The 144,179-nt window shown below is 39.8% G+C and overlaps 4 protein-coding genes across 10 annotated transcripts; 2 read left to right on the top strand and 2 right to left on the bottom strand.

Moving 5' to 3' along the window:
• Nucleotides 1-40,806: 40,806 nt before the first annotated feature.
• Nucleotides 40,807-59,304, bottom strand: kif20bb (kinesin family member 20Bb). 5 transcript variants are annotated; one of them, XM_056253063.1, is made up of 31 exons: nt 59,213-59,304; nt 58,855-58,967; nt 58,665-58,754; nt 58,273-58,392; nt 58,031-58,169; nt 57,757-57,941; nt 57,601-57,658; nt 57,295-57,492; nt 56,948-57,059; nt 56,775-56,846; nt 56,548-56,697; nt 56,288-56,450; nt 55,907-56,164; nt 55,672-55,808; nt 55,313-55,442; nt 52,189-52,393; nt 52,051-52,112; nt 51,829-51,948; nt 50,516-51,570; nt 50,177-50,315; nt 49,967-50,050; nt 49,818-49,878; nt 49,591-49,713; nt 46,478-46,581; nt 46,258-46,392; nt 44,942-45,115; nt 44,609-44,803; nt 42,905-42,979; nt 42,667-42,805; nt 42,418-42,554; nt 40,807-40,935 (listed from the first exon to the last, which is right to left on the bottom strand). In XM_056253063.1, the coding sequence occupies exons 2-31, from the start codon at nt 58,954-58,956 to the stop codon at nt 40,852-40,854; spliced, it is 4,806 nt and encodes a 1,601-aa protein (XP_056109038.1). In that variant the 5' UTR covers nt 58,957-58,967; nt 59,213-59,304; the 3' UTR covers nt 40,807-40,851. The 5 variants fall into 5 exon arrangements, with proteins under 5 accessions (XP_056109038.1, XP_056109036.1, XP_056109037.1 ...); XM_056253061.1 differs by having other exon boundaries at nt 46,258-46,389; nt 49,967-50,089; XM_056253062.1 differs by having other exon boundaries at nt 44,609-44,764; nt 49,967-50,089.
• Nucleotides 59,305-59,466: 162 nt separating this feature from the next.
• rpp30 (ribonuclease P/MRP 30 subunit) lies at nt 59,467-63,441 on the top strand. 2 transcript variants are annotated; one of them, XM_056253083.1, is made up of 11 exons: nt 59,468-59,654; nt 59,807-59,862; nt 59,943-59,999; nt 60,104-60,169; nt 60,259-60,327; nt 60,461-60,550; nt 60,906-61,022; nt 61,098-61,127; nt 61,220-61,257; nt 61,349-61,428; nt 62,939-63,441. In XM_056253083.1, exons 1-11 carry the CDS (start codon nt 59,573-59,575, stop codon nt 63,049-63,051), a joined length of 798 nt encoding a protein of 265 aa, XP_056109058.1. In that variant the 5' UTR covers nt 59,468-59,572; the 3' UTR covers nt 63,052-63,441. The 2 variants fall into 2 exon arrangements, with proteins under 2 accessions (XP_056109056.1, XP_056109058.1); XM_056253081.1 differs by lacking the exon at nt 62,939-63,441 and having other exon boundaries at nt 59,467-59,654; nt 61,349-61,600.
• Nucleotides 63,442-63,475: 34 nt separating this feature from the next.
• Nucleotides 63,476-67,043, bottom strand: ankrd1b (ankyrin repeat domain 1b (cardiac muscle)). Of its 2 annotated transcripts, XM_056253084.1 has the most exons (8): nt 66,942-67,043; nt 66,168-66,305; nt 65,788-65,895; nt 65,610-65,708; nt 64,632-64,730; nt 64,433-64,531; nt 64,250-64,348; nt 63,476-63,647 (listed from the first exon to the last, which is right to left on the bottom strand). In XM_056253084.1, exons 1-8 carry the CDS (start codon nt 66,966-66,968, stop codon nt 63,561-63,563), a joined length of 756 nt encoding a protein of 251 aa, XP_056109059.1. In that variant the 5' UTR covers nt 66,969-67,043; the 3' UTR covers nt 63,476-63,560. The 2 variants fall into 2 exon arrangements, with proteins under 2 accessions (XP_056109059.1, XP_056109060.1); XM_056253085.1 differs by lacking the exon at nt 64,632-64,730.
• A 4,722-nt stretch (nt 67,044-71,765) lies between these two features.
• Nucleotides 71,766-105,651, top strand: pcgf5b (polycomb group ring finger 5b). The gene is made up of 9 exons (XM_056253089.1): nt 71,766-71,924; nt 74,891-75,159; nt 77,916-78,012; nt 78,400-78,455; nt 78,606-78,665; nt 81,067-81,212; nt 100,851-100,949; nt 102,086-102,175; nt 105,251-105,651. The coding sequence occupies exons 2-9, from the start codon at nt 75,048-75,050 to the stop codon at nt 105,296-105,298; spliced, it is 708 nt and encodes a 235-aa protein (XP_056109064.1). The 5' UTR covers nt 71,766-71,924; nt 74,891-75,047; the 3' UTR covers nt 105,299-105,651.
• The last annotated feature ends 38,528 nt before the right edge of the window (nt 105,652-144,179 follow it).

The raw sequence follows: 144,179 nt of genomic DNA on the forward strand, positions 1-144,179 counted from the left end.
TGATATTGCAGTTGCCTGAGTGAGAAGAAATACTACTAGACGTCCAATATTCGGTTGCATTTAAAAAGCAGTTTGCCACAGAAATAAGTTGTTTGTTTTGCTGAGGGATCTCGTGGTAATTGATAAGTGAAGTTGTTGAGCTGGTGCAGAGACCCATTAGATAAGAGAGTAATGAAGCTCAATATGGCACTCCTGATGTTCAGGAGGCGGCTGGGAACAGTATGGGATTTTCACTCTGAAACAAATGAAGTAGAAAACGAAAGCTGACATGCTAGCACAGATTTAAATTTTTAATGCCACTTTTCATAAGTCATTTCGTCTGCTGCTGTCTCTAAAATTGGCCATCCGGACAGTGTTTACATTAGGGTACCAAAGAGCCTTGCACATGAAAGCACTGTGAGCCCACTATACTATTAACTCCTGTCAGATTTACGGGTGCAGATGAGCTTTTATTCCCAATAGTCAAAACCATTTTTCTGAATTAATAACCATATGTTTCCCCCTAATATTTATCACCCACAAACAACCAATGTCTTAATAGTCACAGACATACCCATTGTTGACTTAAATTTTTGCAGAAGTCACCAGCAGTTACAAATTAAATTCATATAGATTTTATTTAATTAAAATGAAGTCAGACTAGATTGAAATGAGCCAGCGGCCACCAAATTTATCCCTCAACCTTCAAATCATCATATTAGCAAACGGCACCATGCAGCGTTGCCCTTTCTCTGTTCAGTTGCATGGACAGAGTGAGGTCAAAAACAAGCACTTTCTGTTAACGGACCACTTGCTGCCTAGAGAGTGAACAGATGAACAGCCACGACAGAGTGAAGATGTCAATCAATTCATCACACTGTGGCAGGGGCAGACACCAAAGCAAATCCCTCTTCAGGCTGGCCAACTATAATCCACTTATCATGTTTGATGGTGTTTAGTGTAATATGACACCAAAGAGCATTGCAATCACATTTAAACATTAAAACTCACATCGCACAGTAACTAAAGTCGGTGTGAATTGAAAATTCACCTTCTTTTCGCCATCTTATTGTGAATAATGCATCAGTGGATATGTTTTGACCTCGTAATAAGGCGACTAGATTTCTAAAATGGAAAACAGGGACATTTCCTAGTTCAGTGGTCAATATTTGAAATCTCACCATTATCTATAAAAAAAAACAAAGACAATGCATTTTTTTATGTTTTTATTTTTTTAATTGTTGTGGGTTCCTTGTATTATTATTATAATTAACAATATAGGCCTACTGTTTGCAGGTCAAACTGATCCTAACTGGTTTTAATACAATTCAAATAGTCTAATACAATTCAACAAAATGATGATTTTTCAAAAACACAAAAATAAAACAAATATTAATAAAATAAATATGAGAAAATATAAATTAACATTTTTCTAATCGCATTTATTTTTTAATTTTCACAAACTGTGAGTACTGCATACTATATGCAGAAATTAAAACTTTTTTGGATTGTTTACTAATCCTAATCAGGCTTATTTTACATTCTAGTCTCATTTTGAGCACAACGTATGTGAATTCTGCAAGTGTAATTGTTTCAAGTGTAATTGTTAAGTTATCATTTATTAATATCAATTTGTACTTTTTACCTTTAAGAAATCCCAGACAGCTGCTCTAGACTCGGCCGACTAAAAAAAAAGGAACCAAACACTGGATCCCATTCTCTATTGTCATGGCAACAACTGCTGTTTCAAAGCACCAGAAAGAATAGAATTTCTAACCATGTAGGCCTACCACTTACAAAAAACTGCCATGGTAACCATATTTGCCTAGAGCAACATTCGAGCAGTTTATATGACACGTCACAGTATATACTTCATCTAAAACTATTTAACCTAGAATTTGTCTCATGTTGGTATAATTAGGGGCCAAGCCCTGAAGTAGGAAAATTATTAAATTTGGCACACTTATAGTGATTGTAATGAATGGTAATCTGACCAATTTGGGGTCTCAACTCTATAGTGCCACCACCAGTTAAAACAATTCACATTTGAAACAATTATAACTGTTGAATTCTTTGGTCAAGAAAAGTGAAACTTAGTACACCTGATTCCTCTCTTCATGCTGACCATATTCAACATCTTACATTAAGACTCCACCCATTACAGTAGTGGCCATTTTGAAAAGTACAGTTTTCAGTTTTTAAGCTTCTCTTTCAAATGTCATCCAATTCTTACGGAAATTGGCTCAGATGATCGTTGGACTGAGCCAAACAGAAATGGCTGAAGAGATTTGTTTTTATTAAGTTATGATGTTGCGACCTTAACGAGGTTGACCCAAAATTGGTTCAGAGACTGTATCTGGCCAAACCTTGATCAATCGAAACGAAAATTGTTACGCTTCATCGGAACCATGATCTGAGGGTCCATGCCAAATTTGGGAACAGCGCCACCTACAGGTCATGAGACCTGAAAAACTTTTGAACGGTTTGTTAGAATCATGATTTTGGTGTCTATGGATTCCTAGCCTGACGTCGTCATACTCAGATTCTAGTCAGAATGTGAGTCTGATACTGCTCCATTGGGCTGTGATTATGGGGCGTGTTTTAACCGTACCAGGAAAAAAATGCATCTGCACTCAATTGGAGACCGAATCCCGTAGGAAGGACGGCAAATACATCTTTCCGATCGAGAAATGCCTTGATCGCGGTTCTCTGTTCCTCTTTTAAAATGAATGTGCTGTCTACATCTTCTATAACAGACGCGATGGCTGAATTTACACATCTAAATTCTCCAGCGGCAGCCACCTTTGTTGTAAACAAATTCAACCCAAGCGCTCTTTGGTGACGTGGATGATTACGTTACTGTTGATCATCTGTCCATCATCGTATAAAGCCCGCCCAGACAACTTGATTGGTCCGAACAGCTCTGGTTCGGGCATACTTGCTTCACAACGGATCAAGTCCAGACCGATCTTCCCATCCTCAAATGTTGTGGGCGGGGCTAAGTTCGGCTGGCATCCAGGCTAATGGATTCCTTGTGTCATGCCGAATCCAGGGATACCGATTTTTCCAGGATCGGACTGGCCGCTATTTTGAATTTTGTCATAAATTGCAATATCTTGTAAACGATTTGACATCATCACAACATTTGGTAGGTATCATCAAAAGCATGTCCTGAAGGTACCCGAGAAGTTTAAACACAGCTCCACCCAGTGTTCCAGACATTTAAGGATTTTTGCAAAAAACACTTAACTTTTGAAAACATTGTCCAAATTCTCTGTCGTTTCGGTCCCTGGCTAATGCAGATTTTGACAATGTGTCATTTGTCATTTTCCTTAAATGTGCCTATCCGACATATTGAAGTAAATGAAAAACAGTCATTTTGATATTCTCTACCGTTCCCGAGAATCTCCAAAGTTGACCCTGCATGTGTTTGTTGTCTTATAATAGTTAGCTTAGCATGCTAACCAGTTGCTATTATTTCTAATCTGGCTCTTCAGCTATTAGGTTAACCATAAGATACATTAGCATTACATTAGCTTAGCATGCTAAACTGGTTAAAATATTAAGTAATGCTCTTGTGTGCTCTTTCTCTGAAGGCTCTCCTCAGCAGCCTGGTGAACCAGCGTCAACTGATTGGCGCAATCAGTAATGCCACAAGCCCCAAACCTTTCAGGTCGTGGGTTAGAATCCTGTGTCGCACATGTCCAGACAGCAAGAGGTACTGTGGCCAGAAGTGATGCAAAATGTGATGCAATGACTTCTGACCTGTAATGCTGCCTGAATCATAATCATACACTGTCTGTTCATTGGCCAGAGGAGAACTGACCCCCGACTGAGCCTGGTTTCTCCCAAGGTTTTTTTTTCTTCTCCATTCTGTCACCTTGTGGGGTTTTGGTTCATTGGTCTTAATATTATCGATGTTTTATTAAAATTACCCTTAGGGTATAATTAACATGGGATCTCTTTCAAACATTGAAAGAGTCTGTGAAATTTAATTTCTAGTGATAACAGTGGCTAAATTACCTGTTTTATTATAGTAACAAGTATTTTGACAAACCAAATGTACTATGGTAATTAGTTTGTAAGAGAAACAACTCATTTGCATTTTCACAGCAAACAAATTAAGCATTCACAAGAACAAAATTGTCCAAAATTTGTCCTCTTAGCATCATAATCATGCTCACAACTGCACTTAGATTTTGCCAAAAGGAAAAATGTATTGTTCTCTCTTACAAGTTAAAGTACAATATGCATTTGATATTCCGATAAAACAGTTGTTCACCTGCAACACTGTAAACATGAGTTACAGACTATGTTCTGTATTCTTATAAAATAAAAACATTGACGTGATTGCATGAGATTACTCACCTTGCTGGCAAAGCGTAGACAATTCAGTGATTCATTGAAGCTTTCCTCAGGTGATATATTCACAAACATCAAACTGTACAGAGGTACAGAAATAAGACATGTTCCTATAAACAACAACAAAAAAAATTATATTCTGCAAAACTGCAAAGAAAATTACATCACAGTCTATAAAACATGTATTCTGCTGTTGCCTCCGATGCAGTTCTGGAGGAGGTGCGTGAGCTTTGAGTTACGGTAGGGAACAAAGCTTTCCTGAAAAGTTGAGTAAGAAATTGTGGGTGTAAAATCATTATTGTGTAGCAGGGGAGGTTAGATCCCGTCCTATTAATTGTGAGTAGTATTAACATAAACCATGTGTCACTTTTTGACTGATTTATGATAGGGGACAGGGGATGAGGGGATCCATGTGTCTCTGATTTATGATGGGTCGCTGACAGGTTCCGGTATGTCTAGGCTGCGCGACGCCATGTGACATCCTCCTGCAGTGACATCCTGGCCAGAGGTGTAAAAGAAAGGTGTCTGGCCCTTGGCCTTCCGGGTTTATTGGCCGTCTACCTGCGCGAGATAGGTGTTATGTCGTTGTGTATTCTGTCTGCTGGGGAGGCCCGTTTTCACACTTCGCCGTGGCTGTGTATAAATGTGTGTTGAACGCGAGCACAGTCACTGAAGCGTACTAGTGTCTCGTGTCTCGTGTCAAGCATCACCGCTGTTTATCCTCGTTCTCAAACTATTTTCCAAGCCATATTGTGTTGTTGGAATCGTGAGTGCAAGAAGATGGAAGCTTGTCTTAACAGTGAGTGTTTTTTATTATTTAGCAACATTGTTAAGAAACATTATTTTTGTTTACGAGCGTCGCTGTTCTATTGCTTACTTAAGGCTTTATCTGCACACTTCAGATGGTGACAGTTTGAGTCTCTTCGATCTAGTAGATGAGCTTAACTTCCTGAATCAAGCGAGTGGTACGTATAATTATGTTTAAATGTTGTGTGTGTGTGTGTGTGTGCGTGTGTGTGACGGATGATGTTTTGTTTTGTTTTCGCCAGGAGGCGTGGCTAGACCTAGCACAGCTGCTGCAACGCACAACGCTGTTGCCTCTTCACGAGCGATCACGGAAGCACTTGTGCCAGGTATTGTTAAATGTTGTTACACCCGTGTTTAAACAGTGTTGTGGCTGTGTGAAAATATCTTATCTTCTCTGGGTTTTTTGTTTTTACCAGGGCCGAAACGCGTAACTATCAAGGCCTTAGTACATGCACCACAGCGAGGCAGCGAGTCTGCTAACGTTGAAGTTATTCCCCTGGGTAAGTGCTTTGTAATTCGGCTTTATCAAACAATGTTATGCTGCTATGGTTTGTTGATTTTATTTTAAAACTTTAACACATATACTTCCAGATGGTTTATCAAACGTTGTGAGCAATGTCGGTGCGTCTGAATGTGCGAATGACCCGGATAAGGCTTGCTTGATGGGCATAGTGGCAAAACCGAAAAATAAGTTGAAACGTAAAGCTGCAGTGGTGTCCCATGCGGACGCAAAAGCTTCTGCAGATGGGTCATCGAGAGACGTACCACAGACATCTGTCCCGAAAAAGCCAAGACGATCAGCTGTTAAAAGTAAGTAATGAACAAAAGCTGATGGATTGTTTTCTGTTCACACTAAATCAGAAAGATAAATATTGTTTATTTGAATGTGATAGTGAGAGGTCGAATGTGTTTGTGGATGTATAATGTGCCAATACGCTAGTTTAGAACTGTTGTTATCATACATTTGCATTAATTGTTGGAAAAAAAAACGTAAAACACAAAACCTGCATATCTCTTAGAGTAGGTGATTATTTATAATTTTAGGTGACACCATTGGAGAACTGTGTGTAAAAAAAGTGTAGACATGATGATTTTAGGCTGCTGAGCCATTCCATATTAGCATGGTCTTGTTTGATTGTTTGTTTATATATATATATATATATATATAGAGAGAGAGAGAGAGAGAGAGAGAGAGAGAGAGAGAGAGAGAGAGAGAGAGAGAGAGAGAGAGAGAGAGAGAATTTGACACTACGTATTGTTTTTTAATGTTACATTAGTACCAGACTGATTTTTATTTTATTTTTAGTCTTAGAAAATATAGTTAATATTAATATTACTGTTATCATTATAATATTAACACACATTTGTACTAACTTTTTTGTTTTGCACCCTTTTCTACTTCTTAACAGAGGTGGTCGTAGTTCCCGATATAAATGATGTTCAGAGCTGGAGTGAGGGTCTGATACAATCGTGGGACGGCTGTGTATTTACAAACGACCCTAAAGAAACACCGCAGTCTGTTCCATCCAGCGAACGGGTCGTGGTCGTGGAAGAATCCGACCCTGAACAGCTGCCTTCAAATCAGGAGGCTTACAAACAGGAATCACAACCCGTTATAGACAATCAGCACATAGCCGGACTGATACAGGACTCTGTCAAGACCGCATTGAATGCCTTCGAGGTACGTTTTGACAAACGCCTTAATGCCATTGAGAGACGTTTAGATGCTTATGAGTCAACACAATAACAACAGGGAATTTGTCTTAAACAATGCATAGCAGCGCAACGGTTGCATAGTGGTACTGTTCAAAAAGTAGCCAGAGAACAAGGCCTGACTACAGAATTGTTAAAGCAACTGGTGCTCATGCTTAAAAAGAAACTTGGGTGAGTTGACAACGTTTTATATATATATATATTTTTGCATACTATGTTTTTTTTTTTTTTTTTTTTTTTTTTTTTACATTTGTCACACTGTGTGTAATTTAAGTCTGACTGTATAGTTGTTGGTTAGGTAGTTTTTCATTCTATCTTTTTTACTGTATGGACACAGGGTTTATTATCCATAGTTTTTAAGGTGTGGCTACATGTGATTTAAATAAATAAAATAAAAAGATCTGATTTAAAAATGCCTAAACGTTGTCGGGAGCCAGATGGTTTTGATCAGGGTCCGGTAGCTAGGTTTAGACGAAACGATGGTAGCGTGGTGCCCCTCGAACAGTGCAGTAACACAGAAACATTGCTCTATTTAACCCTTTAAGCGCCAAAGTCGCAAAATTGCGACAAGACGTCATACTTAATAAAACAGGCTGTAGATCCTAATATGGTGTAATATCTAATTTGTATTCCCTACCACTAGATGGCAGACATGTAATACTTCGATTCAAGATCAAAATGACGTCATGTTCCTATTCAAAGTGTTGGAGGAAACAGCAGAGCAAGTGAGCGATCGTGTCATTGATGCGGAAGCAGTTCAGTTCAGAGCGTCTGAGTAAATTGTGATATTTGTGAGAGAAAATCGTCAAATGGCTAATAAAAACTTGTACCGTGAGGATGTGTTGCAAATGTTATTCGCCGATTCTGACTCTGAAGGGGAATATTTGCCTTTTGTAAATGACGATCGGCCGTCTAATGATCGCGCTTCTCCCGGTAACGTTACATCTTTGCCGTGCAATGGTGCCGCCCGCGCCTCTCCCGGTACAACTTTGCCGCGCGCGCTACTCCTGGTACATCTTTGACGCGCAATGGTGCCGCGCGCTTCTCTCTGTACATCTTTGACGCGCAATGGTGCCGCGCGCTTCTCTCTGTACATCTTTGACGCGCAATGGTGCCGCGTGCTTCTCCCGGTAGATCTTTGAAGCGCAATGGTGCCGCGCGCGCTTCTCGCGGTACATCTTTGCCGTGCAAGGCGAGTGTTCACGAAGCACAAACAGATCATTTTGACCATTTGCCCAACGGGGATAGGGGTGGCAGGGGTGGACGTGATCTTTTTCTGAATATTACTGATGAACTGATCAAAAATTAGGCTACTGTTCACATGTGTTTTACTACTAATGTATTGTAATATAGTAATAATTTAGTACTTTCTCCTATTTTATTGTTGGTTTCCTCTTTTCCAAACATTTGGAATGAGGAAAAAAAAGAAAATAAAAAAAGCATGTAAATAAATTCCAACATCAATTCAATATCTACTATTTCCTGAATATTACTGATGAACTGATCAAAAAGTAGGCTACTGTTCATATGCGTTTTACTATAGTATAGTAATACTTTAGTACTTTCTCCTGTTATTGTTGGTTTCCTCTTTTCTCATCATTTGGAACGAGGATAAAAAAAAATAAAACATGCAAATAAGTTCAAACATCAGTTCAATATCTACTATTTCCTGAATATTATGAAATTCAAGTGGGCCGCCCCCTTATGGCGTCATAATATGCAAATTAGATGAGTATATTTACACCCCACATAAACTTTCAGTCATCCCCAACATTTTTCTAATTTACAGTAGATCTCTATCTTTAAACCCTTTCAAGCCACAAGCTTTTGAAATGTTGATGTCAAAATCCAGCATTTCTTCAAAAAAAACCTTGGCGCCTAAAGAGTTAATACAGACTGTGGAGGATATGAATAGGTCTGAGTCTTCAACTGGTACGTTGGTAGAATTATTAAACATCGTGAGATCAATGTCCGATGAGGATCCTGACCCAAATAATGATTTTGAACATGTTGTAAATACCCAACAAGCAGGAGTGGTGTTAGAACCTCCTCCAGAACCAAATTCTGCATTTGATCATCTTGTGTCTTTTCACCAGTCAGGCGAGGGCCCAGGTACACAGACACATCGCACACCCTGAAGCGCCCAATATGGGTCTCACAGATAGAGATATAGAATCACTTGTAACAGTAGGTGGTGATGTTAGTGGGTACACGGTACTGCCACGAGCATGGTTCAATGGTCTGGAAATTCACAGGCTCATAAATTTGCGAGAGATATCTTCGACAGATTTAGCAGCCTACACAGTGTTTTTACATGACACACTTTCTGAAATTGTGGAGTTTTCCAAACTGTTAGGCGGAGACGGGTGTTTAATCAGCATCACGTTGAGGGGGTCGAGTTTGACATCAGATGTTAGTACACTTTTGACGGGTAGTAATGGTTATAGTGTAGATCTATTTATAAACGATCTTGAAAAAATAATGCAGAGCAACTCTGACGTACAGTTTGATGAGCGATTGAATTTAAGACTGTCGATAGCGAGAAGTAAACACCGCGGTGTTTATCGAAAGATCCGTGATCTTGCCCACAATGAAGTGATTACCAAAAACAGACTTAATCTGTTCTGTCCCACGAACATTTCAAACAATCTTTGTTTTGCAATCTGTCTGGCACATTTCCTAAATCCACAGAAACCACACGTAGAGCTTGAGTCTGTAGCATCTTCAATACAGAAGTCAGCTGGCTATGGTGATCAATACAAGATAGCGTTTAATGACATCAGACGGTTTGAACAGATGCTGAGCGTTAAAATAGTTGTCTTCTATCGGTCTGATACGGGTGTTTTGGAGAAGTATACAAACACAGACGATCCGCATCCTAAAACAGTATTTTTGTACCTGCATGACAATCATTATTTTATGATTAAAAATCTACGTGCATTTATTGGCACCCCATACGTGTGTGAGTTCTGCCACCGAGGATTCACCTGTAGGAGAGATCACAGATGTCGGTACATCTGCGATGTCTGTAATGACCCAGAATGTCATAAACAACCCAAAAAGCCAAAACATTGCGGCGACTGCCTGCGCTACTGTAAGTCTGACTATTGTTTCGAGATGCATAAAAAACCACCTCGGGGTATGCAATACGCGCAGTGCGACGTGACTAAATATTGTGGTAAATGTAATAGATGTTACCGTGTCAGCGGTACTAAACCCAAACCCCATAAATGCCCTGCAGATCGTTGTGTGCACTGTGGTGAGAGTTTGGTCACCGATGGTATGCATCAGTGTTTTATCCAACCAGTTAAGCCGGAGATGCCGAACGATCGTTACATTTTCTACGATTTTGAGACCCGTTATGAAAATGGTAAACACGTTGCCAATTTTGTATGTGCTATCACGTTTAATGGCGAGGAATTCGTGGCTGAAGGGACTGATTGTGTGGATCGTCTCGTTAAAAAATTCAGACAACCACGTTACCTTAATTACACATGGCTTGCGCACAATGCATCTGGATTTGACAATTTCATAATTTTGGAATTCTTTACTAAGATGGGGATTGCTCCTAAAATCACAATGCAAGGTTGCAGGCTAATCTTAATGTATGACACAGCTTTCAAGCAACGTTTTATTGATTCGTACTCATTCATACCCATGCGTCTGGCCAAGACACCCGTTGCATTTAATCTGACTAATGCAGAGAAGGGGTATTTTCCGCACCACTTTAACCGCGTTGAAAATGACAACTACATGGGCCCGTACCCTGACAAGAAATTTTACGGGTATGCAACAATGTCGAACCAAGACAGGGCTGCGTTTGATGATTGGTACAATACCATATCTGACAAAGTGTTCGATTTTAAAAAAGAACTCGCGCTTTATGGTAAAAACTATGTCGTTTTGCTGAGGGAGGCATGCATGAAGTACCGCGACGAATTCATTTTGTGTACAGGCCTTGATCCATTTAATTACACCACTTTGGCAGCAACATGTATGGCCACATATAAAACACACTACATCCCAAAAGACACAATAGCTCTGACACGTAACAATGCGTACACCAACCAGAACAAAACATATTCGAACATTTCAATTGAATGGCTCGAATTCATCCGAAAATCACGGGGCATAGAAATTCAACATGCTTTAAACACTGGTGAGGCGTCATTTGGGAAATACTATGTGGATGGCTTCTACGACGATGGCTACGTGAAAAAAGCATTCGAATTTCTCGGATGTTTCTTTCATGGTTGTGAAGGATGTTATAACCCCAACGACCTAAACCCTTTATCAAAAGTGCCTTATGGCGTTTTGAGAAGACAATGCGACGACAAGATTGAAATTTTGGAGCGTGCGTACGGTCTTCAGGTCGAGGTGATTTGGGAATGTGCATGGATGCGCGCTAAACAGAGTGATGTTGCAGTTATGGATTTCATGTCCACAAACAAACACACTGAAAGATTGAAACCCCGTGAAGCTCTATTCGGCGGCCGAACTAACGCATTAAAACTGTATCACAAAGTTGCGGAGGGCGAGCGGATTAGGTATGTTGACTTTACATCACTATATCCCTACTGTCAGGCTCGAAAATGTTACCCAATTGGGCATCCGGAAATAATACACAAGGATTTCTAAAACCTTGAAGATTATTACGGACTCGTCAAGGCAACAGTCCTTCCGCCACGGAAGTTGCTTCACCCCGTACTGCCTTATAGGACCGGGGGTAAGTTAATGTTCCCGCTTTGCAGGACATGTGCTGAACAGCAGAACCAGACACACCCGTGTGTGCATACTAATGAGGAAAGATCAATTCATGGGTGCTGGGTTAGCATTGAACTGTTAAAAGCCGTTGAGAAGGGTTATGTAGTGACAAAAATCGATGAGGTCTGGCATTTTCCCCAACGCTCTGAAACATTGTTTTGTGATTATGTTAAAAAAAATTTACAGTTCAAACAGGAAAGTTTGGTTTTCCAAAAGACGTTGTGACCGACGCCGACAAAGAATCTTATGTTAGAGATTACTTTGAGAAAGAAGGGATTAAGCTGAATCTGGACAAGATTGAGTTTAATGCTGCACGCAGATCCATTATGAAGCTACTTCTTAACTCTTTATGGGGCCGGTTCTCTATGCGCGAGGAGTTACCGACAACCGAAATACTAACAGACCCTGAACAGTTTGCCCGATACATTTTTGGCACTGAGTATGACCTCAAGCATTTCTCATTTGTGTCAGACACTGTTGCAATCGTTCAGTGGGCTTACGCAAATGGGAAAGGGACCCAGACTCGTGACATTAACGTCTTTCTCGGGGCTTTTACAACAGCCCATGCACGGTTAGAGCTTTATGATCTCATGGACAGGTTGGGTGATAGACTGCTTTACTGCGATACAGAAAGTGTTGTGTTCACGTCTAAAGAGGGTGAATATGAACCCCCACTGGGGCCATATCTTGGTGACCTTACTGATGAAGTTGGGGATGGAGACCATATAGTGGAATTTTCGGCAAGTGGTCCGAAAAGTTACGGGTACAGAACTGCTAAGGGTAAGGTCTGTATGAAGGCCAAAGGCATCACACTGAATGCTGTAAACTCCGAGACCATTAGGTTAGACACATTAATTGGGCTTGTCGATCAATATGTGAGGGGGCGGGGTGACAGTAATCACATTCTCGCGTACACCAACAGTATAGTGAGGAACAAAAAGCAGTTCACATTGCACAACAAGTCAGTTGTGAAAAAATTTAAAGTCGTATACAACAAGCGTGTACTGCAACCCGACCTAACTACGCTACCATATGGCTACTGACAACGTTTTTGGGCACCGGGGTGTGGTAGACCCGGATGGTTTTGATTTCAGATTACAACATCCTTTTTCATGTGTGTTAAGCGGTCCTTCTAGCTCAGGAAAAACATTTTTTGTAAAAAAGTTGTTGGAAAATGCTAAAAGTGTAATTTCTAAAAAAATTGAAAACATTGTGTACATTTATGACTGCTGGCAACCTATGTATGATGAATTGTTGAAACTGTATGATATTAAATTTATTGAAGACTCTGAATGATGATCGCTTGTTTCCCACCAACAAGACCAATTTTGTGATATTGGATGATGTTATGAAAGATGCTAGCAGCAATTCAGAAGTTGAACGTTTGTTTACCAACTATGTGCACCATAGAAGCTTGAGTGCAATATATATCGTACAAAACTTATTTTTTCAAGGTAAATCCAGTAGGACTATCAGTTTGAACACTAATTATTTGGTATTGTTTAAAAACCCTAGAGACAATACCCAAATTAATGTCTTAGCGCGGCAGATGTACCCCAGGAACACAAAATACTTTATGGAGTGTTATGAAAATGCTACCAGCACCCCTTTCGGGTATCTATTGATTGTCTTTAAAGCGAAAACACCAGAACAGCACCGTCTCAGAACAGATATTCTGTCACAACATCCAGTTGTGTACATTCAGAAAAGAAAACATTGACAGAGAGATTTGAAAATGTCTGCAAGACTTTTAAGAAACCTACCTCTTTTAAAATTGTTATTAAAAGCCACGCCTAAACAAAGACGCGTTATTTTAGAGGCGGCTGCAGACGAACTCATTGTGACATTGTGTGAAGTAGCTCTTAACGTAGTCCACGGTAATATTCCGCTAACACCACAGCAATATCAGAAACTGAAGAGAAGAAGAAGTGAGATCAAAATTGTTGCAGATAAAAAGGTTGGAGTTAGACGTAAAAGACGGTTAATCAACCAACAAGGAGGATTTCTACTACCTTTGTTAAGTGTGGCAATCCCGTTTATAACCAGTTTGGTTTCATCTAAATAAGTTTGGTGATGGAGTATGCCGAGAAGATGTTTTAAGTACCGCAACACCAGTTGGATAAGCTGAAATCCTCTAACACCCGTGAGTCTATACAACAGGTTGTGGAGAATGACCTGGACATGACTATAAGAAATATTTTGCACAGGTCTGATCTGAATCACCATGAAAAAGCTAAGATGTACACAGGTGTTTTGCAGCGGTTTTTAACACTCACTAGACAAGGGGATAGAGAATCCGGTACATTAACATTAAGGCTACCACAGCCTAGTAATGTTGAAAAAGAAGACTCACCCGCACCAGACCATGTGCGTGCCCATGACGATTTAGGTGATTTTGCAGATGAGATTTTAAAGAATATTCCACAGAGGAGTGTGAAAAATGTTTGTTACATTTTAGATAAAATGTCTAAAACTAAAGATGTTACTTCATGGACTGAGTCGGGAGAGTTTGTGTTTAAAGGCAGAACAATCCCTGGTTCACACATGCTTGACTTAGTTAAAAGCGTCACGGCTCCACAAAAGATTGTTGACGAGCGGAGACCTGGCGGGTGGCGTGAATTTCTGGAGGCTTTTGCTAGTTTAAATTTGCCATACTCTGTGGTACCAAACCACAATGTCAGACATGCAATTAACTCTTTCAAAACCAAATCGACCACGTCTATAACAGGATCATCTAAGAGGAGTAAGAAACAGAAAGACCCGAGTCGGTGGTTAAGTTTTTAAACTAACAGTTTGTATGTATTGTGTTCTCAATTTCTCTCTTTTTTTTTGAGAACTTATGATGTGATGTATGTGTAATAAAAGTGGGGATAAAGAAACAAAATTCCGTTCTTTAGTTGTTTTTATTAAAATATTAAGCATGAGACATGAACATTTCACCCATTTGTACACACTGAACACATTTGAAAACATTTTCACTACATGGTGCTTGTTTTAGTTTTCTCACAAATGCTGACACCTTTTTGTCATTTTTAATAAAATCGTTGGTATACAATTTCATCACATAATCATAATCAAATCCCTTTGCCATGTGGTAGAGAAAGAACACACAATGTTGTCCACATGTATCTGATGAAAAATCTTGGACTTGCACAGTTGAATGTAGTACTTGACTAGAGTTGAGCTTTAAAAAGTTTTTGACAATCGGCGGAAAACCATGATAATCTGGTTTATTACCGAAGCTGTCGAAAAAACATCCTACACCATCCTCATTTATGTAGATAGCCAACCAGTGTTCCCCTGGGAGTCCTGAAGGATGTGTATTGATCAAAACCATTGCTGGTAGTTTTCTTAAAGGGGTTTTTGGTAGGTAGTCACATGGTAGAACTCCGAGAAAATAAGTATCGCATGAAACCTTATCCATGACAGCCGTAAGCTGTACAGTGTTCATTTGAATGTATTAGTAGTAATCAACCAGGACCTGTCGGCGATTTGACACTTCAATCAAACTATCAAACAATGCATAAACAATTAAGTTAATCGTACGTGGTAGCGGCTGTCTAAAACAGGCTTCTAGTCTAATATTGCCACTTTTGATAAGCGATACGTGCTGGCTACACTCCTCATCTGGTGTGAAATTGAACGCATAGAGTGTATAGCCGTGCAGAAAATCCTCTCTATCGATACATAGAGGCTGGTTTTTAAGATGCCTTCCAGAAGCCAGCGCTAGCTGGTAAAACTCCCGCACTGCAGAACCATTTTCATATTCAGGTTGCAGGGGCTTCGCTGGGTACTGTTGCCCATCCAGATAAATGGCCAGAAATTCTAAATCATAGTTTTTAAACGCAAATGGGTTTTTATTATAGGCACCCACAAATGCATCATTATCAACCATAGCTAGAACCAGAGATTTTGGCAGAGTTCCTAAGAACAAGTTTTCTTGATTGCAGACACGTGAGCCTGCAGGTATTGAGAAGTTTTTCAGACACACTCTGTCGATGGGGTATTTGGCTCTGGTTGAGAGTAGGGCTTGTGCATGCCCCAGTCTCACAGCTGGCGACACAGACACTTTTTTCACAAATAGCGATGCAGACAGGATGTTTAGTTTATACGCTGTAGCGTTGCTCCTCATCAGGCAGAATTCATCTTTACCTCTAGTCATTCTAATTTTAAGATCTAATCCATTAAGTAATAGTTTTTCCTGAAAGAATATGTCACTGTGAACAGGTGCGAGTAGTTCGACCACATTACTAGCGTTGGTGAAGGCTGCTCTCTTTGTCAGCCCGCGATTTCCCCCAGCCGGGTCAGCCACATCCATATGGCCCGCAGTGTCCAGGTAAAAGAGCCCTGCTGAGAAAAGCGTTTCAAGGGCGTCTTTACCATAATTGGTAAGACATTCTATCATACAGTGAAAAAAGTAATGTGTTGTTTAGATCTATGTAATCCTCCCCATTCCCCGCAATAAAAAATTCCAGCGGAGATGTGTCGGATATCGCTGATAGTGGTGGAACTTCTATATAAGTGTTTTTTTCAATTGCTGTTTGAGTTAGTGGTACAGTAAACAGATCCAGTTCAGTCTTTAAACACTCTTCTGACATGTTGTGTAGTAATGCCATGGTTTAAAATATTGTTTTAACAGAGCTCCTTGATCTTCTTGAAGCAGTACGCTTAGCTGTCTCCTTGCGCTTGCGTTTTACAACTGATGTTTTCTTGGGTGGTTGTTTTGTTTTCTTCTGCTTCTGGCCACTCCTCCGCACCCCTGGCGGCCTAGATGCTCTTTTGCGAGCCATTACCATTAGTCCGGATCCGTCTTGAGCATCATAGTTGTTGTTAAAAGATCTTGATAACGTATTACTAACAACGTCACTTAGTATGTTTTTTGCAGCTGATTTAAGATGCGGCTTGGCTATGCTAAATCCTCGTTTTAGTAGGGGTATAGCCATTCTAAAGAGCCCCCGAAAAATCCCCCCCAAACCGGCCCCATACATGACTCCACCTCCTGCATACCCGGGGACCCCGCTGCCTGCCTGATTCTGGTAATAGGCAACGTAACGCATAGGGTCAACATTGTGATTGTTGAAATATGCCATTTTAAACAAAGTGTTTTACAGGCCTGAAGTGAAGTTTGATGCACACTTTCCCGTAAGAAAATGGGACGTGCTGGTTCTGATCGTCCTTCACTTCTATAACAATATCTGCGATGACTGATTTGTTGATAGACGCATAGTGGGGTTTGTCGTATCGAACAATGACTGTGCAATTGTTGTCCCCTGTTATTTGTACACACTCCAGGAGCGGTACAAAAGCATCACCCACGGACTGGTAACGGATAATGTCCGTGTAGATATAAAGAGTATAGAAACCACCGTGTATGTCCGACTGATGCATTGCATATGTTACAATATCCTTTTCATAATTAGTTTTTTCAGGGTTTGTTTTTTGCAGAATAGAATCTCCTATAGGGACGCCTGGTTTCAATCCTAAAATAATGGCTAGTTTTCCATGGAAGGTCATTGAAATGTTAGGTTTTGCTTTCAGAAATACTTTGTTTTTTACGCGGTCATAACCGAATTCCCCCTGAGGCGCTACTAAATCATTTATTACACTAACTAGGGATGGGACATTGTCGTAATACCCTGTTTTTATTGGTATGCGTAGTTTCGATAAGCTGGTCTTCTTCACATCTACACCATGGCGTAAGCTGTTAGTGTACTTTTCACCATCGGTCGTGGTGGGTCCAATGTTTATCTCGAAAACGGCGTCGTTGCTGTTAAAGGTGTACCAGCTTCTAGGATATTCAATTTGAACAAGCCCCACCTCCCATTCTCCTTTTATATTTATAGTGGTAGCCAGTCTTGTTCTATAATTAGAGATTTTATTATTAGGGTATACAGACTGCGAAGCGTTGCAGGGTAGTGTGACATAAAATCCACCCTCAGCCATGTCTGGTTTTTACACAACTGTATGCATCCTGTGTGTGTGGTTTGTATTTATGGCTTCTGTACATCAACTAATTCTTTCTGGTCGATCCATGACGCAAACTTCGCTGGCCATCCGAGCCACTGTACCAGCACTAATGTTTTGCGACCCTTCGTCTTCTTATCTAAAATTTTTTCAACTTTAAATGTCTTGTTTTTACTGACAAATATTTTTTGCAATTCTTCAGCATAAAAAACGCCGTCGATAACATCCCCGTCGTAATCACTCAATCTGTAAACAGGGGGTTCTCGTGGGATACACGCTGATATAGTAAAATACTCTTGTGTGTAGTTTTCCTCATACCCTTTTGCAAACGGTCCTCTGACTTTAGAAATTTGAACCACGTCACCAATCTTGTATTTAAATACGGGGTTAACACTATGAGGTCTGGTATCACCATATAGGTTATGCAGCACCACAGACTCGTTTTCTTTCCCCACATCAATCGGCCTCATCTTGATGCTTCTGTGATGGCTCGCATTATATCCTTGTGTAATGTCTTGAAGTATGTCGACGTAACGTTTGGAGTTTGTAGCAGTTAAATATCTCCACATTCTACCTTTTAAGGTTCTATTAAACCGCTCGACAACACATGCCTTTAATTCTGTGGCTGTTGCGAAATGGGCTATATTGTACTTTTTTGTTACATTTTGAAAATGTTTGTTAAAAAACTCCTTTCCTTTATCTGTCTGTAATTTCTGTGGTACGCGTCCCTCTTTCAGTATGGATTCAAAAGCTTTAAAGACCTCTACACCACTCTTGTTTTTTAAAGCCCTTGTCCATGCATATTCACTAAAGAGATCGATGCATGTCAGCAAAAAAATGGTTGTTGTCATTTACCGGGGCATATGCAGACATATCGACTAGATCGGCCTGGAACTCCATGTCGATACCGTAGACAAAAACCCGATTCCTTTTGTATTTTAGTGGGGCCGTTCTGTGTAGTGTATATGCATCCTCGCCAGCGAGCCAGTCTGAAACCTCTTTATCGGTTAAACGAACACCCGTTTCTTTTAAAACAGCTTCTTTTAAGCGTTTTTTCCCCCCTAAAGAACCAGGGTTAGAAGGTGTGTAATAAGTCTTTTTCATTTCTTCTGACATGTTTCCACTTCACGCTCCACAAAAAGAATAACACAGATGGTTTAAGTAATTTGGGTTTTTATTTCTTAAACAGTAAAAGGAAACAAAGGTATCATACAGCATCAATGTAGTGTAAAAAATTTATACACATCACAATGTTTTTTTCAAGAATGTAATCAACCAGGGTTTCAATAATTTCACAAACATTAGCCTGATTGTTTCTTGTCAATATGTCTACACATAGATCAGTCACATATGTACACAAGCACAATATATCAGCTATTCTAATACAGCTGCCGCATTCAGTCATCAGGTCTAAGATCTTTCTGATAGTCACACAAATTGGTTCACCAGCATTAACGCATAAACGCATCATATCTGTCCATTCATTTGACACAGTTCTTACAACAGACATTTGTTTCATGAGGTTTGTAAAACGATTGGTATCTACAGCACATCTGTTTACAGTAACAGATACATTGGCACATTCATTAATAATCTTATACAACAAGCCGGTCATCTCACATCTAATACGTTGTTTAAGTAGACACTTTGCCAGACCTGTTGCAAAACACGTATTCCCCATGTCGGTGTTACAGTCACTCAACTTGGACAATACCTTTCCAGCTGTCCACAGCGTCATAGACAATTTGTTCGCTGCTGACGTCCACAACTTTCTCTCTGACTTCACGAAGCTTTTCCACAATGAAAACTTCGTCACGCAGTTTATGTAAAATAGCCTCCACTGAACCTTGAATCCTCTGGGGGTGAACCCTTAAACCACAACGGCTCAATGCTTGAGCAACAATGTGCTTAAGGTCCGGTTTCACCAGATTACGTGTCAGTTCCTTAAAGTAGGGACCCGGTTCAAACAGGCAGGAATGTCTAATCTGACTGGGGTGATCCACTTCACAACCCAAACAGATTTCTTTCAGCTTTTTGTTGATGACGTGTTCCAGAAGGACCACAACAGTCGCTTTTATGATTTTGAATCCGTCCGAGTGGATACAACTGTCTGTGTTGTCGATTCCAGCAAGGGCCGCAGCTCCAGCTATTGCACCAGTGTTGCCGTATGGTGTTGTAAGGAAGGTCATGTTGTGATATCCAAGATCCATGCAAAATTTATCCAACCAACTGTTGTCGCAAGTTTGTGGGTGGGGCTCCAGCGGCGTAGCATTGTCATCAGGCATCGCTGGGGGAGCCTCAGGGTTGTTGGTGTAGCAGTAGACTGTTGTAGATTCTTGAGACATGGTGAATGAATGTAGCAATTGTACCGATCTGCAGGCGTTTTTAATGGCTGTAATACGTGGGTGGGGTTAAGAGGCGGTCTTCAGCGTTGGTAACGCCCTGCTCAGGGTGAAACAATTTAATCTTTACAGAACTGTAACGGTCATACATGTCGCACCATCTAAACATCTTGTCAATGCATGTAAATACGTTGTCAAGCGTACGAACATCTTTCCACTGAAACAAAAATTTCATGTCGTAGCACAAGTGATGCTCAGATTCACGAACAGGCCACGCACGTTCGCAGAGCTTTGTCTTGTCGTTGCAGCAGAAAATATAAACACAATCGTCTGGTAACTTTTTACTATGGTCCCCGACCACACGAAATCTTGTGTCAGGAATTGAGCCATCTCACTCGGCTACGTACAACGGATCATCACCACAGTCGTTCAAATCTCTCCAAACGTAGTTGAAAAACAGAAACCAGTCCTTCTTGTGGAAAATCACACATGGGGTCTGTGATGTAAAATCATCTTCAACATCTGCTGTGTAGAGTTTCACAGTACGCATCACCTTGTCAAACACATACCTCACCACACGACCACCAGACATTGAGAAATCCTGTTTCACAAGAGCACTGTCTTCATGAAGAAATCTTGTCAAGCTAACATTTAGCTTTTTCCTTGGAGCAAAAGTTAGATCTTCTCTCATTTCAACAGGTCCTCTTGTCGGTGAAATACACATAACCTTTCTAGGGGTTTTAGGAGTTCTCGGAGTAGCCATTGTATCAGGAAAGTCGTAGAATGTCTTCTGTGTTCAACAGTGTAACCCCTAACCTTATTTAAAACTGCAACAAAAGACGTAGGTAGTGACGTAGTATGAGGCACACCTCATACCATAAAAACTACAATGGCAAGTTGCGAGGTGTGAGTTCATTAACCCAGTCGTAAAAACCAGTCAAAAATTTAACATCTGTTTGATCTGTTTGTTTGTCTTTTAAAAGTACCCGGACATCGGCACGGATGATGTCACATGGCGTCGCGCAGCCTAGACATACCGGAGCCTGTCAGCGACCCATCATAAATCAGAGACACATGGATCCCCTCATCCCCTGTCAGCCATGAGGGTCATAAATCAGTCAAAAAAGTGACACATGGTTTATGTTAATACTACTATTGTGGTTGTTACATGAATGACGGGTGTGATAGCCGTTCCTGGCCACCAATTTAAGGCGGAGTTTATGCCACCTGGGTATGCATCATTGTTACAATCGCTTTTGTGTGTGTGTGTGCATCTCTGTGGGAGGTACGTACTTGGCTAATGTTGCTGCTAGCGCATATGCACTATTTGAGTGTGTATGTATTCTTTGTAGCCAGGTTATGGTCAGGATTGATGCGACTTTGCAGTTGGGTGCTGGCTGGAATGTCAATTCCAGTGGATTAATGGTTGTTTTGGTTTGACCCCCGGTAACTTATGCCTCTATCGTATTGCATCTCATGTGTGTGCTCAGATGGAACACCTGCATATTTGCGGTTTGCCTATTTTAGACAAAGCTGTGAGTAACCGAATAATCTGTGGGTTTGGCGATCAATTACTGGGTATGTAGACTGAACAAAATGATAAACGCAACACTTTTGTTTTTCCCCCCATTTTTCATGAGCTGAACTCAAAGATCTAAGACTTTTTCTATGTACACAAAAGGCCTATTTCTCTTAAATATTGTTCACAAATCTGTCTAAATCTGTGTTAGTGAGCACTTCTCCTTTGTCGAGATAATCCATCCACCTCACAGGTGTGGCATATCAAGATGCTGATTAGACAGCATGATTATTGCACAGGTGTGCCTTAGGCTGGCCACTATAAAAGACCATTCTAAAATGTGCCTGCCCTGCCAGCTCTGTCAAGTTTTTTGTTTTCCTTCACTAAATACTTTTGGATTTGTTTAACGTGATTTAATTTGGTTGAAGCCCAATTAATTGTTGTTTTCATTTGTATTGTTTGATCTATTTTGCTTCTTGTTGTCTTTTTGTTTTATTTGTTCCTTTTTTTTAGCAGTTGGCTGCTCCACTGTCTAGGTTTTACTGGCAATTTGGTGTAAACCTATTGGGGTATACCAGTTCTGTCTGACTCCTGTGGCCAGTAAATCGCCAATTGATTACCTCCTTTTTGGTTTGACCTTTTTCTATTATAATTTTTCGATGAATGTGTCTATTGACTAATTGTGAATATATATATTTTTTTTTTTGTTTATTGCAGGAGCTGAAGGCCCCCGGTGTAGAGAAGCTAGCTGTCCTTGCCCTTTTGGTGGAGTGTTTTGCCATTGGCAACTGCGTCTCCCTCACTTAGTGTGCGTGAGTGTGAGCGTGTTTGTGTGGAGTATAATTGGGTGAGTGGTGTGGTCTTAGGATACTCACTGCTCAGCTAGCCGCCTACTGGTAAGCCTCAGCCTGAAAGTTCTTTTTGTCTTTCTTTCTTCATTTTTGTCTGGTACACACTGAAGTTGTGTATAAACTATTGCTCTGAGTCAACAGTTTTATACATTTGATATAGTTATTGTTGTGAAATAAAAGTATTTTGTATTTATATCCACGTCTCCTTTTTTCCGTGGTAACAAACCTGTGTGCCCTATTTTGGGTAGAAATTTCCCCGTTCACAGAAACGGGGTGGCGTAGTCCGCTCTTAATCTTGCTCTATTTGTACATCAGTGTAATTTTTGCCCTCCACCCGCTCGCCACAATTGCACAGCAAGTCGAGCCGGGACGGAGTGCTTCTATCAGGGGGACATCCTTGGAGACGAGCAGACTGGCCCGCGGCGACTGCGGTGGCAGAGATGTCTGCTTCTGAACTGCTGAGAAATTCTGTGCAAGTCCTTGACAGTGTCACTGAAGAGGCCACCTTGCGAGATGGGAGCATCGAGAAAGTGCACTGTCGACATCTTGCATCTCTGCAAGGTTTAGCCAGGTGCTCCAGGACCACCAAGGTGGACATCGTCTGGTCGAGGGACCACGCCATGACTTCCGTCATGGTCAGTCGCCATGCGCAGGTCCTGCATCAACCCCGGAATTACTAGAATTACTCTTGTGCATTATGAGTGCTCTGGCCTGCAGGACAGCCATTGCATGCAAGGTGGAGGCGGTCTGTCCAGCAGCACTGTGAGGCTTACGAGCCAAAGCTGCCATTGTCTCACAGCGCTGGCCGGGAGCCTCGGATGAATCCTCCAGGTGGCGGCACTTTGTGGGCATAAATGCACCGCAATTGCACACTCGACCTGAGGAATCCCTACGAACCCCCTGACTACCCCACAGTCGAGGGTAGTGAAAGAGGAAGAACTTTTGAACAGATTTTGGCACTAATTTGCCTGGATACTTCCAAAACTCTTCATGCAATTCTGGGGAGAAAGGCATGGGGGTGGGGCATCGTGAGGCGTTCTTCGCATCGCACTCCAAACTCAGAAACCAATCATCCAGCCACGATCACTCAGAATGAGTCTGTGCGCCCGGGCAAGCATGGCTGTCAACTCTGAATCTGATTCAGAATGAGCAAACACCGCCAAGGGGGGAAGTTCAGCGTCATCTTCCTCTCCAGAGGACAATAGCCCACTCACCGATGCAGCTATCGACATCTGATCCTCATCCAGAGCACCGAATGACGTGCTGGGTTGCTGTGATAGGAACCAACGCTGTCACCCAGCAACTCGAGGGCACATGACACGCTAGAGTTGCAGGAGATCCGTGGGGATTTACCCAGTGGAAAAAGCTCCCTCAGGTTCACCAAAATTGTTTATCAAACTCGCAGCTGTGCTTCACACACAAGCGGCGAGCTGGGGAACAACAAAGGGGACTCTAGCCTTTACGAGAAAGGCAAGTCACATCCAGCGTGCCGACATGGTCATGGTCTCATAATGAGACCATGAACCATCCACAAACACAGTCTCAACATGCTGGGCATGTGAGACATCGATCGTGGGAATCAGATAAGGACCGTATGACTAGAAAATCAAATTCCAAATCAGTCTTTGCTGTGCCAATTTAATTGATATAAGTAGTGTAGAACATTATATAGAAACTGTGTCTATTCCTCGTTTAGTGAAGCCAAATAATAAATCTACTGTAGGATCTAGGAAAAATCTTATTGTAATTAAACCTGAAAATCTAAATATCAGTGAACAAAAACAATTTCTAAAACTAGGTCTTCTAAACATTAGATCGCTCACACCTAAGGCGGTTATTGTAAATGAAATGGTCACAGATAATAGCTTCGATTTACTTTGCCTTACTGAAACCTGGCTTAAATCAAACGAGTATTTCGGTCTAAATGAGTCCACTCCGCCAGGATACTGTTATAAGCATGAGCCCCGTCTGATCGGTCGTGGCGGCGGAGTTGCAACAATCTATAGAGATATTCTTAATGTTACTCAGAAAACAGGTCACAGGTTTAGTTCGTTTGAAGTACTTGTGCTAAACGTTACGCTCTTAGATGTAAGAAAGAAATCCCTATTATCTCTAGCCTTGGCTACTGTATATAGACCTCCAGGACCTTACGCTGATTTCCTTAAAGAGTTTGCAGACTTCCTCTCAGATCTATTGGTCAATACCGATAAAGCAATAATTGTTGGAGATTTTAACATACACGTAGATAACACAAATGATGCGTTAGGGACTGCGTTTACAGATTTATTAAACTCCTTTGGGGTCAAGCAAAACGTCAGTGGTCCCACTCATCGTCTAAATCATACACTAGACTTAATTATATCATATGGAACCAATCTAACCGATATAGATATTATTCCGCAAAGTGACGATCTCACTGATCATCACATGGTAACTTGTATAATACGTACTGCTGAAATTTGTCATGTTGCGCCACGTTATCGACCAGGCAGAACAATCCTTCCGACCACTATAGATAGATTCTCAAATAGCTTACCTGATCTATCTCAGCTGCTCAGTGAACCCAAACAAACAGATGAGCTAGAGGAAATGACTAGCAGTTTGAGCACCATTTTCACTTATCGGACCGTTACCATTTTGTTTGTTTAAATGGGGAAAAATCGAAGAGAACGTCAGTAGACTATGGAGTGCCGCAAGGATCGGTGTTAGGCCCTCTGCTATTCTCAATATATATGCTGCCACTTGGTAATATTATAAGAAAACATGGAATTAATTTCCACTGTTATGCTGATGACACTCAATTATATATTTCATCACGGCCAGATGAAAACACTAACTCAACAAAATTGACAGAGTGTCTTAAAGGGGTCATATAATGGTACATGCACTTTTACAAGTTGATTGTACTGAAATGTGTGTTGGCAGTGCCTGTACACAACCATCATATAATGATAAAAATCCATCCAGTGTTTTTGTTTTAATCTCCTTATATGTTTTCCCCTGCCTCAAATTGAGCCGTTCGTTTTTGTGACGTCAATAAAATGGACGCCCCTCCCGCGATTGTTGATTGACAGCAGTGATTCAACACAGACCCGCCCTCGCTCGTCCTGTCAATCATAGTCCGCGCGGATCGGCGCGGTCATTGTTGATATGCTGGAGCACTGTCTATGAGCAGAATGGCGTCTAAGCGATTGTGGTGTTCTCTTCTTGGGTGCAATAACGAACACAGCAGTCATTTTAATGTTCCTAAATCCGAACCGCTGAAGACGCAGTGGCTGTGTTTGTTTTCGAAGGGAATATTCCCCACGAGCAACGTCAATGCTCTCATGTTTGCCGAATCATTTCTCAGTGGACTGCTTTATAAACGAGGATCAGTGTAAAGCTGGTTTTGCTGAGAAGCTGCACCTGAATAAAGGATCGGAACCTATTCGTGTTTCTGCTGAACCTTCAGAAGAACTAAAGTGAGTGTAACGTTTTATGAATCTTTATATTAATATTTATATTAATCTTTGCAAATCGCCAGCTGCACGCGTCACGATGAATGCGTCGGTTTACACTCAGGGTACATTACAGCATGTTTTCTATGTACAACGTTCTCAATATAATTCATAATCCCACGTTTATAATGAACAACCGTTATGGTTATTGTGTTATTGTGTTACAAACGGTGTATGCGCAGAACAGAGAGGCGGGGTGAGCAAAGCTCATTATCATTTAAAGTCATATGCACTGAAACGGCGTGCTGAAAACAGAGCTGTTTTTGACCAGGTAAAATAAGTGTTTTCTTACAATACTAATGAGAATTTTTAATTAAAGTATATTACAAACTTTTCATTTAGACCCTAAAGAATCATATTAGCTTGTACAAAAATGGCATTATATGACCCCTTTAAAGATATAAAATGCTGGATGACGCGTAATTTCCTGCTACTAAATCCAGATAAAACGGAGGTATTACTTGTTGGTCCAAAAAACTACCCACAAAACCACTTACAATACAACCTTAATTTAGAAGGATGTCCTGTTACTTCATCCTCTACGGTAAAAGACCTGGGAGTTATACTAGACCGCAACCTGTCTTTCGAAAATCATATTTCATATGTTACAAGAACAGCCTTTTTCCACCTTAGAAACATTGCTAAATTACGTAACATGCTATCTGTTTCTGATGCAGAAAAGTTAGTCCATGCATTCATGACCTCGAGACTAGATTACTGTAATGCCTTATTAGCTGGTTGTCCTGCATCCTCAATAAACAAGCTACAGTTAGTGCAAAATGCAGCCGCTAGAGTTCTTATTAGGTCAAGAAAATATGATCATATAACACCAATTTTATCATCTCTACACTGGTTACCTATCAAGTTCCGTATCAATTATAAAGTACTATTACTGACCTATAAAGCCCTAAATGGTTTAGCTCCTGTGTATTTAATGGACCTTCTATCGCCCTACAATCCATCGCGTTCTTTAAGATCACTAAATTCGAGGCTTCTGGTCATTCCTAGGATATCTAAGTCCACTAAAGGAGGGAGGGCGTTCTCACATTTAGCTCCAAAACTCTGGAATAGCCTTCCTGATATTGTTCGAGGCTCTGACTCGCTGTCCAAGTTTAAAACTAGATTAAAGACGCATCTCTTTAGCCAAGCATTTACATAATGCTTACCTCTTATACCACTGCTGAATCAGATCAAATGCATTTAATACTATAAAACTTGAAGAGACTGTAGGTTATTTGTATAGGTTGCATAGTATTTACAGTCATTACGTTCCTGTGTATTGCGTGAATGACGGGTGGTTGGGCAGATATTGTGTTGCGGTAGGTAGTATGCCATACGGAACCGTTGTCCACTGAAACTGCCTATTCACACACCAGTGGGGCTCGACAGCCTTAGTCAACGGGTTGGCGCCTATGGTTGGGTTGCGGAGAGATTGTGAGATTGTGGTTAGGTCTCAGCAGCAGGAGGGACGTAGAGGTCAGTAAGCTGGGCTGAGTTGAGTGGGGGACGGAGGGGGGTGATTTTGGGACGCAAGAGTCACTGTCTTCATGTTTTATCATTTACGCCTGTGTTATGGAAATCATCATTATGAACAGCAGCTACGCTAATTATTTTCCCTTTTTGCTTTTCTGCTGTTATCTCGGGACGCGAGTCCCGAGAAAATGGCGTTCGTCAGCTCCAGTTTGTATCCAGCCTCTCACGGAGACTTCAGATGCTCCAATCACAAAGCCTGTGAAGTGACGACTCAACACGGGCGATATGGACCCTCTATGGTGGACGGCACTGATCCTCAACAACTCGTCTTAATACCGGCGTGATTACTTGGACTTCCAAAAGATGGAAATGGATAAATACTCTAAATGTTCCGATCTAATCTGACTTGTAATGCTGCCCGAATCATGCACTGTTCCTTCGTTGGCCAGAGGAGAACTGGCCCCTCGACTGAGTCTGGTTTCTCCCAAGGTTTTTTTCTCCATTCTGTCACCTGATGGAGTTTTGGTTCCTTGCCACTGTTGCCTTGGCTTTTGGCTTGCTTAGTTGGGGACATTTAATATTCAATAATATTATTGATCTGCCTTATTTAAGGTGGACGTTGACGCAATTTTCTTTTAGAAACAAACTTTGTTATATTGTTTTTGTTATATTGTTTTCATGTTATCACTGTGAAGCGCTTTGATACAATCTGTATTGTAAAAAGCGCTATATAAATAAAGGTGACTTGACTTGACTTGACTGGGCTCCTAGGCGAGACCCCATTACATCAGTATCCAGCATGAAATATTGTCGACAATAGTGATAGCATGCAATGACATACCTTTTACTATGTGCACTTTTTGGAATCAGTGACTGACAGCTGGATTTTGACACATGTGAGTTCCTAAATGAGTATGAAAGTCTTTAAAAACAACAACTTTCAGTTTTGAACTTTCATTATCAAGTTGATATTAACTGTCCCATTGAGAGAGCTGTTCTCATAATCCCTGTTATTGAACAAATTTATGATTATGCTTTTAGTAGGCATTTTTCTTGGTTTTCATATCTCTAAATGTTTTTGTTTTGCATTGTACTGAAGCTCTTTTTAATTGATTTCAACTGATTTGTGAACAGATCTTTTGAAACAGGAGACAATTCCTTTGGTAAAATGTTCAAAATCTTTCAAAGCATCAGTGACATGGAGTAATAATGTAATCATAACTAAAACAATAACATTTTTCAGGTACTTTCAGCAGAGGGAGCAAAAGTATTTAGTTATAATCATAATTCAATAAATCCTGTTGTACCCTTATATTGTTTTTCCTTTACACCGTTAATGTGTTAAATATAGAAATATGTACGGTGGCCGAGACAGCTCAACGCGCTGCAACTGAAGCAAACACATGCAAATAGAAAAAAACACGTGCAAATAGAAAAAAACACGTGCAAATAGAAAAAAACACGTGCAAATAGAAAAAAACGCATGCAAATAGAAAAAAAACACATGCAAATAGAAAAAAACACGTGCAAATAGAAAAAAACGCATGCAAATAGAAAAAAAACACATGCAAATAGAAAAACACGCGTGCAAATAGAAAAAAAACACCTGCAAATTAAAAAAAAACATCTTCATCAGTTTCACAACACACGTGTGCTCCAAATACAGAAACGCGCTGCAAAAGTTCACAACACAACCAAATACGGAAAACGCGCTGCAAATAACACAGACCACAACGGAAATGTTTCCAGGGGAACCAAATAAGTGACGAACTCGGTTGGGACGTGCTTATTGCTCGTGAGCTTCCCTATGCCCTACTCCCTTCGAAGAGCAGATTGCAGAGCCCTTAAAGTGGGACTGTGGAGTGAGCAGGGCTGTAGTGTGCTGTTAGGCAGCCGTGTGGAACGCACTTGATGAAGGGAGCAACGAAAGACAACGTAATTTCCTCATTATTTTCACCTGGGATGTTCCCATGACAACGCAACACGGTGTCCATCAGCTGGTCTTACGACAGAAATAATGCTGTTAACATAACGGATGCAAATACATTTTTAGTTTACAAAAAAGCTTTTAAAATATGCGTTATATATCTGTGTCTCAACTTTAAAATTTTGGACCCTACATTACCTAACATTTCTTACGAAACTTTTCTTTATGAAAATGTAATAACATGAAACATTTTGTACAGTGTAACTGATGTATAGATAAATACCTTTCCTTCATGTTTTTCTTCTTTATCTTATTTATTTTAGTTTCCAGCTCATTGTTCTTTTCTCATTTGTATTCTGATGACATTGAACATATTGTTAATACATTTTGTACATTGTATACAAGTTGTATGTCATAAAAAAATGTAATCTCTGTATGTTTTGCACAAATAAATAAATAAAGTATAATTTTAAGCTGTAAGCACCAGCACGCATAGATTTATGGATATCTATGGCGTGATTTTTTTTCCCAAACCACTTCAGCGGAAATCCGCCCTGCAGCTGATTCCAAAGTTTTCATTGGTCATGTCAATCACTGTACAGATTGCCTACACCAAACACTGATCCCTAAACCTACCCGTCACTGTAACCTAAACCAATGAAATCGGCTGCAGGGCGGGATTTCCGCTGAAGTGGTTTGGGGAAAAAAAATCACGCATATCTATGCCAGCACGTCCCAGCCGGGTTCATCACTTATTTGGTTCCCCTGGAAACATTTCCGTTGTGGTCTGTGTTATTTGCAGCGCGTTTCTGTATTTGTGTTGTGAGCTTTTGCAGCGCGTTTCTGTATTTGGTGGTGTTGTGAGTATTTGGAGCACACGTGTGTTGTGAAACTGATGAAGATGTTTTCTTAATTTGTGGGTGTTTTTTTTATTTGCACGCGTTTTTTTCTATTTGCATGCGTTTTATTTTATTTGCATGTGTTTTTTTCTATTTGCACGCGTTTTTTTCTATTTGCATGTGTTTTCTTCAGTTGCAGCGCGTTGAGCTCTCTCGGCCACCGTAAATATGCAAGCAAAAACAATGTGCTCTCCTTGAGACTGACTCTTCTGCACTCTCTCACTGTTGGCCAAATCCACTAGACACAGGGTGGCTGAAAAGCAATCGATTCGCATTTAAAGTCAGGTATCAATGTAAAATATCATATCTGACTTTAAAAGTGTGGACAAACTCAATATTACTCATGAAGACTACTCTAAATTGGACATCTACACCTTTAAGAAGAACAGATTATCTACCGTATTATATCAAGTTATTGTAGATGCAGGTAGTATGTAATTCTTACACGAGCACTTGGTGTCTTAATCAGAGTTCTCCCCCTCTATGTCTAGCTGGACATTTAATATTCAACAATATTATTGATCTGCCTGCATTGACACCATTAACTGAACTGAGCTGGACGATGACATCACTGTTTTCTCCAGAGCGGCTATATATATATATAAATTAACTAAATTAATAACTTTTTTACAACAAAAATTAACCATCACTGAACTTACTTAAGCTGAAGTATAACACTATTTTCTTCTAGATCTGCTGTACAGCAGAAACAAACTTTGTTGCAGTATTCTCCTGTTATCAATGTAAAGCTGCTTTGAAACAATCTGTATTGTAAAAAGCGCTAAATAAATTCTGGTGACTTGACTTGGAACAGAATGAGAACATGAAGAGTGATAGTTCATGCATGTCCGGGCAGTGGACCGGTTCGGGTTTGCCAACATGATCAAGTTGCACATTAATAAACATTTACAACTCTGATTACTCTGAATTTTAACAAAGCTTTAGGAAGAAAATGTATTTTCCATCTATTCATGTATTAGGACCATCTATTCTTTCCTTTTGTGGCATATTAAAGTTAAACGGCTTATCGAACAACAATAATACTGATGTGCACTGATAAATAATTTATAATAAATAATACACTTCAAATGAGCAGTACCTCTTCCTCATTGTTGACTTTTTGGTAAGTCATTGGTAACTGTGATCTCATTGTTGGAGATCTTTCTGATCTCATGCTCAGGTTTCTTGTCTGGTTTTCCCTTGTAGGGAAAGTCAGGGGTTCTCAACTCTGATCCCTGAGGTCCACTTTCCTGCAGAGTTTTGCTCCAGCCTTGACCTAACTTACCTGCCTGTAACTTTATCGTAATCCTGAAAACCTTGATTATCTTGTTCAGGTGTGTTTGATTAGGGCTGGAGCTAAATATACTGAGTCCTTCCAAAACCTTATGCTCCTAGGTTAGCTTGTTGAGGTCATCTTTCACGATAGCTAGCTCCTCTTCACAATCCCTTCAACATTATCTGGAATATTATCAGACAAATAAATGAAGGACCACCAGGTTCTCATTTGTTATCTAGTTATTTTTAACACACTACTTGAGATGCTTTTTGAGACCATTATTCTCCTCTTTGATTTCAGCCTTAAGCTTTTTGGGCTTTGGTATGGACTCTTTGAGACACTTGTTTTCCTGATTTACAGATTTTACTTTACTCTGGTAGTTCTGTACTTTAGCCTCCATATCACTGACTTCAGGTCCCATCCTGGCCTTCGTGACACACCTGAACCTGTAGTTGCTGAAAATGGATAGTCTATTGTATTATGTTAGTTTTGTAAATTCTAACCTATTTACAAATGGAAACATTGGAAAATATTTCAACCCATATACACATATACATTTTTAACCTTTAGCAACTGCTGCAATTGGTCTTATCTGGTCACCTTGATGGATAGACTATGTGGATGTTAAGTTGACATATTCCAACTTCTGATATTTATTTGCGACAAGTTTATTGATATTTACAAAAATGGAATGCAGACAGATAAACGTTGACTTTTGTGCCAATGACCTGGTTTTAGTAGTGTTAAGCAAGTTCTTTTTGTGTGTTTTCGTGCTTATGACTAGTTAAAATCGGCATGAAATGGAAGTTGTCTTTTCCTCCCTATTGTGACGTAGATCTAAGTGAAATGGCTTCTCGAACAAGAAAAATGTACTTGATTTTTCCCATGGGGGATTGATTGGATTGTTGTTGTTTGCTATTGCTGTGATCTCATGTGAGTGACAGGTTTTCTCACCCTTGTGCCAGTAAACACGTCATCAGAAAATATGTCATTGCAAAAGAATTGGGAAGTAATTTTGACTAAAGATTAGAAGGGCACACGAATTTAAAATAATAAGAATTTATAATAAATACTGCAATATTCCATTTTGATTTCATGCTGACTTTAAAGCATGCCCCCAAAAGCTATGTTTTGCAAAACCTCTTGAGTGGGCAAAGGTCACTGTTGCAGCTCCAGTTGGCCGAAGAGGTTTGGCTGAAATAAGAGACAACATGAAGACACCATTTGCTATTTTAGCCAAATGGCCCCCAAAAGCTAAAATGTTACATTTTAAAATAGCTTTGACTGCCACAGGCCGTCTCGGGGGTGCAACACTACCACCTTGCGCAACTTCTTCTGCAAAAAAACATATATTTTGATAATGTGTTTTAAAGCATATGAAACTTCGAACACTGCAGGTGCAAAAAGGAGTGAGAATCTGAATTAACTACAGGTTGTTGTTACTCCCCATCTGTGCTGTTGGTGTGAGCCTGTTCCACAGACATAACAGGGAGATATGATGTTGTATTCTGCAAAAAATAAATACATAAATAAATAAATTTAGAAAAAAGAGAACGACATGAACAGTTTTTCAAAGGTGACAGCAGAGCCATTTCAGAGACATGAAATCCACAACAAAGGAGTTGTAGTTTAAGAATGTACTGCGTCTGGTTAACTTGGGCTCCATATGCATGCATGCAAGTTTTAAATTGATGAGCCTGTATCTCCCAACAGATTTCAATGTTTATAATTTTACCTCGTTGTTTATGGATCTTTCTCAGTTCTTCTGGAAGTAAAAAAAAAAAAAAGTTCATCTATAGGTAAATTTGTCAATCAAGATTAAAATCAACAAACTACAAATTACTAAATAATTAGTTGACGTCTGTGGTGGAAAAATTAAACTATATATATTAAACTAACCATGTTAGGCTAACATTTAACCTAATTTAACATCTAACATTTGAACAGAATGTACTGTACGAAACCAATGGAAAACTTGTGACTTTGAGTGTGTGTGTGTATAAATAACAAATATGGGAAATGAAACTAGACAGGTGTCTAAACTCGAAACTAAAAACAGAGTTAGGTTACCTAGTAACCAAAGGGCTTGTCTATGAAGAACAAATCAAATTAAGTAATGTTTCATGTCATTTTTTGCCATACCTCCTTATTCTATAAAACTGTTGTATTTGTGTTTACTGGTGGGATTCTCAATGGGATTTGTCTGAGATCCACCGGCCATGCTTATTGCTACTTTTTGGGAGATTCTCTGAGAACTGCTCGAGGACTCCTGGCCGTAATAAAGAACATTTAAAGGACAATTACTCAAGTCTGTCTGAAAATCTCTGCTGCGCTACAGGCCAGTTTAGGGAAGCAAAGAAGTTAGGGTAAGAGACTCAGCGGTTGTCGAAGGTAGACGCATAGAGCTAGAGTATAAAGAAGTATTAAGTGTCGATTAGTAGACGCTCTGTGTCGATTAGTAGACGCAACAGATTTATGTATTAACTATTAAGTGTCGATTTGTAGACGCAACAGATTTATTTATTAAGTGTCGATTTGTAGACGCTAGATAGTCAGGTTTAGGGAAAAATCCATCACACGTCATTAGCACAACTTTATAAAAAACATTTATACAATAAATTGTACAACCCTCTACGGACATACTGAAGCTCGAGTCGCCATTGGCTAGTGCATTTTTTTATTTTACTCGTCTGACATTTTACATGGAATGCAAGAACAATGCAAATGAAAATAAATTCTAGAAAAAAAAATGTCAAACCCTGTTAAAGTCAATAAACTAAGAACAATCAAACTACAAGCAATAGCAAAAATATACAAATAAACAAAAATGCAAATTAAATAAACTGAGTTTTTCAGATTTTTCAGGTAGATCTAACAGTAGCCAGAAACAGATTAGGTACAACCAAGTAGCCAAAGTTGTCCGCACACTGAAAAAAATGCAATCAGACCAAAAAAAGTCTATCACAAATGTCTATTTAATTTTACTTATGCATGTGAAAAAAGTGTCTTAAAACAGACCAGAGAGCAGCCCATGCCCACGCTTTCTTCAGTTTCTCATATGACAAACAGCAACATCACTCTTTCGTGCACAATTAAAATCTGTCACCAGCTGAGCTTAATCAATGAGGGGGAATTACAAAAACCAGTTCCATGAATACAAATGAAAAGAAAGTATTTCACTAAACAAAACAGCACAAAAAAAAACACATTACAGAAAACAGGCTCATCAAGTGTACAGCTGTAAACTGCCTTTAATTTTCATTACTCTATGCCGTATATACTAGCGTTATACGCTAAAAGTATTTATACGATAAAACTCTTTACATTTGATTATCATGAAAACAAATCTCAGAGAATGGTTGACTAGGTACCAATGTGTTATTAGACCAAAGGTTCATTTTCCGCCGGAGTTGTCCTTTAAATGTTCTGATCTTTGCTTTTTATGTTATATTTAACGTTATTATACTTAAAAGAAATTTGTATATTCGTTTATTTATTTATTTTTGTTTTTTCACAAATGTATGACTTTTGGAAGTGCAATTTGATTACCATATGCAATTTTAATAAAGTTGAATTAACGCAACCTTCTGTCATTTTTAGGCTACTCTTCAAAGTGTACACTTGCAGATGATGGTATTAATGTCCCTGACAAGAGGGATGGGAATTTTCAAATTGCTGATGTGTGTGACAGAAATGATTTTTTGGAATCTCGCCCCAGACAGCACAACCAACCTCACAAAAGAGGAAGAGGAAAACGCGGCGGAACCCACTCTCAGGAACCATCAATCACAAGGAGCCGGTTGAAGCATCGGTAGTAACCATATCTCAGACCTCCCCCTCTCTGATGACTGCGTCTCTGTCTTGTCCAAGGGTCTCTCATTTTCTCCTACAAACTCAGGTAGACCATTTGACACCAAAGTGGACCTCTATCGATTCTATAGGAGTTTACATTCGAAGGCCTGGTACTCCCAGAACGCACAGGGTACAGCTACCTACTCAACCACCACGGTAAACTCTTCTTTTCGGCCCAAGTCTACCTTTTCACCTTGTACTACAAATCCCATATTGACTACTTTCACCAAAAAAGGTGTCCTATGAAGTAGAAAAGCTTTACAGTAAGCAAAAAAAGATCACACAGCATAATCTCACAAAAAATGAATCTCAAGCACTTAAATGGCTTTCAGAGAGATGATATAATCATAAAAAGTGCTGATAAGGGGGTGCTGTCTGTGTGTGGGACAAAAAGTAGTATATAAGTGAAGCTCTTCGCCAACTAGATAACTCCGTACTACTCAAAGCCCTCATCCAATCCAATGGACACTATGAGAAGAGAGCTGGAGCAATTGCTTAATGAGGCAAAATCACATAATTGGATTACTAAGAAAGAATATGAGTTTTTGCTCTGTCAACACCCACGGTATTCTTCTTTTTATATGCTCCCCAAAGTCCACAAGGATCTGGAAAATCCACCTGGTAGACCGATAATCAGCGGGAATGATTCAATAACAGAACCTGCTTCCAAGTTTGTGGATTATTTCATCAAGCCATTTTTACAGATTTGCCTTCTTATATTCAAGATACTACACAGGTTTTAAAGAAAATTGAGCAAATAGGTAACAAAGGCTCTTGTATTATGGCCACAATGGATGTGGAGTCTTTATATAGCAATATTGTACATGACGAGGGTCTAGAGGCTTTAAAACACTATCTCTCATCCAGACCTGAACATTTGATGCCTCCCAGTGACTTTATAGTGCAACTTACTGAGTGGACTTTAAAGAATAACATCTTTCTCTTTCAAGACAAATTGTATAGACAGGAAAAGGGGACTGCAATGGGCGCTTGTTTTGCTCCCAATTATGCTAATCTGTTTTTAGGCTTGTGGGAGGAGCGCTATATATTTTCTCAAGATAACCCTTTTAAAGATAAAGTCTTGTGGTTGGGTAGATATATTGATGTGTGATTCTGATATTCTCAGGCTCAGAAAAAGAACTTGTAGACTTTCATGTTTATGTAAACAGCTTAAATGAGAACCTTAAAAAATAGTTGAATAACTTGAAAGGAAGAGCCTGCTTCAGTCTAGACCCAAAAGAGTGGTAACTCAGAAACCCCACTTTGTCACTCATTACAGCAAGGAGGCTGGTCCAGATTAAACACATTATAAAGAAAACTGGAACATTATTGAATGTGACCCGACTTTACGGGAAATATTCACGGAACCCCCTGGGATCAGCTTTAGGAGGGCCCCCACAATTAAAGACAAGTTAGTAAGAAGTTACCTCCCTGCTCCTAAACGTGAAATTTGGCTTCGTCAACCCAAGGGAAACTTTCCTTGTGGCAATTGTAATTATTGTGAGAATATGGCTAAAACTGACACATTTATATATGTTTTCAGTAATAAGACTTACACTGTTAACAGTTTTATAAATTGCAATACTACCCATGTTGTCTATCGATTAGAGTGTACTTGTGGCTGGTTTTACGTAGGCCTCACCAAAAGGAGATTAAGAGACAGGGTAGCTGAGCATAGGTATGCCATCCGACTGCAAATATGAATTATCCAATGGCCAAACATTATATATACGCTAAACATGGAAGGGATTCGACCTTACGAGTAGTGGGCATTGAGGCTATTCGACTTGATGCCAGAGGTGGGGATATAATCAAACGCCTTAAACAAAGGGAGATATATTGGATCTATTCCTTGAGGGTCTCAATGAAGATTTTGACCTTTCACCTTTTTTGTAATTGTTGTGTCTTAATAGGGACAGTGTATTGCTGTTCGTGAATTTTGACTAGTCTTTCAATGCAATGCCCATTTCTTGTTAATGTTGTTTTAGAACCATCTTGACTATGAAATTAGAATTATGATGGGTAACTAGCCTATTCACATTTATTGACTTTTGGTACATATTGGGTGGAGTACACTAGATGTTTGTAGTGGTGTCACTCCTATTTTTCCACTTGGAAATCTCTTATTTTGCCTTGTACTTGTATGATTTAACCTCTGGCATTAGACATGACCTGAACTATTGCCTCTAGTGGCCAAAAAATTGTGTTGCAAGTGCCAGAGTGGCACACCTGAAACCAATGCAACTATAAGTATTGCTTGATTCTGTCTGTTTGTTACCAACACCCTGATGAAGGCCAGTGGGTCGATACGCGTTGGTGTTTTAATGTTTTAGCCCTCGACAAAATAATAAAGGCTTTTTAACTTTTGTAACCTACTGAGTGCCTGGATTTGGATTTTTTCCAATCTTTAATATGAACATTTAACCCTCCCAAAAGCACCAGAGGATACAAGGGATGCCAGCAGTGCTCCAGCTTCCCTTTGTCTACACTTGCAGGTGTTGATTATTATGAGGCTAATTTACTGATAGCCCCATTAAATAACAATAAGGATAAACAATATTTAAATATTCCAAGTGACTACAGTGGCTCAACCTTAAGTTTATCAAGCGAAGAGAATACTTTTTGTGCGCAAAAAAAAAAAAAAAAAACGACTTTATTCAACTATTAACGTAGTGTAACTGCGCAGCGCTTCTGGTGGTACGTCACACACATCTAGGGCTGGGTATCGTAACAAAATTTTCGATACCGATACCTTGACTTCGATACCGGTTCCTGAACGATACTTTTTTCGATACCAATTTTAGGAAATCCGTTTTAACAATATTACATTACCTAATTTTTTTTTCAGTTTGTTGACTTTTTTACACTCATATTTTGAGTCTGTAAAAAAGCACCAATGCTAAAGTTTTCTATGTTTCCTAATCATTTAACAATATGTATTCTTTACCTCAATGAGCTCATTGTTTCTGCCTTAACTTAATGCATTGTTTAACAATGAAACTGAATGAAAGTTAATTGAAATGCATTACACACAGTCACCTCTGATAACAGATCACTCTAAATTGTAATTTAGACACATGCATTTTCTGTAAAGCTGCTTTGAAACAATGTGAAAAATGCTATACAAATAAATGTGAATTGAATTAAATATAGGCTACTGAGGTGCGGGATATATGCCTCACACTCAGCACACATAAAGCTTGCCGCAAAGCACTGGGGAAAGTAGCCTAATGATTATGGATGTGTCGAGAAAAAATAGCAAGGAGATATTTAAATTTTTTATTAATAAACAAGTGTTTACTGAGTGTGTTGGCTGCAAAGAATATGGCGATGTTGACTCGTCATTCCTGCAGTATGAACACGCACGTGCGCCTATATGGATTACATAATCAAACTATTTCTAATTGTTTCGTTTAAAAGTAGACATATTTTAACCGTCTATAGGCCTATTTCTCATGTCTGTGAGTCAAGTATCCTATAATGTTACGCTGAGTTTCGGTTCATTTGTGACGCGCTCCAGTTCTTGCAGTCGAAGACACACACACTACAGCCTCACGTGCGACGAGCCACGTCTCTCTGGGCAACCCCGTAAACTAACGTTAGTGTTTTTCCGCCACAGCCAATCATGCTGCATGCTTTTTGTTTCACTGACATTGACTAGATTAACCCCTTAGGTATCGAAATTTGGTACCGAAAAACAAGACATGTTTCGATACTCGGTAGTATCGAGGCAATTCGGTCGGTACCTAAAAAGTATCGAACTCGATACCCAGCCCTACACGCATTACACACATGACCAGCGTCGGCCAATAGTGAGCCTACGTGTGACGTACAACACAGAAGCGCTGCGCAGTTACACTACGTGAACTAACTTGAGGCCAACAGAGAAGGAAATGAATAGTTGAATAAAGTCGTTATTTTTGTTTGTTTTTTGCGAACAAAAAGTAAACTTAAGATTGAGACACTGTAGTCACTTTTAACGACTATTTTAACGATGTCTTTAATAACTTTTCTGGGTCGGCAAGTTTCAATCCTTTAGAAGCCTATGGAGGAGTGATCCAGCTCTCAGATTTAATAAAAAATATCTTAATTTGTGTTCCGAAGATGAACGATGGTCTTACGGAGTTGGAACAACATGAGGGTGAGTAATTACTGACAGAATTTTCATTTTGGGGTGAACTATCCCTTTAATAATGCAATGTTCTGCATGTGTTCAGCGATTAGAATATAAAGCTTAGAAAAAAATGTTTATCATAAACTAGCGCTATACCCAGAATCCGCCCTACCTAAATTTACGGTCATGAGTAGCTACTGATTCATGTGCTGGCAAACGCGGCTTTCTAGGCACGTGCTTCAGATGTGCAGTTTGGATTCAAATTATTCTTCTTCTGTGGATTTATTGGTGGGATGTACACCATCATGTACACCTCCTGTGCTGGAGTGTGAAGTAATTTCAAATGTGTGATTTCCCCCCCCAAACCAGTTCAGCGGAAATCCTGCCCTACAGCCGATTCTAAAGATTTCATTGGTCATCATGTCAATCACTGTACTGATTGCCTACACCAAACACTGATCCCTAAACCTACCCGTCACTGTAATCTTAACCAATGAAATTAGCTGCAGGTTGGGATTTGCGCTGAACTGGTTTGGGGGGGGGCGGGGGGGGGGGGAATCTAATGAAATCTGTATTATATTCTTAAAAGCTTAAATGAAAATTGACATTTACTGCCATGAGGGCGGGACAGCCTCTTACTCACATGAAATCGCAGCAATAGTAAACCACAATGATCCAATCAATTCCTGATGGACAAAATCATGTCCTGATCTACAAGTCAGACTATCGCAACTTCCGTTTCATGCTGACTTTAAACAAAATGTTCTCACATGCATTAAGGACAGCACACTTTTATAACCCAATGCTACGAAGCAAATTGAAATTTGCTACTATGATGACATGCAAGCACACACCCACAAAAATGTTTGTTTTCAATGTTACATTAATTTCACCTCGGTGAAATTGTGTATTAGTGTGAGAAGTGAGATGTGTATTAGTGCAGGTTTGACCTGTTAGTGCAGAGATCATAAGGTGCAGATACAATGTATTACTTACTCTTCTCTGATGACAGCCACCCTCCATTTACTGACAGTGGAAATAAATGAGTATCATACAACAAATTGACCCCCAAACATTAATTTGGAACATTCTCTTCATCCCCATTCACCTTGCTTGTTTGGTACTGCTTTCCTCATCTGAGCATTTTTAAAGGATATCATGTGAAATCCAACACAAAGGGACAGTAATGCTTTAAGCATATTCAGTTAATATTTCTCTCTTAAGCATAAGAAGTGAAACCTAAATGATATATGCTTTTAGGTATTTTTTTAATAAACAGCATTTTTTTGGCCATATTTTGTCTAATTACCACAGGAAATCAAAGGCTAAATTAAAAAAAAAAATGTTTAAACATTGTGAGGTACATACATAAAATATTTACAAACATGCCCAGTGTTAATAAAACAAATATGAATTATTCAACAACAAATATGACAATTTGAAGAAAAAAAGATAAAAGAAAAAGCAAACTAACTGAAATTACACTTGGCCATCAAATTGTCAGTTTTTGTGTCATCTCTTGGCAGTCCTTGTTCTGAGTTTTCTCTTAATTATGAGATGATCGCTCTCTTTATCATCTTCACTGCTTCCAATGACCTGTAAAATTATTTCATGAATTTAATACACATCCACCTGGCAGCATTTCTGCAGTTTTATGTTTTTACAAATAAATGTAATACTGCACCTCCCTCCCACAAAAAACACATCTCAAATAAAATAATGAATCAGATTTCTTCTACTCAAACTGAACATTCAACAAAGCCTTAGAACTTACTGCTTTAAATACTCAAAAGTTTAAAATAATCAAGCTCAAAGTTAAACTTAATATTACTTAATTATAAATATAAATATGAATGAAATTAAAAATAGAAGGTGGCACAATGGAGTTTTAAAAAAAAAAAAAATTTAAGTATAACGTTAACGCGGTAATGTTTCAATATAGTGTAAAACATTTCACCAAGTATTGTTTACGTATCTTTTTTAATGTTTAATAAATCTAGTGCCCAGTATATTAAAGGGTTAGTTCACCCAAAAATGAAAATTATGTCATTAATGACTCACCCTCATGTCGTTCCAAGCCCGTTCATCTTCGGAACACAGTTTAAGATATTTTAGATTTAGTCCGAGAGCTTTCTGTCCCTCCATTGAAAATGTATACACGGTATACTGTCCTTGTCCAGAAAGGAAATAAAGACATAATCAAAGTAGTCCATGTGACATCAGTGGGTTAGTTAGAATGTTTTGAAGCATCGAAAATACATTTTGGTCCAAAAATAACAAAAACTACGACTTTATTCAGCATTGTATTCTCTTCCGGTTCTATTGTCAAGCTGCGTTCAGTGATGCTGATGACGTAAGACGCTGCTGACGTGTAATCTGGTGCTTCAGAGACCGTTTACAGTCTGAGGGAGACGCACGCTGTAAACAAAACAATCTTCGCAAACATGTCTAAGGATTTCGACACAGAGGAAGACTTGCATTTTTTTGCCCAGCCATATTTATTTGAACCCGAATACACGGATGCACCAGATACACGTCAGCAGCGTCTTACGTCATCAGCATCACTGAACGCGGATTGACAACAGAACCGGAAGACAATACAATGCTGAATAAAGTCGTAGTTTTTGTTATTTTTGGACCAAATGTATTTTCGATGCTTCAAAACATTCTAACTAACCCATTGATGTCACATGGACTACTTTGATGATGTCTTTATTTCCTTTCTGGACAAGGACAGTAGCCTATACCGTACATACATTTTCAATGGAGGGACAGAAAGCTCTCGGACTAAATCTAAAATATCTTAAACTGTGTTCCAAAGATGAAAGGGCTTGGAACGACATGAGGGTGAGTCATTAATGACATAATTTTCATTTTTGGGTGAACTAACCCTTTAACACTGGAAAGCTTTAAAACAATTGACTATCAAACTTTTTTGTCTCTTGGGGGCTTAAATCAGATGTTACATAGTTGTCGTAACATTACGACATTACCGCTAACATAAGGCGTGCTTCTCATTCATGACTATATGCATTTGATTTACTTGTCCATGACTTACGCAAAAGAAACATTACTTACAGGATAAGAGAGGATGTCCAGCGGGAAGGAAACCTGAGTCTTGAAGAGCTTTCGTTTGGATCTCTTGGGTTTGTTGTTTTCAGAAGCATTTGGCAGTTCAGGAGACTTAACATTCACCATGCTCATGATCTTCTTGGCTGAGGAGGAAGTTAAAGGTTTGGTCATGCTGAGATATAGTATGAAACACTTTTGGCAGAGAGCTCCAATCAATACCATTGACTGTGTGTAAAATTAAGAGCCAGAGCTGACCTTTGCTTCCAAAAAGGGTTGGAGAGCTCTGGATGAAGTCACCAATCTTTTGGAGGGCTCCATCTTTTTTACCTTTCAGGCTGGCAGGAGAGTCTTTCTGCTTTAATTGACTCACCTTTTTTCCTTGCACTGTGGGAGTCTGGTAAGGAGCAAAAAAATATTATCAAATAAACATTACAGAGACAGATGTAAGATGTCACAGGTATACCGTATTAATAGATAGAAAAAAAATAATCACCTCAACGGACTGCATGTTATCCCAGTTTTTCACCTTTAGCCGTCGGTTTTTCCGATTTTCTGACTCCACCGAGTTCTAGAACAACAACAAACGCATACAATACAAGTTATATGACTTTGTGTTGCATTACATGTAAAGAAGTTAAAGTTAATGTGTTAGCGCACATGATTAATTCAATTTGATTCATAGGCTGTGTTTACACTACACGTCTTAATGCACAGATCTGATCTTTTAACCATATCTGATTTTTTGGACCGACTGTTTACATTCACTTTAGACACGACTGGTATCCGATATCTGTTTTTACATTAATTCCCGGCCAAAATGATTGTCGGTGATCGCTTTACTGTGCACATGGTAGACCCTCTGGTTTTGAATGGCTGTGCTATTAAAATGATCTACTCATGTCGGTTGGCCATGATTATTTGCCAGCATGGACAAGATAACAGCCGTCATGGATGTTTTGCAGCGCAAAAAGTGACAGAACGGATATATACAGGAAAATAACAGTAAATTGAATTTGTTGTTTTATCTACAGGTCGTTAGATATAGAAATCTGAAGTGAAAAAGTAGCACTGTAAGATAAAAAAAAAGTTATGTGTTCAAACTAATTAACGAGAGAGAGAGAGAGAGAGAGAGAGAGAGAGAGAGAGAGAGAGAGAGAGAGAGAGAGAGAGAGAGCTAGTGAGTAGCCTAATAGTGAAGCTTGTTGGTTTAACTACAGCGAAGTTATAACCTCATTGCTGAGAAATATAATGCAGCTTTAAGTAGTGAAGCTGTTTTATTTATAAAACTCACGGGGCAGAGGTTAAAAACCAACTCCTGAATGTTTACGCGTGCAATTTCTTTCCTTTAATAAGTTTCCACCTCAATAAAAAAGCTACGAGCAAGTGCATACAGCCACATCTGCTTCATAATACAACGTTAAAAAGCTTTCTTTGTGGGCAAACATGTCACCCTTGCCTTGTGGTGGCTTGGAATTCAAAGAGGAATCGGATGTGTTTAGACGTAGGTCAGATGTCCAGATATCGGATGTGTATCTGATTTAAAACCACATTTGGAAGTGGCTCAGATCGGATGCAAAAAAATAATAATCGTATCTTGTGCGGATTTTTGTGTATACACGTGCAACAAATTCCGATCCGACAATTTATAATGTCATTAATGCCATTCAATTTGAAAAGGATGTGATATCTAAAAATAGACTGGAACTTTCAGAGTTTATCACAACAGTAGCAGCAACACAAAGACCCTCTTCACAGCTAATTTATTTACAAATCTATCTCTTTAACAAAAGTAAACTCATTTGCATTATTTTTATTGTGAAACGTTGGATTGAATCATCATTAAATTACTAAATGCATTAACTATGGAAATTATTATAATGATAAATCATTATAAAAATGTAAATCAATGAATAGGTTTAAATTATACGCTTTATGAAATATAAATTAATATATAATTAGGAAATGATTGCAGGACTAGTTAAAGGCTCTAACCAGTGAATCTCCATTTTTTCATGACATTTTTTTGTGATGAAAATCATTTTATAGAGACCGCACTCACAAAAGGTATATACACTATAATAATGTCAAATGTTAAAATGTCTTGAAATTTCCTGACATTTCCAAGGTTTCCTGGACCGTCGGAACCTGGATTGTTTAGGAAATCACAACAAAGGGTTTAGAAATGGTATCTGTATACCTGCATGTCTGGGCTCTTTCTCTTTCTGGCTGTACGTCGGAGTTTGATTGTGACAGACTCTTCTTCTCCCGGTTTTCTGACATTCATTCGGTCAGGTTTAAGAGGTGTATAGCTGATTTCTAGCTCAGGTTTGGGGAAGCGTTCATCTCTGAGACTCTTTGTTGAAAGGACAGAGGAGTCTAGTACTGCAACCTGCTTTGAGTGATACCAACACGCCAACACATATTATACACAGTAACCAATTTTCATACAGACCAGAACTATTCCCATCTTTGCATGCGCAAATAATTCTTATCAGCTGCATGCATTTTGCATTAATATCATTCTACTGACCTCTTGTGTTGGACTAAATGAATCGCCTGCATTCTTTGTCTTCACGTTTGAAGTCTGTTTGGGTCTGTCAATTTTATGGGTAGCAGATTTAAAAGAAGCAGCAAAATCCCCCTTTTCCCTTTGTAATTTTACAATGGTATCTTGCTTTTCAGCCAGCTGAAGCTTTAACATTTCCTGTAATCAGTATGCAGAGAAGTGAGGAAGAGAAAAATATGTTTTAATATTATACTATAGCACTACCACAAAATATTATTGCTGATATAAAGTATTTTAAAGTATTCTAAAAATCCCATATCTTAGCTAGTGATAGGCTGTTATACTGGTCAGAATGATCAATGAGGCAGTATTTGGTCATTTTGAAATGATTAGGCTTTGGTCAATAACATCATCAACTTGCCTAATAAAATGGTCATTCCTCATAGTTACTATTATTTGGTGAATTTGAGCAAATGTTGTATAAAAAAAGAAGTTCATTTAATTCATTCATTCATTCCTGTACCAGCCAACGTTCTCTCAGTCTCTAGATAGTGTTATCGACCATAAAAAAACAGTTCACATTGATCTTGCTAAAGTAAAGAGAAAATAGAGAGTTGATCATTTCCAAAAGTACTAGTCAACCATCAAACAACTAGTTAAATCGAGTAGTTTATCTAGATGTTTTCCTTGTATATATATATATATATATATATATATATATATATATCTATATATATATATATATATATATATATATCTATATATATATATACATATACACACACACACACACACACAAGTATTGCACAGTAATATGCCCTTGAAGAAGTTATGCTATTTAAAGAACTGCCCCTACAGCAATACACATTGAGATGAACATCACTGGGCTTGTATAATATATTTTACTGTTTTTAAATATAGTTTAAAATACAGTTTAAAATAGCCTAACATTTTTAAAAACACACCCAAGACCTCTGCATTCCTATCCACTGCAAAAAAAATATTTGAACACAAGTACACAACTTAATTTCATCAGATGATCCTGTCCCCCGTTTATTTATACAGGGTTTAGGTAAGACTGATTAGTGAATTAGTCGTTTAAGAAAAAAAAGAAAAAAAAAGGAGTTTTGCACATTCCATTTTTCTGCTGTGCCATTACTGTCCTGCTAGAGTCTTGTCATACCTCCTGTTGGCAGGTCACTCAAATCACAGAAGTGATATTAACTCAGAAACCTGCAGTGTAAATAAATTACTATTCTGAGCTAAATCCTGCCCTCAAGCCTGCAAAAAAAGAAAATAACGAAGCAGGGTGAGAGAAATGGAAATGCTGATCCTATTACCAGCTCCAGCTGCAGCCTGTCCTGTTGGTCGCTTTCTAGTTGCCTTGTTGCCTGGGCCGCTCTCTCCTCTTCCCCCATGGCTGCTCCATCCTGCCCCTTTCCCTGCTTATCATCAGCCTGCTCCTCATTAAGCTGCTGAAACATCAAAAGAAATCATTCTACTGCTGGCAAAACCCAGTTGTGGAAAAGTTGGAGAGATTAAAGACTTCCAGGTTCTTACCTTTGTGCTTTCTGCAGGTCTGCAGGCTCTCCGTTCCTCTTGCTGGGGTTTATGAGAGAGAGCCACACTTGGTTTCGGATACATTTCCTGCAGTTTAGCAAGATCTGAGAAGAACAAAGAGATGTTTGTGGTGTTATTTAATAAAAAAAAAAAAAAAAAAAAAAAAAAAATATATATATATATATATATATAAAGCGCTCTGAAAACAGAGTTCTTTTCGTCTGTACAGCAGCTCTAAAAAAAAAGTTCAGTCAGTTCAGTGTTGATTCAGTTCTGTTGTAAAGATCATAAATTATTAAATTAGTCAATTTTAACTATAAAGCAGTGACGTCATTGTCCAGCTCAGTTCAGTTCTCATCCTATAGTGTCAGTGCAGTCAAATCAATAATATTGTTGAATATTAGGCCTGCACGATTTGGGGAAAATGTCATATTGCGATTAATGAGGTCAATATTGCGATTGCGATATAATAAACAAATGGTTTCATGAGTCAACTTGCTTGGTTCTAAAGTAAAATGCACACGCAGATTAGTGATCATTCTGTGTATTAATGTGTATTTCTCAACTCAAACTAGCAACAACAACTAAATGATTGATAACACCTATAATGATCAATAAACCATTGATAAAAATGACGACACCCCCCACATTTTAAACGTTAATTATAGCCATCCAACATTACAGTGATTCCATCAATACAATTGAAAGCTATCAACTTTTTAAATATTTATTAGGCTTAAAAAAAATAACAGCTTTTAAATTAAGTGAACTTCAAACAATCCTCACATAAACCCATAATAAATGCCATATTTACCTGTGCCCTTCCTGTCTTAAAAGGTAGGATTGAGGATTTATATACAGATTTATACAGAAATTGAATAAAGTTATCAAACAGTCTGCGCTGCATGAATTATAAATTATATATAGATTAATCCTTATTAAAGCTACAAAACTTCTTTAGTCAAGAGCAGTGAGTAATTTTCTGTTCCCTTTGTTATTTGATTAACTTTACCGACTGAACGCTTTATTCGCTGCCGGCCCTTTAAGAGCAGCCGTTGCTGAGACACGGATCTCTCACGCGCCTCATTCTCTCACAAGCACAACTCTTTCGTCCATCATAAGACTGCTGTTATGTTATGAAGATAATCGACAAAACGACATTTTGGCATAATTGTGTGTGTGTTATTGTTCGTTCAAGCTCGAAAGAGAACTGTATTCTGGCACGCGGTCTGTGCATGCGCATTATACTGGCGTCTCTTTTGACTTCTTGTCGTGCAAAATGGTTTAAGGCATTTGCACGAATAAGAGCGGGATCATGTAACTAGTCAAAGGATGACAAAAAAGAAGAGATGCTGTGTTAATAGCCCTAATTTGTTTATTTCAAATAAAATCGCGGCATTTTGCGTTATATAATCGCATAGGTTTGACATCGCGATTACGATTGCGATACGATTAATCGTGCAGCACTATTGAATATTAAGAATATTCCCAACTAAGCAAGCCAGAAGTGACAGTGGCAAGGAACCCAGACTCCATCAGGTGCAGAGTATGTGAGTGGAGTGGAGTGGGAGTAGAGCGCCGTGATTTTGAGTGCAGAGCGGATTTTGTAAGTCAGAGCGTCATGGTTTTCACTCGCTCCCAGTGCTCCACTACCACTCCATCACGAGTACAATTCATGCCAACGGCCCATAATTTAACTGCATTTTTAGCAAGAATCCACATGTTAAACACATTTACCTAGCATGATACAGATGGATCACTCAAATTAGAAAGAATGTGGAGGTTATGATGACTGTGATGGACATGAGCGGGAGATTATAGTTCTCAAGGAATTTGTTTGGCCCTTCTAGATGGGCTACTGAATATGATCGGGTGAAAGCACATTTTGAAAAGGTAGCACTTATTCATACACACAATCGCTCTCTCACGAATGCATTCAAACAAATGTAATCTTACAATGTTACTTTATCTGTATCTGATTTTTCGAATGAGGAGAAATCTGTAAGAAATGTAGCGACCCGTAGATAAAATAACTGACGACAACATACCGTTATTTTTATCTTTCCAAACTAAATTTGCAATTATATTTTTTGATGCTGATAACCATGTAATAAGCTTGGCATGTCGTAAAAATGTTTGCACAATAGTGTTCCAATAAACCACGTTGAAACTATTCTTCTAGTATTTTTTTCATTTTTTTTTCATTTAATAGGCCTATATATTATGAACAGAACTTTTGTGAGATTTCAAAGCATACTTAAAAACTTTAGCAGCAATTTCCTCAGGGGAGGGAAGACGGAGCAGTGTTTCTGATATCAGTGAGTGAGAAGTGGAGCGGGGAGCGGTAAATGGTGAACCCCGAGTGGAGTGATTATTAAATGCTTCGAGTGCGGAGGGGAAATTGCTGCCACTCAACTCCGCTCACATACTCTGATTAGGTGACAGAATAGAAACAAAAAAACCTTGGGAGAAACCAGGCTCAGTTGGGGGGCCAGTTCTCCTCTGGCCAACGAACGAACACAGTGTGATTATGATTCAGACTGCATCACAGTTACAGATGAGACGTTGTTAAAATGTAACTGAAGTAGTGTTACCATTTAACGAGAATTTCAGTACAAGATACCAAAACCAGGGAATTTTTACAATTCTCAATACCAATTACAATCCAGTCTTCAATGTCACATTATGCTTCAGAAAATCATTCTAATATGCTGATTTAGAGCTAAATAAACATTTCTTACTATTATTCTTTTCATTATCAAGTTGTACTGCTTAAGATTTATTTGACGCAATTATTTTCAGGATTCTGTGATGAGAAAATTAAAAAGTAAAAAGTAAATATTTTGATTATTATAACTATATATAAATACTGTCAATACTGAAAATTAAAAAGTCAATATTGCTGATTAAATAATATTAACAGATTTTATTTTTATAATTATAAATGAATACTGCAAATACTGAAGAAAGACTGCTAATTTTTTATTCGTTTTTTTGTTTTGTTTTAAAATAACAGTAATTTTGAAATACCTACACTGAATCTTACTGACTTCTCAGTGTGTTGTTGACTAGAAGAGATTTATAGGAATTACAATTAGAACAGACTCAGTCACCTTCAGTTATGGATTCAATCTCATTCAGCCTGGCCTCCAGCAATTCATCCTCATCTGTCTGTGTGCACTCTTTATTTGAGTTAACACACATCTCCTCAATCAGCTTCTGCTCTGCCAAAAGATCTGGAAGCAAAATCAATCTTATTAAGGACAAAACGTAAGCCGATTTTGTAACACCAAATAGTATTGTGGAAAAAATGGTATAAAAGAAAAGACACATAGGTTACCACGGCAGGTTGTTTTGAAAGGCTGTATGTTTTCTTCTTCTATTGCATGGTTTGACTGCACCTGTGATGAAAGGAAGTGGAATAATCCAGCATCTAAGACCTGATCGCATCACAAACTGAACAAAGCTGAGGGAAAGAGCAGCACTCACAGTTTGCAGTGGATCAATAGTTTGCTCTGTGCAGCTCAAACTGTGTCCAGCCTGATCCCTCATCTCCTCCGCTTCACATAGTTTCTGCAGAAACATTTTGTTTTCTTCACTCAAGATTAAAATCTGTGGGAATAAAAAAGCACTGTTTAAAAAAAACTAATTTAAAATCACATTAGGCACACTAGCAATGGACAAAAGTGTTTTACCAACCTGTTTCTCTAACTGTTCCATCTGCAAGTTAGCCTTACATAACTGATCACTGACATCAGATCGCTCCCTCTCCACCTGCTGCAAATTGCAACTCATGGTCTTGATTTTATTAAGTCCATCGGTCACAAGTTCTCTCGACCTGCAAAAAGACCAAAAGGTCATTCAGACCAGCTGTTGTTCCTTAAACCATTTTTCTCATTTCCATGCTTTAGCAACTAGAAATAAATAGTTGAAAAGAAAGAGTAGTCATGCAAGATCTATAGTGCATATCAAACAAGACACTCAACAGAATTGAGAACCTATTTTTTTGTGTTATCAGAAAGTTTGGATAAGACTTACTTCAAAAGATCTTTAGCTTTAGTCTCTAGTTCTGCATCTTTATGAGACAGATCTTTCTCCATCGCATCTAATCTCCTCTTGGCCTCATCTCTTGCCTTAGTTATCTCATTCTCTACAATTGCTCTCACTACGTTCAGAACATCCTCATGTTGGTTCAGTTTGCTCAGCGTTTGCATGAGTTTGTCCTGCAGAGTTTTCCAGCAATCATCTCTGGAGTCTTGCTCTTGGTCTTCCATCCTCCCCTGCTGATGTTTCAGAGTGGTAAGCTCTTTCAGCAGCTCAGAGTTGCTTCTTTTTTGGGCCATGACCAACTTTTGAGCTTCATATCGGCTCAGTAGGCTCTGATATTCCTGTGCCTGGGCATCTCGCTCATATTTAAGCTGATTGCAGAGCTCTTTCAGCTGGCACACGTTCACTTTGGTCTGACTGACCTCCTGCTCCAGGTCATTGATCTGTCTGCTGTTCTCCTGAGATAATTCCACCAGCCTCATGCATTCATCTTCTTTTTTGTCATGTGAGAGCTGGCGGGCACTGAGTTCCTGACGCAAATTACCTGCCTCTATCATTAAGGATTCAATGGTTTTGGACTGACTGCAAAACTCAGCTTGATGTTCCTTAATCAGAGCTCTGGCTGCGTCAAGCTTTTCTGAAAGGTCACTGGCCATATTTGTCTGAGCGCTCAATTCCATCTGGAGAGTTTTGAGCTTTGAGCTCATCTCATTGGCTGACTGCTGAAGTACATGTAACTCATTGGCAACAGCCTTGTTCTCATTTGTGACTTTGCTGACCTCTGCTCTCTCCATCGCCACAGTGGCTTCATGTGCATGAGTCAGCTCTGCCAGTCTATCAGTGACATCACACACTGTTTTTTCAAGTGAACATTTCTCAAGTTTAAGTTCATTCAGCAGGTCATCTTTCATTTTCAGGTCTTGCAGATGTTGAGTTTCTTGACTTGTCATTTCCTCCCCTCTAGGGTCAGAGTCTTCATTCAGCAAACACTTGCAATTGTTTCTAAAATGTAGGATTTCTTCTTTGATGCTGTTAATTAAGGCCCTCTGTATATGTGAAAACAAAAGAAAAATCATGGGTCATTACAGTTCAAATGTACAACTTTGTATGACCTGATAAAAGTTAAAGGAAAGTTTTTCTTTTCCTTGGAACACAAAGGGAGAATTTAAGAATTTTCAAACAACTCTTTTAAATACACTGATAGTTTACAATGACCATGTCTGTAAAACTTGGTAAGGTTTTGGGTCAGTAAGATTTTTTTCTCTAGAAAGATTTCAAATAAAGGAAGTGTAAAATACATTTACATCTTTAGTGGCTGCCTCCACATTTTGGTCCAAAGCAGTCTGTAATACAGAGACCATGTCATCTTTCTCCTGGCAGATTGACATGAGTTCCTGACATCTCACTTTCTGGTTTTCGTAATTCTAAAAGAGACAAACAAAAATATCAACACACAGCAGAAGCCATATAAATCATTAATTTGCAATAATCTCAGATATTTAAAAGAAAACTTTAGTTCATATTACCCCATTTGCTTGGAGAAGCTGATCATTTGATTTTTGTGCCTGAACACACATTGCTTCAAACTCTAAAAAAAAAGAGAACTATAATTAGACTTATGTCATAAAATATTGAGTTTTCCCCTTTAAGGCAAATTAATACACCTTTAGTTTTAAGACTGAGAAGTTGTTGGCTTTTGAGAAGCTCCTCTTTCATCTCCTCCAGCTGTGTCCTCAGACGACTGACTGTTCCAGGTGATTCAGGGACATTCGTCAGGCACATGTGTACTGCTTCTGCATCTCCCTTTATCTTAGCTAGATCACCTCGCATAACTTCGATCAGGCTGTCCAAAAGCTCAATCTTAGCCTCCTACAATGTTGAGAAGGAAAACATAATATTTTCAAATGCATGTCTGTTTTTAGTCTTTTCTTTCATAAACAGATATATCGTGTTGAAATGTGTGCCTTGGCCCTTGATTCAGGTATCGTAGAATTCCCCACTTTTCATTTGTGGGGAATAAACTAAATGATACTAAATGATAGAGGCAAACAACAGAAATAACAGCTATAAACAGGTCAGTGTTTGATGATTATTTGGATACCGAAAATCTCTGCGGAAAATCTCAGCTTGTCCATGCAGCAGTTCACATTGTGTCCTCTGCTATTTTTCAGATGTATCAAACTAGGGATGCACCGATATGAACATTTTGGCCGATACCGATAACCGATAATTCTTTACATTTGAAAGCCGATAACCGATATATTGGCCGATAAATCTAAATTAAAATTTTTATATACTTTGATAGCCTGTATAACAAAAGGCTCACCATTAAAAGCCTTGTCTCAAACACTTTTAACATAAATCAAACCTATACAATACAGTATAGCCTAATTTGAACCAGTGTAAGATTCCTTAACTTTTAAAATTAATTTTACACATTAGTCAATGCACTGTGAACTAACATGAACGCACATATTTTATTAACTAACAATAACAAAGGCTATTGCTCTCTGTTAGTTAATGCATTAACAAATGAAACCTTATTGTAAAGTGTTATCAAAAAATCTATTGCCTAACAAAAAATCAAATACATAAATAATGCAAACAAGTCATTGGATAACATTGGGCTGCATATAAAGAAACAAAATGCATGTGCCATGGATCAATAAAAAGGAATCGCCTCTGCACGGACAATAAGAAAAAAATATTTTAAATTAAACCATATTGTTGATGAAAATAATACGAGAACAAAATAATGTTAGTTATTAATTATAACGCAATGTTTTTGAAAAAAATTCAACATTTTTAATATTACATTGATAGTAAACATCTTTAATAGCTTAGTTACTGTTTCAAATGACATGTAAGGCTGTGTGAGCTGCGCACGCTGAAGCTGAAGAGAAGGTTGATTGCTAGAAGGTTAAGAATCCCAAAGAATTTACAAATGTATTACAACAATAGTGAATACAATTATAATTGTATGACAGTCCCAATCATAGCTTTTAATGTTTTGCATTGTTGTTTAATCTGCGCGCGCTGAAGCTAAAGAGAACGAGCACCGGGAAACTGAAGAACTTTTCTAGCAGGTTGTTTAAATCCACGAAACGCATCATATGTGAGATTAATCAGATATTTATATTACATCAACTTTATATTACGACTTATCTGCGCAAAATGACGTGAATGCACAATCGAACTTGTGCTGGTCATAATGTGTAGGCTAATCCCTGTTCTGGATGCGCTATTCTCACAACAACGTGCTGAAACGGCAACTAAACAGAGAATTCACAACGTTTTATTACAATAGTGTTCTCATTATAATGGCATGTATATGACAGTCCCAATTATAGTTATAAATGTGCATTGTTGTTTGAGCTGCGCAACGCTAAGATGATCAAATATGATCACAGCAAAGATGATCACCGGTACAATGAAGCGCTACTGCATCGTTCATTAACTCAACCAAACACATCCTATATTAGATTAATCAGATATATATACAAAAAATAAACATATTACAACTTACAATGGTGCAGAATGCTGCGAATGCTCAATAAAACTTGACTGTGCTTGTCATGAAGGCTAAACTCCATAGACGCGCTCATTCCGCCACAACGCGCTCGTCGCGCTGAAACACTGGCGAACAACAATTCACAACATTCTTTTGCGTGTTTTTATTATAATGTTATGAAGCCTATGTGACAGATTTGTGCTGCACATGTTGCACTGAACTGTATCTTCCTTTTCGAAGTGAATCCAATCATTCAGAACCATCATGGCGAACAGCGCGCATCTCTCAACTGAAGTAAATAATCTATCTATCGGCTTTGATATATCGGCCCAATTTTCTTATCGGACCGATAACATCAAAAAAGATCATTTATCGGCCGATATCGATATGTGGTCGATATATCGTGCATCCCTATATCAAACTACTGTATATAAATGGCTTTCGCACCAGGTATTTCTAGGAACTTAGTTCTAGGAACTAGCCACCAGGGTGGTTCCCCGAGAACTATTGGTTCCCTTAGGAACATTTTCCTGGTTGCATTCGCACAGCAATTAGGAACTCTGAAGTGACATAAGCCGCGGTTGTTGTTGTGACCTTTATTTTGACGGCGCTGCCGCTGAGAACGCCAGAGCCTGAGCTCACAGTGCTCGCATTCTCCGTGTTCATTAGTTTAAGATCTGTCTAATAGTCCTGTCTAATGTTATTAGATAGAACTGTTATACATAGAAAGTAGACAGTATATGAAAAGGTATTAGTGTATGCCGTGTGATTTATGTCCAGTGTTGCTAGCTGAGCAGAAATACATAATCATGTTTGGCTTGGTCCCCTAAAAGTTGCGTTGGATTTTCTCCTTAGCGTAAAAGTTTTCCATGTTTGTGGAGTAAATATATAGGCTATAATCTGTATTTACACATGTTTTTTTTTAAATGGTGGGTGCTGGTGTTTTGCATGCATTCGGCCAATCAATGTACACTAAAGTCACTGGTAGTTCCTAAAGTGCTGGTTTAGACCCTACTCTAAAGTAGGAGCTAAATTAGTTCCTCCAAAAGGAGTTCCTAGAACTAAAATCGTTCCTAGTTCCTGCGGTGCGAACACGCCAAAATCCAGGTAATTTCGTTGTTGCCATTTAGGAAGACCGCATGGGTGTTTGAATCGAGATCGCAATCTTTTAACGATTAATCATGCAGCTCTACAGAAAATGCACACAGGGTTATAACAGTAGATGTTAATGGCACTTGTCCTTAATCTTTTATATTATTACAACTATCTGCATTCACCTTTGCTGCATTCTCGTCAGTGCTAACAGCGTCCATTTCCTCAACTGTTCTGTTCACCAGATTCTTCAGTATCTCCATCCTCCTTTCTGCTCTTTCCTCAACTATTTCTTTCTCTCTTTGGAGACGTTCACTGAAACATTGAAAATAGCAACATAAATTAGTGCATTTTCAATAAAAATGAATTGCACCCATTGACGGTGCTGTGCTCTCTGCATTGTTATAGTGCACTAAAAGAATTATGCAAATAAAAGAATGGCATAAACACAGCCAAAAAATCTCTGCAAGCTCAATCTGAATGCTACATCTGTGAAAATACATCATCAGTTCACCACTGATCTGTAAAACAGTGTTTGACTTACTTGTAGTCTTTTTCCATATTAGAAAACAGCTCCATAAACTCTGTAGTGACTTCTTCACGAATACGAGATTCCATAGTTAATTTTTCAGACTCCTCTTTGGACAACTTCTCTTTGAGCTCTTTAATTGTCACCTGAAGCTGTGGCGAATATATCATATTAGTATTTCATATAGTTTAAAATAACACTGAAAACTATAAACACGCATTGATGAAAACTGAAAAGACACCTTGAATACCTCACACAGCTCTTGACTTTGCGCAGTCTCTAGCACAGTGTTGTCCTCCATGCTCTCATCGCCACTCTCCACACCTTCCTCACCAATATCTTCATCATCTTCATCCTCTTGCACATCCTCTAGACTCATCTCCCAGCCCATGAGTGAACTTCTCCTGGTCCAATCCTTCTTGTCTGCATTATTGATTATCATGGACACATCTCTGGCAGATCTCTTGAGCACAATGCTAGGAGCTGGTTTAGGGTTGAGGACCACTACCTAAAAGGGAACAAAGTCAAAGTTCAAAATAAATAAATAGCAAAGAATCAAAAAATGCCTTTAATCAGTGCTTCTGATATTCTGAAGCTGTCAGTGTAAAAAAGAATAATGGTCCTTGCAGACCTTCTGAGCCACCGCTGAGAACTTGAGGACATTCAGGGTTTCATCGTACATCGAGGCACTCTGGTTTATGTTGATGAGCATGCAGGCTTTTCCACGGCCACAGAAAAAACCCTGCAAATAATGTGTGAGCTTGCTCTCTCTAAAGGGGACATGCTGATGAAACCTGCACGAAAAGACATATAAGTTCAGGTTCAAGGAAATTTCCATCTAATGCAGCCCATGAAACAAATTAATTGTTTTGAAAGTGGACATTGTCTCACTTGGATTGCGTTTGGTTGAGTCTCAGAGCGTTGATGCATTTTCCAAGAGTTAACAAGGAAGTGTTGATGTTTCCAGCTTCTTTTAAGCGGTCACCTCGGTTCTGAGTCTTTGCACATCGCTCAGATCCAGCCAAATCACATAATGACAATCTTTAAAAACAAATCAATTAATGAATAAATTAATGATTCTATGTTAAAGTAACAGTGGTGTGTTTAAGGTCACCTACTCGCTTATTGCCTGAATTCGAGGAACACCCACATCTTCAACCCGCAAGATTCGAATGGAAAATATACTGTGGCTATGGAGAAAATGTATATTTTAATTTTAGGTCACTTTAAAAAGTAATAACATGATAATGAGAGTTAAAAAATAACGCTTAAGTGGTTTAAAATGAAATACCTTCTGCTTGAGATGTTGTTGAGCTTGGTGGATGAGAAACTTTGATTTTTTCTTCCAATTTTCATAACTTTTAATGCTTCGTCTGCACTGTTAACTTGAAACCATTTTAGATCTAGGAAAAAATATTTAGACAACATGTATATCAAAATGTACAGCCATAAAGATAATATCCTGGTAAATAACCTATATTTAATTATTGAAAAATATTGAAATGTAAATATTTATTTAATTATTATTTATTTCAATGATTCACTATTACATTTGCTACACAAACAACAAGTGAACTTTTAGTCTTATAGTTTTAAGTCTTATAGTTTCTAACTTTTAGTCTTAAGTTATTCGGTTACCTTTGACAAAAGCGTTGCCTTTAACATCTTGGGCTAGTCGCAAAACGCTCCTTCTGTGAGACCCATTTGAAACAAGATCAAGCAGATCATGGATGCTTTCATTGTAGATTTCACAAAAGGAGACCCACACTGAGAATTTGACATGAGAGGTCTCATCCAAACAGACACTGTCCCCATTTGTGTCACTAGAAGTGGAGCCTGGAAGAAGAAATCAATGTAAAGTGCAAGCTCACATAATACTGACACAATGCTCAAAAACTGTTTCAAAGGCAGAGAGAAAGTCATAAAACAATTAATAATGCTTACTTTCAAAAGATGAACAACTAGAGCTGGACGTGCTGGACAGAGTTTTCTGGGTGTCATTCTGATAAACATCAAGAAACAGCCAAGATGTGAGTATTAGTAATGTACTTCTTTGTACTAAAAAATGGTATGTTAATTTTTTTTACTAAAAAAAATTACATCTTTAAATCGCCGAAGAAGGTTTCTCTTATTTGTAGCATCCTCATCCTGCTGCTCTTTAGTGAGTCTTGTAAAGTCGACACATCTGAGAGGTTTGATGTTATTTTGAGAATAAATTCTACCTTCTATGCTGTTAAAGATAACATTCAATGACCTGGGCAGAATTCCGCCATCTGATTCAGGGCCTATAACATACAAGTAGCATAAATAGACATTCAAATATATTAATAGACAGCTAAACATACATAAAAAACATCTCATACAAAACCCTTACCAAGAAAGGTAAATGTCTTCCCAGCATTGGTAACTCCATATGTAAAGATCAAGGAATTCCCTCCCTCCAAGACTTCTTTCACAAGGCTTTTAGTTGTTCCATCAAATATCTGTCTTTGAGTTGTTTCTGGACCATACACCTAAAATATGAATTAAACATTGTTACATCAGAAAACACTTAACATTTTTCAAAGCCTGTTCACAATAAATGAAAATGCTAGAGGAGACTGTAGCTGATCATACCTGAGAGAACTGAAATCGTTGTGCCAGCTGTGGGCCAAATCTCTCACTGTGTCTGACTGTCAGAGATGCTCTAGGTGCTTTCAGAATCACAGTATCTGGAGGCTCAATTGAAATGCACTCCTGTTTGTTGAGATTACAATTATAACAAATTACATTGAAATATTCATGTTTCAAATTCATGAAAGAATGAAAATTCTGTCACCATTTACTCATCCTCATGTTGTTCCAAACCCAGATCCATACAATAAAATTGAATAGTAACTGAGGCTTTAACCTTACATTTTTTTGAAGATGGTTATACGGGTATTGGGACAACATGTAGGTTGTGGTGACAGAATTTCTCAGAAATGTTATAAAATATTGTCAAATATTTGTCAAAAATGTTCAGGCACCTGTGATTCTCCTTCTGCTCTCTCTGCAGTAGTGAATGGACGTACACGGAGATAGACCTGCAAATTCTCTTTTTCCAGCAATACTGAGTCCTATGGAAATAGAAATATGCAAAATGAATGAATAGTTACAGCCTTAAAATCAGATTCGAACTAAACATGCGTTCTGTCTGAAAATAATACATAACGTTACCCTTGATAATTTGGAGAACTCGGCGAAGAGATCTTTCCGGAGGTCTTCAACCGTTATAGATCCAACATTCTCAGGCTTGTGATTTAAACACGATTCCATCATCTTGAAAAACCCTATCAAAATGTTTGACGTTTAGCTAAACATTTTATTATTATATGATAATGATTAACTTATATTAATTAAGTGGCTACGTACAAGCTAAATTAAAACAATATGACGTATAAAGTTAGGCCATTGAACGTGTTAAAATGAGCTCTTAACTGAGATGTTATCCTATTAAACTAAGAACCAATTTGAATGACATGTAAGAATATAAAAGTATTACCTATGTGTTCTCATTCTCGCTAATTTCACTTACTTGATATTATTTTCTTTTGTTTATCCCGTTTACATTGCTAACATGCTTCTTTCCTGCCGTCGCGGTTCTCTGTTCAAATCGGACCAATCGGAGAGCTCGCTACAGACGTAGCTCCGCCTCCAAAAGAGGAAGTAAATTTATTGTAGTTCTGGTTAACTGACAGAATAAACGAAACTAAGGCAAGGAATGGCATATATGAACTACATAGCACACAAAGCTCCATTTACTCACGTGGTTCACTTCACGCTTCAGCGTGTAGTCGAATGTGTTTGTGCATGTGGGGTTTAGATGTGTGTAATAAGAAATAAACTATAAATTTGCGCTTGTGAAAACTTGCGGGTCGGTGTCAGTGGAAGAAAGATGTCGGTGTTTATGGATTTAAACATCATCAGCAGTAATGACAAGAACAGACTCAAAAGCATCATAGAGACAGCTGCTCATCGTAAGTATCATTAACAGTAACGTTAGTTATAGTATTTTGTAACGCCATTGAAAATCTAACTATTGAAAACAGGGTAAATAAAAGCCTAGATCTTCTGTACTTTTAGAGAAACACTTGCTGTTATAAACTTGTAACGTTAATCTATATTTCAGTTGGCTACTCAACAGTCGCAATAAACTATGTGGTTGAACCACAACAGAAGAAACCGGTATGATATAAATAAGTTACTCTCATCTGTACACTTTGAGGGACTTCATGTGATGATGCTATTATTTTCTTGTATTACAGGAAATTCCTAAGCCACAGAGTGTGTCCGACATATTTGATAAATTCCCAATAGTACAGGTAACGTTAATTTACTTCAGCATGTTTCCAGAGCATAATTAACCGTGATGAATATTCTGTTAATGAACAGTCTCTGCTTCTTTTTTTTTTTTTTTTTTTCATAGGGGAAATCATCACCTATCAAAGTACTGAATCGATTGACCATTGTGGCTTCTGATGCATCTCATTATGTGAGTGTATAATGAGGAAACAACAAGAACATTTTTGTTACAGTATTCAAATGGTGAGATTTGTATTGTCTTGTTGTTATTCTCTTCAGAGACCAACCAATGAATACAAAAACTTTGATCTTGTGGCGGTGTACCCCAAAACAGAAAAACTCTTTCATGTAAGTGAAATTGCAATTCTGAGTTAGCTTCAGTTTAGGCCAATTAGTATTAGTTATTTTCTTTACATTTCTGATGACAACCAACAGTTGTTGTGTGTTAAAGTGTCTGTATGTTTTCCCTCATCTGAGCCAGGCAGCCTGCATGACTTTTGATGTCGACATTATCTGCATTGCAGTGACTGAAAAGCAGCCTTTCCATTTTAAAAGGGCTCCGGTTAATGGGGTGAGTTTATAGCATTTTATAGCCATACCTACCATGTGATTTCAAGCAGCACTAAGGCATTTATTTGAAAGTTGATTTGGTAGTTAAATAACCAAAATTACAACAATGTGAATATGAGGACATATTTCACACCAAGATTAAAATAAATGTACTTGCCTCATGTTGAGTTATATGAGCCCCTTTTATAATATTTTCTCATGGTGTTTTCGGGCCACTTTTCTTATACTTTCATTATATCTTTAACATTTCACCTTTCAATATGGAGTTAAAACATCATGAACATTGATAAATAAGAGAATTGCCGTTTTTGTGTATTTATGTATCATCACTGATGTCATATTGTTTATCACTTCAGGCTATTGACAGGGGGGTTTTCTTTGAGATCTGTTATGCAGCAGCCATCAGAGACAACATTATGAGAAGATACACCATTTCCAATGCCTTCGTCCTCATGGAACTCTGCAAAGGAAAAGTATGTTGTCCTTTTTTTACACACAAATGCCCATAAAACGTTAAGCAGATTCAGAAATTGCATTTCCCCCCACAGAATATCATACTGTCCAGTGGAGCAGAAAGGGTAAACAAAAGTATTTTGTTAATATATAATTTCAATATTACTGTATTGTATCAGTATGATGTTTCCATCGGTTGTTCTTTTTTTTTTCTTAGTCTCTTGAGTTGAGAGGCCCATATGACATTGCCAATTTGTATCCTTTTTAAATTAGTATATAAATAAGTTGTCATGGTACATTTAAGGCACTGTGTGCATGTTGGTATGTTCCTTCATTGAGATTTCAGGGGGCTTGTGTTCAGCCTGTCTGATGGAGACGCCAAAGCTGCCGTTTCTACTAACTGTCGATCTGTCTTGCTGCATGGAGGTAAATTGATAGGAAAGAGCCTAACTATTTCCCATTTCTTCAGTAAAGGCATAAATCTATGCCACATGGTCCTGTTTCCAGTTAGTTTGCTCTTTGATTTGCAGAGTATGCATTTATATTGGTTGGCATAAGAGAGGTTTTTATTGATCTTTCAGTCTTCTTTTTGATATTACATTTGTTTAAAATTATGAGAAAATAGTAGGGGTGGAACGGTACATGTATTCGTATTGAACCGAAACGGTACGGGCGTCACGGTTCGGTGCACGAATTTACACGGAGAATACACGGTATAAAAATAAATAAAACTTGTGTGCAAATTAATTAATGTAATGCGGAACTACTGTTAGATACGCGGGTTCTTTAGGGACACATAATCTGTACCATCGGCTTAGCTCTGAACGCACGTTCACTTCAAACGTTGGCTTTATACGCACGTCCTATTCGCTTTGGACTAGCGTCGAACTAGACGCGAATTTGACGCTCTATTCGCGTTTGGTGTGACCGCATAATGAACAGGCTGCGATGTCAAGATTGCAATGCTGGAGTGTGTGTGCGCGAGAGAGAGAGAGAGGCGCGGGCGTGATCGAACTCTGTGTGTGTGTGTGTGTGTGTGTGTGTGTGTGTGTGTGTGTGTGTGTGAGAGAGAGAGAGAGAGAGAGGCGCGGCGCGGGCGCGATCGAACAGTGGAAACATAAAAAACATACTCCGTCATTTTGTTCATACAGATCATTAAACCGGCAAAGTGTTTACTTATATTTGTGTACACTCGCAATAAAACAAAACATTGTGCTTTTGTCACACTGTAAACTCTTGTCAAACTGTACCCTACAACTGTCACCCAACCAAAATCACACACACACACACACACACTCACACACACACACACACACACTCACACTGTTTTAAAAGCAAAACATATTTATCCAACTCCATTTCAAAACAGTCTGTGGGTCCCATCTTTTGGACATTCATCATATTGCATTGGTTTTCATTTCTTGTCCTCGGAGCACTAATCTTACACATTCTACATTGATTAAAAAAGAAAATCGAATGTGTTTTTAATGGTATTTTATACAGAAATCAATTATTTATAATTCAGATGAGAATAATGTTACATTGTTAATTAATAATGTTAATTAAAATTAAGGAAAACAAATATATTGATCTGAAATATAGCAAAATAATTTAAAATTAATTCAGGTACAATTACCAAACATATCGCAATGTATTTTTGTCTTTTTATTAATTTAATTAATAAACTAATTATATTAAACTATTGTCAGTGCACTACAAATAAACTGGTTCTATGCCTTTATTAATAAAACTTATTTAAAAAATACAATGCCTTCTGCATTTTTGTTTTGCTTTTCCCTCCATTGTACCAAAATCGTACCGAACCGTGATGTCTGAACCGAGGTATGAACCTAACCGTGACTTCTGTGTACCGTTCCACCCCTAGAAAATAATGAGAATGTTGTTCATAGGTGATTTTCATGATCCTTTATAACAGAGACGAGAGCTACTGCGTTTGGTGTTGTTCACACCATGAAGAAACCACAAACTCCTGAGAAGCAAGAAGAGGAAACTCCAGCACCTAAAAAGGCCAAAATTGAACTAGTGTAGCCAGTATCAGTATTCTAGCTGGAGTTTAAGTATTCATGTATAATAACTATAGTATTTTAAAATGATATATATATTTTTCCCTGTTCCTTAAAGTCTTGCAATCTACTTAAAAATGGAATGCAGTCATGAAAAAATGACATTTATTTCACCAACCTTTGGAAGAATTGCAAGCAAAATGGTTCATGTCTTACTAAATACTTTCAGAAAAAAAAATCAATCAAGATCAAAACTTAGCATGAAGTTTAATCTAATCTTAGCAACAGAGCTAATTCAGGCAGTGCATTTCCATTTGAAAAGAGGAAGCATTATGTTCTGTTTTCCAAGTTTCTCATTCCTTTTTGCCTTATCTATACTTCAATAAAAAGTTACTGTGCTTCACTTTCAAAAACTCTTATAAAAGTTTGTCATGCAGAGCTCAATAATATACCTTCCCTAAATATCTGATTCTAAAAAGGCAGGTTTTGAGCATATTATGCCCAAAGTGTAGCTGTGGTGGTCAAGTATTGCTTCTATTTTTTACCATCCTTAAAGTTGTCAAAGATAGTTTTAGCTCCGTTCTGCCACTCACAAACACTGTCCATCGGTGACTTTCCCTCCTGAAGAAAACAAAACAATGACAAGTGTGATCAAACAATAGTGAAAAGACTACAAAAATGTCAACTAAAAATTATTTTAGATAACTTTTTTCCCCACTAGCAAAAGGAATAAGTTTACATAATTATCAGAAGATGGCACTGCACACAGCTTAAAGGGATAGTTCACCCAAAAATGAAAATTCTGTCATGATTTCCTTACCCTTGTTGTTCCAAACCTGTATGAATTACTTTCTTCTGTTGAACTAAAAGGAAGATATTTTAAAGGATGTTGGTAACCAGACAGTTGACAGTAGCCATTGACTTCCATAGTATTTTTTTTCCTACTGGAAGTCAATGGCTAACTGTTTGGTTACCATTCTTCAAAATATATTTTGTGTTCATCAGAACAAAGAAACTCATACAGGTTTAAAACAACATGAGGGTGAGTAAATCATGACAGAATTTACATTCTTGGGTGAACTATCCCTTTAAATTTAGACACCTATGCATTGATTGGCTACACCCTATGTAAATTATATTACCATATATCAGTATCAGCATCCTAATACATCAGCAACAGGATAATAGTATATAGAGTAAACATTACATTTAAAAATTCTTACACAATTCTTGAGTTTTAAGTCTCCTCCGTGCATCAGAAGAAGCTGGATCAGTTGGAAACGATTCAGCCTGACAGCATCGTGCATTGGTGTGTCACCCTCCTGATGCAGAATAACATTTAAGTGACCATTAAAGTGATAATTAACCATTTTCTGACTCGAAGTCTGTGTTGCCTGATTTCTTACTATGTCTTTTGCGTTGACGTCTGCGCCACAGTGTATGAGATGTTCAGCACATTCATATTGTCCTGTCCTGACTGCCACATGAAGGGGAGTGCTGCGAAGCTAAGGACGCCAAGAGTGACCAAAAGAGACAGTATGTCAGACTCAGACCACACCAGCTTTATCATTAAAACAAATTTGCAGTTTGAATAACTACTTCTACCTTGTCTCTGGAATCCAGTTTTGCCCCATGATTAAGTAGCTCTTCCAGCACTGGCAAACTGCCGCAACGACAAGCCCAGTGAACTTCAGTTGCTAGAAGCTATTTAAACAACCATGAGAGTAAGAAGTAAGTTCCACTGATATTATCCAAATTTGTATCCACACAATAGATGTACTATGGAGGAATGGCATGCTGCTCATTTTTTAATTATATATAAATAAGAAAAGCAATTAACACATACACCTGACCTAATGAAAATAGAGTAAATATTTATATAAGAATTTATAGAAGCAGCAGTCAGTTTTGTTTAAAATTTAGAAAACTAAATTTGGTGCAACCAAGGTGCAGGGCAAAAAACGAAGTGAGATAATAGTGAGAACCCCTGACCCCCATGACATAAAGATCAAAGATGATCAAAAATATATTTATGAATTCATTTAAAACTGAACTAATGTATTATATTGAGGCCCTAAAAGATGCAAGAAATGGACATATAGAATTTCTTTAATCATTTTCTCTTGGTAGGCTAATTTCTTTGTATCTTCTAATTTCAAATTATCCCTTATATAGTTGTTTTCCTCTTTTTGTTGTTTCCCTGATACTATTATGAATGTAGCAGTTTAATACAGAGTGAATCTCTGTAAGTGTATTATGTTCTTGTTAATGCAATAACTTTTAAATTAGATTTATAAAAAAAAATTAATTATGTGAAAAGTTACATGCAAATTCATGTGTTTTCAAGAAAACATGCCATACTTTTTACTTGATTACACTATATCAGACTTTTCTTGAAAATGGTCAAAAGTTTTTCAATACCATTATGAAACTGACATGAATACAAACATTTCTAAGAATTTGGTACATGGATTTTAAGCAGTATTAAAATATTTTCCTTGTCTTTACCTTGCACGTTTTTATCAAGCACAAATGTGCGTTTGTATCCATAGAAAAAGTACATGTAAACAGTATTCAGTATACCTTGTCCTTATTTTCAATTGAAGCCCCGGCCTCTAGCAGCGTGTTCACAATCTCCACGTTTCCTTGTGAACAAGCTCTGTGTAGAGCTGTACGGTTGAACTAGAAAAAAAAACAGTATTGTGTTTAAGTCCTTTAATGCTAACAGTTGACTTTTATTCGTCGTGTTGGGTAAACTCACATTATCACATGCGTCTGGGTCCGCACCTCTGGCAAGGTAGCTCTTGATCATTGGTAATTTGTTATCCAGTGCTGCCTTCAGGAAGTCATCCTCATCAACAAAATCATTCTGTGAGACAATTAGATATGATTATTTCAGGGATTGAAATCTCTTATTAATGAGGGTTATTCTGAAGCAAAATGACCATTGTTTACCACTATCTCTTGTTCAGACTTTATTTTGTAGACTGGTGTACTGATTTGTATCTTCTGACTCCCTTGTAGAATCTCCTGGAGGTCATTTGTGCTGTTGTCAGTCTGCAAAATCATTTCATATGCTAAATAAAATACACTTCTAATCACATGCTTGCTGAGGTATGCAAATGCATGTTTATATCTTACATTAAAACCATCTTCACTGTCACTCTGAAGATTATTATGGCTTTTCAGATGATGGTCAACAGAGATCTTGCATTCTTCAGAAGGATATTTTTGTTCCACATCGTCCTGCTCTTTGTTTTCACTTGTTATGTCTGTAACCTAAAATAAAAGTAGCATAAAAATAAAAAACCTATACAATGATAACCAAAGAAATCACTTCTAGTCTGTCATCATTTTACTCATCCTTATATTATTCCAAACCTGTGTGACTTACTTTCTTCTGCAGAGCACAAAATAACATATTTTGCATAATTTAATGTTAGTAACCAAATTGTATTTTAAAAATATCTTATTTTGTGTTCCACGCAAGAAAGAAAGTCATGGTTTGGAACCAATCATTTTTGGATGAAATATCCCTTTTTAAAACAACCATTATAAAACACAGAAAATGCAGTGTTGATAAAAAAGAGGTCAAATATATAAAGAGATATAATCCATCTCCTTTCAGATTTCTCAAGCAGTTTGAGCCGTTTGGAAAAAGAGTTTGTTTTCGAATAATATAAGTAGGCCTGGTATTATCTGTAGTGAAGTGACGTGACATGATGTGACATGGTAACCCATATTCGAAATTTGTCCTCTGCATTTAACCCATCCAAGTTAGTGCATTTATTAGAAGCCGAGATGAATGTGAGATGCAAAGAAACTGGAATCTTGTACCAAAAGCATCAAATTAAACTTTATATAAAAAGCACACAAAAAACAATGCTTTTTAAAAAGACATTTAGAAGTGCCTACCAGTTCATCGACCTGCAGGATTCCCATGACTTTACTTGAAAATTCCTTGTGTCAAAACTATAGCAACTGAGCCAAGAGTCACTTATATATGTGGTGGCGACAGTTGGAGGAGGTGATGGTCCTGTTGTTCAGTGACTCCCACATCTAAGGTGTCCCTCGTCACTGTGATGTCACATTTTGGGTGGCGCTGAGGGTGAAAAACCACCATTTTCAGAAGTTAAATGCTTTTGGGAGACATTTGACGTATTGGAAATTAAACCTGAGGGGAACTTGAGGTGCCGCCAGAGCCCCTTGCCTCCAAGGATGAGTTACAGTTGTCCGCAGAGCTGAAGTCACAGAACACCATTTCACATAACACACACACAAGATGACAGGGAATGTTTATGAAGTTATGAATATAACATCATAATCAGTTTTGACTGTCTCATAAATTAGGGGAGCTGTCTTCATTTATGAGGCTATTTTCTTCTGGGTTTCATCTCTTACATGTTACGAGAGCAGGTAAAATTGTCACACCCTGTGACTATTTTAAATGGAGCTGCCCATGAATCACTTAGAGTAATGAGTCACATGTATGGTTGACTTGTCACATGGACATGGTCTATAAACCTGAGAAATGATGCAGATCTAAAGAATTTATCTGTTAAAATGAATATAGTGACATTGTACCATGTCTAATTGAGTGCCTTTTTTAAAGTTTTCATAAGCACTGTGGGAGGCTACATATAATATATTTTAACAAGCAGAATATTTCACTGGTGTTAGACAGAGAGATCCCTCCGTAATACCTAATATTTGTTTGTATCATCAGCATCATGAAGAGTACAACATATTGTCATTGGAGTCTGGACACAGGTGTCTTATTTATCCATTTAAACTTTAGAGTGCACTGTATCAAGAAATAAAGACAGTCTGTGTCAGTTCAATTCAGCAACTCAGAAATGTTGCTCATAGCAGCTCAGAAAAAAAATACAAATGGAAGATTAACGTATTTCTTTAATAACTGTGTCAAGAGTTCAACAAGTTGGATATATAAAATTATAATATTGGTGCAGGGCTTTCAAACAGGGGGCTGACATGTGAGTCTACATAAAATTTGCGAGAAAATTTGATTAAATATATATATTTAACATATGTATGTATAAAATAACAATTTTTTTCAAAAACACTACAATGTATTTAGAGGGTTGTTAATTTAATAATCATATAAATACCTTTTTTTAAATACACAAATCGAAAAACGTTAAAATTGTAATTTTATTGTGAATCAAATCAAAGATTTTGAATTTGCAAACATCGCTTTTAAATCGAATCAAACATCTGTGAATTGTGAACTGAATTTTCTCACCACTGCTTCTGTATCTGTATCATTAAAATCACAATGAAATCAAAATGGATGATTCTTATTTTTTATGGAAAATTGCACATCTTTTCTATTATAAATGATTTATCCATGGAAATCGTTTTTCTTTTTAAATCATGAGCCCTCATAATCTTTAATCAAAATAATGGTATGTATCTCTTCTCTGATGTTTTTACTGGCCTGAGGGCAGGACTTCACAGATCTTTATTGGGAAGGGTTTAAGCAATGTTTCTGATGCTTATTCAATGAACCATTAACAATTATTCACCAGTTGAACAGTCCTTAAGACACCAAATGTTTACAGGTGGTAGCCAATCAAGTTTACAATACAATAACTCAGAAAAACGTGGAAGAGATCTGTGAAGTTTGTTCTGTTTAAGTCTCAGTTGTTGAATCTTTTTATGTACATTCAAATATTTACACGTTAATTTTGCAGATAAAACATTTGCAGATAAAAAAAGTTGAAATCGAGATGAAGTTTCATTGATAAGGGAATCAATCCAATCAGATAAAAATGAGACTTCTACATTTACACTATGTATTTTGTTGATGTATTTAGGCCATAGGTCAGTAGGCCTAGGATATCTGATATGTGAAGTGAAGCTTCCGTCTTGTTTTTTTTTATCTGTCCTCATTCTCAGCGTGTTATTAAAATGCTTGTAAAAGATGATCTGTAACTTAGCACGTTGCCTGAATACCTATAGCAACCATTTCTGGACCGTGTAACAGCCTCTACCTGCTCTTTAATGACCTGAGGTCTGACACGCACACGCAATGCTGTACACAGTTTTTCAGTAAAGAGACCACTTAAAATCATCTTTGGCTTTGCACATTACCATTGTAGACTTTTTCTTAAACCATGTGATTTTATTGTCATCTTTAATCTTTTTTTTTTAATCTTTTCTCATTTTAAACAGTGTTTTTTACTGTATTTCCATAAAAATATCTAAACATGTTTTAAAAAAAAAAAAAAAAAAAAAATTAGTGTTCCTCTAATCTGAAGGCATGTATCACATTAACTTCATGCTTTGAGTTTTCAGTCAGGTGCACACTCTGATTGATTTATCTACTATGGCACGTTTGTGTGTTGAACTTGTCACCACCCAGCTCTGGTACAGCATACCTTGAGCAATATTAATATGGAATATGAAATATGAACCTTATGCTGATACATGTTTATACATTAGAGTTACTGTATGCAAGGCATGTTTTCAAATCTTTCATCACATTAAGTGATGCTTAATGTCAAATAAAATATTATTCAATGTTGATGCCAGACATTTTTAGCAGTCATATTACAGTTGAGCATTTGAGTAATTGGCAGAGCAACAGGTCATGAACCTCTTGCATTAAACACCTGAGACCCTTGAAGGCAGGAGAGCGGGGACCACAGAGACTGCAGCTTGTGAATATAGATGATCCTGTTCATAAACAGGTGAAAATATTATTTCACACTCTTGCTAGCTTATTTAATGTATCTGATAATTATCTCCAATAGTGGACATAACAGGACAATTTTGATATGTTTTCATTACATCAATTTCATTATGTATTGTTTAACAATTTCTGTGGCTAATTTCATAGCTAGTATTCTATACTGTAAATACAATTAAATAATTGTTTTGCATTAAATAATATTCACTTTTTGTATAATTTGAAAGAAAATTAGATCTTGACTAGAAATGACAGAATAAAAATATTTCAATATTTTTCTTTGTCTTTAAAAACACTGTAAACAAGTACATGAACCTTTTAAAAAAAACTTAAAAGCATGCTAAATTGTTGCTTGCGGCGGAAAAGACACCAGACAGTTGTAATTTACAATTTGTGCAAATTAAATAATTTTCACGCAATAAATATTGAATAGTTACATTTATATTGTTTATGTTTATTTTTAATAATGCATTTATTATATCCTTGTGAAATCCAAGTATGCCCCCATAAAGGAAAAGTGTGTATCACACCTAAGAGTAAGAGGAAGACCAAATGTGAGTGGACTTGATGCATTTAATCAGTTTGAGACATTCTCATTTGCTCCCTTAAAATTGTGTTTTTGGCCTTTCCCAGTTTCAGCAATTAAAATTATACCACAATCTCAAAATTTAGACAATATATTGACTTGAGATTCATATTTACCAGTGTCACATTTTTGCATTCAACCCAGTTACATTCATTCATTCATTCATTCATTTTCAGGTCCTCTTTTGTACTCGAAAAGTGTTCTTCTATACAATATACTGTAAAGTAAGACGATCATTTCTGCATTTTATAGTGTGCTTTAGATTTCTCAGGTATAGGCCAAGTCTTTCATGCAACAGATATGTACGTATTAGTGCTGTCTGATGGTTGTAATTGTGTTTTCACAGTGTGACTGTTGTGAGGTGCTGATTGAGCAGACAGCAGTGGGACTGGAATGTGTGGTATGCCTCCTAATGAGAGAGGGATTCAGAGAACTTTCTCTACACCAGTCTGCCAACAAGTTGTAGTTAGAAAGAACAGAACAGTTATGCACAGTTTCTTGAAAACTTTTTTACAGCTTGTTTACTTAATTTTACTTAATTAAGTAAAATTTACATAGTTTACTTAATTTTCCAGGTCCGGGTCCGTCATTACGATTAGGAGTTAGGATTTTAAAAATAAGTTTGCATTAAATATGTTTAATTAAGTGGAATAGATCGTAGATGATTATTCATTGTCATACCTATTTATTAAGGACTCTCCACTGTGTAAATCCTGCTCATCATAGTTTTAAAATAGTTATTCTCAGTGCATTTTACATGCAGTCCTAATTGTCATATAGTGTTAATTTAGGAATTAAATTCATCTTCACATTTGCAGTTCCATTATGATCAGAGTCCACTTTTTTATGCAGTGAAGTGCTTCTTGCCTTTCTTGTGCAATATTTTCTATTGCCATCAGCTGTAGGAATTTTACAACAGCCACATTTCGATGAGTTCTTTCGGTGATAGTTCCTTGTTGTCACACAAATGTAACATCTGAGCATGCAGTGATGTGCACACTGAACACTAATTTGTATAGCCTATTTTTGTTTTGTGAGAGTTTAAATTTGTTTTACTCATCCCATATGTTTACCTAAAATATCTTTCTTCATTCATGTGATGCTGTGAAAAATAAATAAAGGGAAATTTAGGGGGGTTGAGGAGGACATGTCAAAACATTTCTTATGCCTCTCCTTATTAGCAAATGCAAACCAGTCTTACATGAACTGGCAGGTACCTGCCTTGTTATAATAGCAGGTAGCGCCTTGTACAGGTCTTAGTAATGCAGTAATAACGAATCCACCAGCTTGACAAGGCTGCCACATGTCTGTCTTCATTGATAAACTGGTTCTAAAGTTTTCTAAACTGTTACTGTACTAGCTGGTAATTGGCTGCGCCCTAGCTTGTGTCCAATCAGAGACAATCTCCCATGGAATGAATAAAACAGCAATGCGTAAACAAGAACTGGAAAGTCCTCCGCCCCCTTCCCCATAACATCTCAAATGAAAGCAGTTCCGTATTCCGTGCCGCTACTACAACCATCACTTTCAATAGCCCAAATTCGGTCAAGCCTGTTTGTAAAAATCAATGCGCATCATCGACATGGACCCATCATAGAAGGTAAGAGATGGTCGCTACTGTCTGACTGCAGCTGCGTGTCGTTTTCACGCTCTCCCTTCATCGTAAAGTTTCGGGTGGGATGAATGCGGTCTCGTGTCATATATCAAGTTCGTCAGCATGTCTGTGTCTCTGTAGGATACTAGTTGTCAGGGTAGAGTTGGTTATTTAGTGCGCACTGGTGAGCGATAATAAATACGCTCGCCTCTCGCTTGCGGAAAGTGACACTTGTACAAATGGCAGCAAGTTAAAACGAGTGCAGCACTGATCGCTCATTATTCGTTATCGACGTAACGCAGCGCAGGGTTTTTACAGGAAGATGACGCAGAGAATGACACTGACGGTGGCCAAGTGAGGATAAACCGACTAGTTGTTGACAGTAGACTTTAAAAAAACACTTACTGTCGTGAAGATGTCATGAGAAGCGACGTAGCTAATGAGGATTAACTGGGGATTAATTTTGGAGTAGCCTATAGGCTATATGACAAACCCGTATTGAATCTTTTTGTCAAAACCTTTCATATGTCTGATCCCAACATAATATATGGGGCGTCAAACGAATAGGACAAAATACAACGTTCACAGGCCCACATTTTGTGTCGGTTGATGGCTATTATTACAAAATAACACGAGTTCCCCACTTTATACACGACTTTTTGTAAACGCAGTTAGACTTTTATTTAATGCATTTTTTGAAGCCCCTCTGTACTTTGAGTTTAACCCGATGGTTTCGTTTTGAAGCAGTAGGCGGGGCTTGATTCGCATGTGTGATGATGCACCTGTAGACTGCTCAAAATGTAAGCCATTCAGTTTCTCAAACATTAAAAGTTGCACTCAGAATTATGGATAATAATTAATCATATATTAACTTTATATTGCGGTTTTAGTCAGTGCAAAGCATAAAGATAAAAGAGTGTCTAATAAAAACATGCAAACCAGACAATATAACAACAAACACAATATAGATAGGCCTACTTAACAACTTAATGAAGGCAGAGACAGTCCAGAGAGGTGGTATGGATCAGTATATGTGCGATGAACCGGCCTAAACACAATGAGTAAGAGTAGAAAAATAAATGTCCAAGCAAGCAGCTCTCACACTACCGATCAAGGATGAACCATAGGAAAATATAGAAGTGAATTGGGGAATGTCCATTATATTAATGTGTTGTAGCCTAGGAGGAGTAGTAGTAGTATAAGACAGAAAAAAAATAGATGGAAAGCTTCTGTGTGCAGTTAGTAAACATACTTCAGTAGGCCAGTAGGTGTCAGTACAAAATCCAAAACCACTGGTACTTTTGGCATAAATAAGAGTGAGTGTAAATCAATCAAGGGGGTAATCCATCGACCGGAAGTTGAAGCCGGCCGGGTGCCGCCATCTTGTAGCAGAACTTCACTTGCGTTAGCATTTCCATTGACTCCCATTCATTTTGGCGTCACTTTGACAGCAAATAACTTTACATATGAGGCGTTTAAAGACTCCATTTGTCCATTATTTATTTCTAAAGAAACACGACAATGTATAAAGGGCTCCATTACCTTCTATGTTACATTATGGCCCCGTAGAAACAGTTTTTGTAAAAATAGGCTAACAATTGCGTCATAACCACTCGACTCTCTGTCGCGCTGTACAGAAATTACCGTACAGACAGGAGGAGAAGCTCGCAGGCAATCGGGGGGACGTCCCGTCAAGGGAGAAGCCCATAGATAATGAGTCCATAAAAGCAACGGAATACTTACTCCTGCTCACTCACGCCAAAGAACTCTTTGCTCAAGTTCCCCGTCTCTGCAAGATTAAAGTCCCCATGAAATCAAAATTGACCATACTTACTTTGTTTGCCTAAATTGATCGTTTTGTGGTGAACAATTCATCCATGCAAGTCAATCCACACAAAAAATTTTTTTGGCTTCGTAATCTTTAATCAAATTTTGAAAATGCCCCTCCCCTCTGCATTGGAGGACCTTGCCCGATGACGTAGGCTTTACGGTTTGGGTGTCTGCTTAACATCCGTAACCACGCCCCTCCAACTGACAGTAGACAGGCTAAATGAAAACACCTACTTTTCTAGATCCAATCAGGTGCTAGGTGGAAAAAAAGCCAGGCCCACTATTTTGCCTCATTTAGTATTCCGTTTCTCTCGGAAATACGTCACAACACTGGAGAAAAGTCGTTTGCAACTTCCGGTTCACGGGGACTTTAACGTTGGCAATTTTCACGCACAGCTACTAGAAGATTTACGTCACAGCTACTAGAAGATTTACGTCTGTCAGACAGGTTGCTCACGTCATCAAGCTTAGTTTGAGTCGGTTTGAGTCTGCGCGTCAGGAATGGAAGTGCTCAAAAATCGCTAAAAATGGGCTTCAACTGTCTCAACTGAGTTCCAATGAGATGGCTCTGTCCACTTCTTATACTGTCTATGAAATCAATCCACCCAAAATCACATACTGCCCTACTACATACAAAACATAGTAAAAAACAGTATGTGAAAAGAGTAGTATTTCAGAATTCACATAATTCATAAAACAGTAGGTGAAAAGTACCTTGGATGACTTCCTACTTCCAGATTCTGAATATAATGGACACTTTACTGTCCCATGAGGCCACAGAAGAGGATTTGTGAATGGCAGCGAAGTGATGCAACTGACGCTGTTAGATCACATGACTATAAAAACGACAACATGATGAATGTAGGCTAGTACATCCGGATTACATTTATAGGCCTACTATGCAAATTCATATACTTTTCACAGTCACAAAATAAGGGCTTTTTCAAAAGAAGTTCCTACTCAGAGAGTTTGCGACTTTTGGATTCAGCCTTACTGAATTCACCTTTAACAAACTAAAATGTTGCACATAAAGATATAATGTTCCAAAGCAATAAAAGTAAAAAAAAAAAAAAAAAAAAAGTATTTTAAAAAAGATATCACATTTTTGTTTCAAAGTCTAATTGTTGAATCCACATCCACAGGTCTGTCTAAAAGGCATGTTTAATTACCCTTGATGTCATGAAGGACGAGAAGGCCAGGGGCCCTTCAGCAGTTGAGCCACGGAGTGGTTAAATCTTCCTTCTACCTTCATCCTTACACCATCTGTTTTCCCTCCATCCCCACTTTGGTAACTTGACAATGACATCACATAGAAATCACCTGGTGAAGGACTTCAACCATTTCATCACCTGTTATGTCTGTAAAGGGTACCTGATCAAGCCAACCACTGTGACAGAGTGCCTGCACACCTGTGAGTACCTACAGTCTTTAGCCCTATTCACATTGGATAAGTATTATAGGGACCTCGTGTGATTTAGAAATTGACCACCCACATCTGAATTTCGTGTGGCGCATTCGCATGGGATAAGTGAAGCCTGTGATTTTACTGACTTCTCCCGGACATGATGTCAATAGGCTATTGCTTGGAAATGTCTTGTCATTATAGGTCTAGTCTAGCTATATGATATATCATAAACTGAAGAATGTTCTTTACCGCATGCTGCTATACATGTCATCCATCTCCATCTAATCATTATTTTTGCTCTTCTGATGGTTTTCAACTTTCTCTTTCTGCAAATTGTATAGTTGTATGGTGTAGGTATAGCGATATGACCCAGCACCCAAAATACTATCAAAACACTCCAACACAGCCTCCATTCTTCGCGAAAGATGGATAAAAAGCCGCACAGGAAACAAATACCTTGAAAAAAATTATATATCTGACCCCGCCAAATCACTGAGATGCCGATTCGCACGGGACTAATATTATCATAGGACCTCAGTGTTCGGCGAAATATGGCAGGTCATTTGCGGGAAAATTTTTACTTTACGAATTACAGATATGGTTGATTCGCACGGGATTAAGATCACAGACAACCTCCGCAATTATTACAAACGACTAGAGATCTCCAGGTAATACTAATCCAGTGCGAATAGGGCTTTTGTGAGAGTTTAGTGAAATGTTTATTCGTGATTTCTCAATTAATGGGCCCTGACCCCAAAATGGTCGGTTCTGATTGCTTGATGGACAGCGGGTGATAAAAGCAGCGCTAAATGCAAATAATGAAATAATAATAATAATAATAAAATGCAGATACACAAGCATTGTTAGGCTTACAGAATGAGGAAGAAAGCATTTTCCATATGATTTATTGTCATATATCTGATAAAGCTGTGTCCAATTAAACTCTACTGTATTACCTATCACGCTAATACATACAACACAGCGTTTGTTCTATGTGTTTTAGGCTAATAAATCACACAACTGCTATTGTTAATGTTCAATATTATTTGATTAGGGACATTTAATTTCATAATGCTTGATTAGGCACCTATGAATTTCCACAGAGAGTATGTGAAAATCAGGATTTAGTGTTAATTAATTGTCATTTAATTGTCAGGTGTAAAGGACCTACTTTCCTTTTTTGCATCATATTTGCACAGCACTGTCACGATCATTGCTTACGTTGCACGAGTGCCCACTACTGGCGGAACTCGTGCATAAGGTTTAAATGGAAAGCACTAAACCCTTGATCACTTGGAATTCACTATAGAGCTGATTTATTATTTAATCCCCTTTTTTACCTATGAATTTGTTTTATGCACCATTCTATATGCATATAAGTTTTTGGAAAAAATATATAAAATCCTATAGGTATATGAGCTGTTGGAGAAAAACAAAATTACACAAATAAAAAAAACATCGATAGTATAAACTTTGACAGTGAACATAGGGCAGCTACAAGTATTATGCAATTAAATCTCAACATAATTAATATATTATGCGATTAATTCTCAAAATAATTTATATATCATACGCTTAATCACACAGTTAAGCGCGATCTGCTGTGACGTCACAATCAAGCTGAATTGTGGATATAGAAATATAGAGCCGCTTGAAGTGTACATCGGAGTAGACTCTGTCAAAATCGAGGGGACGAGGGCCTGTCCATATAAACCTCCCTCATCCACTTCACGAAGTGGAACACACTTCAAAATCATGGCAGGGATTCCCCCGAGGGGAAGTGCTTAGGGAAGTTCACAAGTGCGTGTCTAAAAGTTGAGTGGAACGCAGCCCTTGTTTGCTTCTTAAGAGATGAATCAGTCTCAGGTGTTCCCTGCTCGGTACTGTGTATATACTGTATATACCCCTGTGTTTCAGTGCTTTTTGAATCATGTTTCATGTTCCTGGTTTTGATTTAGGCCTCATTTTGTGTTATCTTTTGTTTTATTAAATTTCTGCTTGCATTTGGATTCAGTCTCTCCTCTTCCTTGCATCGCCCAAGTAACAAGCACACTAGATGTGAATATTCCCACTCTTTTAAAATCCATGACCGTCACAGTCATCTGTTGATCAGTCACCATGACCACCGTTATTCTCCTCAATGCATAAGCTATTTTCACTCATAATATTTTCACTATATAATATTCTTGATTGAGTCCGTTTCTGATTTCTGCTTTATTTATTTTTTTCTTTTATATAATGTTCATTAATGCCATAACAAGAATTCCATATTTTGAATGCGCTATGCATTTGTTTGGACTATGCACTATATTTTAGCCCTGTACCCAACCAATAATTCCACACAGTGATGACCTGATTGTGTCTTGTATCAATATCAGTGTGGGCAGTGACTATCCCCCAGTGACTATCACAGAGAAATAAGGTATGTTCGTTGCTGGTGGAATGTGATTGGTGTTTTTGGTCACACTTTATTACATCCATAAAAAAGTTAGGTATATGTACTTATGAACAACGTGCAGAATTTCAATTGTGAAATGTAAAAGGGGATGCAAGAGATTGTGGGATAAAATCCTAGAAACCACAAATACCACCATGGAAGACATAGAGTGTGTTTAGAGCCCATCATTATGTTCACTGCACAGATAGGCTACAGCTGCTTTAATTTTATTTTGACTCGTTTTAAATGTTCATTAAACAGGTAACATTATTTGTGCATTCAGTTTTTTAAGAATCATTTCTTCTGTTTTCTTGTTTCTGAATAGTTTGCAAAAGCTGTATAGTCCAGCATTTTGAGGACAGCAATGATTGCCCAAAATGTGGTATCCAGGTTCATGAAACGAATCCCTTGGAGATGTTAAGGTAAACCACACTGATCCATAATATGCTGCTACTAAGACAAAACCTCTTCAGAAAATCTGTTTCAAGTGGTCTGTAGATTGTAGATCACACCACAATACAAACCATGATAAGGTTTAATCAGATTAATCTACTTGATTTCACATCCTGGTTGGGAGGCATTCTAGGCAACAGCCGGATTGTTCTGAAGCTAGAGTGTCAGCTGTGAGAATGACCCAACGCAGGATTGCCTTTCCACACCAGTGATGCATCTCCACCTCAACACCAGACAGAATGATAACATGATAACAAGATCTAGAGCAGCATTAGCCTGAACTTGCTAACAGATGGGACAGGGAAAATATGGCTGTCATCATGTGTTCTGGTAGCTCACATTTCTTTTCTCCAAAGGCTGGACAACACTCTTGAAGAAGTCATATTCAAACTTGTGCCCGGTCTTAGAGAAAGTATGTATTTTACTGAGCCATTTTAAGTAACTTGTGTGTTATATATATATATATATATATATATATATATATATATATATATATATAACAAATACCAAATATCAACTGGCATTTATTTAACCTTTTCCCTGCCTTTCATTTTCCTTCCAGAGGAACAGCAGCAAGAGGTTGAATTTTGGAGAAGAAACAAATCGAAAGAAAATTCTAATGGTAAAATGACTCACAAATTATCTGCACTCACCTGATAGCCATGTTACCACAGAGCTTCTCTATTTTAAAGGGATAATTCATCTGAATTTTTTCTTTCATTCATTTGTTGTCATTCATTCACACTCTGTTGTCATTCCAGACCTGAATGAAATGTGAGAGAATTTTAGCAGAATGTTGACACTGATGTTTCATACAATGAAAGTGAATGGTGACAATGAGATGTCAAGCTCTGAAAAGGACAAAAAGCACCATTAAATAGCCCAAATAGAATTTGTACGACTTCAGATGACTTAGGCTGCATCAGAAATCACATATTGTCTTGTCATTGCCATGTGACCTACCAGCGTCAGTTGTGTCACTTCACTGTCATTCACAAATCCTCTCCCATGGCCTCATGGGATTGTCAAAAGTATGCATTGGATGCGCACTTCAAAATTTTGCAGATAGTAGTAGTTCCCCTGGGAACCTTTTGCCTACTGTTTTATGAATACTGTAAATTCTAATATACTACTTAATTCACAAACTATTTTTCGCCTACTATGCAGTAGGAAAGTATACGATTTTGTGTTGCAGCCTTAGAATACAGCACACAAGTTGTATGGACTAGTTTTATGGTACATTTATGCTGCATATTGTCGTTTTTAGGAGCTTAACAGCTCCTGGCCACTTCATTTTCATTGTATGGAAAAGAGCAGCGTGAAAAGTCTGCATAACATCTTTTGTGGTTTGCAGAAGAAAGAAAGTGTTATGGATTTGAAACAGCATGAGGGTCAGTAAATGTTTTCCAAAAGTTTCATTTTTGGCTGAACTATCCCTTTAATCCAACACATTAGGTTCTCATAGCTATGAATCAGTCCAATGTGACCTCATGGTACAGGCTACTTTGCTGTATTCAGCATTTAAACTTCTTTCATCAGACTTTTGGTATAACTTTTGTTCCCTATCCCTACACTCACAGGTGGTAGAATGATGTGAGTCATCAGTATAGGTGTCCTCAATCTATGTCTCTCTCTCTGCTTCTTTGACTCCAGAGGGAACCACAGAATCGCTCTGTACTGCTATTTTATACAGTTACAACTTTAAAGATGAGCACAGAAAATTTTAAACTGTTAGACCTTAATGGTTATATGACGTTGCAGAAAGTGTGACATACTGTATGTACTGTCAAATTTAGACACATTCAGACTGTTTAATTGCGCTCAAAGATATGAGTAACTGTTTAGTTATTTACACTACCATCACTATGCTTACCAAGGCTGCATTTATTTATTTATTTATTTATTATTATTTAAAATAATAACAGTTTTTTTATTTTAATTTATTTTAGAATGTAATTTATTCATGGCAAAGCTGAATTTTCAGAAGCCATTACTTCAGTGCAGTCTTCAGTGCCACATAATCCTTCAGAAATTATTCTAATATTTTTTTATTTATTATCAATCATTATTGGTTCTCAATTATTAACAATGCTTCTAATTGTTAGCTATGTTAAAAACAGTTTTGCTTTCCACAAAATTGTTAATTTAATTATACATTTTGTTTTCAACATTAGTAAGAAATGTTTCTTTAGCACCAAATCAGCACATTACAATAATTTTTTAAGGAGCATGTGACACTGACTGGAGTAATGGCTGCTGAAAATTCGACAATAATCTACAGTCCTTGTGCTCTGTATGAGCCAAAATGAAGGACATTTTAATAATAGTTGGAGTCTCCAAGGTAACTTGTAAGTGTTTGCAGCTGCAAATAGTTCTTAATGATGAGATAATTACCACATTTATAATTTCCCCAAGAACATTGTTTTGAATATTATCTATCTCATATAAAAGAAAATCTGAGAAAAGATGCAGATGCTGCTTTGGATTAGCATATCTATTCAGCTTTGTCTGAAATGTTTTGCTTTTGTGCCCCACATTGTCGAAGAAGCACATAATGTAGCACTTTTTTTAAATGAAATTTTTGCAAGAAATCCATATGAAGTCTGTTGAGTTTTTTCTCAAGGAAATCTTCAATAAGATGTGTATATTGGTGGATACAGGGATTTTGTATTTTAACAATATTTGGGAGTAAAAAAAGTAAATAAATTTAAAATAATGTATTTATATAGAGCTTTATACAATACAGATTGTTTCAAAACAGCTTCACAGTAATAAAAAAGAAAATAACAGTGCTGATGTTGAAAAATGCATCAATTATGAAACAAATTAAATTTCAGCTGTAAAGCAGCTCTATAAAAGACAATAGTATCATTAGCTCAATTTAATTCAATAAAAAAGCAACAGTACAGGTATTTAAGAGAACATATTTGTGAAAAGTAGATAAAACAACAGTTCATAACCTTCATTAAATGATTTAAATGGCAATCCTTTAGCATGAGCACCACTGTTTTGTCTTTTTCCAGAGGATGGCCCTATATGCAAGAAGGCCCGAGTAGATGAAGAGGATGATGATAAAGGTGATGGGGACTACCACAGGAGTGATACTCAGATAGCCATCTGTCTGGACTGCTTGCGTAACAATGGGCAGATAGGAGAGAACATTGTTAAGGTTAGCCATCTTGAATTTTGCGATATAACTATCCTCCCCCTGTCAGCATTTCTGGGTGCCACTCCATGTCTTATGCTTCCTTTATCTTCTCTATGCATTGGTCTTGCCCCCTCATCCCTTATAAGGGAAAGGTGAACCGGGATCAGATTTCCCCACAAGATCCCTGTGTTTGACATTTTAAGATTAAAGATGAGACTGATCCTCAGTCTTTACTAAAGCCTGGTATCAATCAGTGTGACTCCAAGGCTCAATCCTTTCTATCAGCTTCCAATTTACCATTATCTCCCTGCTTGCTAATAACGTGTTTTTTTTTCTTTCTTTCTTTCTTTCTTTCTTTCTTTCTTTCTTTCTTTCTTTCTTTCTTTCTTTCTTTCTTTCTTTCTTTCTTTCTTTCTTTCTTTCTTTCTTTCTTTCTCTCTTTCTTTCTTTCTCTTTCTTTCTTTCTTTCTTTCTTTCTTTCTTTCTTTCTTTCTTTCTTTCTTAACGTGATGTCTCATATAGTCTCATGTTTTTTCTCTGCAACTACATTAAGCTTTATTTCACATATATATATATTATATATATATATACAGTATATATATATATATATTTATATATATTGTGTTTTTGAAATAAGTCTTTTATGCTCACCAAGGCCACTTGTATTTAATCAAAAATATAGTAAAAACAGTAATATTGTGTAATATAATTACAGTTTAAAATAACTGTTCCCTATCTGTCAGCCACTTTGACGTTGACGTCGAGACTAACACTAGGGGTTGCACTTGGGAGCCCCAAACACCTCTGATACTTCAGAAAAGGCCAATGAGAATTGGTGAGGGGAATTTGCTTGCCAGCCACTCCCCTGGAGGGCTATACGGGTATAAAAGGAGGCTGGCGTGCTCCACTCATTCAGATTTATTTTTCGGAGCTGAGAAGATGTATCTGTGATTCTCTCTCCACTCACCTCTGCCTAAAAGCTTCGTTGTATTTCTGTATGGCGCATTTCAGCGATTCTCTCTTCCACACACACAGTTTAGTGCAAAAAAGTTCGCCTGGGTGCTTCAACGAGCAACTAAAAAGAGACATTTCCAAAAAAGATTCTCTAGCAAGAGAATTTTTCCATAAAACAGAAATTTTCTCTAAAAGAGTAAATGTGGACAAAAATGTCTTTTTAAAGATGCTTTTTCGCATTTGTGTATTTCTGGATGTGGTCGACACTTGTCTCCATTAAAACAGCCCTATCGCTGCTGCATGCCCATGCTGGAGCAGCTTTTGTGGATGGTTCATGCTCTCACTGCGTCCTGGTCCTTCTACCTCCAGGTACGAGGCCTCGGCAGCGAGCACTTCGTGTGATCTGAGGGTACCAATGGATGCATTTCTGCCGGGTGTGTCCCCACGGACCTTCTATTCCTCAGCACGCTCATCTCTCCTAGTTGAGCTCATGGATTAGGTTAGGCGGTTCGTCCTATGGCGAGCCTAATTTATTATTCAGGGCTCCAGATTAGGATTAACTGTCAACCTGGCAGAATCGTCCCAGACTCTCTTCTATGGCATGCAAGTTAACTCCGTCTCTAACGGCGGAGCCTTGCAGTACTGCTGGGCACTAAAAGATTTGCATGAGGGTAGTTCTGAGCCAGGATTGTTGCAGGAACTGCATTCGGCGAAATTAGCACATCTCTAACAAGACTATGCTCGGTCAGTACTGAACTGCTTAAACCTGTTCAAGTGCAAGACAGCGGTACCACTGAAATATTTTCAGAGGCTCCTGTGGCATATGACATCCTCAGTCGCAGTAACGCCACTTGGGTTGATGCATATGAAACCACTTCAGCATTGGCTTCATGCTCGAGTCACGAGATGCACACATCGAGTGACCATCACGTCGATCTGTCGCCGTACCTTAAGTCCTTGGACAAACCTTGCGTTACTACGGGTGGGAGTTCACTTAGAATAAGTGTCCAGACGTGTTGTCGTCAGAATAGACTCTTTCAAGACAGGCTGGTGTGCTGAATGCAACGGGCATGCAGCCTTAGGAACCTGGACAGGTCCCCGACTGCACTGGCACATCAACTGCCTTGAGGCCTTGAGTTGTTGGCTATGCTGCTAGCCTTGAGAAGGTTTCGGCTATTGATCCATGGCAAGCATGTGTTGATCCGAATGGACAATGTGGCAATGGTGGCGTATGTAAATCGCCATGGTGGTATCTGCTCTAGTCGCATGTCCCAACTCGCCCACCATCTCCTCCTGTGGAGTCAGTAGCAACTGAAGTCACTGTGAGCCACTCATGTCCCAGGCGACCTTAACCCTCGGGGGTCTGAGGTGTTTTCTGGGCCCTGGAGGTGTTCTGACATGCTCTGACATTTATGCTTTTTTCTGATACTTGTGACATTTTCATGGCTAGAGTCTGATTACACTGTATTCAGCACAAACTCTGCTACAGTAATATTTCAGCAGCATGTATGTAAAAGTTTTTAGTTTTGAGATAATGACGTTTATGCGTGGTTTGTGAAAAATCTAAAAAACATTGTCACTGAAATAAGGTCATGAAACCCATACTAACAATTTTCAAAAGTCTTGTGAAGAAATAATATCACATAACCTAGAATATTTGCTCCAAAACTATGTGAAAACTATCCTGACTACTCATTCAGATAAGACAATATATTGATTTAAAATTTGTAAGACATGTTTTGTGTAAGAAAGCTTTATGCGGGGAGGCGTTAACCACCCATTAATATTGATGGTTTGACACCTGAGAAAGACAAAGACCCTCCCCTAATGGCCCTATTAGGTGATATCATTATGAGGAGCCTTGCACAAAGAATGAGGAGAGACTTAACCCTCTGGGGTCGGCCGTCGCGACGAGCTCGATTTTTTCCTTATCAGTGCAAAAGAGAATCAAATTACTCTGTTGATTTTGATCTTACATATAAGTGTTGTACATCATTAGATCCTGTTAAGTGTCTATTTTTTTGTGGGTACTCACAATAAAAACAAAGTGTTGTGCTTTTCGTCAAATAAAGAAAAATAAACATGATGCGCGTTTTGCCTTCTCTCTGTCAGTGAGGTCCATTCTGAAACGCGTCCGAAAAATGAACTGTAACTCTGTCAATACTTGTCACAGAGATATGAGAGATGTATCTTTATGAAGCTGAAATTCTCTTCTTTTAAATGAAGTAATTTATTTTTAAAAATATATATATTTCCAGTTTATGTAATCCGTTTGAAACCAAGGAGAGGTACAGTTTTTTCGTTCTCCCTTCATTACCTTTAATGTGCTGAGGTCGCCACGCCCCCAGAGCTTTTCACATGGTAAATAGGCGATCTATGCATCGCACACGCGGCACGCCCCCCGATCAATGCCATAACAACACGAAGTTTCTTCATCAGATTCAGAATCACTGATAGTTCATCGCGTTTTGAGGATGGCAGCACGCTACTCCTTCAGAGGATTATGGACAGCGGGGAAAAATTCACCTTTTCCTCAGAGGAATTTGAAACTCGGACGACGAACGTCTGCATTTTGAAGAACGAATTGACCCCGCCGAGGATACAAGCTCGGAGTAAGTTGTTTAGTGTTATATAATTCCTTTTCTGATCATAGAGCTCAAAGGAATTTTCAGACTATATTTTGCCTAGTTTTGGCTAGCTTTTGACATAGGAAATATTACCTCACTCACAATATCCCTAACATTCGTGTAGGCCTATACGCTCGTGTAAAATTTTTGAATAACTGCTTAGGTTATAATGATTTAGTGAAATATATCGATCCGCAAGTTTTGCTTGAGTACTTCAGTGGTCTAGTGACAGATCTTTTGCCAAGCGTGTCAGAGGTTACGGGTTCTAATCCGCCCTCGGTATAGTTTTTTTTTCTCTCATCAAAACCGAATATGTTCATCAGTGGTTACAGTCTATATCAAGCAGGGACACACGTTTGTGTGCATTTTATTTTGTTATTTCACCGGAATGAATAGTGTCCGCCGCAACGGCGATAGATTGAAGAGCGCGTCCGAGTGAAGACTACGCGCGTGCCGCCACAAAAGAACACTGTATCCATGACACTGATAGCAGCGGACACGAGCGCTCAGCTTGAGTTCAAAAACAAAACATTTTAGCGCTAGATCTCTTATTTAAGAGCGGACTAAATGAATGCTCTGCTAGTTAACTGGAGATGTTTTATTTGTATTAGGTACATCCGTGCCTCAATGTTTCCAAAAGTGGTGAGTACAAAATGACTCATGACGAAATCTGGTGGGGACGCGTACCCACCGCCCCCACCGAAATCGACGCCTATGCAAATATGTGATACTGTCTAAATACAATATATTTTTTATATATAAATGTTCAGTTTTGGTTAGTCTATTACCCAGGCTGCCAAGGCAACTGCAAAAGGCTGCAAATATAAATGGACAGATGTCAGCATCAGTGAGATGTACCGCTACCTAACTAACCATCAGCCTTCAGAAATCATTCTGATATGATTTATTTTAAATCAATGTTGGAAACAGTTGTGCTGCTTAATTTTTTTAAACCTGTAATAGTTTTTTTAGGATTCTTTGAATACATATTTTTTTTATAAAAAAAACAAGTTTGGTCTTTTTATGTTTTTTTTTTTTTTTTGAAAGGATGTGTTAAGTGATAGGAATGACTTTAAGTCTTTACGTTCATAGGAAAGATTTCTATTTTGAATAAATGCTGTTCTTTTTAACTTTTTATTCATCAGTGAATCATTCTTAGTTCAGGCTGCCTCACAGCACCTTGATGGGCCATTGGGGGAGTGTCTTTAGTCTTCCCAGGTGTAAATCACATTAATATTCATGGCCATTCACACTCCCACGCATACAGCAGTGCTGACCCAAAAACTGACGTAAGAAATTTAAATCGTTATATTGTTGTTTGTGAAAGAGTGGTCAGAATGATTTTCACTTCATTTTGAAGTAAAAATTCTAGCCTACAAGAATAGTAACTCAAAAGTCTTGTGGACAACTATTTAGTATGTGTTAAATGGCCTTATTGTGGTGACATTTTTTTCCCCAAAACTCACTAACCACGCATAATATTTTTTTTCTATAAAATGCAAACATGTACATCCATTTTGCTCACATATTATTGTAGCAGAGTTTGTGCTGAATAAAGCAAATTTATATGTTGGCAAATGGTATGTTTTAAGTAGCTGAAATAAGCACAAATGTCAGGGCATGTCAAAACATCTCAAGGGCCCCAAAAACACCTCAGACCCCAGAGGGTTAAAAAAGAATGGCTTTTAGATTGTTTGGATTTATTTACAACACAATATAATCTAAAGATACACAACAAAAAAGCACATTAGTAAACACACTGATCTAAAGACAGAGGCGGTAACGCTTCCTTTTACAGTCCTGTTACCCATGTACATACTATTTACTTATTATAGTAATTACAATTACTGGGTAAACTTGGTACTAACCCTGAACCTACCCCTAAACCCACCCCTAACCCATGTACTTACCTTATATTAGCCAGTACTTTCTAGGTAAGTACACTGTAAGTACACGTAAGTACTGTACTGTAAAAGGAAGCGTTACCACAGAGGCTTGGTCAGTCCTTTGTGCCATTCCTAAAACATAGTAGGCTACATACCTGTCATCTCCAAGGTGTTTGATTTTTCACTTTACCATGTTCATGAGACTCATGTGAATGTTTAAGTCAGCAGGACTCATCAGTGGCATCTGGTCCCTTTAAAAATATTTTTTTAGAAAAAAAAAAACACCTGTGAACATGCTGATATCAAGAGAAACTATAGGGCTGCACGATTTTGGAAATACATTTTAGATTTTTCTGGTTAAAATTATGAAATTTACTAAATACATACATATATATATATATATATATATATGAACACCAAGTTTGTTGTGCCTTGTAGGCATATACACTCACCGGCCACTTTATTAGGTACACCTGTCCAACTGCTCGTTAACACTTAATTTCTAAGCAGCCAATCACATGGCGGCAACTACGTGCATTTAGGCATGTAGACATGGTCAAGACAATCTCCTGCAGTTCAAACCGAGCATCAGTATGGGGAAGAAAGGTGATTTGAGTGACTTTGAACGTGGCATGATTGTTGGTGCCAGAAGGGCTGGTCTGAGTATTTCAGAAACTGCTAATCTACTGGGATTTTCACGCACAACCATCTCTAGGGTTTACAGAGAATGGTCCGAAAAATTTAAAAAAAGTCTATTTTTTTGTGGGTACTCACAATAAAAACAAAGTGTTGTGCTTTTCGTCAAATAAAGAAAAATAAACATGATGCGCGTTTTGCCTTCTCTCTGTCAGTGAGGTCCATTCTGAAACGCGTCCGAAAAATGAACTGTAACTCTGTCAATACTTGTCACAGAGATATGAGAGATGTATCTTTATGAAGCTGAAATTCTCTTCTTTTAAATGAAGTAATTTATTTTTAAAAATATATATATTTCCAGTTTATGTAATCCGTTTGAAACCAAGGAGAGGTACAGTTTTTTCGTTCTCCCTTCATTACCTTTAATGTGCTGAGGTCGCCACGCCCCCAGAGCTTTTCACATGGTAAATAGGCGATCTATGCATCGCACACGCGGCACGCCCCCCGATCAATGCCATAACAACACGAAGTTTCTTCATCAGATTCAGAATCACTGATAGTTCATCGCGTTTTGAGGATGGCAGCACGCTACTCCTTCAGAGGATTATGGACAGCGGGGAAAAATTCACCTTTTCCTCAGAGGAATTTGAAACTCGGACGACGAACGTCTGCATTTTGAAGAACGAATTGACCCCGCCGAGGATACAAGCTCGGAGTAAGTTGTTTAGTGTTATATAATTCCTTTTCTGATCATAGAGCTCAAAGGAATTTTCAGACTATATTTTGCCTAGTTTTGGCTAGCTTTTGACATAGGAAATATTACCTCACTCACAATATCCCTAACATTCGTGTAGGCCTATACGCTCGTGTAAAATTTTTGAATAACTGCTTAGGTTATAATGATTTAGTGAAATATATCGATCCGCAAGTTTTGCTTGAGTACTTCAGTGGTCTAGTGGCAGATCTTTTGCCAAGCGTGTCAGAGGTTACGGGTTCTAATCCGCCCTCGGTATAGTTTTTTTTTCTCTCATCAAAACCGAATATGTTCATCAGTGGTTACAGTCTATATCAAGCAGGGACACACGTTTGTGTGCATTTTATTTTGTTATTTCACCGGAATGAATAGTGTCCGCCGCAACGGCGATAGATTGAAGAGCGCGTCCGAGTGAAGACTACGCGCGTGCCGCCACAAAAGAACACTGTATCCATGACACTGATAGCAGCGGACACGAGCGCTCAGCTTGAGTTCAAAAACAAAACATTTTAGCGCTAGATCTCTTATTTAAGAGCGGACTAAATGAATGCTCTGCTAGTTAACTGGAGATGTTTTATTTGTATTAGGTACATCCGTGCCTCAATGTTTCCAAAAGTGGTGAGTACAAAATGACTCATGACGAAATCTGGTGGGGACGCGTACCCACCGCCCCCACCGAAATCGACGCCTATGCAAATATGTGATACTGTCTAAATACAATATATTTTTTATATATAAATGTTCAGTTTTGGTTAGTCTATTACCCAGGCTGCCAAGGCAACTGCAAAAGGCTGCAAATATAAATGGACAGATGTCAGCATCAGTGAGATGTACCGCTACCTAACTAACCATCAGCCTTCAGAAATCATTCTGATATGATTTATTTTAAATCAATGTTGGAAACAGTTGTGCTGCTTAATTTTTTTTAAACCTGTAATAGTTTTTTTAGGATTCTTTGAATACATATTTTTTTTATAAAAAAAACAAGTTTGGTCTTTTTATGTTTTTTTTTTTTTTTTGAAAGGATGTGTTAAGTGATAGGAATGACTTTAAGTCTTTACGTTCATAGGAAAGATTTCTATTTTGAATAAATGCTGTTCTTTTTAACTTTTTATTCATCAGTGAATCATTCTTAGTTCAGGCTGCCTCACAGCACCTTGATGGGCCATTGGGGGAGTGTCTTTAGTCTTCCCAGGTGTAAATCACATTAATATTCATGGCCATTCACACTCCCACGCATACAGCAGTGCTGACCCAAAAACTGACGTAAGAAATTTAAATCGTTATATTGTTGTTTGTGAAAGAGTGGTCAGAATGATTTTCACTTCATTTTGAAGTAAAAATTCTAGCCTACAAGAATAGTAACTCAAAAGTCTTGTGGACAACTATTTAGTATGTGTTAAATGGCCTTATTGTGGTGACATTTTTTTCCCCAAAACGTACTAACCACGCATAATATTTTTTTTCTATAAAATGCAAACATGTACATCCATTTTGCTCACATATTATTGTAGCAGAGTTTGTGCTGAATAAAGCAAATTTATATGTTGGCAAATGGTATGTTTTAAGTAGCTGAAATAAGCACAAATGTCAGGGCATGTCAAAACATCTCAAGGGCCCCAAAAACACCTCAGACCCCAGAGGGTTAAAAAAGAATGGCTTTTAGATTGTTTGGATTTATTTACAACACAATATAATCTAAAGATACACAACAAAAAAGCACATTAGTAAACACACTGATCTAAAGACAGAGGCGGTAACGCTTCCTTTTACAGTCCTGTTACCCATGTACATACTATTTACTTATTATAGTAATTACAATTACTGGGTAAACTTGGTACTAACCCTGAACCTACCCCTAAACCCACCCCTAACCCATGTACTTACCTTATATTAGCCAGTACTTTCTAGGTAAGTACACTGTAAGTACACGTAAGTACTGTACTGTAAAAGGAAGCGTTACCACAGAGGCTTGGTCAGTCCTTTGTGCCATTCCTAAAACATAGTAGGCTACATACCTGTCATCTCCAAGGTGTTTGATTTTTCACTTTACCATGTTCATGAGACTCATGTGAATGTTTAAGTCAGCAGGACTCATCAGTGGCATCTGGTCCCTTTAAAAATATTTTTTTAGAAAAAAAAAACACCTGTGAACATGCTGATATCAAGAGAAACTATAGGGCTGCACGATTTTGGAAATACATTTTAGATTTTTCTGGTTAAAATTATGAAATTTACTAAATACATACATATATATATATATATATATATATATATATATATATATATATATATGAACACCAAGTTTGTTGTGCCTTGTAGGCATATACACTCACCGGCCACTTTATTAGGTACACCTGTCCAACTGCTCGTTAACACTTAATTTCTAAGCAGCCAATCACATGGCGGCAACTACGTGCATTTAGGCATGTAGACATGGTCAAGACAATCTCCTGCAGTTCAAACCGAGCATCAGTATGGGGAAGAAAGGTGATTTGAGTGACTTTGAACGTGGCATGATTGTTGGTGCCAGAAGGGCTGGTCTGAGTATTTCAGAAACTGCTAATCTACTGGGATTTTCACGCACAACCATCTCTAGGGTTTACAGAGAATGGTCCGAAAAAGAAAAAACATCCAGTGAGCGGCAGTTCTGTGGGCGGAAATGCCTTGTTGATGCCAGAGGTCAGAGGAGAATGGCCAGACTGGTTCGAGCTGATAGAAGGGCAACAGTGACTGAAATAACCACTCGTTACAACCGAGGTATGCAGCAAAGCATTTGTGAAGCCACAACACGCACAACCTTGAGGCGGATGGGCTACAACAGCAGAAGACTCCACCGGGTACCACTCATCTCCACTACAAATAGGAAAAAGAGGCTACAATTTGCAAGAGCTCACCAAAATTGAACAGTTGAAGACTGGAAAAATGTTGCCTGGTCTGATGAGTCTCGATTTCTGTTGAGACATTCAGATGTTAGAGTCAGAATTTGGCGTAAACAGAATGAGAACATGGAACCATCATGCCTTGTTACCACTGTGCAGGCTGGTGGTGGTGGTGTAATGGTGTGGGGGATGTTTTCCTGGCACACTTTAGGCCCCTTAGTGCCAATTGGGCATCGTTTAAATGCCACGGCCTACCTGAGCATTGTTTCTGACCATGTCCATCCCTTTATGGCCACCATGTACCCATCCTCTGATGGCTACTTCCACCATGTCACAAAGCTCTAATCATTTCAAATTGGTTTCTTGAACATGACAATGAGTTCACTGTACTAAAATGGCCTCCACAGTCACCAGATCTCAACCCAATAGAGCATCTTTGGGATGTGGTGGAACGGGAGATTCGCATCATGGATGTGCAGCCGACAAATCTGCGGCAACTGTGTGATGCCATCATGTCAATATGGACCAAACTCCCTGAGGAATGCTTCCAGCACCTTGTTGAATCTATGCCACGAAGAATTGAGGCAGTTCTGAAGGTAAAAGGGGGTCCAACCCGTTACTAGCATGGGGTACCTAATAAAGTGGCCGGTGAGTGTATATGTAGGGCTATATAAAATATTAACAATAGCCTAAATAGAAGGCAGCCTATAAATCGTTAAAAAGGAACACTTCAGTAACACTACACTAGAGAAAAATATATGGATTATCATATGTTACTTCAAACGTTTCCATACGTTACGACATTATGAAATGAGATTGGGTTAAAAACATGAAGCCCAATGTTTGGTGCGTTTTGCTTTTCAAACCCACAGCGCGAGTGACTCAAACTCACAGCGCGTGCAGAGGACATTTACTGAAGCGATCGAGCCGCTCCAAACTATGAAACATTATTCTTACCATATAATACATATCTACGTGTGAGCAGATATCCACAAACACAGTATTTAACAGTAAACACAGGTCTAAACATTATAATATTCACCATGAATAAACACTCATACGAGCCTACTGTTATATCGTGCTGTGTTTAATTATCGAACATAAAAACATTCTCGTGTGGTACATGTAGGCCTATATACATTTAGCATTAGGCTTCATGTTTTTACAATCACATTTCATAATGTACATTTTAGTCTGGCACTAGTTTAACTAGTAGCTACAATGTAAAGTTTATGCAACAATAACATGCTACTATTAGTGTCTTACCTTAAAAATCGTTCTCATAATCAAATCGTGTTCTTCTAATTCTTCTGAGGTAAATCCAAGGTAAACAGCACAGCACAAACAACTCGATGAAAAGCAGAGCAGTACTGTAGTCGCTGATTCTTTGTTTTGATGTGATGAGGGCGGTAACAGCTCTGCGTTCCTCCGCATGGATCATTTGCATGTGAACAGCTCTTGCGCGCGTAGGCGTGGTCACATTAGCACTAATCAGCTCGGGCTGGAGAAACTGTACATGTCGTTGCTTTCATACGAATTACTTAAACAGAGAATATTTGTTTTTGATATGGTTCACATCATTTAAAAATGGAGACTTCAAGCTTCGTAAAGACATGTTTCATGTCACAGTGACAAGCATTTGCTGAGTTATAGGTCATTTTCTGTCGCGTTTCAGAATGAACTTCACATTGAGAGAGACGGGAGAATGCGCATCATGTATATTTTCTTTATTTTACGAAAAACACAACATTTTGTTTTTATTATAAGTGTACACAAATAAAAGAAGACATTTAACAGTTTTGAATGATGTGTAACACTTATATGTAAGATCAAAATCAACAGAGTATTTTGAGTTTGTTTTGCACTGATAAGAAAAAAAGCGAGCAGATCACGCCGGCGTTATTGCCAACCCCAGAGGGTTAATCACGCAGCTGACTCGCTCTTATGACAGGCTATGCTCCATGGGGAGTGGAGACCCCATCCCCAGATCTTTCAGCTGATTTGGAATTGATTCGGCGAGGCACAAATAGTCAAGTCAAGTCAAGTCATCCTCATTTATATAGCGCTTTTAACAATGTAGATTGTTTCAAAGCAGCTTTACAGAGATAAACATAATTTAAAGTAACAGAGATTGGTTTGGTTTTATAGCGGTTCTTGAATAATGTTATTTTCCAGTTAAAGTTGATTCACTTACGTCGAAATGATCATTTGTTATTAAATTAGGGGCCGCTAAGATGACAACTTTCTCTCTAAACAGACTTTAAACGCGAACCTGTGATAAACGCTGATGGCGTTCACATGCTCATTAAGAATTGATTCTATAGTTATGTGCGTTTGAATATATGTGCGCAGGTTTGTAATTCCCTACAAACCATGCCTAAACAAACTACTTGTCTTGCCTATAAATTTTGATACAGAATTTTATTTTATTTTATCACTTCAGGGTTGGTACGTGAACCGTAATTTCCACAACACTTTATCTGTAGAGTGGAATAGGGATCCTCCATAGGGAGAGGCTAGTTGGCACTTCAGCACTGCGTTGTGATATAGAACTGTTCTCTACCCAGGAATCCTCCCACTGTCCTCTGTGGTATTCCCTGACTGAGGCCGCCCTCGGCACGGATGCACTGGCACACAGCTAGCCCCAGGGTCTGCGCAAGTACGCTTTTCCCCAATGAGCCTGATTGCACAGACGTTGTGCAAAGTCAGAGAGGACGAAGAGCGGGTCCTACTGGTTGCAGGTATTGGCCCAACCCGACTTAGTTCTTGGAGCTCAAGCTCCTTGCGACAGCCCCTTTCTGTCGAATTCCCCCAAGTAATTACCTCCTTTTTCAGGGACAGGGCACAACTTGCCACCTGCACCCAGACCTCTGGAACCTCCACGTCTAATCCCTGGATGGGATGCGGAAGACTTTGTGGGCTATCACCAGCGGCAGACACTATCACTCAGGCTAGAGCCCACTTCACAAGCCGGGCTTATGCTTTGAAATGGAGTCTGTTCATTTACTGGTGTGCTTCCAGAGGAGAAGACCCAGAGAGATGTCAGTCAGTGCTTTTCTTCCTGCAGGACAGGTTGGAGGTGTTATTTATTTAGTGTTAGAAACTGGGTTATGCTGAAATTGTTGTCTTATGCTCTAGATTGCACGGTGTGATTGCGTATACCTTCAACATTTCCTAAGTAAAGTTCAAGTTCATCGCATTATTGCTATTTATAGCTCTATAGAATATAATGATATTATGATAAACACTACAGGAGGGACGGCTGTCCCCCTCCACCTTGAAGGTGTATGTGGCCGCCATACCCGTAGTAGAGGGTAAGTCATTAGGGAAGCATGACCTGATAATCAGGCTCCTCAAAGGTGCCAGGAGGTTGAATCTTTCTAGGCCACGCCTTATTCCTTCATGGGATCTCTCTTTAGGCTTGTCGGGTCTACAGAGAGCTCCTTTTGAGCTGCTGGAGCTAAGGGTCCTCTCATTGAAGATGGTACTCCTGACCATGCTCATCTCCACCAAGAAGTTGGTGGACCTGCAGGCGTTCTCTGTCAGTGAATCGTGCCTTGAGTTCGGACCGGCATTCTCTCACATACAATACCTATCAGACTACGTTCCCACTACCCCTAGACGAGGCAGACCCAGCCTTATCGTTGCTGTGTCCACTACATTCTCATTCCTGTATTTACTTGGACCACACACTGAGACACACACTTGTCTGTTTTGGGGGACAGCAGAAGGGGAAGGCTGTCTCCAAACAGAGGTTGGCCCACTGGATCGTGGATGCTATTGCCTTGGCATATCAGGCACAGGGGATCGTGCCATTCCCCTTCGTTTAAGCTCACTCCACAAGGAGGGTTGCATCCTCCTGGGCTTTAGCCTGCAGTGACTGTTTAACTGCAAACTCTATCTGCAGAGTAGTGTTGCTTTCATCGACGAAAATTGACTAAATATCGTCGTCAACGAACCTTTATCACGTGACGAAAACGCGACGCAACGTAAATGCTGGTCATGTGACGATGACTATAATTAAATGTATAATGCAATATTGTTGACGAATAAAAACGAGACTAAATGTAGTTTACAAAATAAAAACTATACTTAAATGTCTCTTCATTTTCGTTGACCAAAACGAGACGAAATGTTATTTAACGTTATTTCGTCTCGTTTACTTGCATTATTATTATTATGCAGCATTTCTGTTTCCTGTGTCACTTCAGGGGCTGCATCAGATCGCACTGCGCAGACGCAGGCGACTTCACATCCTCAAGCCCCACTCATGGCATTATTTAGAAGATGCAGCTGCGTGAGTTGCGGCTGTTTCACACATACTTTGTGTGTAGTGCGTATGCGGTGCGTGTTGCGGTGTGTATGCATGAGCAGCACGCGCTATTGTGCTTTCACATGTGCTGCGTTTGCCTTGCGCAACTGATCTACGACTGTACCACAATCAAGGCCGTAACCAGGGTTTGAAAATTAGAGAGGTCCGGGGTGAGGTGTAAAGAATTGTGCTATAATAATGGTGAGGCCATTGGACCTACATTTCAAGCTGCGACCCTTTTTTTCTCAAAGGAATTTGACACATACAGGGGTTAAATTGGTATTTATTATGTTATTGCTCTCACTAGGGGGGTCCGGGGGTATGCCCCCCCGTAAATATTTTTTGAAAAATAAACCATTAAATGGCACTTTCTGGAGAGTTTTGTGCAAAGAAATATAGAAAAATAGTAGGTCTAACAAGTCTTATATTTCTGTAATTCACACAGATCAAACACAAATATGCTGACTGAATAGATTGCTAGTTGAGAAACACTGCTTTAATTAATGTTTTTATGATGACTTTGTGAAAGGTTAACTAAACAGCATGAGCCGTCTTCCTGCTGGCCAGTAAGTTATTTGGCAAATTTCATTCTGTAACATACAGATCTATTATGCTATTGTTTTTGATAGTGTTATTTCTTACAGATAATCACGATGATCATTGCGTTTGTCTTACCGAATGTGGTAGCTTTATGCCGAGCGTCACGTGACCAAGCCGGAAAACAGATCACATCGCTTCCGATTCAGGTCTTTTGTATGTGCTTCATGAATTTTTTTGCGGTTTAACTCAAGATAACTTAAAAGGAGCAAGCAAAAATGAGCATAACCAATGTCCCTCGCATGTGCAGATTGATATTTAAAAGTTTTTAAATTTTTCTTCTTCACACTAACGTTTAGATATTTAAATAGCATAAAACACCAATAACAAAGTGAACTTAGTAGGTTAGCTGATTACCTTAAAAATCCATAGATATCGTTAGTTCTTACGGCCGTTAACACTTTCACTGACAAATCCGAAATAAGTTCGAAGCTTGTGTTTTGGAAATAAGGATAATATATCACTAACCCTAACATGCAACTTTCCACTTGAATAACTTCCTAACGTGTCACATTAAATCAGAAAAACAGGTCCAGAAGACTAGCTACTGCCACCTTTCCATTAGGTGGATCTGGCAACACTTGATCTGGCACCCGCGCTCTCACTCACGCGCGCTCTCAAGCCCCGTTCACTTGCGCTAGCTTCTCGCAGCAACATGAATTGCAACCACTCATATGAGGCGGTTTAAACGGCTAATTAATCATTCAGAGAGCTTGACATGTTATTTTTGAATGTAAAAAAATGACCGAGGTCCGGACCTCGGTGACCTCATAGCTGGCTACGGCCATGACCACAATCACAACATTTATTTTCAATTTTTTATTTCAAATCAATATTTTTAGCCTTCATCCATTATGTCACGTTGTTGAGGTACTGTGTAGATCTCTGCTCTGCTGTTATGCACGCACCGCTCCTGGAGCGCATTGCCGGACCGCATCCGCGTGCGGTGTGAGCGCTCTAACCATAGGCTCTAACCTATTAACATGGGTGCGGGGAAAAATCATACATAGACAGTAAAAGAAATGGACACAGCGACCCCATAGACTTCAACGGAGAAAAGTGAAGTCAATTAGAAGCACTCACTTCCTGTTTGCCAAGGTGCACTGCGCAGGCTCAAACTGAGCTTGACGACGTAGATGTGACGTGAGCAACCTGTCTCACAGTTGTACATCTTCTAGTAGCTGCGCCAAGAGGAATCTGAATCATTCCCTTCCGAATCTTGCAGAGCCGGAGATCGTGATTATTAGCTGTCCATGAGCTAGCAGCAGGAGCAACTTTACAACTCTCTATGGGCTTCTCCCTTGACTTTATGCCTCCACGTCCCCCCGATTGCACGCAAGCTTCTACTTCTGTCTGTACGGTAATTTCTCTACTGTGCGACAGAGAGTCGCGTGTTATGACGCAATCGTTAGCCTATTTTTACAAAAACTGCTTCTACGGGGCCATAACGTAAGATACAAGGTAATGAAGCCTTTTATCAGGGCTCGACATAAGCAATGGCCCGATGGCCCGGGGCCAGTAAAAGTGTATGTCGGGCTAGTTGATTGGCCAATCACTGGCCCGCGACTGGCCATCAGCAAAACAAACAGCAAACGTCATACACAGTGGCGCGAAGAGTGTCAATGTTACTTCAGGTTATTTATATAACGTGTTAAAATGTCTAAAGAACTACGAGGCTGATACGAGAAAGAGGACATCCCTAGTGTCATGGAAAACACAGTAGCCTACACCTGGTAGGGATGGGTACCGAAACCCGGTATTATACGGGCCCCGGGGCTGAATTTTGAAAGACTGCTATATCGATAAGCTCGGACGTTATCTGTTCTGCTGTCGGTACTGGAGAAATACACATAGGCCTATCATTTATTATTGCTATAAAGACGTTATTGTTTTTGTTTTTTTACCATCTCGATTAGTCGCCAGTCATTTATGTAGCCTATATAATAAAATTAAACCATTTGTCTGTGATGCATTTTTGCTATTCGCAGTTCAGAAGAGAGAGAGATCTCTCACGCGCGCCACAGCGCGCACAACACGACAGCTCTGCTTAATGAATGACGACGGAGGACAGAACTAAACATTCGAACGTAGCCTATATGGTTACACTTTAGATCTGTGATATTAGTCTGATTTTATTTTAGATTTCGGCCTCCAAAGATTATAGAATATTTGAGGTAAAACCATTAAAAACTACAGCCGCATTCTGTCTAGCGCAACTTTCTTCCATTCGCAGAAGTAGCCTACGCTGTCATTTCTCCTTAAAGCTCAAACTTTAAGACAGAATCAGCACGATCGGTGATTGTTGTAAAATGCAGTCTCTACTGTTTCTAAATCGCGGGACGCGTTTAATAATAAAAAGAGCTATTAAAAGCACAAAAATCTGCACAAGAGATGTTGTTCCCAATGCGGCGCGCGCTCCGAAACAGACCGTAACGAGACAAGCAAATTATACTTTGGGCTTCATGTGCGCGTCTAAACGATCAAATGTACACAAAAATGTGTCAAAATGACCGGCTGGAGATTCACTTAAACAGTTTATGTCTAAAATGGACGTAGTTATGGTGCATCGTAGTTAAAGTGCATTAAAATATAGCATCAGACTATTAGATCTGCACTCGTTCTTAAAGGGGAAGCCGTCTAATAAACATGCTGACGATTGAGCCATTACTCCGAATCAAACAACAAAAGGCAAAAAGAAAATCACTCACAGCTCTTGAATGAATAACTTTAGCTTTAAATAAGTAACAGTGATGGAGATGAGGAGAGAGCAGGTATTGACAGATAATCTACTGCACGCTGACATTTGGTTATTTTTGCATTTCTCCAGGGGCTCTCTCTTAATTCCTCCATTGGCTGTATTGATTAATCCTAATGTATACAATCAATACAGTTTAATGGAAAAGTGCTTTTCCTTATATTTCTTTCAGGGCCAGTAAAAATATAGAAGGGGCCAGCAAAACTCTGATCTACTGGCCCCGAGGGCCAGTGGGGATTTTTTTTTATGTTGAGCCCTGCTTTTATACATTGTCGTGTTTCTTTGGAAATAAACGATGGACAAATGGAGTCTTTAAACGCCTCAGATGTAAAGTTATTCGCTGTCAAAGTGACGCCAAAATGAATGGGAGTCAATGGAATGCTAACAGCAGGTGAAGGCTTGTTAGCCAATGGCGGCCCCCGGGGAGACTTCAGTTTCCGGCTGGTGGATTACCCCCTTGGGAAAAATACGCACCACATACGCACTGCAAACGGAGTATGTGTGAAACAGGCGTTAGCATAAACGACAACAAACAAAGTTAAGTCTGACACAGAGAAAGGGATTCGTCTTTGGGAGAAAAAGAAGAAATGACATTTGGAAAAAGTTTCATTTCATCATGTGTGTAGGCTACTTCTAACATGTTTGGTTGGTAAAATAAATATGTTGTAAATTCAAATCAGAGCATCTTCCATGTCTGGAATGGATGTATTCTTGAGTCTATAAGGTAACAATAATATAATAAGATAACTATAAGAAGATAAGATTGTTTGAAATGGGTTTGGCTAAAAGAAAATTTTGGTTTCGTCTATACTACTAGGTACTTATACTATATTGACTGGGTTAAATAGAATTGCATTACTAAAAAGAGACTAAAATAAAATTTTCATTGACTAAAACTAGACTATGTCTTTCGTCGACTAAAACTAGACTAAAATGTCATCAGTTTTCGTCGACTAAAACTAGACTAGACTAAAAAGAGTATGAACGTGACTAAAACTAATAAAAACTAAAATGACAGCTTGACACAAAGACTAGACTAAAACTAAAATTAAAACAGGCCGCCAAAAACAACACTACTGCAGAGTGGTTGGCTCGGCCACACCTAATACCTTTTCAAGATTTTTCAATTTTCGGGTTGAGCCAGTTTCGTCCCGTGTGTTAGTGATGCGTGGGTCGGCTTTTTTTCCAACCGGCGGGTCCCGCTTTTATGAAATTATTTGGCACGCCCAAATAATGTTTTGTGGCTCTCCTGTTTGTATATTTTTCACACGAGTTGCACTTCACGTAGCCAATACTGCTGTTGTCTCTTGTAACTATTTCTGAGAACCGGTCCCAAACATTAGATTTAGCAGCCTGACCTTTTTTTTCTTTTAATTATGTAAATTCCCGACCTCAATTTCTCCCACTCCTCATCTTCCATCTTCACTTTTATTTCTCCGTTCTTGTTGTCGTGGCTGGCGGCGGGAGCTGCTTGGCGCGCCGCTTTCGTGACGTGTCACGTGACGCCAAAGGTTTGGGGATATCACGCAAGTTACGTTGCAAAGGCATTCGTATTGTAACCTTATCAAAGAACCTAATAAAAAATATGAAAATAGATATTCCCAAATATTTGATATAGGCCGGAAATTGCACGCAACACATGGATTTAAAAAAAAATTTAATGACCCGCCCCAACCCACCCTGCAAATAAAGTGACAATTTCTTTCCCCGCCCCAACCCGACCCGCGGGTTACGAGTCGACCCACGCATCACTACCGTGTGTTGTTAGGTATGGGCAGGTAAGCTGCGGGCAACTAGCCGGGTGCTCTACTTGCACACAGCGAAGAATTTTTCGGAAGAATCAGAGGTGTCCCCAAGGATGCTTGTCACAGGTGTTTGCGGCTCCCAAGTGCGACCCATAATGTCAGTCTTGACACAACATCTCATTCCCTCCATCAGGAAACTGAGGTTACAGCTTAATAGTACAGAAACATTTTCTATTTCTTCATTCTTTATTTTAAAAGGGACAATGCACAATAATTAACATGATCACTTAAGTCCATCATGTAAATGTGCCAGATTTACCTATACAGAATAATTTTCATCTGTAGTCCCCATTTAGATACAGTTTTTTAAATGTTGGTTTTCTATTACTGTAATGGCAAAGCTGAATCTTCAGCAGCCAGTTTTCAGTGTCACATGATCTTTCAGAAATTCTCATTCTAATATTCTGAGACACATTTTGAAAATGTGTTGTCTTTTTTATTTGTTTTCCAGGGTTTAATGAAAAAATTTATTCGCTGCTCAACAAGAGTGACTGTTGGAACAATTAAGAAGTTTTTAAGTCTGAAGTTAAAGCTTCCCAGTTCGTATGAGGTAACATGTGGATATCTTTAGTCTATGTATTTTACCATTTTCCTGTACAAGATAGAATGATTTGTTGGAATTTACAGCCTTTGCATTTTGTTTAAATCTCACGTTTATATGAATATGTTGTTATGCATTTTGCAGGCACATTTATGCAAAGCTTATAGTGCTTATAGTGGGATAAACATAAGTTTTAGCAGTACATGGTAATTAAACATGAATTTGGCATTGCTAGAGATATTGTCATGATTCAAGACCAATGATGATGAGGAAGGCAGATTAAATGGTTCAAAATAACAACAAGGTTTATTTAACAAGAGCAAACAACACGAGACAGAGTGCATGGCATAAACAATACTGGACAAGGAAGGAAAGGAAATGAGGAACTTAAATAGACAAGGTGATTAACTAAATACAGACAGGTGTGCTCGTTAATCAATGTCCATGACAATTAATGACTGGCGGAAATCTAGAACAAAGGAAACAGGTAACTGAAGAGAAACAAACCAAAAATCCATGAACGTTAAACTAAACTGCGGAGCCCCGCACATGACATGCAGGAAAATAAATAGTAGGCTAAATTGTGCACACAATTTTCTAATTCGTTCCCTCGATTTATAAATCATGCGCAGGATTTACTAATTGGTTCCCTCGATTTTCTAAATCTAATTAGTAAATCGTGCACACGATTTAGCAAATCGAGGGAAAGAAATTAGTCAAGTCAAGTCACCTTTATTTATATAGCGCTTTTTACAATACAGATTGTACCATAGCAGCTTCACAGTGATAACATGAAAATAATACAAGAAGTTTGTTTATAGAAGAAAATTGCGTGTTGCGTGCGCAAAATAGTAAATCGTGCGCACGATTTACTTTTTTTTTCTTGCATGTCATGTACTATGCCTCTGTGTACTATGTTTCTTGCATGCCTCCGTACTAAACAGAACATTACTGTGACAGATATAGGAACACTACAAATGAAATATTCTTGTCTGGGACTCAAGTGTGTTTCTTTTACTTCATTGCCTGTGTTTCATCACTTACCATATTCCTGCTGTTTATGTTTTGTTTGTTTGATACTTGCTTTGGTGTTTTGTACTACCATACAATTAAACAGATCTGATAATCACTAACTGTTTCTGCAGCTAGATGTTCTATGCAATGGTGAGATCATGGGTAAAGACCACACCATGGAATTCATCTACATGACCCGCTGGAGGCTTCGGGGAGAAAATGTAAGCCATGAGAATACCAGTATGTCCTCCTCTCCTCTTATGCGTGAAATCTGAATCCTCTCATCTTTTCCACTGGGATGAGCAGTGCGGCAGACCCTATTACCTAAAGGAGCTTCATAGCAAGTTGTGTGGTTTTGCTCTTCATGGTACTTACATTGCAGGGCTCCAGACTAACTTTTTTCACTAGGAGCACAGTGGCCCCCAAATGAAAATTTTAGGGGCACAACCAGAAAATTTAGGGGCACACACCGTAAATCAACATGCTAACCAGATATTCACATTTCTACTGATTTCCACTGTATTGCTAATAAATACTTTGACAATAGATACAGAAATTACAATGTGCTGTTTCAAATTCAGTGTCACATTTTATTGTGCACTTTTGAAGATGCAACAACAAGGTAAACCGACAGCACCATCGCTGTCATGACAGTACAAATATGAAAAAAATATACCATACATTCGGAATTTAAAAAAAGTGCTTAGTAGGGATATGACGGTGAGGATATGTTCCCACCGGTTAATTGACGTGTGACAACACCGGCAATACCGGTATCACCGGCGGGGGCTTTTTAAATCTCTAATTTAAAAGCAAACGTAAAATGTGCTCGTTTGCACGGGCATTCATAATGGTGCAGAGCAGCACTGTTTTGTTGTTGTGCCCCGAATTGGCGCTAATTTGAAAAAGAAACTAACATGTGCAAGGCCGCACATGTCAACCGGAGCGGAGCGAGCAGAACAGAGCGAGAATTTTTTTACATTTCGCTTTGACACCAAATATTCCGCAGTCACCTTGTCAGTCAGCTCCTCACTCTAAATGAAACCTGACTCCTGTTGCTGATCTGTGCAGCGACTCTCGTTCGGCTCACGATTTATTAAGCAGACATGTTCAGTTTAATAGTGTCTGTTCTCTAACTGAACTAAATGATTAAAAATAAAAAAAATAAAAATAACATCGACAGTGGGGGTGGGGTGGGGGTGCTGCAGTGGGAGTGCTGCAGTGGGAGTGCTGCAGTGGGAGATGTAACCAGTGTTGCTTCTGAACACCGGTAACACCGACTATCGTAGCAAGCCTCGTGCTTAGTAACGAAGTGCTTAGTAACCTTTCAGTCATTCCACAGTTACAAACAATACTTAACAAATGTATGTAGACATTAGGGGCACTGGCCAATAACATTCCACTAGAACAAGGTAGCGACTGCAACATTCACAGTTCATGGAATTCGTCTCCTTACAGTACCTCAACCAGCTGAATTCTCGCAGCCAGTCTTCCCGAAAATGGTGGGTTCGGGCTTTTTTCGTCACACAAACCTCTGACTCTGAATCATCATCCGACTGTGATACTGTGTAGACTCTGGCACTAGCGGCGCCGCAGGTCAGAAGAACAAGTCGATAGATCGCTTGCTCATTGCTCAGACGCACATAGCAGGTTGTGATATTTGTCTCCGTCTCCTTCCCACAGATGTTTAATTACGCGCGCTCGATTATCTCTAGGACCCGCCCCCTCCACACATTAGCCACTTACAGTGGCCATTCCCTATTCTTGTCACACTCATTGGCCTGCCACTCATTCCGGATTCATTGACGCGCCCCTTCCACATTTAACGTGTAAAAAAAAGGGCAAATTTACTGGTCGCACATGTGCGACTGGATGTAAAATTCAGTCGCACACTCTCAAATTTTGGTCGCAAAATGCATTGTGAAGCAAAGTAACTAAGACAGCCATAAAACTTTCAGGTTAATTCCAAAACAAGTCGGTTCAGTCGAGTCCCCACTCTTCAACTGAGCAGGTGCTTCATTAATTTTAGCATGATGATTGTAACCTTTGCACAAGGCTGTCATGGAGTATGGAGCTATGAGGACCGAATGCAATGATTGGACGAACATTTTTTGGTCCTGAGACTTCCACAGAAGATATATGTACAAACTCCAAACTTTACAAACTCAGAAATAAGACTCACAAACAGGACAACCAACATAACAACATTAAGAACTCACAAAGACTGAACTAGACACAGGGCTTAAATACATACTGGACTAACGAAGAGACAAGGGACACATGTGAACATTTAAACAATCAACCAATGACAACATGACACAACAGACAGGGGAACACAAGGCAAGATCACATGACTAGAACAGGGGATCACATGACAGACAAGAACCAGGAACAAAAAAACAAATCCCAAACCGTGACAGTCATATAATTAGTGGCTGCTGTCACTTTAAGATCTGTCGCTGCTGACAAAGACGTGGATCTCACACGCGTCTCATTCTCTCACAACTCTTCACTCAATTAAGACTTTATTTAACTCATTTAAGACTGCTCTTATGAGGATACGCGACAAAATTGACATTTTGGTATAATGTGTGTGTTACTGTTCGTTCAAGCGCGAAAGAGAACTCGAATCTAGCACATTCTCTTTTGCCTTGTCGCGCTCTAATGGTTTAAAAGCATTTGCATGAAGAAGAGTGTGATCATATAATGTAACTCTAGCCAAAGGATGACAGAAAAAACGGATGCGTTAATTGCGTTAAATATTTTTAACGTGTTAAAACTGGAAAAAATTGATCAAATGCGTTAACGGATTAACATTGACAGCCCTAGTTTTAATATTTAGACCACTTCTATTATTGATTGCTATCAGGATGTGAAGAGAGTTTTAACCAGTATAGCAAAAAGTGTTTCTAAAACAAATTGCCTACCCTACCTTTAAAAGAAAGACGTTCCATGAGCTCAGAAATTGTTAAATGACAGTATGTCAGTGTGATTTCAACTTCAATATTAAAATTGTGTTTAATTGTTAAAAACCTATTGATGAACTTTTCCCATAAACTTGATGAGCAATCCCAGCATGCAAAACATACCATATGCTGCTGGTGACCAGCAATGCTGGATTTTATCAGGGTAGCTTGCAATGAACTTGAATTATATTGTATTTGTAGTGATCATAAAATACTTTTATATTTCACAATAGTCTTTGATTAAATTATAAATGTATGTGAATATAAAGCTTGCATATCGTCATAAAAGGACATTTTTTACACTCATCTACAACATGTCTCTTTCTCCAGGTATACCCAATGGTACTTGAATATCGACCACGCATTGACTTTGGCTAGGTTGAAATACCCTGCACTAATTTCATCCTATGAACAGACAGCGAATTGAATGGACCAGTTCTGAAGATGTACTCTACCCATCTCTTCTGTTTAGTTTCATTCGTTTTTTTGGTCGAAAGATTGTCACTTACAACATTGTGATTTATATCTCTTCCTGTGTTGTGGTTTATTTACCAAAGTGACGCAAAAGTTGTGTTTAAAGGCCTTCAGCAATTTGCATATGATGGTAGCTCCCTTTAAAAATGTCACATGTTATGAAAATGTAAGTAAATGCGCCAGTGCCTTTTCCATTACATCCTCATATGAAGAGATTCTGACAGACGTTGAGTTTATAAAGAGTTGTTTTTACAGAATTGTTGCCTTTTGTGTTCTACGGACAAAACAAGCCCTACAAGGTTTTGAAAAAACATAAGGGTGAGTGACAGAATGTGCATTTTTAGTGGTTTAATAGGCTCCTGGTGTTTAAAGCTTATGGGCTTGATTAGAACTTCAAACATCCTCTAAGGGTTTTAAGCTGGTCTGTTTTTGATTTTGCCCACTTAAGGGGTTTTATTTATTATAGGCCATACCTCTGTGCTCTCAAAAATGCAGTTTCTTTTACATGGTTTTGGTGACCTCTGCATATGTGCCTCATTTAAAAAAAAAAATTTAACTTTGCTAAACACATCGAATAGAGGTTTTACAATGTTATTATACTTCCGTGGCATCATAATTGAGAAAGAATTCAGCTTTACCGTAATTTCATTTCGGTTTATGGCTGGCAGGCAATGAGTTAAAATCTTCCTCACAATTTGTAATACTCAATTTTTTCGGATTTTGTAGAAACATATGTATAATGTTCATAATTGCTGTCTTAAATCAAAGCTTTTGAGTCATGCTTGCCTGTTTTATGTCGGAATAAATCCTGAATCAAGTTGTCCAAAGAAAGAAATCTCAAAGCAAAGGAAGAAACCATACTTAATTCTTGCTAAATAGAATTAAGGGATTTGCTGGGCCACATTACAGTATATTAGTCTGGTCATATTGCACCAAAGACACTCTACAGCATCTGACCACATGGCATAACAGGCTAAAAACTGTTTGCCTTGCCTTACAACTATACTCACAGAGACCATGTGGCAAAGATAAAGCTTGAATTTCTGAGCATGGAACAAAACTACAAAAACATTTTGTTCCAGTATATTTGTGAATTTTTCCTTAAAAATCTCCCTGAAACATTACTTCTGATAAAATCACATAAATTTGAGTTATTTCTATTTCTAAAAATAGAAAATATTATTTTGCAATTGTTTTCACATTAAAAAGGTGACTGAAATATAAAATAATGTGTGGACACTGAATAATATTTGTTTAGAATAGTCCCTTGAATGTCCTTGTACTGCAACGATAAACATGTATTTTTGTAAGAAGCCCTTGTAGATATTTTATCTTTAAAAAATGGAAATGTATGTTGTATGTAACAAACATGAAATGCTGCTTAGAATATTCTATTTTTTTCAATGTAAAGTTCCTGAGGTGATTCCTATAGATTAGAAATGTATACAACATATGACCTGTATACTTGAGTTATTGTATTTGTGTCTTTGTCCGGAAAAAAAAAAATACACTCATGAATATCGATGATATTGGTCTCCATGTACCATTTTTGATTTCATACTTATGTCATGGTATTTAAAATTTCTAAAGAGACAAAACACCACAGTGTTTATTATATTGAATGTGTTACAGATGGTTCAATTCTCTCTCCCTCCTGAATGGTCTCATTGCACAGCGGTGTGTGTGGAGCTCTGGTTGCGGCAGCATTGCCTCATAAATTCTCTGTGATTTCATTTAAGGTTCATCTGCCAAGGATAGAATTTCTCCACGGCCAAAATCCATCGACTTTTCAAGTGATTCGACTTTCACTGCTTTTAATGAGGAGAAAATGCTGCCAAAAGATCATAAAAAGAGACAGCTATCTATCCAGCTATGTGTGTGTGTGTGTGTGTGTGTGTGTGTGTCCATGACTCTTCAGTTTCTAAAATGGAAAAGTCATTCAGCATCATGTTGATAAAAGCCTACCAGTCTGTGGCTCACACAGCTTTGCTTTCTGGGAGTTGATGTTCTGAAAGATGCGCTGCTCTGCAGAAAGACACTGCCTGGGCTCTAAGCTCATGAAAGTGGATTTCTTCACTTTCTACAGGTCGGTCACAACACCTCTGGATTTCCAATTTGTGTCATGGCCAGCCAGTCAGTTTTTCCAAAAGCACTCTCTTCTGTCTAGGAAAGTGTTTGTCTGTCCTACCTGTGCCAAATTTATTCTCCATCTGCACAATAGAGAATTTTTTGGACCTTCGTGTCTTTAAACTGCCTTTTTTCCATGAAGGTGAACAGTGGTTATATTGGGAATTTGGAGGAGGGAAAACACAAAAATTTGGTGGTGATACTGCCTGGTGCCCTTGGCAAGATATTGCTCCGGTTAATGTAACGTCCTGGTTGCATATGCAACCCACCGTTCCCTGAAGGAGGGAACGGAGGACTTAGTCGACGTAGACTGAATGGGATCACGCCAGGGAGCCAGTCATCTTCGAGTACTATTGAACGAGCCAATGGAATTTGGCGTGCGTGACTTGCATCGCACACTCCGCCCCCGCGGCGCGGGTATAAATACGGAAGTGGATGCACTCATTAGTTGCTTTTTCACTGAGGAGCCGAGCGTAACTCGGAGTCAGCGGTGGTCCAGCAGTAGTGGCAAGGGGACTACATCCTCCGTTCCTTCCTTCAGGGAATGGTGGATTGCATACGCAACCAGGACGTTCCCTTTCAGTCGATGACGTCAGACGTAGTCGACATCGACTGAATGGGATCAACAATTGAAAGCGCGACTGAAGGTGCTGCAACCTTCCAGTGCCTGGACAAAAGCCTCCTGAACCTTCGGCAACTTGAGGCGGAGATGGAAGGGCTTAGGCCAAGGAAGTCACTGCTGTTCCACAGGACCACTGGGAAAGCGTACCCCATCAATGGAAGGAAGGGACGCTGCGGAAACCACATCCTGCCCGAAGGGAGGTAACATGTGGAGAATACACATATGGACTGGGCGGATGACCGGGCTTTACAACATATGGAATGTCACTGGGATGACTCCAGCCTATAACAGGGGGGAGGATCAATCGAACAGTGACGGCAGAGCAGGCTCTGCCGAGGGAAGACAAGGGCTCGCCGGAGGGAGCCGTACCGTGGAAGAATACACATATGGGATTGCTGTAGGGATCACAACATATGGACCCAGCCTAACACAGGTTCCACCAGTGCATACGAGTGATAGGCCTGGGTTCGGACGTTCCGCCACATCCGTTGCCGAAGGGTATGGAGGAACTCGACAGGGTTCGGCTAATAAGGGGAACAGTGAAAACGAACCGGGCTTACAGTGAAACTGGCTTCATGTGAAGGGAGCCCACGGGAAGCAGCGGTTCGACACATAGGCTAGTCCTCTAGCGAACATGGTGGGTGTCGCCCAGCCCCCAACTCTATTTAACTTCTGTTCAGCGAGGCACTCTGTGTCAACGCCTAGGAGGGAGCAATACCCTCACTTAGGAGGAGCTCACCACCCAGGTGGGCACATGCATCTTGGGAAAACTTTCTCACCAAGATGAAGGCAACCACATGTAGTGGGCCAACCTCTGCTTGGAAACAGCCTTCCCTTCTGCTGGTCTCCGAAAACAGACAAGAGCTGGTCTGAGGTCCAGGCTTTGCATTCTGTGCACGTATAACCACAATGGAGCGGACGGAACAGAGAAAAGCCAGGGCTGGGTCTGCCTCCTCCGGGGCAGCGCTTGCAGGCTCACCACCTGGTCCCATAGGAGAGGTAGGAACCTTGGGCAAATATCCAGGCCGGGGTCTCAGATTCTGTGAGAGGTAGCCGGCCGAACTCTAGGCACGATTCGCTGACCGAAATGTAAGCAAGTCCCTACCCTCTAGTAGAGACCAAGCAAGCAGGATAACTGTTTCTTTAAAAACAGGACTTTTAACTTACTGCCTGAAGAGGCTCAGGGGAGGTCGAGGGTAAAGAGATTTATTCTCCTTGCTCCCCTCAGGAACCTGACGATCAAATCGTGCTTCCCAAGGATTTGCACCTTACTGCATCATGATGTGCATCAATACAGAGGCAACCTGGGCCCAAGGGACCCACCTCTCTAGGATACAATGATATACGGCTTATAGAAGCCGACCTTCATATCGGCTGGAGGGAGCGGCTGCATCGTGTCCTTCGCCAGTAGACTGCGATGTGCGCACACAAGACAGGAGCACTGCTCAACACTTAGGTGTGACTAAAGTCACTATTTTTAGGAGCATATTTGCTCAACACCTAGGTGTGATGAATATCACTGAGCTTGGGCGGAAGCCGAGCAAAAAGCAATCGCAAGCCGAGTCTGATGATATAGTTTGGGGCCATCTGGACCGGTTGGGAAGCATTTTTGGCTTCTACGAACTGGGCCAGGGGCCAGGGAACCACAGACGTCCCCGAGGTGGGGCAGCGAGGTGGAGGATAGGGACCCGGCTCGGAAGGCCCGGAGGCAGCCCGAAGCAGGGTCTGAGTGTGGTGCACAACACTTACCTGCCTCCACGAGACGGCCAGGGATGCGTGAGAAGGCGGATGACCGGGTCCTCGAACCGCACCCAGCTGCCGTGCTGGCGAACAAGAGGGGGCTGAGGGGTGCAAGGCTTTACAGGGTCGCACACCACCAGACTTGCCCTCTTGGGACCTAGGAACAGAGGAATTTGCTTGAAGTGTGGGTACCGCTTGCTCTGCTTTTTTGGGAGCCAGAGGTGGAACAGACTCACACACAAACGAAAACTCCACCTGGCCCTCACCCGTGGGGAGGGAGTGGATCGGTGTGCAACTTCAAGAGCATCCTCCTCCACCCCTGAGCAGCCCACTCAGGAATGCTTTCGCTGTCGCTTGCCACCTGGCTTGGCAGCGCCTGGAGCGGGCTGGGCGTCCCTACTGTGGCCAGCTCCATGCTGAGGCCTGGCTAGAGGCTGCTGCGGATGCCCAGCAGGAGCGGCGGCAAGGAACGCCCTCGGCGACGAGCAGTCGGAGGAACTGCCACCCGCGGCGGGGTGGTTGCAGCAGCGGGCGGCCGGGGCAGGATGTGCCGGATGGCCTCCGTCTGTTCTTGGGCGGCAGAGAACTGTTGGGCGCAGTTCTCCGCCGCGCCTGGGAAATTGGGGAGACCAGGAACCGGACCTTGTCCGCATCCGCCATATCAACGTCTCATTCCCGTAACCTTGGTTCCCTGAGATACGAGAATGAGAGTTGGGTCAGTGTCTGACGAGTATGGGGAAACTCTGTTATCTACGAATACTGAAGCCTGATTGGTTAATGTCTGTGCACTTGCACAGACAAATGGCATTTCAGCCCGCCAGAAGGGGCGGGGCCGACTGCATATTTAAGTTGCATAAAACGGCCATTTTGTCAGATTTTCTCGACTGAACAGCAGTAGCGTCGACTCACGCATGAGCAGGGCAGGATACGCAACACTCGCTCCCTTTAGATACGGTTCACTTCACATTGTGTCAGAGGATCTTCTCTGATCGCTTTGGGGAACGGCTGCAAAACACTGTGTTACCAGCGCAGAACGGAGCCTTCCAGCAAAGCCGTAGCCCAGCGGCACTCAGTGAGGAGGGAACAAAATTCAGACTACTAGAATAAGGGAACTAGGATGTCCAGAAAAGGCAGACTCGGGTTTGCTGACCGGAGTCTGAGTGTATAGCAAGTCTAGAAAAACCCTTGAGGGTGGAGCCTGGTCTAGGCCGGCAGGTCTTGTGCCAGATATAGGGGCATGGTACGTTGCGATTGCTGCCATGTATACTTTGAGCATGGACTGCCGTCCAACAGCTCCAAAAGAAAAGAGAGAATGGAAGCGACCTCTGGGGGATGCTTGAAGGCTCCCATCAAGAGGCCATAGGTGGAGGCTCCACAACTCGGGTTGGGGATGCCAGATTGACCCGTTCGCTTGGGAAAGGAGGTCCCTTCTCAGAGGGATTGGCCAAGGTGCTGCAGGCAGCAGTCATCTCCTTCTCTGGAGTCAGAAGCATCTTATGTGCGTAAGAGGTGGAATCTGTTCGTTGATTGGTGTTCTTCCCACCTGGATGACCCCCGTAAATGCCCGATCAGAGTCTTGCTTTCTTTTCAGCCTGAATCAAATGAATCGTGTTTGTTCGTTGGCCAGAGGAGAAGAGCCTCTCCGACTGAGCCTGGTTTCTCCCAAAGTTTTTTTTCTCCATTCTATCACTGATGGAGTTTTGGATCCTTGCCACTGTTGCCTCTGGCTTGCTTAGTTGGGCAATCTTAAATATTAACAAAATTATTGATCTGACTTTACTGACACGCATTTTCGGTCAACGGAACGGGCCTGGAATTCAAGTCCCCGGCCTGGATACGTGCCCAAAGTTCCCACCACTCCCTTCAGGTACCAGGTGGTGAACTTGCAAGTGTTTCCCCCAGAGGAGGCAGACCCAGCCCTTGCATTGCTGTGTCCCGTTTGCGCCCTGCGTTTGTACGAGGACCGCCCACAGAGCTTCAGAAAAGTTTGACTTTTGAAAGTTTGGCAATTGAGGGACCGTCATCGAATGAGGAGCGGATCCAGCTTGATAGGTCGCAGAGTAAGTTCTACGACAGCTCCCTCCAGGAGAAGCTTTCAGCACCGTCAACAATGACAAGGGCGGACGAAGCAGAAGAGTGAGCGTGGCCACCCACCAGGGCGTGGAAAGCCGCTATGGCCGCCACGTATACCTTGAGCGTGGATGGACATAAACCTGACGTAAAACGCTCTTGCAGAAACTCAAGTACTGTGTTCACTGAACAGTTAACTGGATCCCACTGATGCTGGTGACACCAAGAAGTGAAAACTCTCCATTTTACTGCATAAAGTTTCCTCGTAGCGGGAGCTCTGGAGCTTAGAATGGTCTCAACAACCTCGGTTGAGAGACCACTCTCTATGAGTTGGGCCCCCTCAGGGACCAAACCCACAGTTTCCAAATCCCCTGCCGGGGGTGCGATATTGCGCCCCCTGCCTGAGACGGAAGGTCTCTCCTGATCGGGACCTCCAAGGGAGGGCCGTCGAGGAGAAGAATTAGGTCCGCAAACCAAATTCGGCTCGGCCAGCGTGGTGCTACTAGCAGTAGGCTTATTCCATCCTGGCGGATTATCTCCAGAACTCCTGGGAGCAGAGCAACAGGGGAAATTACGTACAGACGCAGCCTCAGCCACGTCTGCACCATAGCATCCAGCCCCAAGGGGGCTGGTTGAGTGAGGGAGAACCAAAGTGGACAGCGCGTCGTGTACTGAGACGCAAACCGATCCACTTGTGCCTGGTAATAAATCTCCTATATTTGCTCCACCACCTCGGGGTGGAGTCTCCAGTCCCCTGGCCTCAGCCCCTGCCTCGACAGGGTGTCTGCTCCCTTTTTCTGGCCCCCTGGAATATACACTGCCCTCAGAGAGCGTATCTTCCTGAGGGGCCAAAAATAAGAGGCCACCAGCGTGTTGTCTGTCCAGAGCAACACATGATGGCCCCTCAGGTCTGGGAGGAGATGTCTCAACGCATTGAAGACGACCATCATCTCTAGGCAATTCATGTGTCAAGAGAGACTCCTCCACAAGCCCTGAGCTGAGCGGCCTTCCAATAACGCTCCCCAGCCGGTGAGGGAAGCATCTGTCGAGATAGCAACTCGATGGCAAAGAGCTCCCAACACCGGAACCTGGGACAAGAACCAGTGTTCCCTCCATATAACCAAGGCGCGGGGATACTGCCGCGTGATCTTGATCGTACAGAGTGGGTTTCCCCTCGGGGAGAACCCTCTGGTCCTGAGCCACCACTGCAAAGGTTTCACGTACAGCAGGCCAAAGGGTATCACATTGAACGCTGCTGCCCTGAGGCCTAACAGTCCCTCGGACTGTTTCACAGTGCGTGACTGGCCTAGCCTTAGCTCTTTTGTGGCAGTAAGGATAACAGCTACACGAGCGGGCGACAGAACGGCTCGCATCGTGACTGAATCCCAAACCACTCCAAGAAAAGTGGTCCTCTGTACTGGAGAAAGCACACTCTTCTTGGTATTGAGCCTCAACCCCAACCTTCGCATATGAGCGAGGACGACACCTCGATGCCGAACCGCTAACTGTTCTGATTCCACTAGAATAGCAATTCAGAATGCGTATGCACTGCAGCCTGGACGGGGCCAGAGCTGCATCTAAGCACTTTGTGAATGTGTGGGATGATAGACATAGACTGAAAGGAAGTGCCTGATACTGGTGTTATTTGCCCCTGAAAGAAAACCTCAGGAACCTCCTGTGCTGAGGGAGGATGGAGATATGGAAGTATGCATCTTTCAGATCTATCGTGACCAACCAGTCCTCGGATCTGGTTTGAGTCACGATCTGTTTGAGTGTCAGCAACATGGACTTGAGTTCCAGCACCGAACACTCCAACAGAAGAAGATTTAGAAAATGACGCAGCTCCCCATCCTTTTTTGGATCCATTACCAGAGCCTGCTCGGGATGCACTACCGTGAGCAACACCCTGTTGTAGCCTGGAGGACGAGAACCAAAATGGAATCTGCGTCTTGCTACTAACTGCAGGACCCATAGAGATATATTTGGCAGTAGCTTCCGCGCTGCCAGAAAATCTACCAAGGGAACCAGCCCCTCCAGGCTGGCCTCTGGTGTAGTTGAGACAGCCAGTTCGACCTGAAGCATACTGGCAGGAACTACCCAAACTGACTGTTTTCGAACCCCCCTCAGAGGGCGCGAGTCTGGCGCAATGTCGAGTTGACACTGCGCCAAAGGCTCGCTGGAGACCGCTGCGTCCCGAAGCACCAAGGGTGGTGGGGTTGGCAGAACGGTCTCGTGAGGACACCGAGATGGAACGGGCACCGTATAATGAGGTGTACACCGTTCCACCCTGGTTGGGGCTGCCCTTACCAGTCTGATGCCGGTGGCGCCAAGACCTTTTCTTTTGAGCCAAAGCCTTCTCAGCGTGAAGAATGGTCCTCGGATCCGGCTTCTGCTTTGAAGGCTTTGGCTGCTGTGGTGCGTATGAGAAACTAGACGGCTGGAGCTGCTCACGCCCAGCAGCCCCAGGGGGTTGGACATAACGAGGGAAAGATATTTTAACCGCCTCTGACTGTAATTTGGCCTCCTGGAGACTCTCGACGATCGAAATAACCGCGTCGCCGAAGAGACCAGAAGGATTGAGGGGAGCATCAAGAAAAACAGCTGTATCTTTCTCCTTGATCTCCGTCAAATTAAGCCAGAGGTGTCTCTCAGTGGCCACAAGGGCTGCCATAGACCGCCCGATTGCTCTGGCGGTCTCCTTAATAGCCCTGAGAGATAAATCTGTGGCCCGACGAAGTTCTCGAACCCCATCGGGCTTAACTCCCTCACTTATGTCCAAATCCCCCAGCAGGTCAGCCTGATATGCTTGTAACACTGCCATAGTGTGTAAGCAGGCTCCAGCTTGACCCGCTGCCGTATATGCTTTTCCCACTAGATTAGAAGTAGTTTTCTTAAATGGTTTAGTGAAAAAAGCCGGCGCCTTCAGGGACGATGCTGAACCGGGAGACAGATAGCTCGCAAGCGTCTGTTCTACCCGGGGCATTGCCCCATATCCATACTCTCTCAACCCCCTAATATCTGAATATACATGAACTTGGGGGCTGATACAAGATGAGTAAGGTTTTTTCCATGATCTAGACAGCTCGCTGTGCAGATCAGGAAAAAATGGAAGGCGCCGTGATGGGGGTGAAACAATAGGGGGAAGGAAGCCCTTTTATCTGCTGGCCATTCAATATTTAATTTATCTACAGCCTTAGTAATCACCTCCATCAGCTCCTCATACGCTGGGGAAAGAGATGGCGAATCCTCTTCCCCCGTGATTGTGTCACTTTCAATGCCCAGTATATCTACCTCCTCGGAGGTAGAGTACTGAAGCATTGATCTCTCTCCCCGGGCGGAAGTAACCGCGGTGCGGGCTTCCGATACCGGAGAGAGAGCAATGGATCCCTCGAGAAAGGGAGGAGAAAAGATCCTCGGACCCGTCTCCACCCCCGTAAAGAGATCCATTTGCGATCCCCAGGAATGTATTCTCCGCGCTGCCTCGGCAGACGCGGGTCCTGCACCCTGAGAACCGCGAACCTGAACACTTTCCTCGAAAAGTGACAGGCGGGAGCGGAGCATGCGAAGCGAAAGCTTCTCACAATGTTGGCAATCAGCCCCCTCGAAGGCTCACACCGCATACTCTACTCCCAAACAAATCACACAAAGCTCGTGTGTGTCCCCACTCGTTAAATAACGCGAGCAGGGAGAAACACAGAGTCTGTGCAATTGTTTCGCCATAGTGTTAGATAAATATATAACAGACAGACAACAGTAAATATAACAGACAGATTGACACATATCGCTTGCTGAGGCTACAGAAGCTAATGCCGGTTTGCACCGGATGCGCTTTTTCTCTTCCTGGTCATGACGTCACCCGCCCGTGACGCTCATTCTTTCCATTGGACTAGTTGACATAGATGCTTCAGACACATTCACGCTGGAGGCGTTCCCAAAGCGTCATCGACGCATCGCGAGTTCCCTCGAAAGGGAACTGGTGAATGCAGTTTACAGGTTTCATAGAAAGAGAATGATGTGAGCACGTGTGATTGGCAGTGAGTCGTGTGTACAGACCAAATAGCTCAATACGAGAGGCAACGAGAAACGCAAAGAATCACATCATCATGTTTTAAAGAAGAGTGGTTTGATTAAAGTGGTGGAAATAACGGTTGATGGACACAGAACGGTAACAATTACACACCCACCCGCGTGCAAATTCAAAATACATCATTAGTTTAAATAGATGTTTTTGTGTGTGGGGCAGTTTCAGGCATGGTTAGATTACTATAAAAGAGTTCACATATTCACTTTTCTTGAAAATATTTAGCTATTAGATCTATTTAAATGCTTCAGTTTGTTTTCATATTATAATAATATCATATTTAAACAAATGGAAGCATTTAAACTGATATATTATATCACTTCAAATACTTCAATTCGGTTTTTTTTATATTATATTATATTAGGCCTATATTTTTATTATATTATAAGCCTAAATAAAGAATCTCACAAGGGTATTGTTTAGGGCTCATTGCCATAAAAAAGTTTGAAACCCCCTGCTAAAGAAAATATTGGAAATTCATAAGCAATAAACAATAATTTAACGTTGATGGTTTAATGCTTCCTGTACACAATTAATTGACTGTACAAAAACACTTTATGGTTTTCCCAAACCATCTCAGTGTAACAGCTTAATTTTCTTTCATACTATATTCTATTATTGTAAAGAATTGAACTGTCCTGCAGAAGATTTTGTCAATTATTTTTCATAGGATTTCTTGGTAAAGACGTACAGTTAACAGCACTGTAAGAAAATATCAGGTAACCTAAAATGTGCTTCATTTAGTGACTTCTTAATTAAGTGCTTGTTTTTCAAAAATATGATTTAATACCAATTGTTACATCAAGGGTCAAATAAAATAGAAATGGCACATTCAAGTTAAAAGTTACAACTGAATGTTGAAACCATTGTGTTTCTACGTATGCTGTACAGGTCAGGTATAAATAATATTTTTGCTCAGGTGGTGAAAAATGTCCGCCCAATAGAAAAAGGTTTTGCCCAGCAAGAAAAAAAAAAATAGAGGGAACATTGGTGGTAGGCGGTGGAGTCCTGCAAGGAGTTCGATCACTCCTCTGTATTTAAAGCTGCCAATGTATGGTCTTCTATCTTCTGAGTCCAGCAAGGAGAACATATTCACGCTGAAGAAGAAAGATTCTAAATATTATGGCGAGATAGGCCCGCTTATATAGATTGGTAGCCCTGCCCATTTCGGCGGGCTACCCATATGAAAAAAAAACCCTGCATGGTTCATATACAGCAACCATATATCTTCCTTACTTAAATTGGCGAATTACCTTCTGTGTTTCATGTAAGCACAATACATGTCCTATACAAAATCAGACCGATTATGGCCCCTTTCATACTAAATAGCACACATACAACTTGTAGGGGATTTTTGCGTCATATATGAATAATACTGTAAAAAGTCTTATATGAGTTGTACATGACAAAAGTATGCAATGGTGTATGGTATTAGTAGAAAACACCCGATATTCATATACAAATCATTTAAAGTTCTTATATTGAATCATATGAGTTTTACATGACAAAAGTATGCAATAGTATATGGTATTAGTAGAAAATAACTTAAATTCATATACAAATCATTTAAAGTTATTATATTGAATCATATGCTAGTCAAATTAAAGTCATATAGGATTTATACACATTTTGTGTCATTTTTTTATACGTGTTATATAAAGTGTGTCATACAGATTTCATGTTTAGATGACCAACATCACTTACTATATGCAGTTGACAAATTTGGAAATTGTACAGTGCAGAAGCTGGTTGGAGGATGTAGTGTCAAAATATCTATGACCTTTATGAGGACTGGTCATTTTCCTTCAGGATTTGAACAGCAAATTTGAAATCCGGAAATCTCAATACTTTCAAAAGTGTTTCCTCTCGCAACACAGTGTTACAATATGAACACTAAGAGTAAAATATGACCACCAATGCAGAGAACAACAACACTGTTACAGAGCTGGGTGCAGCTTTGTAGCAAACACTGGCAGAGTTGAAATTCTACACTGTTCTGGTGTTGACCTAACACTTTAAAAGAAAATGAAAATCATTCATCATGGAATTCTTCTCAGCCTTAGGAGTCGAGTATTACACCACCCCAACACCTTTTTACAAAGAAAAACAACACTAAAGGAGTTACCAGTTTTTCTTATTAGGGTTCTGCATTACCTACTTTAAAGGATTAGTTCACTTTCAAAAAAAAAAAAAAAAAATTCTGATAATTTACTCACCCTGATGTCATCAAAGATATCCATGTCTTTCTTTCTTCAGTTGAAAATAAATAAGGTTTTTGAGGAAAACATTTTTCTACACAGAATGGACTTCAATGGTAACCAAATATTCAAATGTTCAAAGAAGGTTCAAATGTCAGTCTCAATGTAGCTTCAAAGTCTCGGCACGATCCCAGTCAAAAAATAAGGGTCTTATCTAGCGAAACGATCGGTCATTTTCTAAAAAAATAAATATATATACATTTGAAACTTTTGAAACTTCTTTGAACATTTAAATAGTTGGTTGCCATTGAAGTCCATTCTGTGTATAAAAAATTTAAGAAAGAGAGACATAGATATCTTGGATGACATCAGGGTGAGTTTGAAAGTGAACTAATACTTTAAGATGCTGGACATGAATATTAAATTAGCATTATTTTCCTATGTTTTTACATCATGAAAATCTATATGGCTTTTGTATGTAGGACATACAGTATATGACATATATGATTAAAAATACATTAATATTATGCAATTTATATATGTGGAGGCAAACCTTTTCCATATGGGTACAGCGCCACCGCCATAGGATCATGCGGTTTCACTGCATGATTCAATCAGGCTTCAGTATTCCTGTATATCAAGGGGAGCACATAATTTTGATGGTCCCCAACAGAGATTCCACTGTCTATAAGTAACTAGTCAACTACATGTCAACTAACTCTCATTAGAGACTGTTAGGTTAGGTGTTAGGATCCAGGTAAGTAGAATAAGTTGACATGGTAAGTAGAATGTCTGTTGGGGGACCATCAAAATAAAGTGTTAGAAGATATTAAGAAGACAGTCTACTAATACTCTAATGAGAGTTAGTTTGACATGTAGTTGCAAAGTTACTTATAGTTAGAAGAAGAATGTATAAAGTGGACTATCGAAATATCGTAACCGAATATATTTACATATATTTGCTAGACAAAAATGAACAAAATACATGATTAAATCAAAAAACAATTGCACACATACATAAATTCAAATATCAATTAATATCAATAAAGACTTTATGGTATATGCAATATACACTATACCATATTCAAATTGTATTATTTTGATTGTTATTTATATAACTATAGACACTTTATTTTTAGACAGACACTATCCACCTGTTTCTCCAGCAACCAATGGGTGCTGACCTACTTCCGCTTTCCGGTATTGTGTTTGCTGTTCAGCGGCTAACCTCTTGCTAAGCTGTTGCTAAGTTGCTAGCGTACCATGATATCGACAGAGAAGGCAACCTTACATTGATTAGAATAAGTTGTGTTTAAATGTTGTTAACATGAGCTCAGGTTCAACTTGTGCCGTTGTTGGTTGCATCATGCCATCTAGCCACTCCGTCAGAAGTAGAGCTTAGATTCTCTGCCCGAGCCCGATATTTCCCGACACTATCCTCGGGCCGGGCCCTTGATCTAGAGACGTGCACTCCCAACGCAATAGAGTGCGGCGCGGGACTAGATTTGATGACCGAGCGCGGGCGCGGGCGGTAATGCACTCACTCTGTGTGTGCGGGTTGCGGGAGAGTAAAACGATTCGCGGGACTCCCGCAAACTAGGAATATCTTTGAATAAAACATACAAAAACTCATAGATTTGTATTCATCTGTTGAAGAAAAGCAACAACTAAAACAAAATAGAAACGGGCCAGAGTTTCTATTCATAACATGTTTGCAGCGTTGAGCGATGTAGCCAATCACAGTTATATGTGTTGATTTCTTGAACGCAATGGCCAATCAGAAGCATGTATGATAGACTCCCCTCACCGCTCAAAACGGACTTTTTATTCAGTGCTGAATTCTGTATGCTGGCAAATCCTCTAAGTTACAAATACATCCGGAAATGCTTCTCACCTTCATTCACCTTAAGTGAATGTAGCCTTGGCCTGGAGGGGTTGATGTCATCAGGCGGTACCCATCGTTTCAACCCTTATCCGCAACACCCTCCCGATGGTGGGTCGGCAGTGGTGGCCAGATCACTGCCCATCTTCCCCTCCAGGCTTCCAGCTCAACTCCTCCCTCCTGCTCCATAACCAGCAAGAGGCTCTTTCCGCTGCCTCCCCCATCCTGCGAGCTGCTGCCTTCCTCTCTTTCCCTGTTATTCCAATGGCTGTGAGCATTCTCCACACTGACTGAGCAGGGAATCCTCTACAGCCAACCTCGACCGGGAACAGCCAAGCCTGCCAGCCTTTCCCCCTGCAGTCGTGCTGCAGGTTTTGGTATTTGGCTTTCTTCCGTTCAAAGGCCTGTTCACAACCCTCTTCCCATGGGACTGTAAGTTCTATGAGGATGATCTTTTTTCCCTCTTCAGACCACAGTACCACATCCGGCCTCAGAGTTGTCTGGACGAACTGGGGGAACTGCAGCCTTCCTCCCAGGTCGACCTTCATTTCCCATGATTGGGCCTTTTGTAGCAGACTGGCTCTTGTTGTTACTGTGGTTGATGGCTTTTCCCCCTCCCTTACAAACTGGATTGATGTTGTTTTCCGAAGTGGTTGGCGTTTCTTTTTCCTCTCCTGCTCTAAGGTGTTGGCGAGTGTCATGAGCACCCTGTCGTGGCGCCACCTGTACCTTCCCTGGGTGAGTGCTTTTTTACACCCGGACAGGATGTGTGCCATGGTGCCCCTCTCCCCACAAAGTGCGCAAACAAATTAACTTTGTTTGTTAATTATAACAAACAAAGTGTGGATATTATGAAAGATTCATTGTGCAGTGCAGTCAGCTTCATTGATAATAACAGAGATGTGTGAGATCGCGATGAACTGTCTGCTTTTTAGGAATTATTAAGGGAGCGCGCATTCAGTCATGCCAGACCATGCACGCGGGAGAAAGTAACATAGAAAGTAGTTGAGAACGTCAGTTATAACGTCCCACGTATTAAAAAACGGTCGGGTTTAAATAGGCTCGGGCTCATAATTACAGTTAATGTGTCGGGTAGGGTCGGGCTTGATTTTTTTGGGCCCGATCTAAGCTCTAGTCAGAAGGGATGGATGAGGGACTGTTACGCTACTGTCGTCACGAATTGTTAAAACATCCATGGTGTATCCACCTCCGTTTTTGTCCATTTGTGCTTCATCCATGGAGAAACACCGGCTTTTACAGCAAACAAGATAGCAAGCTACAAGCTATCAAACGTACACAAGCTTCGAACCGGAAAAGGACAACCGACTTCCGGTTCAAACCCGCTATGAATCATGGGTAAATTCGCTAACCAGGAAAAAGGTGGATAATATTGTAGTGGATGTAAATCAGAAATGGGCAATTGCTTGATTATTATTTTGCAATCTACAGAGCAATGTGATGTGTGTATCTGAGAGAGGTCCATGGATCAAACCAGACTGGAGCAAATAAACAAATAAACTGTTAATTTCTTTCTTTCTTTCTTTTTTCTTCAAAAAAGGTGTTCCTCAAACTTCCTCCAGTTTCCTTACAAGCAGTTCAACTCTGCAGCATGTACTGTATTCTTGTGCAAGCAGTTTGGCATCTCAGTTTGGCCTAATTTGTGTCTTTATTTGCTCAGCTGTCTGCATTTATATGTCTGTGCTGGCTCCCCAAATGTTTAACTAAACACAACTGAGGCTCTTTTCAGTGTTTGACTGTGCAGTATTAAATAAACATTTGGAAACACTTCTCAAGGTAAGACAGGGCTGAAAAAGATCAAGCTGCATTATCAAATATAAATAGATATTTCCTCCTGTTGACTGTAGTGAAGTCAGCGACACGGTTGAGCTGCGCAGCGAAGAGGCAAAAGCAATATCAACTGAGGAAAGATAACGTGTGCAGGTGATTTATACACTTGGTAAGGGGCGGGTCCCTTACCTGGAATTGGACACGCGCTTCTGTCTGTCATGCCAGACTTGGTGCAATTGGATGCTTCTGCAGAGGTCAGGTGTGAATGCAGATTACGTTTTATGACAGGTGGAAAGATCATTAAGGCTCACAAGGCACTCAACCAAGAAATCAGTCTCACGGTCTCTCATTATATTTGATAGGGGGTCAAATATATTGAACTGCACTGATATAGCATATTTCCTAGCATATTTGTGCTAGTGGCTTGATGTTTGCCAGTCGAACATTCAGGATGTTAAGATCCAGATTAGAGAAAGCTCACTGAGATTTAACCCACTGGCATAATTACATTTGGACTTTTTTAAATGAGAGAACTTTATTCATCCCCTCAATGCCCAAACTTTATTATGATGGACAGATGTTAATTTAGACTGTCATCAGCAGTTTAATCCATTAGGGAAACATGTGACAGAAAAGTGACAGAAATCAATGGAAGTGTTTGCTCAATATTCATCTGCATGAACGTGAGAGACCGTGAGACTGATTTCTTGGTTGAGTGCCTTGTGAGCCTTAATGAACTTTCCATCCTGTCATAAAAAGAAATCTGCTTTCTCCAAAGAGTGACTCAGGGAAATTTCAGTGCATTTGTCAGCGGATTCAGCATGCATATCTTTCTTGTTCTCTTTCATCATCTCGAGTTCAAGGTCCACCTATGGGAAGGGCATTCACACCTGACCTCTGCAGAAGCATCCAATTGCACCAAGTCTGGCATGACAGACAGAAGCGCATGTCCAATGCCAGGTAAGGGACCCGCCCCTTACCAAGTGTATAAATCACCTGCACGCGCTATCTTTCCTCAGTTGATATTGCTTTTGCCTCTTTGCTGCGCAGCTCAACTGTGTCGCTGACTTCACTACAGTCAAACGGAGGAAATATCTATTTCGATCAGCCTCCGCCAGGCGTGATTGTCAGAACGTAGCGGTTAGTTGCGTTTTATTCTTGGTTTGCAAGCCACCCGCGCTTGCTACCTGGATTTTTCTCGGGTTGCCTGCCTGTGTCTCCGCTTCCACCTCTCCCATGGATCAAGTTAAACTCTCCACTCCTGCTAACCCGTCGGACTTGCAGTCTTGTGCATGTCCTGCCGCCTGCGGTTCACTCATTGCCATGAGAGATACCCATCCCTTCTGCGTAGTATGCATGGGGTTAAAGCATGCGGAAGAAGTGCTTTCACTACCAGAAAACTGCTGCCATAGCCTTGCTCTGCCTAGGAAGCTTATTTGTCGTAGGCTTAAGGTTACCTCTACCCAATGCACGGATGAACAATTCGACTCGGATGTTGGAGTTGGTGAAAGCATTGCAGCTCTGGGGACCTCCCAGAGCATGCCTGCTCTCAGTTGGGCTGACCAGTCTGACGAGGGCTTACTCAAGGAAATCCTTCCTGGTATTTCCTCGCTGGACTATGAGCCGTCCGGCTCAGGCTCGGATGAGGACCCAGCTATACTCGAGGGCTCGGACGACGAGGAAACCATCCCGTCTGCCCAAGTTCTGCGCTGCCGCACGCGATCCTTCTCGAAGTGTCTGAGCGAGCTGCCGCTCATCTCAGCATTCAATGGCCGGCTCTCCAGAATGCCGCCGACCAAGAGAGGGATGTGTACGACAGCAAACTCCTAACTGCTCATGCCTGTCCTCCTCACGTGCACTAAGCACATGCGTCACTATTGGAGAGACCCGCTAGATCATAAGCCCGGCTTGGCAGGTCTAGAAGTTAAGGATATGGCAGAATGTGGTATGGGCGACCCTCCCACCATCCAGCCCTTGATTGCCAGACACTTTAACCCCTCACAGGGAGGTTTACTGGCCCCTCCTAAGCCAGTACTCCCTAATAAGATGGACCGATTCTCAGCCTCGGCCTTTCAGGCCTCGTACAAGGCTTCTGCTCTCGCTGTACGAGCTCTAAATGTTTCCTCACTCCTCTCAGCCTACCAGGTTGAGATGTTGGAGGACATGAGTAAACATTTGGAGAAAGGCTCACCATCGCCACGCTTTGGAAGGAGATTGTGACTGTGAACGACCTGGTCCTACGCAACACCCGTCAGGCCGTCCAAGCCGGCGGACGTTCTATTGCCCAGTCTGTTATTTCCTGATTCCAAAGAAGGAGGGTTCGCTTTATCCTATTTTGGATCTTAGAGTGTTGAACAAACATTTGAGGAAATACAATTTCAAAATGTTATCCCACGGCGTTCTCTCTTGTGCTGTAAAACAGAACGGTTGGTTCACATCAATCGATCTGAAAGATGCTTTTTTCCACATAAGCATTTATCCTCCACACTGGAAGTTTCTTCGTTTCGCCTACCAAGGCATATGTTACGAGTTCACAGTGCTTCCGTTTGGGCTCGCACTCAGTCCAAGAGTGTTTTATCTGTGTGCGGAGGCGGGGTTAGCGGCGCTGAGAATAGCAGGGCTCAAAATCCTGACATACATAGACGATTGGCTGATTATAGCCGATTCGAGAGAGATAGTGATGCAAAACACTGCTCGTGTGCTCGCTCACATCACAGTGCTCGGCTTCAGAGTGAATGTGAGCAAAAGCAATTTCACTCCTGCTCAGAAAGTTATTTTTCTGGGGCTGGAGCTGAATTCAGTTTTAATGTGTGTATGTCTTTTACAAGGGCGCATTCTCTCTTTAATGAATTGCCTCTCACAATTCAGAGAAGGAACGAGAGTACATTATCATGCATGTCTTCAGGCTGCAGGATCTTATGGCTTCGGCTTGTTAGGGGGTAACAGTTTAGGACCCAAGGACCAGATGTTTCAAAGAAGACCTGGAGTCAGAATTATAATAAATTGAAGGAGTTTTGCTGATGATAGTTTGCAGTTTCATCAGTAGAAGTCAGCTTCAAGACTCACACAAGAGTTCATAGGCCGCCCCACTTACAGTTACAAAGATCACAGCAGTTATAATCTTCACCAAGGTCTAAGCTACATCCTTACTTCAAGTTGCAGTTTCTGATTGGCTAAGAAATAGATAAACACAGTAATTTTCCACACATATACAGATAGACTGAAGCATATCTCCATCGATTATGCGGCTGACACTCGGACCCTGAAGTTAGGCACGTCGTGACCTTCCAGGTCGCAGATTTGCGTTGCTGGATGCTAGCCTGTCTTGAACAACAACTCAGTCAGTCTCCAATAATGCCAATGGTTCCTTAACCTGTTACCAAAAAGACTAACACACACACCGACATACAGCTTCCTCAAGGTTGGATTTGGCCAGGCTCTAACTATAAACAGGAGAGTATTCTTAAAACATTAAGATAATACATTATTTCTCTCGAGGATAGGACACTTTAGTCTAACTGGAAAGTAAGGCTTTAACTGAGAAATTCTCCCTCAAACTGTAGCGAATCAGCTCAAATGAGGGGGATATATACACTCACCTAAAGGATTATTAGGAACACCATACTAATACTGTGTTTGACTCCCTTTCGCCTTCAGAACTGCATTAATTCTACGTGGCATTGATTCAACAAGGTGCTGAAAGCATTCTTTAGAAATGTTGGCCCATATTGATAGGATAGCATCTTGCAGTTGATGGAGATTTGTGGGATGCACATCAGTGATGCGCGGGTTGATCCAAAATGAGCGGGTGCCTGCGGTCACCCACGGTTACCCGCGGTTACGAGTCATCCAAAAATATTTTTTATGATATTCGGGTCGCGGTCGGTCGGGTCGTTTGAAATAAAGATTTAAACCTTTGTAATTTATATAGTAGCTACTAGACACAATTTTCTATGAAATACATAGGCCTACACTTTATTGGCTGAATAACTGGCACGAAGATGACGCACGAGCTCAGTCTGCAGGTAGAGATGGAGGCGGAGAGAGGAAAGATATGTAGCTGCAACGATATGCGATATGAAACCGAAATCACGACACTCAGATCCACGAACCTAAAGAATCGCGACACACCCCTTCCAACTTCAAGAGTTATCCTTCCCGTCCAGATCCAATGCTACCACATCTTTAAATTATATTAGTATTATTTGAATTTTGAAGTTAACATTATAAAATACGTAGACCAACACAACAAAACTAGTTGAGGATAGATTATTTAAAATTGGGGAATTCCAGCGTTATGGACGTGACGTTTGCAGTCAAAACTTGAAATAGGCCTATAAATTCTCAGACAATGCATTTAATAGGCTACCAATATATTGAAACGTCTGTTTATCCATACCCCCTTAAAGGAGTCCAGACATTAGAAACATATCAGTCTACACATGCGTTTTATATTTATATGAGGGAAATAGGCTACACGCATTCATGCGTGACAAAACAAACTTTTAGGAGGCAAAATATTTTTTTTTGTAATTCTGTGAATTACACTGCGCAAATCAAAAGTAATACTACCCACCGGATGAAGAAGGGTTGGCTCTCCACAGAACAAAAAATAGTGTTCGCATTTATGAGGAAAAAACAATGTATATAAGGACGTGACCGCTCTGAAGCGGCATTAAAAGACTGTTTTAAAACTTTCACAGAGACCTCAAACAGAAGACACAAAGCCTTTTTAAAGTGAATTTCGATTTGTACTAATTGTATCTTATTTTTAATCAACGTTTAATCAACCAATTGCCTGGATTTAATAAATAAGAAGTAAATATAGCAGACAAGATAATCACAACACGGAGATGCCGGCGCGTGAACTGGAGTGCGTCTCATAAATTAACCGAAACTCAGCGTATAAGGTACCCTACTTCACAGACCTGAAAAATATATCTATATTGAAATGTCTACTTGTAAACAGAACAATTCAAAACGAAAGAAAACGAACTGCTCTCTGCTTATCTCTATGAAATGTGCATTTCTCTCTGGCGCATTCACTACTGCGAAGTCAGCAACGTCAACTTCATGTTTATTAATACACAATTAGCCTACTTCTTGCGATGCTATTTACACATTTGTGTTACACGTCTAATGGCCCAATGACGCTACGATGAACATTTACTACTTTTAAAAAATGCGGGTCAGGAAGCGGTACAATATTTTCTTTCTTTTTTTTTGCAGTCCGAGTTGCGGGCGGGTTAGTTGAAAACGTCGGTCGGGTGCGGGTTGTTTATACATTGACCCGCGCATCACTGATGCACATCCAGGGCACGAAGCTCCCATTCCACCACATCCCAAAGATGCTCTATTGGGTTGAGATCTGGTGACTGTGGGGGGCATTTTAGTACAGTTAACTCATTGTCATGTTCAAGAAACCAATTTGAAATGATTTGAGCTTTGTGACATGGTGCATTATCGTGCTGGAAGTAATCATCAGAGGATGGGTACATGGTGGCCATAAAGGGATGGACATGGTCAGAAACAATGCTCAGGTAGGCCGTGGCATTTAAACGATGCCCAATTGGCACTAAGGGGCCTAAAGTGTGCCAAGAAAACATCCTTCACACCATTACACCACCACCACCAGCCTGCACAGTGGTAACAAGGCATGATGGATCCATGTTCTCATTCTGTTTACGCCAAATTCTGACTCTACCATCTGAATGTCTCAACAGAAATCGAGACTCATCAGACCAGGCAACATTTTTCCAGTCTTCAACTGTCCAATTTTGGTGAGCTCTTGCAAATTGTAGCCTCTTTTTCCTATTTGTAGTGGAGATGAGTGGTACCCGGTGGGGTCTTCTGCTGTTGTAGCCCATCCGCCTCAAGGTTGTGCGTGTTGTGGCTTCACAAATGCTTTACTGCATACCTCGGTTGTAATGAGTGGTTATTTCAGTCAAAGTTGCTCTTCTATCAGCTTGAATCAGTCAGCCCATTCTCCTCTGACCTCTAGCATCAACAAGGCATTTTCGCCCACAGGACTGCCGCATACTGGATGTTTTTCCCTTTTCACACCATTCTTTGTAAACCCTAGAAATGGTTGTGCGTGAAAATCCCAGTAACTGAGCAGATTGTGAAATACTCAGACCGGCCCGTCTGGCACCAACAACCATGCCACGCTCAAAATTGCTTAAATCACCTTTCTTTCCCATTCTGACATTCAGTTTGGAGTTCAGGAGATTAATACTTGATGACACACAACTTGTGTGTTTATTGTTTGGGCTCAGAGCATGCCTGATCAGTTCCTGAGGGATATGCTTGTGCCACTGTGAGTTTTTTCCCTTGAGAAAACTTCAACCTCGTCTGCTCTCTTCTTGAGGGAAGAGGGACAGACATCTGTACCAGGCGATTCAGGTCCCACTCGCACTGAGGCAGAGCAGAGACTAGAATCGTGGGGTTTTCAGAGGGAGCTCGCTGAGGAGGTTGAGAGAGTTGTTAATCTCTCACTTTTTTGTGAGTGTTGTTTAGGCCATCGCTCTATGGGCAGCAGGTTGAGCTCTGTAGGTCTTCTCCCTTTACGTGAGTTTTTAGTAAGGTCGAATGGTAGGCCACGGTTCCCTGTTCCCATATACTGTATAGGTAGGCTATGCATACACTTTCCATAATGCCAATCTGTAGCAGTGAACAGGTTGGCTGTATGGAAAATTCTCTAGTGAGGCCACCGTTCATCCGAGCACCTAATAGACATTTTTTGTATGAGATGGCTTCCTCCCTATGAGGAGTTATTCTACTGAGGCCACCGCTTTGTCAAGCTCCAGATAGAACTACAAAGTCAAGCATTGGCCCTCTTCGGGCCACCTTGATAGCCACCTTATACTAGAGCAGCAGTTCTCCTCTCACTTTAGAGAGTTGTTGAGATTATAGCTGTGAACTTCAGTCATTTATATTTGTGTGTCGGCCCTCATGGGGCCGCCTCGATTTCTGGCTTAGGCTTAGTAACTAGGAAATTGGTGGCGGTTTGCTAAGCAATATTGCCTCAAGGCTCTCAGTATCTGAGTGTAGGCTCCTCAGAGCTAGAGCCCATCAGGATAATTTATTCCTGTAAATCTAGTTGTTCCTAGTACTGGCCTCCTCTTACTACAAGAGTCGTCTAGCCAAGGCCCGCCTTTTGCACTAGGTGTAAAAATGCTAGTGGTGTTACAGGGTATAGCAGCATAGGTAGCAGGCTATTTCAAAAAGCCTCCCATGAAGATATCTCATGGGCATTGTCAGGCCTTTTCTCTCTAGAAAGTAAGAAGCAGTATGCTCAGGCCTCCGCTTTTTAGAGGGCCGCTTATTGTGGCCTCCATTTCCTTCGGTTTAGTAGAGAATGTAAAATCTGTCTTCTAAAATTACAAGATAATAGGCCTCGACCCTGATACATTCCTCAGGGTCATGCTGATAGTACTCCCCTTGTTGTCTTTATTTAGAGTACTTTGCTACCCATAGCTCGTATGATATCACCCTTCACCACCCAGGCTCAGAGACAGATTAGTTACTCCCTCCCACTTGGGATGGTTGAGCATACTCCCGTAGAGATAAAGCACTGCCTTGGCTGACACCCGTGACATTCGAAGATGTAGGCCTTACAGTAGGCCTCCTCAATAGTCCGGTAGCGTAAGATTGTACTCCCTTTGCTTTAAAGGGTCGATAGCCCTTCTGCTGAGTACACTGCCTGTTGGCAATGTGAAATAAGTATAACCAGGCCCACAGAGATGTCTGTGAGAGCACCTGACTTCTGTGACTACCTCTGCTAACAGTCCCGCTATCAAGTAGTTAGTTGGATGTTTGCAATGCCTTAGCACTTATCAGGTTTTGAGTATAGTGTTCCGGAATCTATCTGAGGATCGTTCTGTATGAATACTTGGCTCCCTAAGTCTGGTCGGAAGGTCGAAGGACTCTCACGAGGCCTCCCTGTTAGATCAGCCCTAGGGCTGGAGGCGCTCCTCTGATTAGGGTCACTTTCAGAGTGCCCAGCCTCCACAGGGCTCTGAAGCACTGTATAGATCCAGGAGAGTTACTCCCCTCGTTCGCAAGGGTTAGAAAGCGGTATGCTGAGTTCTACTCTCCAGGATGCCCGTCTCTATGATCTGGTCTGTGAGCAATCACTGCCACCATCTGCAGTCCTCCCTATCGGATACCTCCACAAGTGAGGCAAAATATGTCAGAGACTCTGTTTTGGAAATAGACAGGTTGTTGGCAAGACTAGGTCATTAACCCCCTGGGTCCGGCGTTATCGCCGGCGATACCAGCTCGCCTTTTTTTCAGTGCAAAAGAGACTCTGTTGATTTTGATCTTACATATAAGTGTTATACATCATTTGATCCTGTTAAGTGTCTATTTTTTGTGTATACTTACAATAAAAACAAAGTCTTTTTGCCAAATAAAGAAAAATAAACATGATTCGAGTTCTACCTTCTCTCCATTCTGAAATTCTTCCCAAAATTAACTGTAACTCAGCGAATACACAGTCACACAGGCATACAGGCACACAGGCAAAAAGCTTGAATTCTCTTCTTTTAAATGAAGTAATTTATATAAAAAACAAATATTCTCAGTTTATGTAATCTGTATGAAAAGAGAGAGATGTCAGTTGTTCTCATTTCAGCTCATTATAGGTCATTAAGCTTGCGCGCTATTCAAACGCAAATGATCTGAGGCAATACATGCAAACGTGGCAACACCCACATCAACTCGATAAAACACATCAAGTTTAATCAGACTCATGTACTTTACGACGCTGTGAGGAATAATACTGTGCCAGTTTAGTTTCACTTCGAGGAGCTATGGATCCAGCTGAGGTGGAATAGTAAGTTCTTTATTCTTAAGTGCTTTGTTCTAATCGCGATATGCATTAGTGTCTGTAAACCGCAAAAAGACTGTTTAAAACATTCTGACCATTCTGGTATATCATAAAAATTATATGTTACAGACAAAATATGAATGTTTAGACAAGATTTCATTGATTAGTTTTGGATAGATTATAAAGTTTTTACTGTAAAAAAGACTACCGTCACATCAAATAAGCTTTTGTTTGCCAATTTCTGCTCATATGTTAAATATATAGTATGTGATGTTTTGTCAAAAATAAAATAGGTATATTGAATTATCAACTAAGATGTTTTTATAGTGTTTGTTCCAATATTCAAACTAATGAATCATTAACTTTGAAATATTTATGATAAAATGTATACTTTTTACAAAGAAAGATTACACTTGAAATATTGTTAAAATTGTAATTGTTGTTGATTTACATGTGAAAACATTTTAATAAAATAGCAAAACATATATTTACAAGGTAGATGTAAGCAACGTCTTAATAGGTCAACACAAGCCTTCTCACTAAGATTGAGTAACACCAATAGCGAGATACAACCACGATTGGATGATAAGAGCAAATCATTTGTATCTATAATGAGAGTTGTCTCAGTACTATGGTACGGTCTAAATCATGACTGGAAATCCTCACAGATATCATTTCTTTCTAAAAAAGGAACATAGTTGTGAGTATACTGCCTTTTCTAGTATCTTTGACAGAAAAGGTAGATTTGAGATTGGCCTGTAATTGACTAATTCTGTGTGATCAAGATGTGTTTTTTTTAACAAGTGGTTAGGTAACCATGGAGTACTGTTTTTGAGGGATGGGAGTCCTTACGCCCCTGCAAACTAGCCCAATAGTTTGCCATCAATTGGATCCTTCTTCAATCCAGCGGCATTTCTCCCATTTCAACCTCTATGGCTGATATTGAAGATGTTTTAAAAGCTCCACAACAGATTTGCAATGCTTGTGTCTGGGTCACCTCCATTCTCTTTAACAGAGACTTGGCTGCTGATCCAACCACTATGCTACTGTAGCAAGTGGCTCTTTTTTAGCGATATAGGATGGGCTAAGCTCTCCCATACAGAGCTCTAATAAATGACGACTACGCCACCCCAGCATTTAACCAGCTGGGAAAAAAAAACCCATAAAAGGGCACACAAGTTCGTTCTCCTTCCCACAATCACAAAACACTGGGACGTGATTACAGAAAAGTCTCTTTATTCAATGATCATAAATAGTTTAAAATACCACTAGGGTCAGCAAAATAGTTGATATGGAAAACCAGGCCACTGATTTATATTTGAGCTAATTTGTATATGAGCAACTAGGTCCGACAAGGGAACAAATGCAGGCTCTCGTCATGGAGCTGGGGCGCACCATTAGCTGGGCAGGCTGAGCGGTGGGCTTCGAATCAGCCCACAATAAGTACACCGTGCCCCAAAACTTCCAAAGCACACACTCCAGTGAAATCCACTGCAAGAAACCCTACACCGCACTCTTAAAAGGAGTTTCCATTCACCATGCACAGGATGGCTAGCCTGCCCACTTTTGGGTCACCCCTGCTCCTAGAAAGAAAAGAAAGAAAACCAATTGATACAAAAAACAGCATTAATTGTTAAGGTTGCCAGCCAAAGACAATTAACACAAAATAAACATGAAAAGAATGTACTGTCACTTAATAAAATAAAAACAAAAGAACACACAAAAAACGAATAATCAATTACTCTCCAAATAGAAACCAAATATTACAATATGAAAAAGCAAAAAAAACACCCAAGCAAAACAGCAGCGTCAAGGCTAATCAGTGTTGCGATCAACCGGCCACTTTCACGGCCGATCAGCGGGACTTCCGTTCAAACATCCGGCAGACCATTCTCTCATACCATTTACAAGCAGAAGGGCAGCAGTCACTCACAGCACGCCGTGTTCTACGTACGATCGCTCCTAAACTGGAACTACAGCAATGATGCAGATGAAACACCCTCTCGAGCGGTACGATCAGTACCTCCGAACAGACACCAGCTCACACTCAGAGCTGTCGAGCACCGGCAACCATGACGCCCAGGTGACACAATGATGACGCAATATCCCGCTACTCTGGGGCTGCCCTTTATATACTCTAAATAAGGCTCTGTAAATATACATGGGGCGGAGTCATGCTTAAAGCGCCACTTCACCACAATCTACCCCCCGCTTTTGCATCGCCGACCCGACGATGGACAGCTTATTACAAGTTCCCAGCCTTGACGGCTACATCGCGAGTGATAAACAGTTACTCTGCCTTGACGGCTACAACACGAGATCACGGACGCACTCGACACACAAGGCCTCTGCCTTGACGGCTAAAATCAGGAGTAATGTACTGGTTACGGGTCCTCTGCCTTTACGGCTACTCACGAGAACAGGTGGTAGACGAGTTCTGACATAACGGCTAAACATTGAGAAACAAGTGAAACACGAGTTCTCGGATATGACGGCTAAAAACATGAGTAAGGCACTGGTTACAGGTCCTCTGCCTTTACGGCTACACAATGAGAAACAAGTGATACACGAGTTCTCGGACATGACGGCTAAAAACATGAGTAAGGCACTGGTTACAGGTCCTCTGCCTTTACGGCTACACGATGAGAAACAAGTGATACACGAGTTCTGACATAACGGCTAAACAATGAGAAACAAGTGATACACGAGTTCTCGGACATGACGGCTAAAAACATGAGTAAGGCACTGGTTACAGGTCCTCTGCCTTTACGGCTACACAATGAGAAACAAGTGATACACGAGTTCTCGGACATGACGGCTAAAAACATGAGTAAGGCACTGGTTACAGGTCCTCTGCCTTTACGGCTACACGATGAGAAACAAGTGATACACGAGTTCTGACATAACGGCTAAACAATGAGAAACAAGTGATACACGAGTTCTCGGACATGACGGCTAAAAACATGAGTAAGGCACTGGTTACAGGTCTTCTGCCTTTACGGCTACTCAACGTCGCGCCTAAATAAGGCTGCCTGCCTCCCAGTGCCCTGGTGTCTGTTCGGTCGATCAAAGGTGAGCGGGGAGGAATACGTTCTCCGTTGCAATCTCCTGCGAAATGGCCAGGGCTTGATCCTGACGCAGCTTCAAATTGTCAACTCTTAATTGAGCTACTAATTCTCTTAGTTCATCTTCCATTTTTAAAATTCGCACGATGGAAGAGAAACTTACCACAATTTTTGACCGGAGAATACCACATGCCAAGATGGAACTCAGCTTACTACGAAAAGCACACTCCCAGCCAAATTAACACTGCTGTTTTGCTTCTAAAAAAACCAAACAAAAAAACAACAAATCAACCACAATTCATACAAATATCTACGTCTCAGGTCAGTGTGTTAAGGAGGAGAAAGATCCTGCCGACTACGCCAGATTGTAGCAAGTGGCTCTTTTTTAGCGATATAGGATGGGCTAAGCTCTCCCATACAGAGCTCTAATAAATGACGACTACGCCACCCCAGCATTTAACCAGCTGGGAAAAAAAAACCCATAAAAGGGCACACAAGTTCGTTCTCCTTCCCACAATCACAAAACACTGGGACGTGATTACAGAAAAGTCTCTTTATTCAATGATCATAAATAGTTTAAAATACCACTAGGGTCAGCAAAATAGTTGATATGGAAAACCAGGCCACTGATTTATATTTGAGCTAATTTGTATATGAGCAACTAGGTCCGACAAGGGAACAAATGCAGGCTCTCGTCATGGAGCTGGGGCGCACCATTAGCTGGGCAGGCTGAGCGGTGGGCTTCGAATCAGCCCACAATAAGTACACCGTGCCCCAAAACTTCCAAAGCACACACTCCAGTGAAATCCACTGCAAGAAACCCTACACCGCACTCTTAAAAGGAGTTTCCATTCACCATGCACAGGATGGCTAGCCTGCCCACTTTTGGGTCACCCCTGCTCCTAGAAAGAAAAGAAAGAAAACCAATTGATACAAAAAACAGCATTAATTGTTAAGGTTGCCAGCCAAAGACAATTAACACAAAATAAACATGAAAAGAATGTACTGTCACTTAATAAAATAAAAACAAAAGAACACACAAAAAACGAATAATCAATTACTCTCCAAATAGAAACCAAATATTACAATATGAAAAAGCAAAAAAAACACCCAAGCAAAACAGCAGCGTCAAGGCTAATCAGTGTTGCGATCAACCGGCCACTTTCACGGCCGATCAGCGGGACTTCCGTTCAAACATCCGGCAGACCATTCTCTCATACCATTTACAAGCAGAAGGGCAGCAGTCACTCACAGCACGCCGTGTTCTACGTACGATCGCTCCTAAACTGGAACTACAGCAATGATGCAGATGAAACACCCTCTCGAGCGGTACGATCAGTACCTCCGAACAGACACCAGCTCACACTCAGAGCTGTCGAGCACCGGCAACCATGACGCCCAGGTGACACAATGATGACGCAATATCCCGCTACTCTGGGGCTGCCCTTTATATACTCTAAATAAGGCTCTGTAAATATACATGGGGCGGAGTCATGCTTAAAGCGCCACTTCACCACACTACCATAATCCAAAACCGATCTAATCAATGCCACATACAGTATATACTCTTTAGAGATGAGCGACTAGCTCCCCATTCTCTTCCTGTCAGACATCTCATCACATTTATTACTTTTTTGCACTTCTCCATTTTCTTAATATGCTCTGCAAATGTCAGTCGTACATCCAATGCCACTCCCAAAAATTTAAATGTACCTACCCTCTCTAACTCTTTCCCAAACATCCTTAGCCTCATACCTTCATGAATTATTTTCCTGGTAAAAAAGACTGACTGTGTCTTTTCTATTGAAAACCTAAACCCTCAATCATAACCCCATTCTACCACCTTATCAATTGCATCCTGTACCTTCCTTATAACATATTCCGCATTCCTTCCTCTTTTCCACACCGCCCCATCGTCTGCAAACAAAGACCTTCCTATGCCTTCTGGACCCTGTACAAATACATCATTTATCATAATGATAAACAGCAACGGGCTTATCACACTCCATTGAGGTGTGTCGTTTTGAACCATATACAGGTTTGACATATCTGCCCCAATTCTCACTTGAATTTTCCTTCTAAACTGAAAGTCTATTATCCAGTTAAACGCTCTCCCACCTATGCCCATCTTATTCAGCTTAATTAATAATCCCTCCTTACACATCATGTCGTAGGCCTTTTCTATATCAAAAAATACTGCAACTGCACTCTCTTTATTTGCTTGCTCTTTTCTTATCTGTCTCTTTTCTTAAAACCTCATACATAGTATTCCTTCCCTTCCTAAAACCACTCTGACAACTTGCCAGTAAACCTTCATAAAAGTTCATATGATATTAGTAGCATATGATATCATATGACAATTTAGGGACGCTAGTACAGGTGTAATTGATTCGTGTTTCTTTGCCCTCATTAAAAGCCTCGCCGCGGCATTCTGCACCGATTGTAATCGAGACAAAGATGCCGCGGTGATGCCACAATACAGAGAGTTACAGAAGTCCAGTCGTGATAAAATATAGGTATGAATTACTCTTTCAAAATCTTTATTTGATAAAAATAGTTACATTTTTGCTAATAAACGCAGATTATAAAAACAAGCTCGAACCACAGAATTAATTTGCTTGTCCATTTTTAGGTTATTGTCAATTAAAACGCCTAAATCTCTAACAGTTGTTTTCGAGTAAGATGCCAGGGGACTTGAATCTAATATGGTTTTTTAGGAGTTATTTGGGTGGCCGAATACAATAACTTCAGTTTTTTCCTCATTTAGCATTAAAAAGTTTTTGGCCATCCAGTTTTTAACGTCCTTTAAACACTCTAAAAGTGACTCAAATGAATTGGTAGAGCGCCTGATGGGTAGATACATTTGCGTGTCGTCGGCGTAACAATGAAATGACACTCCATACTTTCTGAAAATGCTACCCAAAGGGAGCAAATATAAAGAAAAAAGTATGGGAGAAAGAACAGACCCTTGCGGAACCTCCCAAGGAAGAGTTTTTTTTACCCAAGGTCATATTACTATAATTAACGGAAAGACATCTACCACTTAAATAGGACTGAAACCATTTCAAGATTGTACCATTTTCATCTCTGTGCTGTGGGCAGTTTTAAACCCCAATTGAAACATTTCTCCAATAGAATTTTTATTTAAAAATGAAAGTAGTTGTTGCAACACAACTTTTTCTAAAATTTTAGAGACAAACGACAACTGAGAGATTGGCCTATAGTTTTGCATATCATCCTGGCCCAAATTTGGACGCTTCAGCCGGGGTGTCACCACAGCATATTTAAACTCTTGTGGATATGTCCCACTGGACAAGCTCTAATTAAACAAATGTGTTAAACTCAGTGATAAACAGTCAAAGCTCTGCTTCAACAAGCGACTAGGCATCAGATCATTTGCACAACATGTTGGTTTCAGTTTTTGTACAATATCCTCCACTCAGCAATGCAGGCAGGATAGTCAGATGGATCAATTGCCACCAAAGGGATCTGGGAGCGTTGACCAGCAATCTTTTGGCTAAAGAAATTAAGAAAGTCCTGACAGAAAATAAGTGAGGACTTTTGGTGTATATTACTCAAAGGTTGAACTACAGAGTTAATAATGGAAAATAAGAGTTTCGAATTATTTATGTTGGCCCTAATAATATTTGAGAAGTAGGTATTTTTAGCCTCTTTAATTTACAGCTTTTTGATAACTAAATAAAGAATCTCTAAGAGCATCATAATGGACTTGTAGTTTAGGCTACTCTTTTTCCATTTTCTCTTAATCTGCCTACATTGCTTTCTGAGGGCACGGGTATTTTCATTTAGCCAGGGATTTATCTTTGTTTTATGGCTTGTCAGTCTTTGCGGAGCGATAATGTCTAAAATGTCCATACAGGTTGATTTTAGCAGAGTCCAATGGTCATCAACACTTAAATGCTGAAGAGATGTTTCCAGCATCAATGTATTACACTTAGTTTTAAACAGTGCCGAAAATTCATCATTGGAGGTGCTACTCAGTCTCCTTGACCAACACATTCCCCGTGGATACAGGTTGAATAGCATTAAAATCACCCAAGAGTAAAAAACGATCATATTTTAAAAACATTGCGCTCAAAAGATCAGAGAATTCCTGAACAAAAACCCTGTTTGGTTTTGGAGGCCGATATACTAAAGCGACCATAACATGGCTGCGATTTTAATTTGTAGGCCTAGTTCGAAACTCTGCGGTGGTTCAACCGGGAGAGATTGACTTGTGGGAATAGTTGGATCCTTGCCATCCCAGCAAACACGTGTATGTGGGGCCCACATGGGTTACACATGGGCTACGTGGGTACAGAGTGGGCATGGGCTCAAAATGGGCATCTTATCTGGGGCCCACTTGGGTCAACTAAGTAGGTCCAACATGGGCAAACCCAGGTGGGCTCCCCATATGGGACCTAGTTGGTTCACTAATGGGAAATTGAGTACATGGGTTGAAAATGGGCTACAAGGGGACTAATTCAGTTTACCAAGACAAGTGCAAAAAGTCAATCCCAAAGATTGATTACACTGCACCTTTGAAAAAGAAAGTATTGTTATTTTGTCACTTTAACATGTGACTTTAATCTATTAAAAATCTATAAATGCCAACACAATTGCAATTGTACCCAATTTTTGCAAATTAAAAGGACCAAGAAACTTCGGATACAGAGAAAAAAAAAAAAAAAAAAAAAAAAAAGACTTGAAAGTGTACAAATCTTTGGCAGGATGGATCTCGCGAGATTTCATTCAGCAATTCCCATCCCCCACTCCACGCCCTGAACCGCGCGGGCGCCATAGCACTCTCACTCATTCTGCTGTAATTTTCGGGAGGAGATTCTTGCTGTATTCAAGGTAAGAACTACAATCTTTTAAAAACTGAAATGTTAATTAAAATACATTGTTTTCAAAACATAATGTTAACCAAAAGCTTATTGTCACGTTAGAATTTCAGTTAGAATTTCGAGTTCCCTCAGATCGCGCCATTTTCCCTTATTTCTGGCGCTCTGCACGCTATTATAGCAAGTAATATTCTTAGTTTCTTATAATTGTTAAAGGTCAACTCTCCCAAAAAATGCAACCTAGGGCCTTTTTGTGAATCTACCCGAGGCAAACCTTTGTTTAAAAGCATAATTATGATGGAAACGCCAGTATTAAGATTGACCGTATTTTAGCTGTTGTTGTTTCCGGCCGCCGGTTTCTTGTCAGTCAAAAATAGTCGAAAAAATACTATTTGAACTGTGTATTATAACAAGTTGATTGGAGTTGAGACTCCAGCATAAAAATTGTACCACTGTTTTACAATATAAATCCCACAATGGCAGCAGTTTCTTAATTTTTATAAGATGTGCACATTAAACACCCAAAATGAAAGCAGGACATATTAATATTTCGAATTTAATTAACGTTACCCGACAAGCCTGTTTAATCTGTCTGCTACCGTCTATATTGTGATCACAGAACAGCGTCATACAGCGACCATTTTAGCTTTTATTCTAAAAGTGTGCACATTCAATAAAATATTTAGGCTACATTCTTGATGTTTAATTTTAAATAAATCTTTAATAAATGTCTATTTTGTCACAGAACAACTAGTTTTCACTGAATTATGATACCTGAGAAGCTTTAACACCATCTCGGCAACCCTTTGGATTCCTGTGCTATTTTTTCCTTTCTTTATTTAGTGCTAATTCAAAAACAACTGCACAAAAGATACCCAATATAGTTACACTTTAGAATACTGTTTCAAATAATTAGTAATTCCTTTTGATGTTTTTGGTAACACACATGTACAGTATTTTAAACGTTTACAGGGGTAAGTCGTGATTTTATTGCCTTCTGAATCCATAATGTCAGTGTATTGTATTGTATGTATTGTGTATCTATCTAGTGTATGACTCGATACACAATACACACAATAGATTACTACTTCTGATGTAAAATAGCCATCGATTAACCTATGGCTGCACGATTTGGGAGGAAATGTAATTGTGATTATTCAGGTTAATTTTTTTGTGTTGTCTCCCCCATAATGATAATCTTGTTTTTCCTTAGGTTGGCATGGTGGACTCACTCTCGCTGTTATCCAAGGTAAATTATCAACACTATCACCCCTTAAATGTGTTTTATTTAACTAAATACATCATAATCAGCTAAAAAGCATGCGCAGGTCACTTTACTTCGTGAACAAGTGCGTAGCCGAGTCCGTGTTGCTTTCACATTCACGCGAACCGCAGCACGGATCAAGTGCAACCGAACTCAGAGCGCCTCCTCCAGGCAGTCTCGGGTTCGGTACCCCAGTGCGCACCCGGGTCCGCATGACAGCGTTCACATTAGCGATTTTTCATGCAAACAGTGCTCCGTTCCGAACTAAACTGCCAGTGTGAAAGCACCCTAGACTTTTCAAGTAAGCCAACTGAAGTAGCCTACTGTACACGTTAGCGCCTATTTGTTTACGCTAGGAATTCGCAGGCTAAGTGACTGAGGGTGCTTTCACACTGGCAGTTTAGTTCGATAACTAACTAACGTTAGCCCAGTGCATAACAACAATAGTTGATTGCTGAACAGAAATCGTGTCAGATGTGGAGTGAAAAATGTCAAGGTGGAGATAACTGCTTTGCTGCAAGGGCTCAAATATGGAATTTAATCTCACTCTAATGCTCTTTTATGTATTTTTCAGGAGGCTTGAAAAAAAATGCCCTTACAAACCAAATTGCCAGAAGAGACGCAGAAAAGGCAGTGTCAAAGTGGCTAATCGGTGCCAGGGACAGGGGAAGAAAGCATACTGCGAGGGCACACGGTGGAGAGCCAGATGGGTAAAAGTCTTAAGATATGCTTGTTTTTATATGGAAATACAAACTTTAAAAAGACAAGAATGATTGTAGCCAAAATATTTTGAATCAGGGGTTTTCAAACTTGTCCTGGGAACACTCAGCACTGCACACCCACTTCAGATCTAGCAGTTTCTACTAATGAGCTAATGTGATGAATCAGGTGTATTAGATGTGGGAGACATACAAAGTCTGCATCCGAAAACTTAGGCAGCTGACTCATTGCCTTGCTGCCTTATCAGGCAATGTCTTAGCAGGCAGCGTTTACACACTAAGGTGCCTCACAAAACTGATTTTAGACAGACTTATGAGGCAGCATAATGGTTTAACAACAAAGTGAACATTTAATGACTTGAATATTGAAATTACTTCAAAAGAGGTAAAAATGGGTCAAAATGTACATTTTGTGCATTCAATATGTGCAGATGGTGTTCCAGGACAGGTTTGCAAACCCCCTTATCTTGATAAACTTGATGTGGGGCACCAAAAGGCTAACCTGACACATCTGTTTGAACTGTGAAAAGGAATTAAAAAAAGTGGCATAATGGTTGATTCATTCATTTATTTTCTCTTTTCAAAGGACCGTTGGGAGAGCGACGACAGAGGAGTGAGAAGCTGTTTTGGAAATTGTCAGGAGCTTTAACTTTTTTTATAGTTAACATTTTGATACTTGTGTTTTATAAAGTTGTAAATGTGCAATGTTCTAATAGTCATGTTAAAATTGTTATTATAACTTGCTTAATAAAGTAAAGCATGAACTACTGCTTCTGTTCATTGAATACCTTTAACATTTTAGTGTAGTTTAGTGGATTACATGTAATGTTTGTATTTAGGGGTTTACTGTAAAATAAGGTAACCCAAACAAACAAATATAGTAGCCCATATATATACCTGTTGTGGCCCATAAGAGCCCTAGATAAGACCTATCTGGGTCCCATCATCAACCCATGTGGGCAGACTCCTGTAGGCCCTAAATGGGAGCTACCTAGGTTACCCATATGGGCCCGATATGGAGCCCATCAAGATCCCATCATCAACCCATCTGGGCTAACCCATGTGGGGCCTCCATGGAAACTGAGGACAAAATTACCTGGGTCCCAGTTGGGTAGCCCAGGTGGGCCCCAGATATCAGCCCAAGTACAACCCCTTTGGGCCCCACATGGGTGTGTTGGCTGGGATGTTTCTTAATCGGAATCACTATTGCTTATTTCCATACCTTTGGTAATGTTCCCTCCTTCCAGACTTTATTGTATAACTCAAGCATGTTAGGAAATAATCAGAAGATTCAATTGCAAATGATAGATAAGTTTATTGATCGCTGGTCAGATGTTGGAAGAGTTAAGGTGTACAGGGACGCTGAGGACAGCCCGATCTCTCCGGTGACGATGATGGTGATGAGGATGAGGATGATAGCTGTGCAGAGAAACCTGGAGAACCATGGAGAACCATGGAGTGCTCAACACGGAAGACACACGGGAACAGGATACAGGCAGGGAACAAACATGCAGGAACATCCACAACGATCTGACAAAGACAAGGCGACAACCGTGAGACTAAAAAGGGTTCGCTGATCAGCTGCAGCTGGCACGTTGATCAGAAGCAGCTGACTTGCTGATCAGCGGCAGTGATCAGCGACCACGCCCACACACACAACACCAGACGAGAAAGGAGGTCAGCGAATTCATAAACCGTGACAAAGCAACTTTAAAAGTGATCTTTTCCCTAGTTGTTTTAACATTACATAACATATTCGATCTTTCCCTGGAGATGTAGGTTTTGCTCTCTTAATTGCTCTTACCATCTCTGCCAAAGTGAACGGTTCATTGCTTCTCCTGACTCTTTCTTTCTATTTATCATCTGTAAATGCTGATTCAAATGTATTGCCCTTCTCCTTCTCTCTTCTTCTGACAGATTTTCTGAACTGTGAACCTTTGTAAATGATTTTACCATGATCTCTACCTTTTCCCTATTAGATACAGCTATTTTTTCCTCAAATGTTAAAACTGGATATTCCCATTGCCTCCTGTTCCCTCCCATCCTCTTTATCATTCCCCAGACTTCTCCCACAGATGTTGTTCTTCCTATCTCACTACAAAAGTTTCTCCAACTTATCCTCTTTGCCTTTGTCTTATCGTTCTTCTCACCACTGCTTGTGCCTTCTTGGATTAGATTATGTAGATTGTGGGTTCTTTTAACTACTCTGAATGCTTTATTTCTATTTCTTACTGCCTGATGACACTCCTCATTCCACCAAGGCACCAATTTCTGATTTCCTCTGTTCTTCCCCTTTGGAATAACTTCCTCTGCTGCTTTAATAATTGCTGATGTAATCTGACCATTTACATCTATGCTTCCAGACACATCAATCCTAGTCACCATTGGCTTTTGCCTTGCTTTGTTGGGGACATTTAATTTTATATACAATATTATTACAACATTATTTTCCTGTTATCTCTGTAAAGCTGCTTTGAAACAATCTGTATTGTAAAAGCGATATGTAAATAAAGGTTACTTGACTTGACTTGTATCCATGTGTAAGGGGTAAGACATTAGGACCCAGTAGACACCACCTCAGAGCGCGTCATTGCTCAGCCGGCTATTTAGTGTGACGTAGTCACAGAGCGACAAGCCAAGTTAGCATTTCTTTTAATTGAAATACTTGGGTAATGTGTAGTTTTCTAAAGAGACAAACGCCTGCAGTGGTGTGCGTGAAGTGAAGGGGGGATATTGCTGTGAATCACGTGAAATATTTAATTGGGTTGTGTTACCTGTGTATTCTTCTTAAATTATTTATTAAGAGTGACGTGTGGTGTGCTTTATATTTAGACACGTCTCAGGAGGGAAACTCCGTACACACCCTTAACCATTTGATGTTTTGATTAAGAGAAGTTTCATAAAGTATTATCGTTGTCTTTTAGAATTGTTTATAATGGAACTATTGTGAAATAAATAAATGTATATTTTTGACACACCAGCTTCCATCTGCGTCCTTTAATAAGGGTGGCTTGCCTGAACCCAGGTAGTTCTTTTGAACTGACTATTTCTCAATCATGAGTCTTTAATCTATATAAGTAGTAGTTTGAAGGAAGAGCTAAAAAGACCCCTGGTGGCCACACATGTATTACAAATTCTAGATGTGGTTTCAGCCAAGTTTCCTGAATACATAGTACATCCGGTTTTTCATCTAATTCATTCATGAAATGCTTAAATTCCTGACCATTTGCCATTAAACTTCTAGCATTCTATTGTAAAAGGATTACCATTAATATTAGCCAACCCATGATGTATCTTGGCTTGACAGATTTGCAAGGTTCTCCCTCATTTCCTCCCATGTCAGTCCTACTAATCCTAAATGATTTATTGCGGCTTTGACCACCAACTGAATTTTGTCATTTTTAGATTTTACTTCTGCGGTACATATCACTCCAGCTATAAACATTACTGTGGCGAGGGGGGTGTGGTTTAGCGAAATCTGTAGCGGGAGAGAGAGGCGGGAGCCAAGCGGTAAGTAGGTCAAGTGCAGATGACAGGAGAGAGAGAGAGAGAGAG

Source organism: Rhinichthys klamathensis, unplaced genomic scaffold, assembly GCF_029890125.1.
Source record: "Rhinichthys klamathensis goyatoka isolate OS25496 unplaced genomic scaffold, OSU_Roscu_1.1 h1tg000101l_1, whole genome shotgun sequence".
NCBI classification, from domain to species: Eukaryota; Metazoa; Chordata; class Actinopteri; order Cypriniformes; family Leuciscidae; genus Rhinichthys; species Rhinichthys klamathensis.

What these genes read in the sequence shown, in the direction of transcription:
- rpp30 (XM_056253081.1), top strand. Translation starts at nt 59,573, where the DNA reads ATGTCGGTGTTTATGGATTTAAACATCATCAGCAGTAATGACAAGAAC. An exon ending in CATAGAGACAGCTGCTCATC is followed by an intron (nt 59,655 to 59,806) that starts GTAAGTATCATT and finishes TCTATATTTCAG; the next exon opens with TTGGCTACTCAACAGTCGCA. An exon ending in TGTCCAGTGGAGCAGAAAGG is followed by an intron (nt 61,128 to 61,219) that starts GTAAACAAAAGT and finishes TTTTTTTCTTAG; the next exon opens with TCTCTTGAGTTGAGAGGCCC.
- kif20bb (XM_056253059.1), bottom strand. Translation starts at nt 58,956, where the DNA reads ATGATGGAATCGTGTTTAAATCACAAGCCTGAGAATGTTGGATCTATA. An exon ending in AGGCAACGCTTTTGTCAAAG is followed by an intron (nt 57,060 to 57,294) that starts GTAACCGAATAA and finishes ATTTTTTCCTAG; the next exon opens with ATCTAAAATGGTTTCAAGTT. An exon ending in AAAGCTAAAGATCTTTTGAA is followed by an intron (nt 50,316 to 50,515) that starts GTAAGTCTTATC and finishes GTCTTTTTGCAG; the next exon opens with GTCGAGAGAACTTGTGACCG.
- ankrd1b (XM_056253084.1), bottom strand. Translation starts at nt 66,968, where the DNA reads ATGGGAATCCTGCAGGTCGATGAACTG. An exon ending in TCCTGCAGGTCGATGAACTG is followed by an intron (nt 66,306 to 66,941) that starts GTAGGCACTTCT and finishes CTTTTATTTTAG; the next exon opens with GTTACAGACATAACAAGTGA. An exon ending in CAATTGAAAATAAGGACAAG is followed by an intron (nt 64,731 to 65,609) that starts GTATACTGAATA and finishes TTGTTTAAATAG; the next exon opens with CTTCTAGCAACTGAAGTTCA.
- pcgf5b (XM_056253089.1), top strand. Translation starts at nt 75,048, where the DNA reads ATGACATCACATAGAAATCACCTGGTGAAGGACTTCAACCATTTCATC. An exon ending in AATCCCTTGGAGATGTTAAG is followed by an intron (nt 78,013 to 78,399) that starts GTAAACCACACT and finishes TTTTCTCCAAAG; the next exon opens with GCTGGACAACACTCTTGAAG. An exon ending in AGCTTCCCAGTTCGTATGAG is followed by an intron (nt 100,950 to 102,085) that starts GTAACATGTGGA and finishes CTGTTTCTGCAG; the next exon opens with CTAGATGTTCTATGCAATGG.